This window comes from Cucumis melo, chromosome 6 (genome assembly GCF_025177605.1).
Source record: "Cucumis melo cultivar AY chromosome 6, USDA_Cmelo_AY_1.0, whole genome shotgun sequence".
Classification (NCBI taxonomy): Eukaryota; Viridiplantae; Streptophyta; class Magnoliopsida; order Cucurbitales; family Cucurbitaceae; genus Cucumis; species Cucumis melo.
In genome coordinates, this window is record NC_066862.1 from 12,887,333 (window position 1) to 13,019,105 (window position 131,773).

Consider the following 131,773-nt stretch of genomic DNA (forward strand, 5'->3'; position numbering starts at 1 on the left):
ATTTGTGATTGGTTCTAAAATTTACTATTCAACAAATGCCCCCTTTTGAGATTTATGCACGTGTATGGGTGGGTGAATCTCGAAAAGATAAATTTAAAGTCCAAATGCGAGCATTTTTTTTGCTCAATTTGACATATCCAATTAATCAAACTATGATTTTAGTACATGAGTTTGAGATATGACCAATCCTTAATTTGAGAAAAGTTTAAGGCTTTATCCCTAACTTAGTTTTATTTTGAGGATAAAAATTTGATGATTTTTTTTTTTTTTTTTGTAAAATTTGGAACCATATTTTAATTTGAGACAAAGATGAGATTTCTAGCATACCCTAATTTGACCTTAGATGCTGACCAATTTTAATATTGGTATAAAATGACAAAATTTAATTTTGAGATAAATATGAAATCTCAATCTTGGGATAAAGTTGAATTTATGGCTCCAATATAAATTTTAATTTGGGGGTGAAATCTAAACTTTGAAATATTCAAATATGCTTAATTATCTCAAAAAGTGGAACTCGAGATTTTATTCCAAAAATAACATAAGATAATTAAATTTTAATTTAATTTTCAAAAAAATTAAAATCATTAAAATATGTTTAAATCTCTCATTAGTGAAATCCGAGATTTTATTCCAAAATAAAATAACACAAGATAATTGAACTTTAATTTTATTTAAAAATTAAATTATTAAAATATGTTTAAATATCTCAAAAGTGGAATCCGAGATTTTAATCCAAGATAAAAAAACATAAGATAATTCACTTTTAATTTTATTTTATTATTTAACAATTTCAAATCCTCTTAGGAATTGGACTCGTTAGCTTTATAAATAGACCCCTACCTTGATCATTCTTTACTCATCAAGCAGAATAAAGGTATGAGAGAAACAACTTCTCTGTTCCTTTTTTTTTCTTTTTTTTTTCTTTTTTTTTTTTTTTTTTTTGCAAGCCTTTGAAGGTCCCATGCAAGTATATATGAGGTTGCAGTCTCCTCGACGTCCTATTTCTTTGACCGTCAACTTCTGGGGTTTGTTCATGATAGACGATGCAACTCTATCATGACGTCCTCCTGTTTCTTAGGGTTTGTACATGATAGTCGATAAATCTCTATCGTGACGCCCTTCTGCTTCTTAGGGTTTGTTCATGATAACTGATAAGTCTCTATCATGACACCCTCCTACTTCTTAGGGTTTGTTCATGATAGCCAATAAGTCTCTATCAGGACGCCCTCCTACTTCTTAGGGTTTGTTAATGATAGTCGATGAGTCTCTATCATGACGCCCTCCTGTTTCTTAAGGTTTGTTCATGATAGTCGATGAGTCTCTATCATGATGCCCTCTTGCTTCTTAGGGTTTGTTCATGATAGCCGATAAGTCTCTATCATGACGCCCTCTGGTTTCTTAGGGTTTGTTCATGATAGACAATGCAACTCTATCATGATGCCCTTCTCCGTCCACTTTTACTTTTATATATCCTTTGTTCCAAGACCACGTTATCAGCACACTAACTTGCTTCTGATGATCTTATTTTGCATAACGATGGTTTACTTCACAGAACGACTCTTGTCTGGAGTCCGACACCTTGTAGTTTCTTCTGATAGAAATCAGTCAATAGAAGATGAACTTAATTTCCTTGTGGAGAAGCCATGGGCTGGCTCTTTTGCAGATCGTTGGCCACCTTCAGACAACAACTTAATTCTTCCCAGATTGTTTGTGGAGATACCTTTATTCGTGGGAAAAACTGCATGGGTTCTACAATCTTGTATCCATAACGAGGCTCCTAATTCTGATAGAGCTCTTACCCTCGAACAACATTTAATTGAAGGCCAAACACGTTGGGGTGCTATGGCCAAGGTCCCTAGAGAGTTCTGCTTTACTGACTGCTATTGGGAGTGGCTATAGCTTATAGTTGGTGGAAATGCGTGACTTCTTTACAATGCTCATTTATATGGTGTCGTAATAGCTTCTTTGTACACTTATGATCGTAATGGTGATGTTGTTCGAGCATTTTATGAAGCATGGTGTTCTTCGACTAATACTCTTCATACTATGGCGGGCGAATTATCCATTTCTTTATGGGACCTGTGGTCCTTTGGGGGTCTTTCCAAAGGATCCCTTGTTTTAAAGAATTGACCACATCACGAGATCTTTCGACATCTTGTCAATATCTTTTCCAAGCGTATTATTCAATAGTTTGTACGCAGAGGAAGGATCGCATGACATCCTCTAAGAACGACTCCCAAGTGACTATTAGCTCCTGGATTTCGTTTTGGTACCTTAGGTTCATAAGCTATGATAAGCCAACCACACGAAAACAAAAAGAAGGTGTCACGCTCCAAATCTACCCAAAACCCTGATGGTTCGAAGATCAAGGCTCGTGATTGGTCTTGTAGGGAGAACATGTTATTTGCGGAACTTGGAATCAGGAACGATTTGAAGGATGAAACGTATTTAGTTGCCTTCTTATCTTGCTTGTTATGCCTTTTCGTATTTCCACAAAAAGGATCATTTCTTCGTCCCGGAGTATTTATGGCTGCAAGCTTAATGGCCACTGGCGCTATTTATAGTCTTGCAGTTCAAGTTTTCGCGAACATATATCATGGGCTAGGTTTGATAATCAAAACCTCCAATCCGATAAGACGCATGGATTTTCACTTTCCTATACATTATGTCCATGGCTGGTTAACCCATTATTTTGGCACGCATTATCCACTTCCCAAAGAAGTTTGAGGCCCCAAGATGATTAACTTTTCTGGCAAAGGCGGGTCTATTTATTTTGGCGAATATGAGGTGCGGGAACTGATCCATAATGGTGCAAGAATTGAATGGCACGCTAACCTTCAGAACAGGAATAAATATGAACGCATGGTTGCTACCCATGATTTTGATTTTACCTGCATTTTTATCTCGATGTTAAAATGAAGTCATAAATCTAACTTTATCCTGTAACGACCTGGCTTTCAAGACTAAGCTGAGATCATCACTTACTGTTAGACTCATAGTAAAACGCACAAACCCATAAAAAGACCTGTTTACAGTTCATTAAAAATGTTCACAATATCACAAAAACAATTTTGGGCCCTATTTTAAATCACATTCCCGAAAGTTCCAGAATACAGTTCACAAAACCATAAAAAAAAAAAAACCAATCAAATGTTCTAATCAAGACTCCATTTAATTCTCGAAAGGAATAGAAATTAACAAGTACGTCAGCGGAAGCATAAAGAAAATAGACGCGTCCATATGGCCTTCACGCATCCTTCTTGCCCATCGCCGGTCTGCCCCTCGACATACCCTTACCTGAAAAGTTAAAGAGAAAAGGGTGAGTATAAGTATATACCCAGTAAGGGACCCACTACTGGGCCCGTTATAGTAATAACAGTTAGCTTCCTACATAAACAGTCTAGTGGTTCCGTTGAACGCACACATCAATCAGTCTAGTGATCCCGTCGGATGCTAATATCAGTCTCATGATCCCGAAGCATACACATATCAGTCGAGGAATCCCGAAGGACACCGTGCCTGTAAGGTATGTTACTCCATAGATAAAGCTAGTTGTTACCCCACAGTCCATACTAAACAATCTACAACAGTCACATCACCATAACGTTCAAGTTAACGGTTCAGTTATAAGCTTAGTCAGTTAGACGGTTTAGGTTTAAACAACTGTCTCCTCAGTCGCTATATGTATATCTAATTCACACGTCATCGTGACATTTCCTTAAATCCAGTCGACTAGTCAAATCATCACTTTGTAAATTCACCGGACGGTACTTCGTCTCAGTTCAAACCTAGCGAATCTACAGGTAATCTATGTTATGCATAACGTCCATATTATGCATAACAGTCGCATTCATACAACACAATTCAACGGCGTATACACAACCTACACAAGAGGTTTCTGAACTATTAGTCCCTCCATGACATAACTCCATAACCAGTATCCCGACAACAGACTTTAACTTTACATAACATTAAGATTTTCATAATCCATTGACATTACTATTCCAGTTAATAGCACAACCCATCAACATAACTACAATACACAGAACATCTGGGCATCGGTGCCTATCCGCAGAAACAACTCATTAACGTAAATAAGTACATAGGCTACAACTAATGATCACGTCACCTTTAATCAGTCAAGAGTGCATATTAGGGATGTTTTCTAGGCAAACATGCATAAATCAATCCAATATAGTTGCTATCGTATAATTCCCATGTGGGTTACTATGTTTCCAGTTTCGGTCGGAGGTTCAGTAGTAAGAAATACCTTACCTGAAATGTAGCTAAATTCTTGTTCAAGTCCGCGTCCAAACGAATCCACCTAAACACAAACATACGGGTTTAACAATGACATCACCAAAATCCACAGTACAAAACGTTCAAAAGCAACAACTACTAACTTACCCAAGCAAAGGAGAGTTGGCTCCCGTTGCGCTTGCCGTAAAACTCCTGAACTCAAGTGTCACCTCCTTAACACCTTCAGGGGATCAACAGTTAATCCAACCAATCAGTTCAACATTTTAATCTGACATTTAGACTCGCACTGACTATAGAAACATTAGGAATTCCTTACTAAAACTCACCGGGACTCAGCATGGGTAGCAACGGCTTACGCGGCTCGGTGGACAGGGAGATTGGCTTGGAAAAACGACTTAACTCAGGAGGCAGCTCAGCTCGGCTCGATTCGCGACTCGGTTTGGTTCAGCTCGCGGCTCGACTCGGCTTGGTTCAGCCGTAGCTCGGCTCGGCTCGAGTCGACTTGGTTCAGCCGCAGCTCGGCTCGACTCGATCGGCTCGGCTTACTTGACTCAGCTCGGCTCGATCGTTTGTAGCCGGCGCACACGCGAATGGCTACTTTTTGCTTTACGTGACGACGACCGAAAGGGGGACGCATGGCGGTGGAAGTAGGCGGTACAACGACGACGGTTCTGGGACGAAAAAGATGAAGGCGGAGGAGTTGACGAACGATCGAATACGGTAGAGACGGCCGACTCCCTCGCGTTTGTCCTAAGCTGCTGGTGTAGAAAGGTCGCTACCTACGTGGACGACCGCAGCAGAGAAGAAACACCAAAATGAACAGGAGAGGATAGCGGTGTTGTCGGATGAACGAAGGAGAAGGTCGGGACGGAAGGGCGTGCGTGCTGGCTTTTTCGGGAAAGAAGAAGGAGAAGATTGGGGCGGCGGTCGGGGGAAGGAAGAAGAAGGAGAAAGGAGTCGGGGGGCGGCGCGCGGAATGACGGGTTGTTAGGGCTGTTTAAAAAATATATATAGATATATATTAAATAATAATTATTATTATTATGTTATTATTATTATTATTATAATATAATATAATTTATATTATATTATTTTATATCATATTATATTATTAAAAATTTATACCGTCCATTTTCTTTTTCTTTTCTCTTTTAAACAAAAAAAAAAAAATTAACACCCAAAATTCTAAAAATTCCCGAAAAATAACGTAGAAACGTTGAAACTTACCTCGAAATTTTGGGGCGTTACATATACTATGGTTGAGATCTCGTATTTATCTCAAAATTAGATCTGGTCATTTTATCCCAAAATTAAAATTGGTCATTCTAAATTCTTCTGCATCTAATGACAAATTAGGGTATGCTGAAACCTCATTTTTGTTTCAAATTAAAATATGGTTCCAAATTTTATCCAAAAAAAAAATCATCCAATTTTTATCTTCAAATCAAAGTAAGTTGAAGATAAAACCTTAGACTTTTCTCAAGTTAAGGATTGACCATATTACAACCTTTATTTCAAATTTAAATTAAACTCATGTACTAGATTCATAGTGGGTGAATCTCGAAAAGATAAATTTAAATTAAACTCATGTACTAGATTGATAGTTTGATTAATTATCTTAACCCAACCATTAAATTTTGGTTCCAATCCTTAATATACCATCAAAATAATTTAACATAATTAATAAAAACTTCTTAAAGATTTGGGTTTGTTATATTCATTTTCCCAATAATTATATTCCAATATAATTATCAATTTTTCTTTTAAATAAATCCTATTCATTCTCTTTCCTTATTTACCCAATCATAACAACTTCTCTCCAAAATCAATATTTATCTTTCTCTAAAATAATTAATTATCTTCCACAATAATTAATTATTATCTATCTTTCTCTAAAACAATTAATTATCTTCTATAATAATTAATGAAAAATTTACATAAATGTAACAAAACTGTAAATTATTTACGGCTCATGTAACAAAGCCCATAAAGTTAGCCATTTTTTAAATATTCCAGGTTTGCCCTTCCATCTTTCTTTTTTTCCTCCCAATTCGTCTTCCCCGTCTTCTCCTGCGATTTCGTCTTTCTTCTTTTCTCTTTTTCTTTTCTGCGATTTATTTCCATCATCTTTCTTATTTTTCAATTCTTTATCTATGTCGTTTAATCTTTTATCATCTTTCTTCTTTTCCTCTTCCTTTTTTTTCGCTTTGTTTTTTTCTCTTCGATTTCTTTCCATCGTCTTTCTACTTTTTCTCTTCTTTTTTTTTGCTGCGATTTCTTTCCATCGTCTTTCTTCTTTTCTATTTTTTTTATGCATTTACATTTTGGTAACCAAATCTAAACGACTGTGTACAACAAAATAGCAAAATCTAAAAGATTGTGTATAAAGAATATTAAAAAAAATCATTTAGATTAGAGTAGCCAAATGTAAACGATCGTGTAAAAAAATATAAAAGATTGTGTATAAAGAATCTTGAAAAAAATCATTAGATTGGAGTAACCAAATGCAAACGATCATTTAAAAAAGTAAACAATTGTGTAAAAAAACAAAAGATCGTGTATAAAAAATATTGAAAAAAAAATTATTTGGATTGGAGTAGCCAAATGTAAACGATCGTGTAAAAAAAGTAAATGATCGTGTAAAGAAATCTAAATGATCGTGTACCAAAAGAATTAAAAAAATTGTATACCAAATTTTAAAAAAATCATTTAGATTTGGGTCTCCAAATCTAAACGATCATGTAACAAAATTAAACGATGAAATTGAAAAGATAAATTGGAGCCATATCTAAACGATCACGTTGTAGTCATATCTAAACGATCGCGTATATATTGAACCATATCTAAATGATCACGAATAAATTGTAGCCATATTTAAACGATCGCGTATAAAAAAATAATCGAATCTAAATGATCGCAAATATATTACGCGCACGTTATTGACGGTGTGGTTGACGAGACATTTTTGGTATTTTACACTGTAGACCTTTGGGCTTTTTCTGTTTTTGGAATTGTTCTATAGAGTGTAAATATTTTGCCGCTTTTTTATATTTTTGAATAGACCCCATAATTAATTATTATTTATCTTTCTCCAAAATAATTATCCTTTTACTGTTGGAATTTATGTCCTAAAACTCATACTTTGTTATTTGATTCAATAAAATTTATTATTGAATGCTAATCTTAAAACCAATAAATTTAAGGTCCCGAGGCTATTTACTAGTTTGTCATATATACTTGAGCTTTATGTAAAGACATAAACATTGATTAAGTTCAAGTTAATAGCCCAAATGGTCTATAGTGTATGAATAAGGTTGGGCGCCTTATTTTGGATAAACACAATGGATGCGGCGTGCTCCGTAGTTAGTACAAACGATGTAATCTTGAATCGTTCATGTATAGACATGGGAGTGTGGGCGTCCTATGTAAATGGTTTGCTTAAGACTGGAACCACGAAGTAGTCACTTTTAGTTATAACACCGTAAACTATAAACTGACTATTTCATTTACGATGACCTAGGTAACTTGATCTTAATCCTGAGCTAACTATGAACTTCTGTTCATTCAGTAGTATCTTAGATCTGCATAGGTGAGAGTAGCTCAACATCATCGTTTTTGCAGGCTTCTTATTTTGTGAGCATGTGTTCCTGCTACTTGTCCTCTCCTTGTGGAAATACTTGGATCATAACATCATATAGTTCGTATCGATTTGGAAGGCAATTTGGCTTTTACCAGGATATCCCTACTGATATAGGGGGAATGTCATCTGCGATCACACCAGATAATATGTTACATCACTGAAGAATATGTACGAGGCGTAATACCTTATATGAGTTATACTTGCCCGCCCGTTCATTAGAGCCTTGCAAGCATGTGACGTAGTGATTCACAGACTGATGGGCCATGAGGCACGAAACCTATTTTGAGGATGACATACATCATTTGGTGAATAGTGTCATTCCTCCCCTTCATAACCCAAACTACCTAAGAATCGAGGGAGCAACCTGGGTGGTAAAAAAATTCGCCTGGTTGAGGCGATGGTTGCTACTCTCGAGGAGGAGATAAAGAAGCATAAAGATGAGAGCGATAGCAGCAAAAGTGATTGTCATTGGAAGAGATCTTTGAAGAAAGCAAAGATATCAGATGATGATCCCGACGGAAGAGGTTCAAGTGCTTTGAGAGTCCCTAATGTTCCACCATTGGTTTGCACATTTTCCTTCTTAAAATTTTTTTATTCATCTTCTTCACAAATGACTTATTAATTGTTTACTTCTACAGTTGCCTTTGAACACTCATCTTGAAGGCCTCGTAGAACTAGACAACGATGAATCATTGACGGGACCTCATGCAGTTGATTCGACCATTGAGGGAGTTGGTACCTCGAAGACTCCCATCTCTAAACCAGCCAAACAGTCCTTACGTCCATCTGCTCTTCTCGAGGAGATTCGTCGAAGCAAGATGACAGTGGGAGGAATAGGCATCGGGAGTCCTCCATCCAAAGGAGATGCCTATCCGAAAGAACCCTCACAGAAGGTCAGCTCGACACATGCTCCCCTTAAGTATTCTGAATCACCTTTAGACGCTTCTAATAGATAGATTACAAGAAGCCCTGAACCTTCTCAGTGGGTTGGTGAAAAGGTGGTTTCAAACTTCTTCAAGAAAACAGCCTTATGTATGTCGGAGGATATACAAGATAAGATCATGCGAACTCCTTTTGAATATATCCCAAGACTTAGACAAGAAATAGCAACAGATCTCTCGGGGATTGAGAAGATCCATGCAAATGGCTTGACTCCTCTTGAAGAGTATCTAAATATTTATCTTAAGAGGGTAAACAATTTCAACGATGTGCAATCTTCATATTCTGCATAGTTGTTGTCAACAGATAAAGCTCGTCAATTAGATGAGAAGACCTCTGCCATTGAGGAAGCTTTAACTTTGATGGAACAACTACGAGGGGATGTCAAAGTTAGTCAATAAAGAGCCACACAGTTATCTTTAGAAAAGAAGGAATTGGAGAGGGGACTTTAGAGCATAAATGCTGAATCTGAACAACTATCAATCTTATCTTGCGAGAAAACAAAGGCCATAGATCAGCAAGAACTAGAAGTTGCCAAGCTCCAGGATGAAGTTAACACCCTTGAAAGCACCCCTGCTATTACTGAAGAAGCGATTGAGGCCTTGGCTACAGTTCGTAGGAGCATGTAAGATGCGCGAGAAGAATTTAAAAACTTCAAGTGGAAGCTTTGATTTATGCCGCCCTTTTCCCCTTTTCTTGTAAATAAAAATTGTTGAATGATAATGCAAAAGAAATTTTATTTTATTCTAGTGTGGCTACATTTACATTTATCTTGCAATTTTTACATATGAGATGACAATGAAACATGATTTTTCTTTTTTTTTTTTTTTTTTTCAGTGTGACTGAACTTAAAGTTTCCCTTAAGCTGTCTACGTACCCTTTATAATATAGGGATCAAGTTATAATGTACTTCACTTGATTTTCTTTTACTGGATAATGACGTTAAGCATAAAATTTCTTAAGAAACTTGCTGTTGATTGGGTCAATTTTTAATCCATCTCGATCAACAATCTTGTATGCACTGTATGTGTATACTTCTTTGACAATGTAGGGTCCATCCGATTTAGGTGTGAACTTATTTCCTGTATGTCTTGTTATGATGATTGGTTTTCTTACAGCAAGTACTAAATTACCAACCTGAAAGGAGCGAGGTTTGACATGTTTATCAAAAAGTTTAAACATTCTCGCTTGGTAACATTCTAATGCTTGCTGAGCTTCTAATCGCTTTTCATCAAGTGCTTCTAACTCCTGAAGACGTAAGTTGAAATTGTCTTCGGTAGTCAAGCCCTCTTGCACTGCCATTCTTAATGATAGGATTTCTCTTTCAAGGGGAAGGACAACCTCTACACCATAAACGAGCGAATATGGTGTGACCCATATAGGAGTGCGATGAGTGGTTCGATAAGCTCACAATGCTTCACCGATTCTTTCTTGCCAATCCCTTTTCGACTTGGAGACAATTTTCTTCGGAAGACTGCATAACGTTTTATTGAATGCTTCTGCTAGGCCATTCCCAGCTACGTTATATATAGATGACTTGTATTGCTTGAACTTGAATTTTTCACATAATTTATCTATCATGCTATTGGACAATTGCCTTCCATTATATGTCACGATCCGGTGAGGAATACCATATCGATAGATAATATGGGTACGAATGAAGTTTGCCACGTTCTCTTTCTTGACCTCTCTCAAGGGAATGGCCTCAACCCACTTTGAAAAATAATCTATTACTGCAAGGATATAAGAATGTCCTGCTAATGATTTCGATGTAATAGGGCCAACCAGATCAAGTCCCCAAGCCTCAAACGGCCAAGAAGCCACGGTTGGATGTAGAGGCTCTGGAGGTTGATGTATGAAGTTTGCATGGTATTGACAAGCTTTACACTTTTTTGCATAGTCTATTGAATCTTGAACCATCTTAGACCAATAATACCTCATTCTTCTCATTTGAAATTGAAGCTTCGGTCCCGATTGATGTGCTCCATAAACACCTGCATGTGCTTCATTTAGAGCTTTTATCGACTCTTCCTTTCCGAACATCGAAGAAAGAGTCCTTCAAGAGAACGACGATATAAGGCTCCTTTGTAATAAATAAAGCATGTAGCCTTCTTTCGTACCTCAGTTTTATGAAGAGAATTCATTGGAAGCTTTCCATGCTCAAGATACTCTATGATAGGTTAACGCCAATCTTTTTCATCAATCAAATAGAGCGTCGTTACGTTCGCTTCCCAACATTCAAGAAAAATTGGAGGCATAATCCATCGTTGACAAAGTGGTATATTTAGAGCTACGTTATCTGGCATAATCAAGGCAGTGGCCAAATTTGCCAATGCGTCAGCTCTCTTGTTTTCTATTCTAGGGACATCCTCCAGCATCACACTGTCAAACCTTTCCATTAATTGTCGAGCATAAGTGAAGTACGACTTCAAGTCTTCATGTTTCACATAATACTGAAGCGACACCTGATTGATTATCAACTTTGAATCACCGTAAATTACTCTCAGTGATACTCCGATCTCCAATCCTATTTGAAGGCCAATTATCAAGGCCTAATATTATGCCACATTGTTTGAGCACAGTTCAGGGAGCATAAAACTATAAGGCAACATATATTTCTCAGGAGAAATGAGGACAATGCCTGCCCCCGCACCACTTTTTCACGTTGCGGCATCAAAATACATAGTCCAAGGTTCCATAACTTCCGTGAAGAAAACTTCATCTTCTGGCAAGTCTTCACACAACTTCCAATCTGAAGGAATTGGGTGGTCCGCCAAAAAATATGCCAACGCTTGTCCTTTTATCGCCTTTTGGGAAATATAGCCAATGTCATATTGTTGGAGTAGAACCACCTTTGGCTAAGCGTCCATAGATAATCGGCCTAGACAGAACATACTTTATAGGGAACACCTTTACTACTGGATGAACCGTGAAGGCCTGCATATAATGCCTCAACTTATCAATGGTAAAAAAAAAGTGCAAGGCAACATTTTCTCAATGGGAGAATAGTTAACTTCGGCCCCAACTAAATTTTTGCTTAGATAGTAGAGAGCACGTTCCTTTCCCTTCTCCTTCTCTTGCGCCAACAATGTGCCTAGAGACTTTCTTGTGCAGCAATGTACAATATTAATGGCTTGCCAGATATTGAAGCTCCTAATACTGGGGGATTGAGCAAGTATTTCTTTATGCTATCAAAAGCATTCTGATAAGCCTCTTCCCATACAAAATTTTCTCCTTTTCTCATCAACTTTTGAAAAGGTTGGCGCCGACCAGCCAGGTTGGAGTGAACCTTCGAATGTAAGCCAATCGTCCTTAGAGACTTCGTAGGTAATGAAAACTCTTTGGCCATGGCATTTTTTGAATGGCATCAATCTTGGACTTGTCTATCTCGATCCCTCGGTGTCTTACAATGAAGCCGAGAAACTTTCCTGAAGTTACACCGAACGCGCCTTTGAGAGGGTTCATCATCCTCAACTGATATTTTTGCAAGCGGTCGAACACAACTTTTAGATCCGTCAAATGGTTTTGTCGTCTCTTGGATTTGACCACAAGGTCATCAATGTAGCACTCGACATACTTATGTAGCATATCGCCAAACACTTTTTGCATAGCACGTTGATAAGTGGCACAAGCATTTTTTAATCCAAAGGGCATCACCTTGTAACAATATATTCCCTTTGAGGTCTTGAAAGCTGTCATTTCTTCATCTGAAAGGGCCATTTGTATTTGATTATATCCAGACGACCTATCCATAAAGGACAGTGCCTCGTGTCCAGTAGTTGCATCAACCATAATTTCTGTGATGGGCAAAGGGAAATCATCTTTAGGGCATGCGTTATTCAGGTCACGAAAGTCTACACAAACACGAAGTTGCTCGTTCTTTTTTCTGACAGGGACAATGTTAGCTATCCATGTTGGATATTTGACCTCGCGAATAAATCCTGCTTCAATCAACTTGTTGACTTCAACCTCGATCTGGGGAATAAGCTATGGTTGAAAACGTCATTGTGCTTGCTTAATTAGTCGATACCCTAGTTTAATTGCGAGATGATGGACTGCTACCTTTGGATCAAGTCCTGGCATCTCCTTATATGACCAAGCAAAAATGTCCTTTTACTCTGTAAGCAAACTCATGTACTTACCCCTTCTCTTCACTAGAGAGAGATGCACTAATGAAAGTTGGGCGTGGTTCTTCTATTGTACCAAGGTTTACCTGTTTTAGCTTATCTACGGTAGATTGGCCACCATCCTCTAGACTCTATGGGGCATCTTCTGCGTCTTCTTCAGGGATTTCAATCTCTAATTCCTCAAGAATGGTGATGTGATGGCATGAGATTTCACCTTCTCTTTGTTTTGAGTCTTCCTTTTTAGGATTAGTTAGTATAACATCATGTCGTTTTGCCTTCAAGGAACCTTGACTTGTATTGAGAGTAACAAAAGTTATTCTTTTCATCCAGGAAGGAACATTGCTACGAATTTCTCTCTCTCCCTTTACCTCACAAGGAAACTCTTTACCATGGAAATTCTTGATGTCTGTATGCTTAATTCGACGCCAGACCGACGCGTGAGATGTTGATTCCTTCTTCTTTATGTCTATGCTAGAATCAGTCTGGACATGTAGGCCTCCATCCCCAAGATAATTAAAAATTGGAGCACGAGGTGTGTTACACCCCCTCTCGGACTACCTGCTACCTTAGACCGAAAGATGGCATGAAGCCCGACGAACAACGCTTTTTTGTACCTATATCTGTCGACTCTGATTAAAACTTTCATGTGATGAACTTGCCAATAGTATATAAACTATTATACATGCAACAAAACACAGCGGATCCTAGGCTAGTCAAACACATACATGAAGTGTACCTCAAAATTTACTGATTTCAGGGGTAAACCTAAAGACACCTTAATCAAAATATAACCAACAAAAATTTACACAACTACAATTCCTAAAGCTTATACAAACTGTGGAGTATCTATAACATACAAGGGTGTATATACATCATAACACACAGACTCTATGCCCAACTCAAAACACGTACTGGCAATCAATAACGGAGCTTCAGCAGACTAAGGCAGTCTATCAGGCACCGGGAACTTGATCTCTACCTGGAAAATGGGTAAAACATTTTGGAAAGAGTGAGCTATGAAGCTTAGTGAGTGACTTAGTTTAAAACTATGAATTTAAATATAAGAGCACGTGAAAACTTTACACATATAAATCTGTTTATTCAAGTCGTAAATGTAAATGTGTAGTAGTAAGAATAGCTTCCTTAAATACCCAGCATGTTCATCATTGAAATCTAGCAAGACATATCAAGTATATCGAAGAATTTTAACAAACATGACAAATCTACGTTGTGTAGGGTACATCCAGTACAACAACGTTTACAAGCTCTACGATGTAGTGGGGTCTGCCCAGCACTCCCATCGTCTTTGTCGTAGTGGGGCCCACCCAGCACTCACGACAGCATCGTTGTTACGGAGTACACTCAACGTCAGCAACAGAATCTAACCAATGTGCACACGATAATCTTTAGCCTTAGGCTCAAGATCTCAGTCATGTAGTTAATGAAAATTTCATAAATCATCTAAAAATATTAAAAAATGTCTGCTTATAAATTTTACACAAAGCTCGAACTTTACTCAGCTCTTTCGTGGAAAACTATAGTTCTTAAAACAAAACTTCTTACTAATTCATGCTTTGCTTAAGACATTGTGGTTTAAATACTTTCCAAACATTTAATATCTACGTGCTAGCATAAATTTCTTTAAGAAATCTAGTCTCAAAATGTATACTTGAAAATAGTCATGAAACTCAAATACCTTTCATGGCTTCATAAATAAACATTTATCGCATTCAATCATAATAACAGTTATGGAAAATATTTCAAAGTTGGTTTTGTCACTCACCATCTTGGGCTAGATCCTTGGTCTATAAGCTCGATTTAATTCTTCTCGGCCTGTCAACAATCCAACCGAGTATTAGATCTCTAAACATTCTGTTTTCCTAAAGATATACATAACATGTCGCACCAAAGATGACGCTCAGGAAAACAAAGCTTAGAAATAAAATCCTATTTCAACAACTCTCTGAAATTTCCAGATTTCTAACATAAACTTCAAATGATTATAACTTTCTCAATACTTAACCAAAATGAGTGTTCTTTATATCAAAATCTTCATTTTGAGATCCTTTAAAACTTACCTGAAGACATGTAAATCTGATTCCCTGTGAATAAACTCAGATAACCCTCGAAACAAAATGACTTCCAGAATCGCGCGCATACGACCCCTTTAACTTGTCTCGACAATTTAACTGATATTTAGTCATTTTTGGTTCACGATTTCTTCATGAAAGTTGCAGCAAGAATAAGCTTTCCAACCATACCCAATAGAGATCCTAACTCCACAGGTACACCCTAAAATACAAAAAAAACTAGAGACCTTCTGATTTCGAGTGAAAACCAACTGCCCTGTTTTCTTCATCAGAAAGCACCCAACGAATATCCAAATTTCCTCCAACTTTCTTCATAAAATTTGTTTGAAAATGAGTTAACGTTCAGTAAATGTAAGCCTCACCTCTTAATTCCTTTTGAAGAGTTCAAACCAAATTAAAAACCAGTGATGTGTAGAATGAACCAAGATTCAGCCATGGATACACTTTGCTTGAGTTCCCCTTCTCTTCTTCAACCTTTAAATTCTAGTAAAATTCCTCTTCTTCTTCTAAACTCTCTCTTAGAAGTTCTCTGCAAATTGAAGAAGGAAAAAAATGGAAGTTGGATGTCTTCAAAATGTTTGGCGGTGAAGCGAAGAGAAGAAGAAGAAAAGAAAAAATGAAATTTTTTTCTCTTTTTTTTTCCTTTTATCCTTTCTTTTCTTTCTTTTCTTTCATTTACATAATAAAACCATTTAATATATATATATTTACACTTAATTCCATTTTTGTTTCTTTTCTTTTTCCACATTTAAAGAAATTAAACCAAGAAAATATCGGGTTTACAAGGTGTTTGTACATTTTTCTTTTCAGCCATGCTTAGCCTTTCAAAGGCCGATGGTCTTGTAGTCATCGAGGCCTGACATATACCTTTCTCTTTTTTAAAGGTCATAGTTAGCCTTTGAAAGGCCGATTGTCGATCAAGGTTAGATGGTGACTGGTGATCTTTTCTTTCTACCTCTGTCATGCTTAGTCTTTCAAAGATTGGGGCGCGTGCAACATGTGGACGAATTTGGTCAAATGCTGATGTTCTTTGACTGTCACCTTCTTTTTCTTCCATACTATCGGCCTCCTTTACAGTTATATGATTGTTTTCAACCACTTTTTCTTTCCCCTTTCTAGTTATACGGATTGACTTTTGGCGACTTGTATCCGAGTCCTTTTCTTGACATGGGTATAGCATGTCCTTCCCGTAACAGCTTCTTTTGGGTTGAGGAAAGCTTAGGTTGTTCGTGAATTTTTAAACTTTTAAACTCGATGTGAGTTGTGAAGTCATAACCTGCTTTTTCCATAAATTTGTAAGCCTTGGGGTCGAACCCGTCTTTCGTCCGCCTTTGTGGCAAGCTTGCCTCTGTCAGGTCTATCTTTATTTCTTGATTATTTATTTTGGTAAGCGGTGTAGTGAAGCTTTCTTTTAGGACTTCAATGTCATCAACTTTCAAGCCTTATGGGGACTGTACAAATGGTTATTCGCCTTTCTTGCACCTCGATAGGGGGATATAGCGTAAAATTGGTGGGTTTGAAGTCTTTTCATCCATCAATATCATACTTTTTGTGGTGCTTGTGGACGCCTCACCCTTTCCAGAATGAAAGGTTCCTGTACTTTTATGTGGTTTCGTTCTTGCAAGTGATTTCAGCTGTAAATTATCTTCTCTGTTTATAAGAGGAACTTCTACAGACACAGTTTCTGGACTACTATCCTTCTTCAAATAAAACTTTGCATCTGCAAAGTGAGACTGAGCCTCTGAGAATGGGTTGGAGTCGGCTTCAACCTTCTTTACACCATCTTGATAAAATTTAAAGCACTGATGTAGTGTCGATGTTACTACTCCATTTCCATGAATCCAAGGACGATAGAGTAACAACTTATAAGTGGTCCTCGAATCTATAACATGAAACAATGCTCTAGCCTTCAGGTCACCAATTATGAGTTCTAAGCGTATCATACCTATTACTCTTTGACTGCCCTGGTTGAAACCTTGAATTGCCAGTTTACTATTTGAGAGTTCATCCATTAAGATGCCTAATTGCCTCATAGTCGACTTTGGCATTATGTTGACAGCTAATCCATTATCGATGAGAATTCGGTCGACTCTCTGTTCTCAAACATATCCAGAAACATTCAAGGATCTATTATGAAGTTTAGATCCCAACAGTAAATCCTCATTTGAGAAGTCAGACATGCAATAAGGAGTACTCTCGTATGTCGCAGTTGGAGCACTCGAACTTGATGCTGCTGAATTCAACAATGCATTAATAAGGATGGTTTTAGTTTCTTGAGGAAGTGATAACAAATCATCCACGTTGAACCTCGATATGTCTTTTGACACTCCTTCCTCCTCTAATGATCTTAACGGGATGCTTTCTTCCTCTGTTGCATTAATAGCATGACATGCAACAACTCCTAGGCTTTCATCCTGATGATCAAAAGGAATCTTGTTGGAAAGAAGTCTACCAAGGTTACTAAGCGCTGAGGTCGAGGGAAATCCTTATCTTCCTCGTGCACGAGCTTAAGCTTTTGAGTCTTCTTCTTTTTCTTATTCTTTTGAGCCTTATTCCCTCTTGCATAATTTATGTAGAAGCTAGACTCTTTTTGGATCGGAGTTGACTTTCTTTTCTTTCGGCTGGTCACAACGATCCACCCTTCATCGTCTTCTTCAATCGATATTTCGTTTTCTCGAGAATCCTCGGGTGCAACTTCTTGATGGAATTGGACCACTACAGGCTCAAAGGTTCCAAACTGAACCAAGCCTTCCCTTTGCTCAAAAATCAATCTTTGCGAAAGAGCCTCTGACATTATCGTTACTGCAGATGGTTTATTTGAGCTACCTCCTTCAGGTTTAGCTCGATTTTTTTTTCACGAGCTAACCTTAGAATTAGCTCTTTCAACACGAAACATTTCTCTACTGGGTGACTGATGACTCGATGATACTTGCAGTACTTGGGATTGTCCACCTTTCCTGCTTGCTCAAGTCGCTTACATTCCGGCAGTTGGATCAGCTGCTTCTCCAATAGTTGCTCTAGCATGTCGCAATATCTCAATCAGAAAATGAGTAAACTTTTTACTGTCTTTCTTTTAAAGTCAGCCGTTGTCTCTCGCTTCCATCATCCTTCTTTTCAGCTATCCCTTCTTTTCTTTTAGAGAACTTCAACGGGGTCGTGTTTACGACCATAGATTCTTTCACAGTGCTTTTCACTACCTTTTCGACACTCTTCGTCTCCTTCTTATCTTTTCTTACTTCAGAAACAGGAAAATCCTTAGTTCCTCTATTGGCGATGCTCCATTCCATATCATGAGCAGAAGTTGCTAAATCTTCAAATGTGCGTGGCTTTATTCCTTGTAAAATGTAGAGGAGTCCTCAATGCATGCCTTGGGTGCACATTTTTACAGTTGACAGTTCGGTGACTCAATCTTTCCACTTAAGACTTAGAGCTCTCCATCAGTTTATGTAATCAATGACTGGCTCTCCCTTCCGCTGTTTGGTATTTGTACGCCCCATCATGCTTACGGTACGTCTGGTGCTATAGAAACGATTGAGGAACACCTTTTATAATTGTTCTCAGCTGTCAATGACTTCTAGCTCTAGATCGGTGTACCACTCGAAGGCATTTCCTTTCAAGCTTCGAACGAATTTCCTGACAAGTTAGTCTCCTCTTGATTCTGCATTCTCACATGTTTCGACGAAGTGGGCGATATACTGTTTTGGGTTGTCCTTTCCATCGAATTGCTGGAATTTTAGAGGTTGGTACTCAAGTGGCATTCTCAAGTTATCGATTCTCTTGGTATACGGCTTCGAGTACATGAAAGTAGTTTGCGCGATCCTCCATACTAAGCTCTAATGGAATTCGCGATCATATCCTGTAGCTGCTAAACTGAAAGAGAAGCAACAAAGACTGATTGTTGTTGTGGTTTGTTTTGTTGCACCACATGCTTCCCTTTATCAGTAGCTTTGACAACAGGAGTCTAACTTGACTCGGCAGTTTCACGAGTCTGCATCTGCTCTCTCAAAGCTGTGATTTCATGATCTTTTTCCTCCACAACCTTCATCTGGAAGTTAACTTTCCTCTCCATCTTTACCATGGCAGCCTCGACCGTTATATCAACCATCATGATAGACATCACGTTAGGGTGTGCTTCTTTCTTTGTCTTGCTCGAGGTAGAATCAGAATTATCATACAAAGGATTTTCTTTAAGGACAATCCCAGCTTTAGGAGATTCCATCAATTGCTTAAGAATGCTCTGAGCGACGTTACAAACCTTGATCCTGCTCCTTAATGATTCCTTTAGAACGAATGCGGGTGATAGGTCCTGTATAAGCGTCGTTTGCAACAGAAGATTTGGATGCAGAATTCTTTAATGTCATTGATTTTCTTGTAGATTTGAATGACAAGAGAGAGATGAGAGGTAGAGAGGTCCCACTGGACGTGCTAATTTTTCACACGAGATTTCTAAAGAAATTTAGTTCGTGGAGTTGAACTTGTGTTGATCTTGTATTTACTTTGATTTGATGCGATGTTGTCCGATCTCTACAATTTGATCTTCTGATTCTCTCTCGGCTGGATGCTTATGCTTGATTTGATGAAGCGAAGCACATGATGTTCTTGGAGTTGGAGTCTTGGAAGAAAACTTCGATCTTCAAAGGAGCTTCAATCTTTGAGGATGTTCTTGAAGTTGGAGTCTTCAAATAAAGCTTGAATCTTCAAAGGAGCTTCAATCTTCGAGGGTGTTCTTGAGGTCGGAGTTTTGGAAGAAAGTTTGTATCTTCAAAGAAACTTCAATCTTCAAGGGTATTCGACTTCAAGAGTTGAAGAGTCTTTTATTTCTTGGGAGAATTCTCTCTGGACCTTCTGAAGTTCAAAATTTTCTTCTCTACAAATGAAGAGTCGATGGACCATACCTAAGGGTTTATGGACTTGAGCTTGATCTGGTTCATGGACCATACCCAAGGCCTCAATAACATGGATTTGGGTCATTTTTTATTTTGGCCTAAATTAAGCTTATTTTTGACTCAATTGAATTTTAGCCTAAGTAAATAATATTTAATTGAACCAAAATAATTAATTTGACTCAACTGCCATAATAAATGCACATGACATCATTAGAATTGTCCAATTTGTCTTTAAATTGAATTTGAGACACATGCCATAGATAATCCCAAATACAATTATTTTAATAAATGATGTGGCAATTTGTGATTGGTTCTAAAATTTCTTATTCAACAACTAAAACTTTCTGCTCATTTTAAAATTACCAATAAAATTCACCGTCTTGCTTCTGCCTTCTTCTTTCTTTTTCTTTCTTTTCTTTTTTTAAGAATGCACAAAGTCAATAGATAAAGAAGATAGAATTGTAAAAGTTTTTATAAAAAATAAATACTTAAACTCGAATGAAAAATTGTCAAAAATAAAACATTTGACAAAATATTTATATTTAAAAAAAACAAGTGTAATGAAATTTATCTTTTAGTGATTTTTTTTTATGAAGTGTAAATAATTTGTCAATTTTTCTATTTTTACAACAACTTCTAAACCAATTTTAATTTATAATTTGATTTAAATTAAGTTCATTTCAAAATATACCAAAAAGAATCAAACCTATTTACGAAATAGAATATCTATTTAAGCATTCGATTTCATAGACTTTGGATTAATCTTTTTTAATCAATTCTAATTTCTTTCCCATATCAGTCTAAGTTATCTTTTAAAACTTCAAATATAAGGGAATTCTTCTGAGGAGTAGTTTTTCTAAAAATAGATCAGTTTTTTAAATATAGATTAGATTTCTTCTTGGCTTCGGGCTAGAAAGCGAAGATTGGGCAAAATGTTAATCTGACTAGTTGGTTCATAATAATTGAGGAATCATATTCTAATAGTCCCAAAATTCAATGAAATTAAAAGTGAAATCTAGAAATATTTCTTTTGTGTTTGTAGAGATCAAAAAAGAAAGAGAAGAGAGATAGATTTTCTCGTAAGAAAGATAGATCAAATCGATTAAGACAGATCGATTAGGAAGATTAGACAGATCGATTCTGCTTGTTGTTGTTGTTGTTGTTGTTGTTGTTGTTGTTGTTGTTGTTGTTGTTGTTGTTTCTTAGATGTTTATGAAGTTCAAGCATTCACGCGTTATTGTTTATCGTTTCTTGTTTCTAAAGGTTTATATGAAATATTGTTTCTTAAAGGTTTATGAAAAGTTATGTAAAAAATCTATCACTCACTAGGCCAATTTAGCTTAAACTCTTCAAAATATTTTCCCACTTTCCAGGTAGAGATCGTGTCCTTGGAGCCTGAATCGCTATTATCTGTCTGCTGAAGGATTTTGTTTAAATATCGTATGTGTCTTGTTGTTATAAACCTTTATGTTTAGTTGATCTTTTGTGGTATAAAATTTAGGCTTAGGAAGGTTAGTTTTTGAATAATGTTTCTATGTGAATAAGGTCAAGTTATGTCTGTATAAAACATACACAAAGTTTGTTTAATAAGAAGGGTCTCAACAAGTTATGTTTAAAATTTGTGTTTTAGCTTCCGCTATTGTTTCATTTAAGGGCTTAGGTTTAAGGATCAGTCGACGTCGTTCTTGAAGGGAGCAATATCGGTTGACTACACGTCGTCTTTTAGATCGAGAGTAGGTGATCTGGGAGGAGGTGTGACAGCCACGACCCGCCAGAATAAAATAGCCAAAACTCAATCGAAATTGCACTAAAATCGATTGGAATACCAACAATCTTCTATTTTTCTTGAAAAACAAATAACAGAGAAGGAGAAGATTGTGAGAACTTGTAATAAATGTATTTTTTGATGTCTTTGAAATGAGAAGTGGGGAGGTCCTTATATAGAGATTGAGCTCAACGGTCATGAGTGTTTATTGTGTAACACCTCAATAAATAATGATTGACCTTAGCATTTTGATTAAGTAACATATCAATGATCCTTTTAATGTTTAACCCTCAAGCAACCACGATATCTCACTTAAGTAACACATTAATGATCCTACCCCAATACCTCACTTAAGTGACACATCAACCAATGCCTAATTAGAGCTCAATGCCTCACCATTTTTAGTAATCAAAATAAAACTGATTTATTTTAAATTTAGAAAATTTTCATTAACAATCCCCATTTGAAAATTTTTCATTAACATTACCCTTGTGAAACTGTTTTAAACATTTTCATCAAGTAGTCTTAATTTGTATAATATTGGGTTTAATCAAAAAGTGTTTGACGACTTCAACCTTTATGTAGCGAAGATGATATAGAATATTAGTGTCACACCTTGCCCCACACATCCTTGCTTAGTATGTGAGACGCAACGTGACTTTGTGTATCCTTGACGCGTATAACACCAATGACATAGCTTGTGGTCCTTGAACTTTGTTTAGTCACTTAACTCCTTAAACTTAAAAAAAAAATACTTTAGGTGATATAAACACTTAACACAGAGAAGTAATAGAACATTACTTTTATTAACTGAAACAAGGCGTTTTACAATACTTTACACACTTAACCAAAAATACAAAGTACAACACTTAAACTTTAATAAAACAAAACACATGGCAACTCTTCACGCCTAGCAAACTTTTCACCATTTCCTTACTTGGCCTTAACGCTTGAAGCTTAGAAAGTAAACTTTAAAACGTAAGCCGACAGACTTAGTGAGGTTTTAAGAAATCCTTTACGTGAAATACCTTTCGTAAACACCATTATTCGCCAAATATTAAATTGCATAAATTCATCATTTCATATAATCACACATTAGTCAACAATAATTCATTTCATCAAAAATTCTGAATCATTCTCTACGCTAAGTCTCATTACTTCACTTTTAGACTATTGTAACAATAGCATCAAAGAATATTCTAATTCGTTCTTGTTGCTCAGGCCTCTAAACAAAATGCAATCCTTTTCTTCATTGACCAGCTTCACTCCACCATGCAGTCCTTTCCTACATGGCTGCCTTTACTCCTTATGTGCATATAACGTCAGCTCATTGATAGAAAGTCGACTAATGGTTTGAACACCCTTTCATAACCATTGAAATACATAAAACATGCTTGAAATCATTGCATAAACTTTTCATATACTTCTTTTCAGAAACTATTGTATTGAAATCATCAAAGAATTTATAAAGAAAGCTTGAAATCATATAAATGCTTTGACGAAAACACTTACAACTCCTGGTTAATCAAACTTCAAATACTTCTTTCCTTCTTCTTCTCACGTAGACATATTAGCAACACCTCAATACTTAGCTTTCCCTTCAATTTCTCATAATGATATTAATCATTACTTTGGGTGAGGTCCCCTGTTAATTTATATTAATCTTTAAATTGAAGGAATGAAATTTCCAAAGCGAAAGCATATGAACGTCATGCAAATGGACTTCAATTTGTAAAATCAAAAAATTCAAAGAAAAATAAAACTAAAGCCTAAGCATGCTTCGAAGGAGGAAAAGGGGGAAAGAAACTAACATTTGTAGAACCTCTAAGAACTTCTTGAATTCTTCAAACACCAAGAAGTCTTCATCGTTATTCTCGAGGTGAGAATCAACGGAGAATTATGGGCTTCTGTAATTTGGTGAGGGAAAAGTTTTGAGAGAATTCTTTTTCTTTTTGAAACAAAGAGATGAGACAGTAGAGAGTGCAGGGAGATTTTGTATATTTCAACCATCTTAAGATAGATGGAGGGAAGTTATCAAAATAACTCCCTCACTCTCTCTGCACATAAAATAATTGGAAGTTATTTTATCTTAATAAAATAAAATTAGTATAAATTTAATTCATATTATATCTCATATAATATAAACTTTATATTATATCATATATAATAATTGAATCTATATTAATTTAACCTATAGTTTATTTATGAATCTTATTCATATTATTATTATTTGAATCATATTCAAATATTAACTTCTCTAAAAAAAACTTTATATTATAATGTATCAAATACATTATATTAATTGTATCATATACAATTTACTTCATTTAATCAATTTGAACAATTCAAATTAAACCAAAATAAATTTGATTCTCGTTTATCCTTATTAAGCTAACAAGGGGACCTTATGGACCTAGAGATTGAAGCTCCAATGATATGAGATTAATTAATTAAACTCTTTAATTAAATTAATCTCCAATTAAATTAATCTCCATTCATTAACGATCAGCCATTCCACTAAAAAATAATAGTTGCACTCTTCTTACAACAAATATATTTTTGTGTCCATTAGATATAACCAATCAATAGTGTAATTACCCTTCACAAATTGCTCGTAAGTATAGACCAAAAACTTATCGTTTTGCCCCTGTAGTTACATCTTAAGTACCACTGATTCCTCTAATAAACAATAATTATAGTGCCATTATAACTGAACTCCTCTCGGGCCAAGAGAGGGTGTGGTGCCACATTGTTCAGGTCTTGGAATAAACCCTTAATAGAGTCATTTCTCTACTTACTCTATCTATATAGAATGAGTGTAACGCCCTAAATTTCGAGGTAAATTTTAACATTTTATGTTAATTTTCGGGAATTTAAAATTTTTGGTGTTAATTTTTGTTTGATTTAGAATAGAAAAGAAAAAGAAAATGAAGGGTATGAATTTTTAATAATATAATATGATATAACTTAATATAATAATAATATAATATAAATTATATTATTATTATTATTATTATTATTATTATTATTATATATATACATTTGTTTTCAAAACCCTAAAACCCGCGCGCCGCTCCCCCCCATGTCTTCTTTTTTTGTCTTTACTTCATTTCTTCTCCCAATAGCCGACGACACCGTCTCCATCTCTGTGGTAGTCTCTCCGTCTCCGTCTCTGTGGTAAACGCCTCATCTCCGTCTCTGTGGTAGTCTTCGTCTTTGTTGTAATCGCCCCGTCTCCGTCTCCGTCTCTGTGGTAGTCTCTCCGTCTCTGTCTCTGTGGTAATCACCCCGTCTTCGTCTCTGTCTCCGTCTCCATCGTCGTTGGCTTCACAACGTCGACGTGCAGTCACACGGCGGCCCATCTCACATTTTCTCTCCTTCTTGTGCCGCCCCCAGGTCTGTCGGCCGCCTCTGCCTCAACCGTACGTCACATTTCCTCCTTCGTACACCACCTGATGCAGTCTAGAGTTCACCGTGCGTCCCTCTTCGGTCGTCGTCGCGTGAAGCAGGAAACTAGATGTTCGCGTGTGCGCCAGCTACAAATGATCGGTCGAGCCGAGTCCAGCAAGCCGAGTCGATCGAGCCGAGCCGAGCCATAGCTGAACCAAGCTGAGCCGAGCCGCGAGCCGAGAGCCGAGCCACGAGTCGAGAGCCGAGTCGAGCCGCGAGTCGATAACAGAACTAAGCCGAGCCGAGCCAAGCCGTGAGCCAAGAGTCAAGTCGAGCCGCCTCCCAAGCCAAGTCAATTTTCCAAGCCAATCTCTTGATCCACCGAGCCACTTAAGTCGTGTCCATTCGTGCTGAGTCCCGGTGAGTCTGGGTAAGGACAATGTAAGGAATTTCTAATGTTTTCAATATTCAGTGAGAGCCTAAATATCGGATTAAAATTTTGAATTGATTTATTGGGTTATCCGTTGATCCCCTGAAGGTGTTGGGGAGGTGACGCTCGAATTCAGGAATTTTACGGTAAGCGCAGTAGAAGCCAACTCTCCTCTGCTTGGGTAAGTCGGTAGTTGTTGCTTTGGAGCGTTTTGTATTGTGGATTGTGGTGATGTCATTGTTAAACCCGTATGTTTGTGTTTAGGTCGATTCGTTTAGACACGGACTTGAACGAGATTTTAGCTACATCTCAGGTAAGGGCTTTCTTACTACTGGACCTCGAACCGAAACTAGAAACGTAGTAACCCACATGGGAATTGTCACACCCCCTCCCGGACTACCTGCTACCTTAGACCGAAAGATGGCGTGAAGCCGACGAACAACGTTTTTCTGTACCTGTATCTATCGACTCTGCTTAAAACTTTCATGTGATGAACTTGCCAATCTAGTATATAAACTATTGTACATGCCACAAAACACAGCGGATCCTAGGCTAGTCAAACACAGCTAGTCAAACACATACATGAAGTGTACCTCAAAATTTACCGATTTCACGAGTAAACCTAAAGACACCTTAATCAAAATATAACTAACAAAATTTACACAACTACAGCTCCTAAAGCTTATACAAACTGTGGAGTATCTATAACATACAAGGGTGTGAATACATCACAACACAACAGACTTTATGCCCAACTCAAAACACGTACTGGCAATCGATAATGAAGCTTCCGAAGACTAAGGCAGTCTATCAGGCACCGGGAAGTCGATCTCTACCTGGAAAATGGGTAAAACATTTTGGAAAGGGTGAGCTATGGAGCTCAGTGAGCGACTCAGTTTAAAACTATGAATTTAAAGATAAGAGCACGTGAAAACTTTACACATATAAATCTGTTTATACAAGTCGTAAATGTAAATGTGTAATAGTAAGAATAGCTTCCTTAAATACTCAACATGTTCATCATTGAAATCTAGCAAGGCATATCAAGTATATCGAAGCATTTTAACTAACATGACGAATCTACGTTGTGTAGGGTACACCTAGTACAACAACATTTACAAGCACTACAATGTAGTGGGGCCCGCCCAGCACTCCCATCGTCTTTGTCGTAGTGGGGCCCGCCCAGCACTCACGACAGCATCGTTGTTACGGAGTACACTCAACGTCAACAACGAAATCTAACCAGTGTGCACACGGTAATCTCTACCCTCAGGCTCAAGATCTCAGTCATGTAGTTAATGAAAATTTCATAAATCATCATAAAATATTAAAACATGCCTGCTTATAAATTTTACACAAAGCTCGAACTTTACTCAGCTCTTTCGTGGAAAATTGTAGTTCTTAAAACAAAACTTCATACTAATTCATGCTTTGCTTAAAATATTGTGGTTTAAATACTTTCCAAACATTTAATATCTACGTGCTAGCATAAATTTCTTTAAGAAATCTAGTCTCCAAATGTATACTTGAAAATAGTCATGAAATTCAAATACCTTTCATGGCTTCGTAAATAAACATTTATCGCATTCAATCATAATAACAGTTATGGAAAATGTTTCAAAGTTGGTTTTGTCACTCACAGTCTTGGGCTAGATCCTTGGTCTATAAGCTCGGTTTAATTCTTCTCGGCCTGCCAACAACCCAACCGAGTATTAAAACCTTAAACATTCTGGTTTCCTAAAGATATACATAACATGTCGCACCAAAGATGACGCTCACGAAAACAAAGCTTAAGAAATAAAATCCTATTTCAACAATTCTCTAAAATTTCCAGATTTCTAACATAAACTTCAAAGAACTATAACTTTCTCAATACTTAACCAAAATGAGTGTTCTTTATATCAAACTCTTCATTTTGAGATCCTCTAAAACTTACCTGAAGACATCTAAATCTGATTCCCCGTGCATAAACACATATAACCCTCAAAACAGAACCACTTCCAGAATCGCGCGCACACGACCTCTTTAACTTGTTCCTACAATTTAGCCAATTTTTAGTCGTTTTTGGTTTACAATTTCTTCATGAAAGTTGTAGTAAATTGAATAAGCTTTCCAACCATACTAAATAGAGATTCTAACTCTACCAATACACTCTGAAATACAAGAAAAACCAGAGACCTCCTGATTTCGAGTGAAAACCAACTGCCCTGTTTTCTTCATCAAAAAAGCACCAAATGAATATCCGAATTTGCTCCAACGTTCTTCATAAAGTTTGTTTAAAAATGAGTTAACTTTCAGTAAATGTAAATCTCACCTCTTAATTCCTTTTGAAGAGTTCAAATCGAATTAAAAACCAGTGATGTGCAGAATGAACTAAAATTCAGCCATTGATACACTTTGCTTGAGTTCTCCTCCTCTTCTTCAACCTAAAAATTCTAGTAAAATTTCTCTTCTTCTTCCAAACTCTCTCTTAGAAGTTCTCTGCAAATTGAAGAAGGAAAAAGAAAAAAAAAATAAAGAGAACTTGGATGTCTTCAAACTTGGCGGTGAAGGGAAGAGAAGAAGAAGAAGAAAAGAGAAAATGAAATTTTCTTCTCCTTTTTTTCTTTTTGTCCTTTCTTTTCTTTCTTTTCTTTAATTAATTTAATAAAACTATTTAATATATAAATATATATATTTATATTTACACTTAATTTCCATTTTTTTCTTTTTTTTTTCCACATTTAAAGAAATTAAACCAAGAAAATATCGGGTTTACAGGAATGATACTATAGTAACTGTATTGAATTGATTGACGCATGTTTGACTAGTACATATCACTTATATGCTCTTGACTGATTAAAGGTAACGTGACCATTAGTTGTAGCCTATGTACTATTATATGTAATGAGTTTTTCTATTGATGGGTACTGATGGCTTGATGTTCTGTGTATTGTGGTTACGTTGATGGGTTGTGCTGTCAATTGGAATAGTAATGCCGATGGATTATGAAAATCTTAATGTTATATAAAGTTGAAGTTTGTTATCAAGATACTGGTTATGAATTATGTCGTGGAGGTACCAAGGGTTTGGAAATCTCTTGGGTAGATTGTGTATACGCGGTTGAGCGGTGCTGTAAACTGAATACGACTGTTATGCCTAATATGGATGTTATGCATAAAATAGATTACCTGTAGATGTGCTAAGGTTTGAATAGAGACGAAGTACCTTCAGGGGGATTTAGAAAGTGGTTATTTGACTATTATACTGAATTTAGGGAATGTCACGATGAAGTGTGGGTTGGACATACATATAGTGATCGAGGAGACTGTTGATTAAACTTAAACGGTCGGACTAGTTAAGCTTATAAACTGAAACGTTAACTTGAATGTTATTGTGATGTGACTGTTGTAGACGATTTAGTATGGACTAAGGGGTAACAGTTAGCTTTATCTATGGGGTAGCGTACCTTATAGGCACGGTATCCTTCAGGATCACGAGACCGATATGTGCATCCTTCGGGATCACTAGACTGATGTGTACATCCTTTGGGATCACGAGACTACTATGTGTATCCTTCGGGATCACGAGACTGATATGTGCATCCTTCGGGATCACTAGACTGATATATGCATCCTTCGGGATCATTAGACTGATATGTGCATCCGACGGGATCACTGGACTGATTGATGTGTGCGTTCAACGGAACCACTAGACTGTTTACGTAGGGTACCCCTTAATAGGAAGCTAACTGTTATCACCCTAACTCGCCCAAGTAGTGGGTCCCTTACTGAGTATATTTTATACTCACCCTTTTTCTCTTTAACTTTTCAGGTAAGGGTATGGCAAGGGGCAGACCGGCGAGGGGCAAGAAGGATGCGTGAAGGTCATATGGACGCGTCTGGTTTTCTTTATGCTTCCGCTGATGTATTTTGTTACTTGTTATGTTTTTTCATTGTCAGATCGAGTCATGGTTAGAACATTTGATTGGTGGTTTTGTGTTTTGATGATTTGAGCCCAATATTTTGGAACTCTTGGGAACGTGATTTAAAATAGGGCCCGAAATTGCTTTTGTGATATTTTAAACGTTTTTAATGAATCGTAACTGGTCTTTTATGAGTTTGTGTGTTTTACTGTCGAGTCTTCGTACTACGTAGTGACCTCAGCTTAGTCCAAAAAGTTGGGTCGTTACAATGAGTGAATTCCTTTTTGCGTAGCTGTGTTTCCAGCTCTTCAATCAAACAAATCTCCAAAATGGTAGACATATTGAGTTGGCGACATAGGCCACTCTCACCCATGCAAATCAAAGGACCGCCTTCATAGGCAGGAGCTCACAACTTACTCAGGATTCAGATCAAGTCACCTATGGTCATCTTCGTGAAATGTAGTTTCAACTAGTAACGGTGTTAATAGGAGAGACTATTCATTTCATGGTCTGGTCTTATACAAACTCTTTGTATAATATACCTCCGCTCTAACGTCTCGACATGAATGATTAGGATCAAATCATTTGTAGCAGTTTAGAACAATTGTAACAATTACAAAGCAGGTCCTATTTGTAGTATCACCAGGATAAGATATCCAACCTTATCCATCAACTACAAACCATTTAAGTTATCACTTAAACATAATCCACTTGTATGTCTCCACATACATGTTTAGGTTACATAAGATAACCTTGGATGTAAGTTTATTTGTTTTGTGGGTTAATGCAACTAAATGTCAAATAAAATAAAACACTTTATTTTATTAGATAAATAAAATCTTCGTATAATATATACAATTACAAACTACAAGACCACGAGATTTAGGGCATCAACCCCAACATAAACAAGCTTAGTCACCATTAAGTTCTTGGTAAAATGCCACATCCTGCTTCTTAGTGGTACACGTGTAATCTTAAGGTTTAACTTAATCATGCTTAACTTAATCTCTACACGAGGCATATTATTACAGTTAAGAAGTTTCTATTATTTTCCTTACTTCTTCTTGCCTTGGTTTTATCTCATGAGAACCGTAATCGCAAGGTTACACCACCTTTACAAGTCTTGTCACTTAACCTTTCTCGCGAACTAACTTGATTACCAACTCTTAACATGCAGTCCTACTTTATCGCCAAGCCTTAACTTTTCTTTACTACCTTTCATTCGTAACGTCTATTTACACTTAACCAAAATTTTAATCGTCTAACTTATGTTCGAATCTTACAACTAGTAACTCTTGGTTTTAAACTCTATCTCTAATAATATCTTACACACAACATTATCCGAGTGTGGTTTCAAAGTCTGTGCTTTAAGACCTAGTATGTGTATCCCAATTTAGTAGATATTCTAGAGAATTTGCCTCAAATTCCATAAGAAATGACCATCACTCCCATATTCATAAAGGTGAATCTATTAAGAGTACACATGTAGCTAGGTACTATGTTTGACATCAAGTATAGAACTTCTTAGGAACCAAGTTCAATTTTTTCGTTCGCTTTAGGATATCATTATAATACTCTGAATCATAAGAATGAAACTTCAAATTTTTAGCACGATTCTCTCTATATCACTTGTGATCAGTTATTAACTTTTGAACTTGTTTTTTAGGATCTCCAAACTATAAGGTTTGTTTATCTCACACGTGATTCATCGTTATATAGGCATGAGTCCCATTCTTTATAAGGTTTTGAAAACCTTCTCTCTAGCCAGTCCTTTTATCAAAGCATCTACTAAGTTTTCATCAATATGCATATGATCCACTATACCTGCATAGTATATTGAGAAACTCTCTAATCGTATTGTGCTCACAACGTATTTTTCGTATCTTACCATTGTAATAACAATTATGAACTTTTGTTATTGTTACAGTACTATCGCAATTGATCATAGGGATGATAATAAGTTAAAAAAATAAAAAAAAAATTATGAAAGAAAATAATAATAATGATATAATAATAAAAATAACAAAAAGTTTTAAAAAAATCATAAATATAAAAAAACTAAATAAATAAATAAAAGTTATATATATAGAAAATTAAAAAAATAAACAAAAGGTTAATATATATATATATATATATATATATATATATATATATATATAATAATAATAATAATAATAATAATAGTCATAAAACTATAAACAAAATTAAACTTAAATAAGTGAATAGATAAATTAAAAAAGAAAAAGAAAAGAAAAAAAGCAGAGGTGTGACGGCAAGGTTGCTGCCACCCTAAAAGAAAAAAGCAAAAAAGAAAAAAAAGATATATATATATATATATATATATATATAATAATAATAATAATAATAATAATAATAATAATAACAATAACAAAAAAATCATCATCATCATCGTCATCGTCATAATAATAATAATAATAATAATAATAATAATAATAATAATAATAATAATAATAATATAATACTTTTTGCTTATAATTTTTCCTTTTTTTCTCTATTTTTTAAAGATAAAGAAAATGTTAAAAGATTTTTTTTAGAGTAACGATAAAAAAGTAGCAAAACGAAAAAAGTAATTTTACGTTTTAAAAAAAGAAGAACAAACATAAGGACTCAATCCCGAAGGAAGTTGCTTGTTGTATGAGGTGTGGATCCTTGAGAATAAATCTCTACCTAATGCAACCTCCAACTAAGTTTTTCCTCTAAGGGATTAGATTTAGGGTAAGAAAAAAAGATAAGTAGATAGAAAAAAATGAAAATAACGCATAAAAAAAATAAACCGAAAAGAAGTAATAACCCACATTTTGTAGAGAAACATGTATCTTCCAAAAAAATAAATTCTGCAAAGATTCTCTAAGCAATCAAAAAAATTGTTTTCTCTCGTAGAGATTCTTTCTAATACACTTTTTTTTCTCCTCCCTCATTTCTAAATGACAAAGGACCCTATTTATAGACCCGAGTGTGCCACAGATTAGGAAAATTTAATAAGTATAAAATGAAATTAGATATTATGTAATTTTATTAATTTTCTTTTTTCTAAAATAGTAAAAATATGATATTAAAAGATTTTGTCCCAAAATAATACTTATTTGTTTTTCCTAAAATGATAAATCAAAAAATATTTTGTATTTATCTTTTTCTTAAAATGATAAGTAAAAAATGATTTGAATTTTTTTAAAAAATAATAGATATTCTCATTAATGGCTCTATTTTTTATTTTAATAAAAAGATTAAAAAAACATAAGATTTTATACTATTATAAAAGATTTTACCCCCTTTTTTCCTTTTAAAAAAAATAAAATCTTAGCCAAAATTACAATTACTATATATTTTAAAGAATAAAAATAAATGTAGGATGAAATTAGGTGGCTACACTTGGTAATCATGGAGATAGTGATATAGATATAGAAGTTGATGAACTATTTGGTAACGAAGAAAATAGGGAAGAAGAGAATGAAAGGATCCCTTCTGAGACATTTACACAGATAGATTGGGACATCGCGAATTATATTTGTGAATAAGGGTCTATATTGGCAAATAGGGATGATTCTGTAGACACATACTGTTTAATTCATAAGGGAATGTTATTTGACTGTAAGGATGATCTTTAGTTAGCCGTAAAAAAGTACCGAGTGATGCAACACTACAAAATTATTGTAGTCGAATCGAACTAAAATATTTGGTATGTTCGATGCAAACAGTGGAGTAATGGTTGCAACTGGAGGTTACGTGGAAGTAGGCATAAAAGCCACATGGATTGTTTGAAATCAATCGGCTGGAAGGAGAGCACTTATGTCTGTACTCAAACCTAACACAAGATCACTCACAGCTAGATTCTAATTTCATGCGTGTTGAAATTCAAAACATAGTGAGAGCTGATCCTAGTGTCACTATGCCTGTGTTTGTGGAAATGATAAAACGACAGTATATTTACAGTGTTAAGTACAGACGGGTATGGCAAGCGATGAGGAAAGCGCTGGTTGCCGTTTTTGGTGATTAGGAAAAATCGTACAACGAGCTTCTGTACTGGTTGAGTGCCGTTGTACATTATAATCCAGGAGCTCGAGTGGATTGGTTTTTTCTTCCATCTGATGTACCAGGGACAATCATTTTTGGAAAAGTTTTCTGGGCCTTTGGTTCTGCAATAAATGGTTCAAATATTGTAGCCCATTAATTCTGATCGATGGAACCCATTTGTATGGAAAGTATAAAGGTAAAATATTAACTGCCCTATGTATTGATGCAAATGGTCATATTTTATTTTCTCTTGAATTTGCTATTGTGGAAGGGGAAAACATGTCCAGTTGGTCATGGTTTCTTTATGCATTGCACCAGTACATTACTGATCGAGATGGTATTTGCTTGATCTCCGACAGGCATAGGGGCATTCTTTGTGCCTTTAATAATGAGGAGATAGCTAGGTTGGAGTGAACCTCGAGCATTCCATCAATATTGTCTTCGTCATGTTGCTAGCGACTTTAATAATAAGTACAAATCGAAGCAACTGAAAGATTTGTTGTTTAGAGCAGGTAATCAACACCAAAGGTGCAAATTTATAAGAACCATGAAAGAACTAAAGCAATTGAACCCATAGTGTCTTAAGTACTTTGAAGATATTGACCTGTAAAAATGGACCCAATCTCATGATAATGGGTATCAATATGGATGGATGACAAGTAACCCTGCTGAATGTATGAATGAGGTATTTAAAGGAGCTCGTATGTTACCCACCACTTCTTTCGTTAGATTAACATTTTATCGCACAATTCTGTATTTCGAACGCCGAATAGATGAAATAAGTGAAGTAGTTGACCTTGGCGAAATTTATACGGAATATGCGATGAGAAAGCTAAGGAGGTGGGAAAAACAGGCTTCCGCACATTTAGTGACATCCATTGATAGAGAAACCCAGACATTTGAGGTTCACACATGTATGAGTATGATTTCTTCATGTAAAGGCCAACACACACAAGTAGTGAGTTTGATGGAAGGGACCTGTTCATGCAACAAGTGGCAATCGTTTAAGATACCATACTCTCATGTAATTGCAGTTTGTGCATATGACAAATCGCAGGCCCATTAATGCTGCTACAAGTTTGGGCATACGACAGATTCCTCATTGTAGCGCCACAGAGACCGCTGCAGCATTCAGATGGTCGACCTTTGAGTTTTAGGTACTATTTCATATACATGTTATTTTTTTAATAGAATTTGCAATATCTATAATGTATTAATGATTTATTTCACAAATAGATGGAGCGGTGCTCTAGCTGCATCTGAATAGTCAGCAAATATGTTGCTGACATATCGATGGACATTTGATCGGTTGAGACAGTCTCAGGTAGTAAAATATTATACGAATGTTCTATAGTTCTATTTTTTGTTGCCTGCTGACTTTTGTTTTTTCAATAGATGAATTGGATATCGTACACGCCCGACATTATGGCATCGCTTTCTCTTAGATGTCGTAGTGGTCAAGCGATGTGGACTTACGTGGGTCTATCAATAGAAGAAGAAGAGTCTCACACTACAACGTAGGCTCTCCTAAGTTAGAAAATTACTTAAATGTTAAGTCTTAAGCCTCCCTAAAACCAAGATAATGTAGGGCAACAACATTGAGATCAACAATAATACAAAACAGGAGTTGCAATAGAAAAACTTATAACATCTTAGACTTAAATGGACATGACGAAAATAGAAAAACGTCCCACTCGAAATCTGTAGAGCCTAATTAAAGAAGAAAAGTATAAAAAAAATTATAACTTTACCAAATTTTTTAGATAAAGGACAAAACAACACTTGTGAAAACTCCACAGATTTCTATGTTTATTTCTATGTTTATTAATTTGTTATGAAGAGATTTTTTAATTTGGTTTTAAATATATACTGGTTTGCCACTCATTCAACTTTGATGTTTAGTTTGAAGAAGTAATGGTGCAAAATTAAAATGATATTAAGTGCATCCTATAATGCATCAACTCTTATGCTCCTTTCTCTCTACCTACGGAGGGAAAAAAATTAAAATTGATTCTTTTTTTAGAAAAATCATGTGTCAAGTTCTCATTGATTACTGCCTGGGCAGCATAAAAGACGACATGCACCGCAAGTTTCTAACTTGGTTCAATTTAAAAAGTGTAAAAGGTTTAGTTCTTAGTTAAAATTATTTTAATTATTTCTCAAAAAATTTCTACAAATTTCTATTCCTACATATATTTTTGAAAACTTAGATCTTAACATTGTGCTTCACAATAAAATCTTATGTAATTGGTAGCACAAAAAATGTACTATCTAGTTCCACTTAATTCAAGGTTGTTTTTGTATTTTATGTGTTTATTTGATTATTTTTTAAGTTTCTAACATCATAGAAGTAAAATCCATAATTAAAATGCAAATGGAGCTAAAACGGATAAATTCAGACTTCTAAACAAAAAATTAGAACAAAAGACCGAAAAATTAGGAAATTGTCACTGAGGGAGGGCGTTGCGACATACTATTCCATAACGTTGGGCGGCGCCTTCGTGCATTTATAAGTTTGCAAGGTCATCTTTAGATCATATCTTTTGATTTGGGTAGCCATTTTTAATTTCTTCATTTTGCAACCTCTAACCATCTATATATTAGATTTTAGGTTTACTTATTCATCTATTTTTTGCAATCAAGCCAAAATGATGGGATCTCTATCTTTCTCATCGTTATGGAAAGGTTTTCTTTCTAGCATTTTGGAGGAACCCATTGTTTTTTTTTGTAGTATATTGATGATTGAGATTTCTTGTTTATGGGTTTTACTCTTGATTTATTGGTTATTATGAATTACATTTTCTCGTTATTTTTATTCACAATCAATGATTAATTGTGCATGTCCATGCTTTTAGATTAATGTATAATAGGTAATATATAATTGTATATTATTCTCTAACAAGTAATAGGTTAGATACACTCGTATTTTGTGGTCGACAACAAAAAAACATTGTTTGATTGACCTACGGAAAACTGTATTCTAATTAGGTTTTTCTTATTAGAAATTTATCCTAGCACAATCTCTAAAGTATAATGCGGTTAGTTAAATTGACTATGATGTTCTTTATCTAATTAAATTGACTAATTTTATATTTAGGACTATTGGTTAGCTTTTCTAATCAATGGGGCTAGACACATATATATGAAGTTAAAAATCATACCTTTGTTAATTCGATGATTGCAAAATTACATTGGGTGATTTCATTCCTCTAAGAATATTTTGTTTGATTACATTTCTACCATTTCCTTTAATGTCTTTACTTTTATCCACATCAACCATTCCCCTCTTCCCCCTTCTATCACTTTTGTTGAAGAGTTTGTCTAAAAGATTTTATTAGATTATTCTTAAAAAAGATAAGATAATTAAAGGATAAAATGATTCTCCTTGATTTTAGGAATCTTGCTAATTATCTTTAAAAGAAACAAGATTTATGCATATAGATTATATATGTATAAATAGGGCTTTCGTAGACAGTGAACGTGTGTGGAAAAAGATCAAGAAGATTATTTACGGCTGAAGGTCTTCGAAGAACCGATTGCGAAAACTGCAGAAACAAAAAGGTATTATGATCTTATGTTTATAAGATCAGTATGTTGATCTAAGTTGAGATGGTCGATGAGTAACGAAAAAGACGAGACATTATAAGTGTGGTCACAGTAATCTTTAGAAGTATATAAAGATATCGTCAAAAATATTTACTCATGTGTTTAGGGGGAGTCTGAAGCCAGACATCATGAAGGAGAATAACTCATGCATTCAGGGGAGCCTGGAGTCCGAAGCGAAGACACATGTTATTTTGTCATATAATTGAACAAAGTGAATATGATGTATTGATGTATATTGACTTAAGTGAATATTAACAAAATTACTCATCAGCGTTATGCGCAGCTTCCTAGACGTAGGCAACATTGGTCGAACTGGGTTACCAAAGTTTCTTATGTTATTCTCTTCTGCTATCCCTTTAGCCATTACAATAGTCATTAGCTTTTGTATTAACTGAAGGTTTATTTGATTATCTCACATTGTTTTTTCAACTTTTAACTAAATAATTAACTTTGAGAAACTAATCTTCATTTGCTTCCTTGTAGATCGATTCGATCTTCAAACTTGTACCATTAATAGTATAGGTAGTATTGATAAATGTAATATAAATATTATAAGAGGGATAAAAGAAAAAGATTGAAAAGGAATTTTCTTTCATAGACTTTTGTAAAGTCAAAAGCTCAAATAGCAAATATTCAAGAAAGATTTAGAGAGAAGGCCCACTTTGACTAGGAAATTTCACAAATATCCTAAAATAATTTTTTTCTTGATAGGATTTCGTATATTTTTAGGACAATTTTAACCTTATCATTAACATTAATTACATGGGTATTTCGAATTTAAATAGTATATATTTTCTTATTTACATTATATTGATCATTAATATCTAATTCATAACTTCCTTAATTATTATACTAATTAATGTAAAATGTTAATTATTAATGAAAAAAAGTTACCTTATATAATTTATTTTCATTTATCATCAAAATCTTTTAATATGGAAATAATTTTCACAAAAGATATTGATTAATTCGGTACCAATTCTTCATTCGCCACCTTGATTAATTTGGTAGTAGCTCTTGATTAATTCTTCATCCGTTGGCTAAATCATCTTAATTCTTCATCTGTCGTCATCAACTTCTTCAATTCTCTCTCTAGTAATATCTGTAGTCATCAAAGTTAGGTACATTCTCCACTTGCCGACACGAAAACTTATCGAATTTGTTCACCAATTCTCATTAGTTGTCTTCCTCAATTCATTCTGGTTAGTTGTCTTCCTCAACAGCCAACAACTTTTGTTCTCCTCATACTTTCAGTTAGTTCTCTTCCTCAATTTCTTATATTCTTCGGTATTCCATTACATCATAGTTTTCCTATAACATTTATAACCTTATATTCTAAAATACTTGTTTTAGATATATACCACTTCATATATACAATAATTGTAAACCCGATATTTTCTTGGTTTAATTTCTTTAAATGTGGAAATAAAAAGAAAATAGAAATTAAGTGTATATATATATATATATATATATATATATTTATATATTAAATAGTTTTATTAAATAAATTAAAGAAAAGAAAGAAATGAAAGGATAAAAAGAAGAAAAAGAGAAGAAAATTTCATTTTTTCTTTTCTTCTTCTTCTTCTCTTCCCTTCACCGCCAAACATTTTGAAGACATCCAACTTCCATTTTTTTTCCTTCTTCAATTTGTAGAGAACATCTAAGAGAGAATTTGGAAGAAGAGGAACTTTACTAGAATTTTGAGGTTGAAGAAGAGAAGGAGAACTCAAGCAAAGTGTATCCATGGCTGAATCTTGGTTCATTATGCACATCATTAGTTTTTAATTCAGTTTAAACTCTTCAAAAGGAATTAAGAGGTGAAGTTTACATTTACTGAAAGTTAGGTCATTTTCAAACAAATTTTATGACGAAAGTTGGAGCAAATTCGGATATTCATTGGGTGCATTTTGATGTAGAAAACAGGGCAGTTGGTTTTCACTCGAAATCAGAAGGTCTCTAGTTTTTCTTATATTTCAGAGTGTACCGGTAGAGTTAGGATCTCTACTTGGTATGGTTGGAAAGTTTATTCCATTTACTACAACTTTTATGAAGAAATCATGAACCAAAAATGACTGAACATTAGTTAAATTGTAGGGACAAGTTAAAGAGGTCGTGTGCGCGTGATTCAAGAAGTGGTTCTGTTTTGAGGGTTATCTGAGTTTATGCACGGGGAATCAGATTTACATATCATTAGGTAACTTTTAGAGGATCTTAAAATGAAGATTTTGATATAAAAAACACTCATTTTGGTTAAGTATTGAGAAAGTTATAGTCATTTGAAGTTTATGTCAGAAATCTGGAAATTTCAGAGAGTTGTTGAAATAGGATTTTATTTCTTAAGCTTTGTTTTCGTGAGCGTCATCTTTGGTGCGGCATGTTATGTATATCTTTAGGAAACCAGAATGTTTAGAGATCTAATACTCGGTTAGGTTTTTGGCAGGCCGAGAAGAATTAAATCGAGCTTATAGACCAAGGATCTAGCCCAAGACGGTGAGTGACAAAACCAACTTTGAAATATTTTCCATAACTGTTATTATGATTGAATGCGATAAATGTTTACTTACGAAGCTATGAAAGGTATTTGAATTTAATGACTATTTTCAAGTATACATTTGGAGACTAGATTTCTTAAAGAAATTTATGCTAGCACGTAGATATTAAATGTTTGGAAAGTATTTAAACCACAATGTTTTAAGCAAAGCATGAATTAGTAAGAAGTTTTGTTTTAAGAACTACAATTTTCCACGAAAGAGCTGAGTAAAGTTCGAGCGGTGTGTAAAATTTATAAGCAGGCATGTTTTAATATTTATAGATGATTTACGAAATTTTCATTAACTACATGACTGAGATCTTGAGCCTGAGGCTGAGGATTACTGTGTGCACACGGGTTAGATTCCGTTGTTGACGTTGAGTGTACTTCGTAACAACGATGCTGTCGTGAGTGCTGGATGGGTCCCACTACGACAAAGGCGATGGGAGTGCTGGGTGGGCCCCACTACATTGTAGAGCTTGTAAACGTTGTTGTATTGGGTGTACCCTACACAACGTAGATTTGTCATGTTAGTTAAAATGCTTCGATATACTTGATATGCCTTGCTAGATTTCAATGACGAACATGATGAGTATTTGAGGAAGCTATTCTTACTACTACATGTTTACATTTACGAATTGTATAAATAGATTTATATGTGTAAAGTTTTCCCGTGCTCTTATCTTTAAATTCATAGTTTTAAACTGAGTCACACACTAAGCTTCATAGCTCACCCTTTCCAAAATGTTTTACCCATTTTCCAGGTAGAGATCGAGTTTCCGGTGCCTGATAGACTGCCTTAGTCTGCTGAAGCTCCGTTATCGATTGCCAGTACGTGTTTTGATTTGGGCGTGGAGTCTGTTGTGTTATGATGTATATACACCCTTGTATGTTATAGATACTCCATAGTTTGTATAAGCTTTAGGAGCTGTAGTTGTGTAAATTTTGTTGGTTATATTTTGATTAAGGTGTCTTTAGGTTTACTCGTGAAATTGGTAAATTTTGAGGTACACTTCATGTATGTGTTTGACTAGCCTAGGATCCGCTGTGTTTTGTTGCATGTATAATAGTTTATATACTAGATTGGCAAGTTCATCACATGAAAGTTTTAAGCAGAGTCGACAGATACAGATACAGAAAATCGTTGTTTGTCGGCTTCACGCCATCTTTCGGTCTAAGGTAACAGGTAGTCCGGGAGGGGGTGTGACAATAATGCATATAATTTTACATACAATGGCCAAGGAATATGAATTATTTATTCGATGAATAATGCACAAAATTTTATATATACCCCTTCATATATGCAATAATACATATAAATCGACATACAGTAAAATGAATGAATGTGATATGTGTGTTCTGTGATTTTTTATATATATACCCCTTCATATATACAATAATACATATAAATTGACATACAATAACCGATGAATATGATATGTATATTATGTAATTTCGTGTATATATACCCCTTCTTATTTAATATAATATATATATATATATCGACATCCAGTAACCGAAGAAGATTATACGTTTTTTTAGTGATTTAGTATATATATACCCCTCCTTAATTACAACAATAAATTATTAGTAACATACATTTCTAATATATTTCATTAGGGTGGCAAAAATTGTAGACTTTAATGAAATTTGAGGTTGTGTTGCAAATATACCCCATTTTATTTTATATAGGACTAAAGAAATTGACTCACCGAAATGGGAGACTGCTTTGCAACACAATGGAAGACGGTGTCGGCACTGTTGGAGACGAAGATTGAAAACCCTAATGTGAGCGAAGAATGGAAGACGAACGACTGGGAGTTTTTTGAAACAATGATGGTAGTTTTCGTCGGAGAGTGCAAATTCCTTATACGTGCAAATAGTTTTCCATTTTCACGCATCTCCAAAACTTTCTTTTACAATTTTTTTTTCGTTTACATTAAATATATATGGGTATTAAAGTAAATTGGTCAATTCTTTTGTGAAATAAAGTAGCCTATTTAGGACTTTTATGTAATATATTAGGAAGAAAGGTTAATTGTGTAATATCATATAGCAATTTAGACTATTTTAGTTAAAAGCCCAATATTCAATTAATTGATTTGTCCCACCTACGCAACTAAAATGGGCCATTTGGGCATTGCTAATATGATATCAATTGTTTTTTTCCTTTGAAAACACATGTGGTTTATTTTCTCTTTGATCCCAATTTCTTTTTAAGAATATTATTTGAATAGATGATGAGAAAATTGAAACATAATTGGATTGATTAAAGTATATTAGTACGTTTAAAAGTAGAATTTCTTTTTGAAAGATATTGCAATAAAAGCGAGGGTGGTGAGATTTGAACTCGAGAGTTATTATCTGTAGGTACATACAGGTGTCAGTTGAGCTGAACTCATGTTGCCTTAAAGTTGGAATTTAGATAGTCAATCAAAACGATATTTATTATATGATAATTTATTAGTTTAAATTTATCTATATAAACACTCATAGGGTGTTTAACCCATGAATTTGGAATTAGGGGGTTTAGCATTTGAAGTCAAACCCTTGTTTGGACATTTGGAAGAAAATTCATGGGAAACCAAACCTATGGATTTGGAATATGTCTTTTTTTTATTGAATGTCATATGTTTTAGAAAATATTTCACTTTAATCTCTTATCAATGATCATTGATGACCATTGGAAAGAAACGTCAGTTAACTTCACAATAACCATGATGATCGATCATGATCAATCCATGGTCACGATGACCAATCGTCTTAACCATCGACTTCGGATCATCTTGATTGCTGCCTTTGAATCGTCTCAATCGTCTATTACGATTCGTCTTGGTTGTCGGTGACCAATCATCTTGATCGTTGGTGACTTACAACTTTGGATGTTACTGTCGTCGAGTGAACATCTTAATTGACGGCAACCAATCATTATCGTTAACTATCAATTTCATGCCTATTAACAAACGGTCAATGACCAATAGCCATGACCCTTGGTGACTGATTGTCACATGATGGTCAACGACCAACCAATCGTCTTAAAAATTGGCGGTCATTTACCGTCTATAAAAAATTGGCGATCGTTTACCATCTATGGATTACCTTTTTCTCAAATTAAATCTAGAAAAATTTTTGGTCAACTTCGAACACTGCTCCCGGTGACCATTGTTGGCCAACCATCGGGTGTCATTTATGACAACTTTGTTGGCATACTTTTGGCCACCACCGCAAACATTGAAAAATTAATAAATTGAATTTTTGAAAAACTTTTTTTTCTTAGTCATTCCAAATAAGCCTTTGATTTAATATTAATACTTTTTAAAATACGCATTTGTTCATTCTTCTATTTTCTTTTCTTATGGAGTTTTTTTAAGAATTACTATTATTAGATCATCTTTTTTAATCATTTATTTTCTCTTCTTCGTTTAAAATTGATTTTTCCTTCATTTTAAGAGATTTTGTTTATTTTTTCATATTGTTTTTAGGTGAAAATTGATGACCTATCTATTGTGATTTATTCTCAAGTATAAATCAAATATGAATATATTGGTAATATAGTGGAAATTGTAAATATATATTACATATACCATGGTTTATTTTTAGTTTAATAATACTTTTCATTTTTTTCGTTGGTCAATTTAACTAGAAGACTTATGACTTATTTGAATTGGCTTGAGAAAAAAGTTGTTTTTTATAAAAAAAAAACTCACTTTTATTCTTAATTTTTTTTATAATAGTTGTTTAATGTGTATTTTATGTAGACAACCACAACTATGTTTAAATGTAACTCTACTTGGCTTTTACTTTTGCATGATCCTTTTGGATGTACTTATTTTGAAACTTATTGGACAATTTTTAACGTTGCTTAAATGGACCTTTCGTAAACCCCATCAGATTACATGACTTGTTATATTTTATGAACGATTTGTAATATCTAAATTAGACCATTCCTGTTAATGCAACTGTAATCAAAATTATTGTTATTGAATGTTTAAATTTCTGGTTCTTACATTATTGTCATGAAAATCAATAGAGTCAAGAAATTGAATTATAGATACAAAATATGAAAACAAGATCAATTAAAAATATGATACATGATAAATTTAGGAGGTACAATTCACAAAAAAAAAATTACCTAAACCCAGGAATTCAAAATCAGCACCCTAAACACAGGCATCAAAAATCCAAATTTTCAATCACTGCACCATTTGGACAGGCATTTGTAACTCCCAAGCATCAGAACCCCATCAAATAAACTTACAGACATTTAATTCTGAACCTGCGCATCAAACGCCCCTAAAACATTAAAATTAATGAATTCAAATAGTAATCATCTAATATTACTCAATATTGAAGTATGCAAATTGTGATGTTTTATAGATCATTTGTTGAAATTTTGTTTATAAAAGGGGATTTTTTTTAAGAATAGAACAAAACACAAAAATATTTACACCCTATAGAACAATTTTGAAAATGAAAAGTCCACAAGCTCACTAGTAAAGTCGGGCTTAGTGTGCTTTTAATGCGTTGTATGTAGTGTATCTATTTGATGAGACATGGTCATAGTATGTTGTATGCTCTCTATGTCTCGCATTCTCATGTAATTACTAAGTCCTCATTGAGTACAAGTTTTTCTAATACTTGTCCAAGTGTAAGCGAAGAAATAGATTTTCCTGGATGATTCAAGGTCGAACACAGGAAATTGATATCAAAGCTTAGCTCTAGGGTTCACTTTTTATTTAGGCGGTATAAAAGAATAAACTATACTGTATGAGAGAGTGTAAGTTTAAACTATATCTACTTATCTACACTAGAGAATCTGTAAAGAGGATTAGGATGGATGTTAGATGAATTATGAGCTAACTTGCATAAAAAGAAGGGGGTGAACGAAAGCCTATGTATTATTAGGCGATTAAGCGATCAAAGAATCATGATAACAATACAACTTATTTAGCTAGCTTATGATTAAGGAGAGCGTCTCTCGATGTCTGTAAACACCACACTTGCTCACCTATCGGGAACTAATAAACTAAGTTGAGTTAAGCAAGATATATCTAGAACGCTTCACTTACAAGACTTATAGAGCTTCTCCTTTCAGAGTGACAACCTCTCAGCGTTACATACCCACGCTTGTTCTCCTTTTGGGACACAAATGATAGAAGTTATCTCGCCAAGGTGAAGCTTGTCTCCAGACTTCTCCTTGCGTGTGTTAGCCATATCCTTGCTACTTTCCCTCTTGGGTAGTTGACGATAAACACTAGCCAGGTGATGACTATAGCTTAGCTAACGCGATAATAGTTATAAGCTAACCTTCTTATCAAGAACTTATCATAAATCTCCAACTATAAATAACACTAGGATATTGATGTTCAATTTAACCGTTCTCCTTCATTTGATCTCCGTTTTAAGTGATTTTTGTTTTGTTAGATTGTATTGGAGTCTACTTTCATATTTTGCATAAAAATATCAAAATAATGGATATTTCATGATATAGATTGAGAATAAGCTATCTTTAAACATGTCAATATTTGCCCCAACAATGGAGAACAGGATCTTGGTCACATAAACCTCAAGCTTTCACTCAATAGCTGACTGAAGAAGATGACGAAATGATTTCCAGATGGTGGAAAGGCTATTCCATTCAACCACTCTCTAAGGTCGGCCAGTTCATACATTTGTCTATTCATACAATCGGCCTCTTGGTCTATTCAAGCACACTTTTTCTTGATGGAGATGGAGTCCTTTATATAGGTAAATTTAGACAAAAAATCTAATCTTCTGAACATGTCATCATTGAAAGTTGCCTCTGTGTCAAGTCACATCATCTCCAACTACCACATTTGTCTTCTAGCGAATCTTTTCTCGCCTATTGATAAGGTCTTCTCACATAGTCTTCAAGCAAGTTCCTCTGCAATTCACTAGCTTCTTCTTTTGTCCATAATCTTGCATTCAGACACTAAAAACAAGGTGAAACAGGTATAAATGCTTATGCGAGTTGTATTTCTGAATATTTATGAATTTACAACATAAGCTACACGTTTTGACAAAATTTTTATGTGTTTTGGTCTCATTATTCTATCTAAAAGGCTATAATAACTTGTATTTCTACAAGTTATCACATCCCTAAATTTAGAATAATGCTTTTCCTCAAGCATCACTCGTATCATGCTTATCCCCAAGCACAATTCCTCCTCAAAGACTCACCTTCCTCCTCACATTTCTAAACTTCTCAAAATATAAGCTAGTTTTAGTCGATATTTATAGTCTACTCTTATCGTGTACTTCTCGATATGAACACATTTCTAAGTCCAAAACGCGACAAGCTTGATACTCAAAATACCCTTGTTCATTCCCCACAAGAATTTTATTTTCAAATTTTAGAAATGGTTAAAGTTCCTAAAGAGTTTTGAATCCTTTTATTTGTCAAAGAATACTTTTTATTTACTTGATACCTGACGTTGAGTGGGAAATCATAGGCACTCTATGAGTCCGTTCCTCTACTCAACTATAACTCTTATCTCCTTTTATTACTCAACTTTCTATTTTTTATTTTTTGAAGATTTGCTTCTTATTTTTGGCGAGAGGATGCAACATAGGAGTTTTTATTTCTAATTGAATAAAAGAATGATTTTTTTAAAAAAATTTTACACTTTTTGGCTTTGTTTTAACTTTTGTTAAAACGCCTTCTTTTTAAATGGCTTACGAGATTTCCAAAAGTTTTCAAAAGCTTTAGCTCGGACCTTTCACACCCCCAAATTTAAAGGATACCAATGTCTTCATTGCTAAAAATGAACGATAAGATTATTTACAAAAAAATCTTAAAAAAGAGGTTTGAGGTAAAGCTTGCTCACCTAATAAACTTTAGAACTGTTTCCTAAATAAGTTTCATTAACAAGTTAAACGCCAAAATAACAAATGAAACTTTATTTCACATGGTTTATTTTATTGAAGTTATCATTGAGACGCAAGAAAAAAATTAAAGTACTAAAACGCAGAGAGCCAAGCTTGCAACAAAAAAAACTAAATGCATAAGAATTTTGTCAAGGCATGTACTTGTATTGAAAGTATCATAAATACAAAAAATATAATTTAGATGAGTGAAAATTTTTAAAAAAATTACAAAAGTCGATAGGTAAATTACCAACATCCCTAAATTTGAGGCTGTTACGACAGTTCTGATGGTGGCGGTGGAGGCTCACAATTTCTCACATTGTAGAAGTAAGGTCAAATCGCGTAAGGGGTCTTTCAAGGTTTTGTTAAACCTATAGTACCAGAATGGTGCTACACATCAATAGGTTTTGATATCTCAATAAGGCTATGAGTTGTGTGTCGCACCTTACGGCCAACTCCTCTACCAAACCAGTTAACATTTCATTTTATTCCTTCATCGCCTCGTTTTGCTCCCTAACTGCAAGAAGTTGTGTTTGGAACTCCTGATTTTTTGTTTTAAGCTTAGCCATTTTTCCCTTGAGTTTATTTAATTGTGCCTTTGTGTTAACATTTGCGTTGTCCACTTTTAGTGACAAATTGCTCAAGTGCTTTTGACTTCGTAGATGCATTTCTTGCAAGTTGCTTTGGCACTTGATTATATCTTTAATTCCTTTCTCCATTGGTTTACGGATGTAGTGATCCATGAAATTAATGATATAATCCTCATCAACTTCTTCCTCTTCTTCATCTCTCACTGCCTCCTTCAACTTATCTATTCGCGTTGAGGCATCTGAAGTTGATTTGGACAGTGAGGGGAGGCATGCCTTGCTATCAACCTTAGGGTTTATTTCTTTTTTCCCTTGGAGTGGGTTGTTTAACTTCCTCCTCTAAAACTTCTTTTCTTTTTAGGGATAAAACTAGACTTCTTGCTCGATCTTCTTGCTCCTTGAACGCGTCATCAATAAATGAGGTATGGTTTGAGGGGGAATCTTGGAAAATATCCTGATTGGAATCTTCAAGGCTCGAAGTTTTATTTATGCTACTTGGCTTGACAACAAGGGATAGAGGATTTTTCTCTAGTTGCGGGGTGGAGGTTCCTTCCTTTGTATGTATAACAAGGGCAAGATTTTTATTAGTTTCTTGCTTGGATGAGGAAGAGGTATTTTGGATTTCTTGGGTTGAGGTTAGAGATTTGGATTTTTTGAGAGGTGATGGAGGCGTTTTAGACTCAGTGGAAGTTTGAGAGATGGTTGCTTTAGAGGATTTGGATTTACTGGGTGAGGGGAGATCGTTGGGCTTCTTCTTCTTGGGACTCTTTGAGGATGTAGGTGGAAAGGTTTCCTTAGAGTCCTTCGCCTTAGAGGATTTTATTCTCTTTGATCCTTAAGCCTCCTCCTCACCTTGTCATTTGTGTTTCAGTGGGACATCATCTTCCCCTTTCTCTTTATCTTTATCATCCACTTTTTCAACCATTGATCTACCGTCTTGTTTGGTTTTGAAGTGTTTCAGCATAGCCTTGTTCTTATGGACGACAATTATGCTGGGAAGGGTTGCGGAGGACCAAATCCCATCCTATATACTAACCTTAAAGTAGGTAGGAGTGAATTTTGTCTTGTACCCTATGTTCCCAACTATCCACCCGATCTTACCCCTTAAATTGGAGGCTTATTGGGCCAACACTAATGAGCTACCCTTACCTATGCAGATCTAAGTATAATCCTGTGTGGACAGGAGTTCATAGTTAGCTTAGGATTAAGATTAAGTTACCTAAGTCACCAATAATCGAGATAATCAGTTTTAAACAGTAAACGACGTTATAACGTAAAAGTGACTATTTCATAGTTCAGTCTTATGTAAACACTTTACATAGGATACCCCCACTTTCATATCTCTACATAAACGATTCAGGATCACCTCGTTTGTACTAACTACAAAGTGGGTCCCATCTATAATTTCTCTGAATAAGGCACCCAACCTTTATTCATATACTATAGACTATTTAGGCTATATACTCGAACTTGATCCACGTTTATGTTTCTACATAAAGTTCAAGTTTACTCAAAAATATCCTCTGGACTTTAGTTTATTGGATTTAAGATTATAGTATTAAATTTCTAAAAAACGACTTCATTGAATAGAATATAATTACAAACTACAAGTTTTAGGAAATAAATTGCAATACTTATATATTGTTTGCCATTTATTAATCTCAACCTATCTTAGTGCAATTAAGGCTTGAGATCGAATAACTAAAGCATAAGTCTTTCATCCGAGGACATCTCAAGACAATGTATGCATGAGTTCGAATAAAATAAAGAGGCAGAATTCTTTAATCACGAACAATCTCGTTGCCACTAAGGCCCGAGATCCAATAACTAAAGACAAAAGTCTTTCATCTCGAGGCAATATATGTCTGAGATCGAATAAAATAAATCCAGAATTCTTTCATCCCAAGCAATCTCGATGTCGTACTAAGGTTAGAGATCCAATAACTAAAAGAAAAATTATTTCCTCCTGGGGCATCTCGGTGCAACTAAGGCTCGAGATTGTGTATCATAATCCACACAATTGTTCAAATTTGAAAGTCATCGTTTAAAACAAACAATACAGCCCGATAACCCATCCTAACTCAACCCCTATTTTAATGCCTTGGGTTAGGTTAGGTTGGTAATACAATTCGGGTTATTCAGGTTACCAACCCAACCAATCCAAAAATAAGGGTTGGGTTGAGCATGTCCCCGAACCCAACCCAACTCAACTCTTTTACACCCTTAATTTCAGCTATGAATTGCTCATCATCTATAATACATCTAAACAAGAACGTAAAATTAGAAAACAACCTCAAATTAAGCGGAAACAGATAGCATATTTAATGATACGCTATCACTTAGTTTGATCTTTTTATTCGAGGAAATTTTGAGATTTAAGATGAAATCAACAAAAATATTTGAGTATTAATTTCTATATATATAAATAAACTAAAATATCCTCCCAATTTCTTGAGGTAATATTTTATCTTCTTTTATCTTATATATGTTTTGTAATGATTTTTAGACATTTTCAAAATATTTACAAAATATAGTAAATTTTATCGGTTATAGATACAGATAAACTTCAATCAACAGCTATCAACACCAACTTCTATCAATGTTTATCAGTGAATTGAGACATTTATCAGTGTTTACCATTAATAAACAATGAAATTTTGTTATATTTTGTAAATATTTTCAACAATCTTTTCGCTAACAATAAAATTGTATTGTTTTTTGAGGAAATTTTTTTTCTTTCTTTCTTTTATATGTTTCGAAATTATTTTTTGAGGTAACATTTTTCTTTTCTTTTTTTTTTTTTATATATTTTATCTGTTTTGTACTTTTTTTTAGCAAACTTCTCATATTTCTTTCCATTACTGTTAGCAAACTTCTCACCAAAATAAAAACAATTGTTAGTATTCAATAAGTCGGAGGAGAAGATCATTGCTCTCAAGGTTTAAGAAAGTTCTCCAAAGATTAGAGGTCGACAAAGTGCCGAAGAAGCTCTACTTTTTCATAAAAATTAATTTAAAAAGCAACAAACGCATTCCTTTTATCCATTACATCCAAAGGGGATATTTTTTTAAAAAAATATCTTCTATGTATCTAGTTCATGCAAAGGAGAAATTTTCTTTAGAAGAAATCACATTTTCCCTCCATAAATATTGAGTTAAATCCATCAGCTATATCTTTTTTTTCTATCACATTCTGTTTATGTACGCATATTTGATCTGTTGACTTTTTTTTTGGAAATTGTATTGGGTGGTAAAATAAAAATCTAATTTAGCAATATCAGCACCAATCTTCTAAATTTTGCAGATATAATAACTTTTTAATTTTTGTTGATATTTCTTATTTTATTTTTTCATTATTACAAAATTACCCTTCTGCTGCTTTATCTTCTTCTTTCGATCCTTTCTTTATCGTTCTTCTCTTTCAATCTCCATTCTTCGTTTTCTTCTTCTCTTATCCGTCGTTCTTCTTCGTGATTTCTCCTATTTGTCGACTTCTCTTCTCCTCGTCTTCTTCAGCCTCTTCTCCACCGTCCTTCTCTTCTCTCTTCAGTTTCGTTCTTTTAGATTTCTCCCTCTTCGTCGGCTTCTTTTTTTATCATCTTCTTCTCATCTTCTTCTCCTATTCTCCTCATTTTTTCTTCAGGGAAAACAAGAATTATGTATGTATTTCTTTCCCTTTTTTAAAGCCCTAATATTATTTCTGTGAATTGCTCATATATTATTTATTAAAATTAGGGCTACGATTTGTTATTCTCATCTCTTTTATTTGTTCCTAATATCTTTTATCGAAAGGGGCTTTGTAAACCTGATATTTTCTTTGTTTAATTTCTTTAAATGTGGAAAAAAAAAAGAAAATGGAAATTAAGTGTAAATATATATATATATATATATTAAATGGTTTTATTAAATAAATTAAAGAAAAGAAAGGATAAAAAAAAAGAGAAGAAAATTTCATTTTTTCTTTTCTTCTTCTTCTCTTCCTTTCACCGCCAAGCATTTTGAAGATAAATTCTCATCCAACTTCCATTCTTTTCCTTCAATTTGCAGAGAACATTTAAGAGAGATTTTTGGAAGAAGTAAAGGAATTTTACTAGAACTTTGAGGTTGAAGAAGAGGAGGAGAACTCAAGCAAAGTGTATCCACGGCTAAATTTTGGTTCATTCTGCACATCACTGGTTTTTAATTCGGTTTGAACTCTTCAAAGCATGAATTAGTAAGAAGTTTTGTTTTAACAACTACAGTTTTCACAAAAGAGCTGAGTAAAGTTCGAGCTTTGTGTAAAATTTATAAGCAGACATGTTTTAATATTTTTAGATGATTTATGAAATTTTCATTAACTACATGACTGAGATCTTGAGCATAAGGCTAGAGATTACCGTGTACACATTGGTTATATTCCATTGTTAACGTTGAGTGTACTCCGTAACAACGATGTTGTCGTAAGTGCTGGACAGGCCCCACTACGACAAAGACGATGGGAGTGTTGGGCGGGCCCCACTACATCGTAGAGCTTGTAAACGTTGTTGTACTGGGTGTACCCTACACAACGTAGATTTTTCATGTTAGTTAAAATGCTTTGATATACTTGATATGCCTTGCTAGATTTCAATGACGAACATGCTGAGTATTTGAGGAAGCTATTCTTACTACTACACGTTTACATTTACGACTTGTATAAACAGATTTATATGTGTAAAGTTTTCACGTGCTCTTATCTTTAAATTCATAGTTTTAAACTGACTCACTCACTAAGCTTCATAGCTCACCCTTTCCAAAATGTTTTACCCATTTTCCAGGTAGAGATCAAGTTCCCGGTGCCTGATAGACTGCCTTAGTCTGCCGAAGCTCCATTATCGATTGCCAGTACGTGTTTTAAGTTGGGCATTGAGTCTATTGTGTTATGATGTATATACACCCTTGTATGTTATAGATACTCCACAGTTTGTATAAGCTCTAGGAGCTGTAGTTGTGTAAATTTTGTTGGTTATATTTTGATTAAGGTGTCTTTAGGTTTACTCATGAAATCGGTAAATTTTGAGGTACACTTCATATATGTGTTTGACTAGTCTAGGATCCGCTATGTTTTGTTGCATGTATAATAGTTTATATACTAGATTGGCAAGTTCATCACATGAAAGTTTTAAGTAGAATCGACAGATACAGGTACAGAAAAGCGTTGTTCGTCGGCTTCACGCCATCTTTCGGTCTAAGGTAGCAGGTAGTCCGGAAGGGGGTGTGACAGGCTTCGTAGATCAGTTCTGTTTTATTTAGTTACGTTTGATACTGTTTTTTTTTTTTTTAATTTGTATCAGTTTTTTATATCAGTGGTATGATATTTTTATATTGTATGTATTAAGTGACTGATACACTTACTACGTGTTTTTTATTTTCCCTAAATTGTTGCAGTTCATTGTAGTTATGGTTAAGCTTGCGGTAATTGTTTTCCATAGTGGTCAATGGGATGAGCAACGGTCCTATGTGGATTACAAAACAAATTGTGTTTTGGTTGATGGAGTGATATCATCATTTGATTCTTTTGTGAACTTGATACGTACTGAAATTCAGGTTGAGTCATGTACTGAACTTTCGGTTTTGTTGCTTATAGGTAGTAATGGTGTTCAACATGTTCTAAAGATTGTTGAAAATAAAGATGTGATTTCGTTCTTGAAATTGGTTAAGGATCAATCTACCCAATATCCTTTAGTTGCTCATTCTGTAAATACAGTTTTGGATGTTTCAATTGGTTCTTCTTGTTCTTCTTCCATAGTTGAGTTTGATTTGGAAGATGAATTAACAATTTTTAGAGATGTTGATATTACTAATAGTAAGGATGGGTTGACCTTTAAAGAGAAGGATTTGTTTTGTAGTAAAGAAATTTTGTTGAAGTCATTTCGTTTTATAGCTGTCAAGAGTAATTTTGAATTTAAGACATTTAGATCTAATTCAAGATCAATTGTAATGTCCCAACTTTTCGGACTATGCTGAGGTCACTACGTAGTACTAAGACTCGACAGTAAAATACACAAACTCATAAAAGACCAGTTACGATTCATTAAAACCGTTTAAAATATCACAAAAGTAATTTCGGGCCCTATTTTAAATCACATTCCCAAGAATTCCAAAATATTGTTCTCAAATCATCAAAACACAAAACCACCAATCAAATGTTCTAACCATGACTCGATCTGACAATGAAAAAACATAACAAGTAACAAAATACATCAGTGGAAGCATAAAGAAAACCAGACGCGTCCATATGGCCTTCACGCATCCTTCTTGCCCCTCGTCGGTCTGCCCCTTGCCATACCCTTACCTGAAAAGTTAAAGAGAAAAAGAGTGAGTATAAAATATACCCAGTAAGGGACCCACTACTGAGCCCGTTAGGGTGATAACAGTTAGCTTCCTATTAAGGGGAACCCTACGTACACAGTCTAGTGGTTTCGTAGAACGCACACATCAATCAGTCTAGTGATCCCGTCGGATGCACATATCAGTCTAGTGATCCCGTCGGATGCACATATTAGTCTAGTGATCCCGAAGAATGCACATATTAGTCTAGTGATCCCGAAGGATGCACATATCAGTCTCGTGATCCTGAAGGATACACATAGAAGTTGTGTTCCCGATGGATGCACATATAGTTTAGTGATCCCGAAGGATGCACATATCAGTGTCATGATCCCGAAGGATACGGTGCCTATAAGGTACGCTACCCCATAAATAAAGTTAACTGTTACCCCTCAGTCCATACTAAACCGTCTACAATAGTCACATCACAATAACATTCAAGTTAACGTTTCTGTTTATAAGCTTAACCAGTCCGACAGCTTAAGTTTAATCAACAGTCTCCTCGGTCGCTATATGTATGTCCAACCCACACTTCATCGTGACATTCCCTAAATTCAGTCTAATAGTAAAATCACCACTTTGTAAATCCCCCTGAAGGTACTTCATCTCAATTCAAACCCTAGCACATCTACAGGTAATCTATTATATGCATAACGTCCATATTAGGCATAACAGTCGTATTTAGTTTACAGCACCGCTCAACCGCGTATACACAATCTACCCAAGAGATTTCCAAACCCTTGGTACCTCCACGACATAATTCATAACCAGTATCTTGATAACATACTTCAACTTTTTACATCATTAAGATTTTCATTATCCATCGGCATTACTATTCCAATTGACAGCACAACCCATCAACATAACCACAATACATAGAACATCAGACCATCAGTACCCATCAACAGAACAACTCATTACATATATAAGTACATAGGCTACAACTAACGGTCACGTTACCTTTAATCAGTCAAGAGCATATAAGTGATATGTACTAGTCAAACATGCGTCAATCAATTCAATACAGTTATTATCGTATAATTCTCATGTGGGTTACTATGTTTTCAGTCTCGGTTCGAGGTCCAGTAGTAAGAAAGCCTATACCTGAGATGTAGCTAAAATCTCGTTCAAGTCCGCGTTTAAACGAATCCACCTAAACACAAACATAGGGGTTTAACAATGACATCACCACAATCCACAGTACAAAACGCTCCAAAGCAACAACTACCGACTTACCCAAGCAGAGGGGAGTTGGCTTGTTGTAAACCCGATATTTTCTTGGTTTAATTTCTTTAAATGTGGAAAGAAAAAAAAAGAAAAAGAAAATGGAAATTAAGTGTAAATATATATATATATATATATTTATTTATTTATATATTAAATAGTTTTATTAAATAAAGTAAAGAAAAGAAAGAAAAGAAAGGGTAAAAAGAAGAAAAGGAGAAGAAAATTTCATTTTTTCTTTTCTTCTTCTTCTTCTCTTCCCTTCACCGCCAAGATTTTGAAGACATCCAAGTTCCATTTTTTTTTTCTTTTTCCTTCTTCAATTTGCAGAGAACTTCTAAGAGAGAGTTTGGAAGAAGAAGAGAAATTTTACTAGAATTTTTAGGTTGAAGAAGAGGAGGAGAACTCAAGCAAAGTGTATCCATGGCTGAATTTAAGTTCATTCTGCACATCACTGGTTTTTAATTCGGTTTGAACTCTTCAAAAGGAATTAAGAGGTGAGATTTACATTTACTGAAAGTTAACTCATTTTTAAACAAACTTTATGAAGAACGTTGGAGCAAATTCGGATATTCATTTGGTGCTTTTTGATGAAGAAAACAGGGCAGTTGGTTTTCACTCGAAATCAGGAGGTCTCTGGTTTTTCTTGTATTTCAGAGTGTATCGGTGGAGTTAGAATCTCTATTTGGTATGGTTGGAAAGCTTATTCAATTTACTACAACGTTCATGCAGAAATGGTAAACCAAAAACGACTAAACACCAGTTAAATTGTAGGGACAAGTTAAAGAGGTCGTGTGCACGCGATTCTGGAAGTGGTTCTGTTTTGAGGGTTATATGTGTTTATGCACGGGGAATCAGTGTCACACCCCCTCCCGGACTACCTGCTACCTTAGACCGAAAGATGGCGTGAAGCCGACGAACAACGTTTTTCTGTACCTGTATCTGTCGACTCTGCTTAAAACTTTCATGTGATGAACTTGCCAATCTAGTATATAAACTATTGTACATGCCACAAAACACAGCGGATCCTAGGCTAGTCAAACACAGCTAGTCAAACACATACATGAAGTGTACCTCAAAATTTACCAATTTCACGAGTAAACCTAAAGACACCTAAATCAAAATATAACCAACAAAATTTACACAACTACAGCTCCTAAAACTTATACAAACTGTGGAGTATCTATAACATACAAGGGTGTGAATACATCACAACACAACAGACTTTATGCCCAACTCAAAACACGTACTGGCAATCGATAATGAAGCTTCCGCATACTAAGGCAGTCTATCAGGCACCGGGAAGTCGATCTCTACCTGGAAAATGGGTAAAACATTTTGGAAAGGGTGAGCTATGGAGCTCAGTGAGTGACTCAGTTTAAAACTATGAATTTAAAGATAAGAGCACGTGAAAACTTTACACATATAAATCTGTTTATACAAGTCGTAAATGTAAATGTGTAATAGTAAGAATAGCTTTCTTAAATACTCGGCATGTTCATCATTGAAATCTAGCAAGGCATATCAAGTATATCGAAGCATTTTAACTAACATGACGAATCTACGTTGTGTAGGGTACACCTAGTACAACAACGTTTACAAGCACTACGATGTAGTGGGGCCCGCCCAGCACTCCCATCGTCTTTGTCGTAGTGGGGCCCGCCCAGCACTCACGACAGCATCGTTGTTACGGAGTACACTCAACGTCAACAACGAAATCTAACCAGTGTGCACACGGTAATCTCTAGCCTCAGGCTCAAGATCTCAGTCATGTAGTTAATGAAAATTTCATAAATCATCATAAAATATTAAAACATGCCTGCTTATAAATTTTACACAAAGCTCGAACTTTACTCAGCTCTTTCGTGGAAAATTGTAGTTCTTAAAACAAAACTTCATACTAATCCATGCTTTGCTTAAAATATTGTGGTTTAAATACTTTCCAAACATTTAATATCTACGTGCTAGCATAAATTTCTTTAAGAAATCTAGTCTCCAAATGTATACTTGAAAATAGTCATGAAATTCAAATACCTTTCATGGCTTCGTAAATAAACATTTATCGCATTCAATCATAATAACAGTTATGGAAAATATTTCAAAGTTGGTTTTGTCACTCACAGTCTTGGGCTAGATCCTTGGTCTATAAGCTCGGTTTAATTCTTCTCGGCCTGCCAACAACCCAACCGAGTATTAAAACCTTAAACATTCTGGTTTCCTAAAGATATACATAACATGTCGCACCAAAGATGACGCTCACGAAAACAAAGCTTAAGAAATAAAATCCTATTTCAACAATTCTTTAAAATTTCCAGATTTCTAACATAAACTTCAAAGAACTATAACTTTCTCAATACTTAACCAAAATGAGTGTTCTTTATATCAAACTCTTCATTTTGAGATCCTCTAAAACTTACCTGAAGACATATAAATCTGATTCCCCGTGCATAAACACATATAACCCTCAAAACAGAACCACTTCCAGAATCGCGCGCACACGACCTCTTTAACTTGTTCCTACAATTTAACCCATTTTTAGTCGTTTTTGGTTTACAATTTCTTCATGAAAGTTGTATTAAATTGAATAAGCTTTCCAACCATACCAAATAGAAATTCTAACTCCACCGATACACTCTGAAATACAAGAAAAACCAGAGACCTCCTGATTTCGAGTGAAAATCAACTGCCCTGTTTTCTTCATCAAAAAGCACCAAATGAAAATCCGAATTTGCTCCAACGTTCTTCATAAAGTTTGTTCAAAAATGAGTTAACTTTCAGTAAATGTAAATCTCACCTCTTAATTCCTTTTGAAGAGTTCAAACCGAATTAAAAACCAGTGATGTGCAGAATGAACTAAAATTCAGCCATTGATACACTTTGCTTGAGTTCTCCTCCTCTTCTTCAACCTAAAAATTCTAGTAAAATTTCTCTTCTTCTTCCAAACTCTCTCTTAGAAGTTCTCTGCAAATTGAAGAAGGAAAAAGAAAAAAAAATAAAGGAAACTTGGATGTCTTCAAACTTGGCGGTGAGGGGAAGAGAAGAAGAAGAAGAAAAGAGAAAATGAAATTTTCTTCTCCTTTTCTTCTTTTTGTCCTTTCTTTTCTTTCTTTTCTCTAATTAATTTAATAAAACTATTTAATATATAAATATATATATTTATATTTACACTTAATTTCCATTTTTTTTTCTTTTTTTTTTTCCACATTTAAAGAAATTAAACCAAGAAAATATCGGGTTTACAACTTACCTTCCCTTTAGAAAATTTCGTCCTCGAAATTTAGAATGTCCTTAACTGAAAAGTATCGGATAGCTCTTCTTCATCTGATATTCTGGTTCCCAAGTTGCCTCCTCCGCTCCATGATGTCTCCACAAAACTTTTATGAGTGGAATCGTTTTGTTTCTCAAAACTTGTTCCTTTCTGTCGAGAATCTGAACTGGTTCTTCAACATAACTCAAATCTTCTTTTAATTCAACTGGTTGATCTTGCAACACATTCGATGGATCTGGTATATATTTTCTTAACATGGATACATGGAATACATCATGTATTCGTGCAAGTTCTATTGGCAACTCAAGTCTATACGCTGCTGGTCCCACTCGTTCCGTTATCTGATATGGCCCAATATATCTAGGACTTAACTTACCTTTTCTTCCGAAGCGAATAACACCTCGCCATGGAGATAATTTCAAGAAAACTTGATCTCCAACTTGGAATTCTAGGTTTCTTCGTCGCTTATCCGCATAACTTTTCTGTCGATCTTGGGCTTTCCTCAGATTTTCTCTGATCAACTTAATATTGTTTGTCGTAATCTGAACCAACTCAGGACCTACTAACTTCCGCTCTCCCACTTCATTCCAGCACACAGGAGTTCTGCATGGTCTCCCGTATAAGGCTTCATATGGTGCCATACCGATACTAGACTGATAGTTATTATTATAAGCAAACTCCATAAGTGGCAAGTGGGTATCCCAACTTCCTTTAAGTTGTAGGACACATGCTCTCAACATGTCCTCTAAAGTTTGGATGGTCCTCTCGGACTGACCATCTGTTTGGGGATGAAATGATGTACTAAACTTTAGCCCTGTTCCCATTGCTTTCTGTAAACTAGGCCAAAATTTAGAAGTAAACCTCGGATCCCTATCTGAAACTATGGACACTGGTACTCCATACTGACTCACAATCTTATCAACATATAATCTCGCTAGCTGGTCTAACGTAGATGTCATTTTAATCGGTATAAATCGTGTCGTCTTGGTGAGTCTGTCTACTATTACCCATATACCATCATGTCCACTGGATGTACGAGGTAATCCAAATAGAAAATCCATAGTAATATGCTCCCATTTCCACTCTGGCACTGGCAAAGGATTAAGAAATCCTCCTGGCCTCTGTCTTATTGGTTTAACCTGTTGACAAATCAAACATCTATCAACATATTCAGCTATCTCTTGCTTCATTCCAAACCACCAATAAGTCTTCTTTAAAGTTCTGTACATCTTGGTGCTACCTGGATGCATAGCGTAAGCTGAACTGTGAGCTTCTTCTAGAATAGCATTCTTAAGCTCACTGATATTCGGAACACATAATCTTCCTTGTTTAACAATGGCTCCATCTGTTCTCAGCTCAAACTCCACCTCTAAGCCTTTCTTGGATTTCTCAAACTTCTTCTGTAAATTACTGTCTTCTTACAATCTCAGTTACTAGAGAAGACCGAACCTGAAATTGAGCTAAGAGACTTCCTGAATCCTCTGTAGTTACTACTGCCTTGGAACCTCTTAACTCATTCAACAATGCTACTCGAATACCACACAAGGCACTCTTCGGAAGTCTTGACTTCCTACTTAATGCATCTGCTACTACGTTGGCCTTACCTGGATGATACTCTATAGTACAATCATAATCTTTAATCAGTTCTAGCCATCGCCTTTGTCTCAGATTTAGCTCTTTTTGATCAAGAATATACTTCAGACTTTTATGATCTGTGAAAATATGGCACTTTTCCCCGAACAAATAGTGTCTCCAGATTTTTAGTGCTAAAACAACTGCTGCTAGCTCAAGATCATGGGTAGGGTAATTACACTCATGCTCCTTCAACTGCCTTGAAGCATAAGCTATTACATTCCCATCTTGCATAAGCACACAACCTAATCCTAGCCTTGAAGCATCACAATAAATCACATAGTCCTTCCCTGTTACAGGAAGTGCCAAAATAGGTGTTGTAACTAGTCTTTTCTTCAATTCCTGAAAACTTTGCTCGCATTTATCTGACCACTCAAACTTAACATTCTTCCTTGTCAAAGCGGTCAAAGGCAATGCCAATCGAGAGAAATCCTGAATAAAACGCCTATAGTATCCTGCCAAACCCAGGAAACTACGTACTTCTGTCGCACTAATTGGTCTTTCCCAATTGACAACCGCTTCTACTTTTTGTGGATCGACACTAACTCCTTTTGCTGAAACTACATGCCCCAAAAATACTACTTGTTCCAACCAGAACTCACATTTGCTGAACTTAGCGTATAACTGTTTTTCACGTAGAGTCTGTAGAACAATCCTCAGATGTTCCTCATGAGATTCTCTGTCAACTGAGTAAACTAATATATCATCAATGAACACAATCACAAACTGATCTAAATACCGATGGAAGATCCTGTTCATGAGATCCATGAAAGCCGCTGGCGCATTCGTTAAACCGAATGGCATAACTCGAAACTCATAATGCCCATACCTCGTTCTAAATGCTGTCTTAGCAATATCTGATTCTTTAACCTTTAACTGGTGGTATCCTGACCTTAAGTCAATCTTAGAGAACAACGTTGCTCCCCTTAGTTGATCAAATAAGTTTTCAATGCGTGGTAAAGGATACTTGTTACGTATTGTAACCTTGTTTAACTGTCTATAGTCAATACATAATCTGAGAGTACCATCTTTCTTTTTCACAAAAAGCACTGGTGCTCCCCACGGCGAAACACTAGGCCTGATGTATCCCTTGTCAACTAGTTCCTGTAACTGCATCTTCAATTCTTTTAGCTCGCTTGGAGCCATTCTATACGGAGCCTGTGAAATAGGTGCTGTTCCTGGTAATAATTCAATGGTGAACTCAATCTCTCTATCAGGTGGCAAACCTGACAGATCATCTGGAAATACATCAAGAAACTCTTTCACCACAGGAACATCTTCTGGCTTTAGTTTTTCTCTCTGCACTACTACGATGTGTGCAAGAAACGCTGTGCAACCCTTCCTCAGTAATTTCTCAGCTTTCAAAACTGAGATTAGACTTCTAGAAATGGCCTTCCTCATACCTCTAAAAACCACTTCAGCAAAGCCTGGTTTTCTGAAAACCACTTCCTTCCTATGGCAATCCATAGATGCATAATGAGCAAATAAGAAATCCATTCCCAAAATTACATCTAACCTCTGCAACTCTAGTGGTAGCAAGTCCACTAGCAAACTGATACCTTCTACTAAAACTTCACAATTACGTAACACCTCATTAACAAGTAAAACATCACCAACTGGAGTGTATATAGCTAACCCCTCAGATAAAGGCTCTAGCATCCTATTCAACTTAGTCAGAAATATACTAGAAACAAAGGAATGCGTAGCACCTGGATCAAATAAAACATCTGCAGGTACATTACAAATAAGAATCGTACCAGTAATAACGTCTGGTGCATCCTCTACTTCTTGTTGAGTCATAGCATAGACTTTTCCCTGTTGCCTCGGTCTTCCAACAACTCCCTTTTGCCTTGCACCACTGGTGCCCTCTGTTGGAACCACTGAAACTCTCGATTGCTCAATTGTCTGGGACCCAACTCCCTAATTTCTCTGAACTGTCATGTTCAACTGCGGACAATCTTTCTTGAAATGTCTTGGCTGTCCGCACTGGTAACATACACCGGCACCTACCAAACACTGACCCCAATGGTTCCTGCCACAACTCGTGCATGGTATTCGCCTGACGGTACTAGCAATAGACTCCTGACCTGGTTGCGATCTTACTGTTGATCTAATGGGTTGACTAGGTATTCTCTGGCTCTGTCTCTGAAAAACACTACCATAACTCACGTTCCTCGATGCTTGGCCTCCAGAGCGATTCTTAAAATCTTGACGGCTTGAAATATTTATCCCAGGCGTGAACCTCCGCTGCTCACGGCCTCTAAACCCACTAGCTGTTGAAGTCCCACGACTAAGCTCCACTGCCGATTTCTCTTCTGTTATACTCTGCTCCACACGAAGGGCAGTCTCCACTAACTGAGAGAAATTCGTCCACTTAGCAATGGCTGTAACTGGGGTACGTATTTCAAAACGCAACCCTCTTTCAAACCTTCGGCACCTGTCACTCTCAGAAGCTATAATAACGTCAGCATACCGTGAAAGCTCGGTATACTTCCTCTCATACTCAGCCACTGAAAATGATCCTTGTTTCAACCCCAGAAATTCATCCCTCTTGGCTTCGCAGTATGAGTTGGGATAATACTTATCTTTGAATATGCCTCTAAAAGTCTGCCAGTCTAAAGCACGTGCATCACTGCGTCTTGCTAATATAGATTTCCACCATCCTTCAGCCTCTTTTTGCAACAAAAATGTGGCCAATCTAACCTTTCGCTCCTCAGGACAATTCATCACATCAAAACACTTTTCAAGCATATTCAACCAGTTCTCTGCATCAGCTGGATCTGTGGAACCTTCAAACACTGTAGCCCCTAACTTCTTCAGCCGTTCAATTCCGTATGCCTTTTCTGGATCACTAGGCTCTGCTCTATCTGTCCTTCCTATTTCCTGTGTTGTTCTCGCAAACTGCTCGTTTCCTGCACCACCTCGAACTCCTAGGGTACTAGATTCCCCTATAGATGGACCTTGGGTAGGACCTTGCATCCCGTCCTGATTCTGCCGGCGTCGTCTACCAGTACGTGGTGGCATGACTCCTATAATATGTCAACACATTAGACATACTATAAATACTTAACTCAAATGCATGATACTAAATGTCTACTCACGTATTAATAATAATTGGACTCACTTCTACCTTTACCTAGACCATACTCCACTAGTTCCCTTTAAGCTAACTTGACGTTCAATTATTTACTTTCCAGTTTCTTCTTAGAGCTAACCGCTCTACCTTAATTCCCATGGAGCAAACTGCTCTGATACCAAGTTGTAACACCCCCTCCCGGACTACCTGCTACCTTAGACCGAAAGATGGCGTGAAGCCGACGAACAACGTTTTTCTGTACCTGTATCTGTCGACTCTGCTTAAAACTTTCATGTGATGAACTTGCCAATCTAGTATATAAACTATTGTACATGCCACAAAACACAGCGGATCCTAGGCTAGTCAAACACAGCTAGTCAAACACATACATGAAGTGTACCTCAAAATTTACCAATTTCACGAGTAAACCTAAAGACACCTAAATCAAAATATAACCAACAAAATTTACACAACTACAGCTCCTAAAACTTATACAAACTGTGGAGTATCTATAACATACAAGGGTGTGAATACATCACAACACAACAGACTTTATGCCCAACTCAAAACACGTACTGGCAATCGATAATGAAGCTTCCGCATACTAAGGCAGTCTATCAGGCACCGGGAAGTCGATCTCTACCTGGAAAATGGGTAAAACATTTTGGAAAGGGTGAGCTATGGAGCTCAGTGAGTGACTCAGTTTAAAACTATGAATTTAAAGATAAGAGCACGTGAAAACTTTACACATATAAATCTGTTTATACAAGTCGTAAATGTAAATGTGTAATAGTAAGAATAGCTTTCTTAAATACTCGGCATGTTCATCATTGAAATCTAGCAAGGCATATCAAGTATATCGAAGCATTTTAACTAACATGACGAATCTACGTTGTGTAGGGTACACCTAGTACAACAACGTTTACAAGCACTACGATGTAGTGGGGCCCGCCCAGCACTTCCATCGTCTTTGTCGTAGTGGGGCCCGCCCAGCACTCACGACAGCATCGTTGTTACGGAGTACACTCAACGTCAACAACGAAATCTAACCAGTGTGCACACGGTAATCTCTAGCCTCAGGCTCAAGATCTCAGTCATGTAGTTAATGAAAATTTCATAAATCATCATAAAATATTAAAACATGCCTGCTTATAAATTTTACACAAAGCTCGAACTTTACTCAGCTCTTTCGTGGAAAATTGTAGTTCTTAAAACAAAACTTCATACTAATCCATGCTTTGCTTAAAATATTGTGGTTTAAATACTTTCCAAACATTTAATATCTACGTGCTAGCATAAATTTCTTTAAGAAATCTAGTCTCCAAATGTATACTTGAAAATAGTCATGAAATTCAAATACCTTTCATGGCTTCGTAAATAAACATTTATCGCATTCAATCATAATAACAGTTATGGAAAATATTTCAAAGTTGGTTTTGTCACTCACAGTCTTGGGCTAGATCCTTGGTCTATAAGCTCGGTTTAATTCTTCTCGGCCTGCCAACAACCCAACCGAGTATTAAAACCTTAAACATTCTGGTTTCCTAAAGATATACATAACATGTCGCACCAAAGATGACGCTCACGAAAACAAAGCTTAAGAAATAAAATCCTATTTCAACAATTCTTTAAAATTTCCAGATTTCTAACATAAACTTCAAAGAACTATAACTTTCTCAATACTTAACCAAAATGAGTGTTCTTTATATCAAACTCTTCATTTTGAGATCCTCTAAAACTTACCTGAAGACATATAAATCTGATTCCCCGTGCATAAACACATATAACCCTCAAAACAGAACCACTTCCAGAATCGCGCGCACACGACCTCTTTAACTTGTTCCTACAATTTAACCCATTTTTAGTCGTTTTTGGTTTACAATTTCTTCATGAAAGTTGTATTAAATTGAATAAGCTTTCCAACCATACCAAATAGAAATTCTAACTCCACCGATACACTCTGAAATACAAGAAAAACCAGAGACCTCCTGATTTCGAGTGAAAATCAACTGCCCTGTTTTCTTCATCAAAAAGCACCAAATGAAAATCCGAATTTGCTCCAACGTTCTTCATAAAGTTTGTTCAAAAATGAGTTAACTTTCAGTAAATGTAAATCTCACCTCTTAATTCCTTTTGAAGAGTTCAAACCGAATTAAAAACCAGTGATGTGCAGAATGAACTAAAATTCAGCCATTGATACACTTTGCTTGAGTTCTCCTCCTCTTCTTCAACCTAAAAATTCTAGTAAAATTTCTCTTCTTCTTCCAAACTCTCTCTTAGAAGTTCTCTGCAAATTGAAGAAGGAAAAAGAAAAAAAAATAAAGGAAACTTGGATGTCTTCAAACTTGGCGGTGAGGGGAAGAGAAGAAGAAGAAGAAAAGAGAAAATGAAATTTTCTTCTCCTTTTCTTCTTTTTGTCCTTTCTTTTCTTTCTTTTCTCTAATTAATTTAATAAAACTATTTAATATATAAATATATATATTTATATTTACACTTAATTTCCATTTTTTTTTTTTTTTCCACATTTAAAGAAATTAAACCAAGAAAATATCGGGTTTACAATCAGATTTATATGTCTTCAGGTAAGTTTTAGAGGATCTCAAAATGAAGATTTTGATATAAAGAACACTCATTTTGGTTAAGTATTGAGAAAGTTATAGTCCTTTGAAGTTTATGTTAGAAATCTGGAAATTTTAGAGAATTGTTGAAATAGGATTTTATTTCTTAAGCTTTGTTTTCGTGAGCGTCATCTTTGGTGCGACATGTTATGTATATCTTTAGGAAACCAGAATGTTTAGAGTTTTAATACTCGGTTGGGTTGTTAGCAGGCCGAGAAGAATTAAACCGAGCTTATAGACCAAGGATCTAGCCCAAGACTGTGAGTGACAAAACCAACTTTGAAATATTTTCCATAATTGTTATTATGATTGAATGCGATAAATGTTTATTTACGAAGCCATGAAAAGTATTTGAATTTCATGACTATTTTCAAGTATACATTTGGAGACTAGATTTCTTAAAGAAATTTATGCTAGCACGTAGATATTAAATGTTTGGAAAGTATTTAAACCACAATATTTTAAGCAAAGCATGAATTAGTATGAAGTTTTGTTTTAAGAACTACAATTTTCCACGAAAGAGCTGAGTAAAGTTCGAGCTTTGTGTAAAATTTATAAGCAGGCATGTTTTAATATTTAAAGATGATTTATGAAATTTTCATTAACTACATGACTGAGATCTTGAGCCTGAGGCTAGAGATTACCGTGTGCACACTGGTTAGATTCCGTTGTTGACGTTGAGTGTACTCCGTAACAACGATGCTGTCGTGAGTGCTGGGCGGGCCCCACTACGACAAAGATGATGGGAGAGATGGGCGGGCCCCACACATCGTAGTGCTTTTAAACGTTGTTGTACTAGGTGTACCCTACACAACGTAGATTCGTCATGTTAGTTAAAATGCTTCGATATGCTTGATATGCCTTGCTAGATTTCAATGATGAACATGCTGAGTATTTAAGGAAGCTATTCTTACTACTACACATTTACATTTGCGACTTGTATAAACAGATTTATATGTGTAAAGTTTTCACGTGCTCTTATCTTTAAATTCATAGTTTTAAACTGACTCACTCACTGAGCTTCATAGCTCACCCTTTCCAAAATGTTTTACCCATTTTCCAGGTAGAGATCGACTTCCCGGTGCCTGATAGACTGCCTTAGTCTGCAGAAGCTTCATTATCGATTGCCAGTACGTGTTTTGAGTTGGGCATAGAGTCTGTTGTGTTGTGGTGTATATATACCCTTGTATGTTATAGATACTCCACAGTTTGTATAAGCTTTAGGAGCTGTAGTTGTGTAAATTTTGTTGGTTATATTTTGATTAAGGTGTCTTTAGGTTTACACGTGAAATCGGTAAATTTTGAGGTACACTTCATGTATGTGTTTGACTAGCTATGTTTGACTAGCCTAGGATCCGCTGTGTTTTGTGGCATGTACAATAGTTTATATACTAGATTGGCAAGTTCATCACATGAAAGTTTTAAGCAGAGTCGACAGATACAGGTACAGAAAAGCGTTGTTGGTCGGCTTCACGCCATCTTTCGATCTAAGGTAGCAGGAAGTCCGGGAGGGGGTGTGACACTTATACTGCGCTTGCCTTAAAATTCTTGAACTCGAGCGTCACTTTTCCAACACCTTCAGGAGATCAACGGATAACCCAATCAATCAGTTCAACATTTTAATCCGACATTTAGGCTCTCACTGAACATTGAAAACATTAGAAATTCCTCACATTGTCCTTACCAAGACTCACCGGGACTCGGCACGAATAGACACGACTTAAGTGGCTCAGTGGATCAAGAGATTGGCTTGGAAAATCGACTTGGCTCAGAAGGCAGCTCGGCATGACTCTAGACTCGCGGCTCGGCTCCGCTCGGCTCAATTCTGTTATCGGCTCGCGGCTCGGTTCGGCTCTCAGCTCGCGGCTCGGCTCAATTCTTGCTATCGGCTCAGCTTGGTTTAGCTATGGCTCGGCTCGGCTTGCTTGACTCGGTACGGCTCGATCGTTTGTAGCCGGTGCATACGCAAACGGCTAGTTTCCTGCTTCACGCGACGACGATCGAAGAGGGAGGCACGGCGACCTCTAGGCTGCGTCGGGCGGCGTACGGAGGAGGGAATGTGATGTATAGTTGAGGCAGAGGCAGCCGACAGACCTGCGGGCGGCGTGAGAAGGAGAGAAAATGTGAGATGGGCCGCCACGTGACTGCACGTAGACGACGGAGACGGAGAGACTACCACAGAGACGGAGACAAAGAAACTACCATAAAAACGGAGACGGTTGTGTGTGTGAACAGAAGAGAAATGGGTGAAGGGGGCGGTGTCGTCGGCTATCGGGAGAAGAAATGTAGGAGAGAAGAAAAAAAAAGAAGACAAGGGGCGGCGCGCGGGTTTTAGGGTTTTGAAAAAAAATAATATATATAATATAATAATAATAATAATAATAATAATAATAATAATAATAATAATAATTTATATTATATTATATTATTATTATATTAATTTATATCACATTATATAATTAAAAATTCATTCCCTTCATTTTCTTTTTCTTTTCTATTCTAAACCAAACAAAAATTAACACCAAAAGTTTTAAATTCTCGAAAATTAACATAGAATGTTAAAATTTACCTCGAAATTTGGGGCGTTACGTCAATTGAGTTGAGATGTAATGAAGATAGTTGTCTTTGGTTCTTAGAGCATCGCGTTATAAAAGAAGTGAATTATGGATGATTCAAAAATACGTTAGTGATCATAGTTGCTCAAAGATTGTTCATTCTTCTCATAAGCAAGCATCTTCAGAATTTGTTAGTCATTGTATGATTGATTATTTGAAGTATAGTTATTCTCAGTCAACACCAAAAGATATCATCCATCATATGCGTATGAATTATGGAGTTTCTGTTAGTTATTATAAGATTTAGAGAGCAAAAGAATTTGTTATGAAGTTGTTGAAAGGAGATGCCGATGATTCTTATGCTTTGATTCCAAAGTTCTTCTCAAAGCTAAAAGCAATAAATCCAGGTTTGTTTTTCTACCACTTAATTTATTATATTGTTCAATTTATTTCATTTTATACTATTGCTATTTTTCATTCATTATTTTACTTGTATAGCTGGTATACTAACTAGTTGTTGTATATCAGTTTACTGATATACCTATTATGAAGTATATTTATTGTATGATGTACACAATACTGATTATATGTTTTACTATTTAGTGTTTAATATCAGTTTACTGATATACCTATTATGAAGTATACTTATTGTATGATGTACACAATACTGATTATATGTTTTACTATTTAGTGTTTTATATCAGTTTACTGATATACCTATTATGTAGTATACTCATTGTATGATGTATGCAATACTGATTATATGTTTTACTATCTAGTGCATCTATTAAATTGATTATTCTATTTTGTTCCCTTTTTGTAGGTTCATTAACTGCATGCGAAATAGAACCAAATGACCATTTCAAATATTGTTTTATGGCTGTTGCATCATCAATTGAAGGTCGGAGATATTGTAGACCAAAAATAGCCGTTGATGGGACATTTTTAAAGTGTAGGTATGGTGGAACATTTTTAACTGCAGCAACTATGGATGGTAATAGTAAAATTTTCCCTCTTGCATTTAGTATAGTAGATTCGGAGAATGATGCTTGTTGGAAATGATTTTTTGAATAGTTAAAACTTTCTTTTGGAGATCGAGAGGGATTGGTTATTATTTCTGATAGACATATAAGTATTCCAAATGGTGTTTTAGATGTGTTTCCAATGGTACAATATTGCATTTGTGTAGAATATCTTTTAAAGAGTGTCAAGTTGTTATTTAAACACTCTTTAATTGAAAAGCTTTTTCGTCAATGTGCATACTCGTATACAATAGATGATTTTGAGTTATATGTGAGATGGATGGAGTCGATATACCCATCTATTAGAGGATATCTTATGAAAGTTGGTTTTGAGGGATGGTCACGCGTATACTCTAGAAAAAGAAGATATCAAATAATGACAATGAATATTTGTAAAGGCTTGAATTCTAAGTTGAAGATTGATAGAGACTTACCGGTTGCATCCTTGCTTGAGACCATTAGAGAGTTTCTTCAACGGTGGTTTTATGAGAGAAGAAAAGCAGCCTCATGTTAAAGAGTGTTTTGAGTTCTTGGGCTGAAGGACTAATAAGAAAGCTAATTGATGAATCAAGAAGCTTCATTGTAAGTGTTGTGTTTTATATATTTGTTTATAATAGTTTATCGATATATTGTATTGAAGTGTAACGATTAGTTAATACACTGATGATATACCATAATTTTTTGTGTTCAGGTGAATCCTGTGAGTGAAGTTGAATTTCAAGTAGTTGATGAAGGCAAGAATATTTTAGTAAAGTTGAATTGTAATAGCTGCAGTTGTCTTTTTTGGGATCTAGAAGAAATTCCATGTGTTCATGCTCTTATTGTGATTCGTAGTCTTAATTTGAATCCTTATGCGTTCGTTTCACAATATTATTATGCTACTTTATTGTCTGCAACTTATGGTGGTTTAGTTCGTCCGATTGGTAACCATACTGATTGGAGTGTTGTGGAGGTGAACAACAATATATTGCCTTCAGTATTTAGATGTCCAGCAGGAAGGCCTCGAAAAAGAAGGATTCCTTCTATTGGTGAAGTTTCAAAGAGCTCAAAATGTAGTCGTTGTAAGACAGCTGATCATAATTGAACAATTTAATTGTTTTGAAATTTAGCAATTTTCAATGATGTATTATTTGAACAATTTACTTATTTTGAAATTTAGCAATTATTAATGATGTATTATTTGCACAATTTATTTTGGAATATTTTCTTCTCTACATTTTTTTATTTTTTTTATTTTTGTTCTTAATTGTTACACTTGATATAAGGTATTTAAAGTCCAATACACCTGTGATATATCCAATATAAGGTCTGTCAACATCAGAGAAACATTCTTTTTCTAAGTGATATATGCAATATAAGATACTTCAAATGCAAAGATACCAAAACAAGATAACGTACATCAAATACCAAAGATACCTATGTGATTCAAGATAAGGTATATCACATACAAAAAATACTGATGTGATTCAAGATAAAGTATATTACATACAAAAAATACCTATGTGATTTGAGATAAAGTATATCACATGTGAAAACATATTCAAAAGTGTCCAAAAGAAATGTTTATCAAGGTAGCAAATCAAAACTTAGTGGTTCAAATGCAACGTTTGACTTTTTTTCCCTTTTTGGGAGATTTATTTTTGGACCAAATCCAAATTAATAGCTTTTGGTGTAGGTTTCAATTTCCTTTTCGGCCGCTCATGTTGCACTTTACACTTTTCATCATTGGCAGCAAGTTGTGAAGCTTTCCTTGTAAGTACTCTGTTTTGAGTAGCCTAAAAATATACAATTTTATTTATTAGTATTTTACAAAAGAAAATTAAAATTTTAAAAATATTATAGTTTAAAAATGATTTTACCACTTGTTTGCCTTTATTGTTCTTTCCCTTTATCCTCCCTTCTTCATTTCGTTGGCGTTCTTTTTGTGTTATCACCCAAATCCAATGTATAATAATAAATCAACATGTATCAGCAAGTTTATGTACGTAGAATAATAAGGTATATTAGTCAATAAGCTTAAGTTTAGAAATATATTGTTTAGTTATAACCTCTTGAATTTGAGGATGTCTTCAACTAATTTGAGGCTTGTTTCCATTAACTTCTTTCCATCTAATTCTCTTTCATTTGGTTGTTCTTCAGATTCTCCAATCTTTAAATGAAAAGTATGAAATATGTGAATAAGTCAGATGATATATCTAATATTATATATTTTATCAAAATGTATCATGATGTATACTAAATTACTTACGCACTACAAGAAATTTGGCCTTTAATGTCGGTTTAAAACCGACATTAAAGGCCTTTAATGTCACTTGGCGACCGACATCTTTGTAAGCGTTATTAAAGGCCTTTAATGTCGGTTGGGCTTTAATGTCGGTTCTAAACCGACATTAAAGACCTTTGATGTCGGTTATAAACCGACATCTTTGAAGGTGTTATTGAAGGTCTTTAATGTCGGTTCATCTTTAATGTCGGTTTATAACCGACATTAAAGCTGTCTTTAATGTCGTTTTTAAACCGACATTAATGTCGCTTAGTGCACATCTTTAATGTCGTTTTTCCACCGACATTAAAGACACATTTAATGTCGTTTTTCCACCGACATTAAAGACACATTTTATGTCGTTTTTTAAACCGACATTAAAGACACATTTAATGTCGTTTTTTAAAGATTCATTTCATGTCGTATTTATAATAGTTTTTATGACGGCAAAACCGATATTATTTGAGTCGAATTACGTCCGGAAATGTTCGTCATCGTATATTGTAAAAAATAAAAAAATTGCTTGCACACTAGCTATAATGCCTACTACTCAATGCACACAATAATACCTAATTCACCTGCAATGCACACAATAATACCTAAAATTCCAGCATACACTTCCATATAGAACTACAACAAATACACATCATATCCAACACTTACATATAATCACATATCAATAAACACAACTATATTCAATACTATAAGTCCAACTACTCCAAATCCTCCAATATATACACTTATATATAATCACACATATCAAACAACACATCCTACCATCCATGGCAAACCAATAGTAAACACCTACAATGCATAAGATCCAACACTAAAATACAAGCACACTTTTCCACACTTCCATATAGAACTACAACAAATACACATCATCCAACACTTACATATAATCACATATCAATAAACACAACTATATTCAACACTATAAGTCCAACTACTCCAAATCCTCCAATATATACACTTATATATAATCACACATATCAAACAACACATCCTACCATCCATGGCAAACCAATAGTAAACACCTAAAATGCATAAGATCCAACACTAAAATACAAGCACACTTTTCCACACTTCCATATAGAACTACAACAAATACACATCATCCAACACTTACATATTATAAACACAACTATATTCAACACTATAAGTCCAACTACTCCAAATCCTCCAATATATACATAATCACACATATCAAACAACACATCCTACCATCCATGGCAAACCAATAGTAAACACCTACAATGCATAAGATCCAACACTAAAATACAAGCACACTAACTAAAGTATAAAGATAATATATAAGATCGTGATTTATAAACACAATAGAAAGTTCCTTCACTAACTAAAGTATAGGTACAAACTATCTAACAAACAACAATTAGTACGGGACCACCTGCCCTTCAAAAAACTATAGGATTGCCCGTCCCCTACAAAAACTTAACTCGACCAACTACTAACCTAACTACAAAAATCAACTACTAACCTAACTACAAAAATCAACTACTAACCTAACTACAAAAAGCAACTACTTACACAAATCTGCTAACAAAAGCTGCCCATTCAGTTCGAATCTCATCAATCTCCTCTTGCCTATATGCATTTTTGGTATTGAACTACACACAAAGAGAAAGATATGGAAAGTATGAGTTTGGATCACAAATTGTAATATGTAAAAAGTTAAAGTAGAAACTTACAAGGTTAGTAATAGAAGTACTAGAATTATACACTATCTCATGTATGTACTTTTGCACGTAGTACCCGCACCCTACAGAATCCAATTGACGAGGGCACTGCATGTATATCAATTGAATACAAATTAATCTTATGTTTCATAAAAAGTAATAACCTGTAAATGCAAATTACCTTTACAGGTCTCCATTTTGGAGTTGATCGATAGCGTTGTAGATCGTGTTTCGCTTGCCATGTCTTCAACCCTCTAAATATTTTGAAACATTAGAAGACAAGAAAGTTAAATAAGAAGTAATAAAGTAAATACACTTACACATTTATGATTCCATGAATGTCTTCATTGACTTTACTCCGAAGAGAGTCCAAAACATAAACGCAATTTTCACGAAGATCGATAACATGCAACATCCAATGAAAACTACAATAAACAACATCTTCAATGTGAGTACACATTTAAGCTCAATGGAAATATATTAATGTGTTTCTCTTCTTTATTTACCCGGTATTATATGGAATTAGCACTTTCTGTTCCAAGTTAACTGCTTCTAGCTGGTTGGCTAAATTTCTGGATCGAAGATCACGATCTTTGATATGTGACGATATTTTTGATTGGTCAATGACAAAAAAATTCTTTGCACAGTCACATTTATCCCAAAGACATCTAAGTAAAAGCAACCATAGTTAAAATATCAACAAACTAACTACAAAAGTGGTATTGGAGATAAAGATGAGTGTAAGTTGTCTACTTACGTAATATACGCTAGTATACACATATAGCCGATTTCAACCATGCCGCAGTAATGCAACAAATCTTCACGAGCTAAATAAACAAATTTGTCACTTCCAAATATTAGCTCGTTCATTGGGATGCGAATCATGTCTACATCCTCCATGTTGTTCATGGCATGTCTATTTAAAAGCTTAATAATCCCGTTAACGTCAGTATAATTTGAAGGGTATACGACATCCTTCCTAGTTGAATGCTCCTATCACAACCAAGGTTCTAAATTCAAAATACATATACAAATAAAATCAAAACTTAAATAGTAAAAAAAAGATACACACTTGTTTGTCATTGATCGTAGAAACAAGCCGACGAGGCCATTCTATAATGTTACCCAATGCTTGATTTAAAGTCTCTATCTTTCCCTTCACTGGATTGGGTATAGTCAAATTTTCTCCCGTAACCACGTCTACTAGAACTTTAACATTGGGACATCCAATGTTATCCTCAACTATCGTGGCTACTGCAACAATATTATTAATGGATCCTATAGACAATTGGCATGGTGTTCCCTTTACAAATATTAAAAGCATAGTTAAGAACAATTGATCCTATATAGTTAAAAAACTAAAAGTGACAACAAAGTCAATTACCTCCACTCCTTTGTTGGTAGGTGTGTCCTCATCGGCATCAAGATCTATATTAATACTTCCAATGGATGACCTCGAGTGATTACTTCTCTTCTTGTCACTTTTGCATCTCGAGTCATCCTCTTCTTTATGACACATTTTCTCCTTCCCTTTTACTGTGTTGAAATATTGTGATTGAGAGACGAAAGCACCCACGCCTCTTACACGTCCACCGTGCTCCTTGGAACCCAATGCGTCAGTCAAGATGTCCTCATTTTTATTTGTTGCAACTAATTCATCCTATAAAACAATACAAGTATAAAACAATTCATCATCAGTTAGGTTAACAAAAGATTATATATTGTAATCATAAGTATACTTACAATCCGAGAGGCACAATCTCGAGTAGCATCATCAAAATAATCATTATTTTTTCCTTTCCGTGCTTCTTTCCAAAGAGTTGAATGATAGGAAACATCATGCGTTATTTTCTACAACAAAAGATACATATTTAATTAACAACATATTAAGATAAATTCTTCAATTTAATTAGAAATACTCACTAGTTCATCGGCAAGATTAGCATATCCCTTACGTGACATGTGGTGATTGTATACGCATTTCGACCTTCTTTCCCTTTGAATACGACTATAATCCTGTACAACGTATTAGTTTGTAGGTAGATATCAAAACAATTCTAATTCCATTGAAAATTTAAACTTATTTACCTCCCATTCTTCACTTAGTCTAGCATCCACAAACGATTCCCAATCTTCTTGATTTATATGAGAATAGATTTTGGGAGGAAACTGCAAGAGTGATGGTTGATCCTTAGACGGAAGTATATACTTCTGAGTTAACGTCGTCTTGAACGTTCGAAACTTTCTTGATGCAGACATAAGTATAGAATGTTTAGCATTGGGTTGTAAATCAAACGACATCTACACAAAAAAAAGAAAAGCTTAGTTAAACTTAGAGTGTAAAGCAAACTACATTATATGAAAAACATAACAATAGAACTCATACCGATATACAATCATATATTTTATCTTTTAGCTCATTCGGAACTTCTTTCCAAGAGTTGTATGTGATAGGAATCTGTTGTCGAACGCACACACCAATGTAACTTTGCATTTTCTTAGACGTGGCTCCAACAGGTTGTCCGTGTTCATTAAATTGAATGGGCAACTTTTGTCCAGAATTTCTCACTAAGGCCAACTCAGACATAGTAGTTGGCCCACGTGGAACAAATGATTTCTTTCTTACTTCTGGAAGCATTTCTCTTTCATCCTCACTGCTATCCTCCATCTATGAATCTGCAAAAAATGGAAATACATTAATAAGCAAAGTCAACATACATAAGCATAACAATTATGTTACGAACTTAAACATAAATACATTATAAAGCAAAGTAATGACATACCATAAATATAGCAGTTATATTACGAACTTTAAACATAAATACATTATAAAGATACCATAAGCATATCAATTATATTACGAACTCTAAAATTAAATACATTATAAAGCAAAGTAATGACATACCCTTCTCTACCCATCTACCCTCACAATCATGTCTAATATAAGTTGAATTTGTATCATCAGTCTCATTAGGTGTATCAACATTGGGCATCCTTTTAATGGTTTCGTAACCACACTCTTGAAGCATATCTCCTATTTCATCTTCAAAGAAATCTTCTTCAATAGTTCTTTGTGGAGATGTTAAAACCACCGACCATTCAGGATTTGCAGAATCTTGGACATAGAATACTTGTTTTGCTTGAGTGGCTAAAATAAATGAGTTTGATTTATGTCCAATACGTTTGAGATCAACGATGGTAAACCCAAGCTCGTCCACTTTGACTCCACTTCTATTGTCAACCCAATCACACTTAAATAAAATAAAAGATAATTGATGGTAATCAATCTCCCATATCTCTCGTATTACACCATAAAACGTCATATCTGACATGACCGGGTTTTTGTCCTTAGAACTAGAGACTTGCATCGTAGTAGCGGTTATACTAACTCCACTATTTTGAACTCTCCTAATATCATCACGCCTTTTTGTGTGATAGTAATATCCATTAATTATGTAACCAGAATAAGTGGCCACATCTGGAGAAGGTCCGTGAGCTATCCATCTTAAAGAAGGCGTGATAGAATTTTTAGGTACTTCGAGAGCAAGTGCAACCTACACAATATATTGGATTTAGTTAGATCCAAAACAAACATAAAAGAGTATGATTGTAGTGAAAAAAAACTCAATTTCTCTTACGAGATGCACTTCCCTTAGTGGAGCAAGTGTACCAACAACATACAAAGTGTTTCAAAGTAATAATATGTATCAAGAAAGTTTAGTAAGTGATTAAGTGTATTAAATCTATCAAGTGTATCAGCACATCATAACAAGTGTATCAACAGTATATAAAGTGTATCATGCTTAGTGCATCAAGTGTATTTAGTTGATTGAGTGTATCAACAGTTGAACAAGTGTATCAACAACATACCAAGTGTTTCAAACTAATAATATATATCAAGAAAGTTTAGTAAGTGATTAAGTATATTAAATCTATCAAGTGTATCAACAGTATATAAATTGTATCATGCCTAGTGCATCAAGTGTATTTAGTTGATTGAGTGTATCAACAATTGAGCAAGTGTATCAACAACATACCAAGTGTTTCAAACTAATAATATGTATCAATAAAGTTTAGTAAGTGATTAAGTGTATTAAATCTATCAATTGTATCAACAAACCATAACAAGTGTATCAACAGTACATAAAGTGTATCATGCTTAGTGCATCAAGTGTATTTAATTGGTTGAGTGTATCAATAGTTGAGCAAGTGTATCAACAACATATATTGGTGTATCAACAATATATATTAATATCAGTAATTACCTCTTTCTTCCTTTTCTACTCTTTGAACTTTCACCCTTCTCAAAATTTATTTTTCTTTTTGTCATTTTAACTTTTTCAATCTTTTCTCTGTTTTGTTTGTATACCATAAAAATATATAAAATATTAGTTCCAAATTGTTTGCATTCAACAAAAATACAAAATACTAGAAAAAGAAATTAAAAATACCTCAGTAAAATAGTGTATAGAAATGTATAGAAGTGTATAAGTTAGAAAAAAAAATCAAATAATGAATTCTGTAAAGTGTAGAATATGAAATACCTTGCCATTTTTCGATTGAAGTTCTCAAGTGTATCAACAAGTTGTTGTCCGAAGTTTGTTAAACGTGAAGGGGAGAAAGAAAATAACAAGTTCGTCCGAAGGAAAGTTAGTCTGTTCGTTTTCATCCCAAGGACTCTGTTCTTCTTCGTTCGATTGAATTTTTTTTTTCGTCTGATTGAAGCAAAACCCTAAATTTTGCGGATGAAAGGGAAATTGCACGGGAGGGAGCATGGGAGCATGAGAAATTGTATTGGGTATTTTTGTAATTTTACAAAATTTAAACGTGGGTCGGGCTTTAATTTGGTATGCTTGTACACTTAAAAGATTGTGTGCTATAAACCTAATTTATTAAATTAATTGTGCTATACTTGCAAGAGCCCCATTGTTTTATGGAAAATTTTCATGAAGGTAACAAAACACCAAACTATTTACGACGCATGTAACAAAGCACATAAAATTAGTCATTTTTTAAATATTTCAGGTTTGCCCTTCTGTCTTTCTTCTCCTCCTCGCTGCGATTTCTTTTATTGTCTTCCTCCTTGCTACGATTTCTTTTCATCGTCTTTCTTCTTTTCTTCTTTTTTTTTCCGTTGTGATTTCTTTCCATTGTCTTTCTTCTTTTCCTCTTCTTTTTATACGTCGTTTAATCTTTCCATCGTCTTTCTTCTTTTCCTCTTCTTTTTCTTTCCTCTGCGATTTCTTTCAATCATCTTTCTTCTTTTCTTCTTCTTCTTTTTTACATCGTCTAAATTTGGGTTACAAAATCTAAAAATCTAAACTATCATGTACAAAAAAATAGTGAAATCTAAAAAATCGTGTATAGAGAATCTTGAAAAAAATCATTTAGATTGGAGTAGCCAAATGTAAACGATCGTGTAAAAAAAACCAACGTGTGGATAAATCTAAACGATCGAGTACCAAAATAATTATAAAAAAATCGTTTATCCAAATCTAAACGATCGTGTACTAAAGAATCTTGAAAAAATAAATTATCGTGTAGACAAATCTTAACTATCGTGCACTAAAAGAATTAAAAAAAATGGTTTAGCCAAATCTAAATGATCGTGTACCAAAAGAATCTTGAAATAATTCGTTCAGTCAAATCTAAACGATCATGTACCAAAAGAATTAAAAAAATCGTTTAGTCAAATCTAAACGATCGTTTACTAAAGAATCTTGAAAAAATAAACGATCGTGTAAAAAAAGTAAACAATCAGGTCCAAACAAATTTTAAAAATCGTTTAGCCAAATTTAAACGATCATGTACCGAAAGAAAAACGATTTGCCTACCCAAATTTAAAGGATCGTATAACCAATTTTAAACGTAACCAAATTAAACGATCGTGTAACCAAATTAAACGATAGAATTAAAAAAATAATTGTCAAATTAAATGACCAAATTTAAACGATCGTGTACCAAACAATAGTCAAATCTACACGATCGTGTACCAAATATATTACGTGAGCATTGTTGTACCAAATATATTACGTGCGCATTATTGACGGGGCATTTTTAGTATTTTACACGATGGGCCTGTGGGCTTTCTTCGTTTTCGAAATTGTTCTATACAGTATAAATATTTTGCTGCTTTATTCTATTTATAAAAATACTTTTTTTTTTTTGCAAAATACAGCATATAATTTTAATTTGTTAGAATATTTATGTCATTATTTTTAAATATATTATTATAATAAATAGTAGATAAATAAGTTATATTTTATTTGAAAAAAATAAAAACTGAAAACTCAACCAACACCTAACTAATTCACATATAAATGTAGGTCAGCCAATTATAGAACAAATAGAGACAAATATATGTAGCTTTGTAATTATAAATAAATTTTAGGGTTGTTTTCAAATATATCAAAATAAGAACCAAAATGATATTTTAAAAATATAAAACAAGATTAGTGTAATACACCAAAAATTAAAGATAATTTTGGAGCTAATTATCTTAGTTTTGTTTAATTATATTTAATTTTTTAGGCGTCATTTTTAATTCTTTTCATGAAAACTATTTAGTTTTATGAAAATTGGGATTAATTAAATATTGTTAGATGAATATTTAATTAATTGGAGGGTTTGGATTTTTGGATTTATGGAGAATCAGACTAAATTGTATGTTGTGTGGTTTTAAATTATAGTTGTCAATTTTAAGAATTATGATTAATTATATGAATTTGTATATTTATTTAATTAATTTATAAAAGATAAAATAAATATATTGGTGATAATATCATTATTTGGGAGAAGGATATTTAATTTGAAATGAAAAAGAAAAGGAATTAATAATAATACTAATAGTGTAACGACCCAACTCCTTATACTAAGTCGAAGCCATTACTATTTAAAAAGGGTATATAAGTTTCTAAAGTTTTAAAAATAGAATAACAAAAAAAACCTCAAATTTTCAAATAATAAAAAAATAAACAAGGAAAAGGTGAAATAAGTATAAAATAAAGTCCTAACTCGGGCCCTATCTACTTTTAAAGAAATAAATTAACCAATAGAGAAAGAACTGAAAATTCAATACTAAAATCTAAATTTTGACATAAGCGGAAGCAAACGTATCCCTATGGCCTGCCACGATCACTTCTGGTTACTCGCCAGCTTGCCCTTGTTCTTACCTCTGCCTCTGCCTGAAAAATGGAAATAGAAAGAGTGAGCATAAAAATACTCAGTAAGGGACCCACTACTAGTCCCACTAGATGCCTGTTAACTTCCTATTATAGTCCTAAAAGTGGTACCCCTAAACTGGCACATCCCCGAACACGTGCAATCTGTACTCCCGTAGGAACAAGCTGGTCTTTGATAATTCCCAAGGGAATACCTAAGACGATCGGGCTGTGAGCGGTGCCGTCGGATCACTCACGTCATGTTTATGTCAATGTCAATGTCAGAATGGTAATCCCGTCAAACTACGCAGTCATAAGTGTGAGGGACCCCGTCGGGTCTCTCCATCATGTCTGTGTCATAATAGTGGTGATCCCAAAGGACACCCATGTGGGTACGGCTCTAATCAGAAGCTAACATACATGTCATAATTACGTCAATTCATGCTATAAAATAACAAACCATAGCGTACCAACACTAACATATCATATCAGTCATTCTCAACTACAACTATGTTGTTAGAACGAAGACTATAGCATCGACATACTATTCATGCAAACCATAGAGTAAATCAGCAGGCACAATGTCAATATCAATCTCTCTCTCTCAACAACATTGAGTTAGGTACTTAGTTACCATTCATACGTAACCATAAATTCAAACATGCGGTCTCTTTAATATAAATCGAAGGGCTAGTAGGAGAATCTCTTACCTGAAAGTTACTCAACAAGTCCTAGCAGTAACAACATGCTCCCCAAGTGGCGAAAGTCCTAAATGGTCAGGAACCCACAATTTAATAATTTAACCCTCAAAGAAATTTGGTCCAAAAACTCATTTGAAGCAACTTACCCAAGATTAAGGTTGCAATAATTTCCTTTAATCAAAAGGGGTTCCACAGCCCGACTCCAGTGGTCCAACCGATCCTTTAAGATAAAATAATTTAATTTAATTTAATCTAAAATTAAATCATTTAGGTCAAAAGATTAATCTTGGTTGGGCATACCAAAAACTCAATCACAACTTACCAAAACAGGTAAGAAGGTCAAAAATAGGCTATGCGGCTCAACAGTAACTTGACGGCTCGGCTGGATGGTAGAAGTGGCTCGCGGATGGCGGAGGCGGACGGCTCCAGGCGCACGGCTTGGCTAAGGCACGCGCGGCTCACGTGGCTCCAGGCAAACGGCTCGACTAAGGCACGCGCGGCTGCAGCTCACACGACGGTTGGCACAGGCTCGAGTGAAGACACGGGTCGGGTTCAATTTGCAGAGAGGGTACGCGGGTCAGGTTTCGATCCGTGGAGAAGGGTACGGGTCGAGTTTTGATCCACAGAGAAGGGACGCACACACGCTCGCAGTGTAACGCCCCAAATTTTCGAGGTAAGCTTTTACCGCCTTATTTAATTTGAGGGAATTTTAAAATTTGGATTAATTTCTGAAATTCTGGAATTTATAGTTGTAAATTTATATAATAATAATATAATAGTAATTATATTATTATTATTATTATTATTTATTTTAATCTTTATATATAATTTAATATTAATATTATCTTTTATTTTATTTTTATTATTATTAGTATTATTATTATTATTAATTAATTATTAAAAGTTAATACATATATATATAATAACATTTTATATATTATTATTATTAATTAGAATTATTAAAGTTAATATATACATATAATAATATTTTATTTATTATTATTATTATTAACCAATTTTGAAAAGTTAATATATAAATATATATATATATATAATAATAATTTTTTTTATTCTAAAACCCTAAAACGCGCGCGCGAGCCCCCCCCCTCCATTTTCGTTTTCTCTCCCTCGCGCCGCCGCCGCTCCTCCTCCTCCTCCTTCTTCTTCTTCCGTCATCGCAGCCCCCATCGTTTTCTTTCTTTTCTCTTTTCCCTTCCGTTCGCGCACATCTCCGTCTCCGTCTCCTGTTCCGCCTCCAGCGTCGTCAGCTTCATCGTGTTCGTCCGCCGCGGCCTCCCCATCCATTTCGGATCTCCTCTCGGCTTCAAATCGTCCTCTACCGTCAAGCCGTCGTCCTCCGCCGTCAAGCCGTCGTTCTCCGCCGCGTGAAAGCAGAACCAGCTGTCGGATTCCACCCAGCCGCGACTCACCCCGTCGTCGAACGCCGAAGTTGCCGTTGAGCTCGCCCCGGTTCCAAGCTGACCCGACCCGAGACCCATTTCCAATCCGAGCCGTGAGCCACAAACGAATCCGAGTGAGCCGAGTGAGCCGAGCCGAGTGAGCCGCGTGGGCCGAGCCGAGTGAGCCGAGCCAAGCCGAGCCGAGCCGAGAACCAAGACGAGCCGAGAACCAAGCCGAGCCGAGCCGAGCCGAGTCGAGAACCAAGCCGAGCCGAGCCGAGTCGAGCCGAGTCGAGCTGAGTCGAGGCCAAGCAGAGCCGAGCCGAGTTGAGCCGAGCTGTGAGCCGAGGCCAAGCCGAGCCGAGCTGAGAGTGAGTCGAGTCGTGAGCCGAGGCCAAGCCGAGCCGAGCCGAGCCACCTAAGCCTTCCTTCCTCCACTTCAGTTCACGGTGAGTCGTCGGTAAGGATTTGTTTTGATGAATTCCCTATTGTTGCCATGTCCGATTCGAGTTGATTATTGGAATAAGTTTTGATCCTATCTTTCACCCCTTAAAGGTAGTAAGGAATTGACGTTTAAGCCCTTGGGTTCTGCGGCAGGCTTGTTTGGAGATAGCTTTCCTTTCCTTGGGTAAGTCAACGGGTGTCGTTTCGGACCTTTCAAAACGACTTCTACTAGAGTCATCAACTAAAACCTTTGTGTTTTCGTTTAGGTTGATCCGCTGAGCGTGGATTCGATCGAGGGGCGTAACCGAGTATCAGGTAAGGGTTTTCCTACTATTGGACCCCGAATCCAGGCTGAAAACGTAGTAATCCACAGGGGATTACACGTTAGTGACTGTACTGAATAACTGTATGCGTGTTGACTATTAAGCACTGTTATTATATTTTGTCTGATGTAAAGATACTGTGACTGCTAATTGTAGATTGAGATTTTATGTTGATAGACCTTGAAGTTACGGTTCAGTATGTAGTAAAGCATTGGTCTGGATGTTGATCATGGAGTTTGGACGGGGAAGGACAGTGAGTCCGGTTTTGGTTGGTTAGTTGATTGGGTCTAGGGTTTTCCCTAATGGTGTACGAATTGGTGATGCGTATAGCAACTGAGGGCGTACTTGTTTAAACCTATACTATCTGACTGACAAAGCCTATGGCGGAACTGTAATATGAATGCCGTTGGGGTATGACTGATGTAGACGGTTTAGTATGGACTGAGGGGTAACGGTTAGCTTCATCTATGGGGTAGTGTGCCTTACGGATAGGTGCATCCTTCGGGAGCACTAGACTGATAGGTGGATCCTTCGGGAGCACCAGACTAATATGTGCATCCTTCGGGAGCACTAGACTGATATGTGCATCCTTCGGGAGCACTAGACTGATATGTGCATCCTTCGGGAGCACTAGACTGATGTGTGCATCCTTCGGGAGCACTCGACTGATATGTGCATCCTTCGGGAGCACTAGACTGATATGTGCGTTCTACGGAACCACTAGACTGTTATGTAGGGCACCCCCGAATAGCAAGTAAACTGTTGTCCCCTAACGGGCCCAGTAGTGGGTCCCTTACTGGGTATGTTTATACTCACCCTTTTCTCTTCTTTAACTTTTCAGGTAAGGGCACAGCGAGGGGCAGACCGACGAGAGGCAGGAAGGACGCGTGAAGGCCACATGGACGCGTCTGGTTTTCTTATCGCTTCCGCTATGTATTTTGTCAGAATATTTTGACTTGTGATTTTGAACTGGTGACTTGAGTTTATATTTGTGACTTTTTGATTGATTTAAAATAGGGCCCGAAACTGTCTTTTTGTAAGGTTTCTAATGCTTTAATGAATCGTAACTGGTCCGTTTTAAATTTTATGTTGAATGGTCGAGTTTTGGTATTTGGTAGTGACCTCAGCTTAGTCCGGAAAGTTGGGTCGTTACAGTTGGTATCAGAGCCTAAGTTTTAGGTTCTGTAGACTGGCTTATAATGTGAGTCTGTGTTTTGTGTCCTTATGGCTGAAACGATCCTTGCCGCTCGTCAGGTACGCTCCCATGAAAGTATATGTATAACTCTACATGCATTACCTTACCTAAGTTAAACTGCAAATTCAATTACCATTTATGACTAAAGGGATCGTTGGTGGTTGTTCGGGAAATGCCGCCAAGGAGAGGTGCACGTAGGGGTGGCCGAGGAGGCCGAGGAAGGGGAGCAGGACGCGTTCAACCTGAGGTGCAGCCTGTAGCCCAAGCCCCTGACCCGGCTGCGCCAGTTACTCATGCGGACCTAGCCGCCATGGAGCAGAGGTTTAGAGATTTGATTATGCAGATGCGGGAGCAGCAGAAGCCTGCCTCGCCAACTCCGGCGCCAGCTCCAGCACCAGCTCCTGCTCCAGCTCCGGCTCCAGTACCAGTTGCGCCCCAGTTTGTGCCGGATCAGTTGTCAGCAGAGGCTAAGCACCTGAGGGATTTCAGGAAGTATAATCCCACGACGTTCGATGGGTCTTTGGAGGACCCCACCAGGGCTCAGATGTGGTTATCGTCCTTGGAGACCATATTCCGTTACATGAAATGCCCTGAGGACCAGAAAGTTCAGTGTGCTGTTTTTATGTTGACTGACAGAGGTACTGCATGGTGGGAGACTACATAGAGAATGCTAGGTGGTGATGTGAGTCAGATCACGTGGCAGCAGTTTAAGGAGAGTTTCTATGCAAAATTCTTCTCTGCTAGTTTGAGAGATGCCAAGCGGCAGGAATTCCTGAACTTAGAGCAGGGTGACATGACAGTGGAGCAGTATGATGCGGAGTTTGACATGTTATCCCGCTTTGCTCCCGAGATGATAACGACCGAGGCGGCCAGAGCTGATAAGTTTGTTAGAGGCCTCCGACTGGACATTCAGGGTTTGGTCCGAGCTTTCCGACCCGCTACTCATGCCGATGCACTGCGCCTGGCAGTGGATCTCAGTTTACAGGAGAGGGCTAACTCGTCTAAGACCGCTGGTAGAGGTTCGACATCGGGACAGAAGAGGAAGGCTGAGCAGCAGCCTGTTCCAGTGCCACAGCGGAATTTCAGATCAGGTGGTGAATTTCGCCGCTTCCAGCAGAAACCTTTTGAGGCAGGGGAGGCTGCCAGAGGGAAGCCGTTGTGTACCACATGCGGGAAGCACCATCTGGGTCGTTGCTTATTCGAGACCAGGACTTGCTTTAAGTGCAGGCAAGAGGGTCATACAGCTGATAGATGCCCGTTGAGACTCACGGGGAACGCGCAGAATCAGGGAGCAGGTGCTCCACATCAGGGCAGAGTCTTTGCTACCAACAATACTGAGGCTGAGAAGGCAGGCACGGTAGTGACAGGTACGCTCCCAGTGTTGGGGCATTACGTCTTAGTTTTGTTTGATTCGGGTTCGTCACATTCTTTTATCTCTTCCGCATTTGTGTTGCATGCCCGCTTAGAGGTAGAGCCCTTACACCATGTTCTATCAGTATCTACTCCTTCCGGAGAATGTATGTTGTCGAAGGAAAAGGTGAAAGCATGCCAAATTGAGATAGCAGGCCATGTGATTGAAGTAACGCTGATAGTCCTGGATATGCTAGACTTTGATGTAATCCTGGGTATGGATTGGTTGGCCGCTAACCACGCCAGCATAGATTGTTCACGTAAGGAGGTAACGTTTAACCCTCCCTCGATGGCCAGTTTTAAATTTAAGGGAGGAGGGTCAAAGTCGTTACCTCAGGTAATCTCAGCCATCAGGGCCAGTAAACTGCTCAGTCAGGGTACTTGGGGTATCTTAGCGAGCGTGGTGGATACTAGAGAGGTCGATGTATCCCTGTCGTCAGAACCGGTGGTGAGGGACTATCCGGATGTCTTTCCTGAAGAACTTCCGGGGTTACCTCCGCACAGAGAGGTTGAGTTTGCCATAGAGTTGGAGCCGGGCACGGTTCCTATATCCAGAGCCCCTTACAGAATGGCCCCCGCAGAACTGAAAGAACTGAAGGTACAGTTACAGGAATTGCTTGATAAGGGATTCATTCGACCGAGCGTGTCACCTTGGGGTGCGCCAGTGTTATTTGTTAAGAAGAAGGATGGATCGATGCGTCTATGCATTGACTATAGGGAGTTGAACAAGGTAACCGTAAAGAACAGATATCCCTTGCCCAGGATGGACGACCTATTTGACCAGTTACAGGGAGCCACAGTGTTCTCTAAGATTGATCTTCGGTCGGGATACCATCAGCTGAGGATTAAGGATGAGGATGTACCGAAGACAGCATTTCGTTCCAGGTATGGACACTACGAGTTTATTGTGATGTCTTTTGGTTTGACGAATGCTCCGGCAGTGTTTATGGACTTGATGAACAGAGTGTTTAGGGAGTTCCTAGATACTTTTGTGATCGTGTTTATCGACGATATCTTGATATACTCCAAGACGGAGGCCGAACATAAGGAGCATTTACGTATGGTTTTGCAAACACTTCGGGATAATAAGTTGTATGCAAAGTTCTCGAAATGCGAGTTTTGGCTGAAGCAGGTGTCCTTTCTGGGTCACGTGGTTTCTAAGGCTGGAGTCTCTGTGGATCCAGCTAAGATAGAGGCAGTCACCGGTTGGACCCGACCTTCCACAGTCAGTGAGGTTCGTAGCTTTCTGGGTTTAGCAGGCTATTATCGACGGTTTGTGAAGAACTTTTCTCGTATAGCTACTCCTCTTACTCAGTTGACCAGAAAGGGAGCTCCTTTTGTTTGGAGCAAGGCATGTGAGGACAGTTTCCAGAACCTTAAACAGAAGCTAGTTACCGCACCGGTTCTTACTGTACCTGATGGTTCTGGAAGTTTTGTGATTTATAGTGATGCTTCCAAGAAGGGTTTGGGTTGTGTTTTGATGCAGCAGGGTAAGGTGGTCGCTTATGCGTCTCGTCAGTTGAAGAGTCATGAGCAGAACTACCCTACACATGATTTAGAGTTGGCAGCAGTGTTTTTTGCTTTGAAAATATGGAGGCATTATTTATATGGTGAAAAGATACAGATATTCACGGATCATAAGAGCTTGAAATACTTCTTTACTCAGAAAGAATTGAATATGAGACAGCGAAGGTGGCTTCAGTTAGTGAAGGATTACGATTGTGAGATACTGTATCATCCAGGTAAGGCGAATGTGGTAGCTGATGCTCTTAGTAGAAAGGTATCACATTCAGCAGCACTTATTACCCGACAAGCCCCATTGCATCGGGATCTCGAGCGGGCTGAGATTGCAGTGTCAGTGGGGGCAGTCACTATGCAGTTAGCCCAATTGACGGTACAACTGACTTTGAGGCAAAGGATCATTGATGCTCAGAGTAACGATCCTTATCTGGTTGAGAAACGTGGCCTAGCAGAGGCAGGGCAAGCGGTTGAGTTCTCATTGTCCTCTGATGGTGGACTTTTGTTCGAGAGACGCCTCTGTGTGCCGTCGGATAGTGCGGTTAAGACAGAATTATTATCTGAGGCGCACAGTTCCCCATTTTCCATGCACCCAGGTAGTACGAAGATGTATCAGGACTTGAAGCGGGTTTATTGGTGGCGTAACATGAAGAGGGAAGTAGCAGAATTTGTTAGTAGATGCTTGGTGTGTCAGCAGGTTAAGGCACCAAGGCAGAGACCAGCGGGTTTATTACAACCCTTGAGCATACCGGAATGGAAGTGGGAAAACGTGTCCATGGATTTCATTACAGGGCTACCGAGAACTCTGAGGGGTTTTACAGTGATTTGGGTTGTGGTGGACAGACTTACTAAATCAGCGCACTTCGTTCCGGGTAAATCCACCTATACTGCTAGTAAGTGGGCACAGTTGTACATGTCTGAGATAGTGAGATTGCATGGAGTGCCGGTGTCGATCGTTTCTGATAGAGATGCCCGTTTCACTTCCAAATTCTGGAAGGGTTTGCAGACTGCTATGGGCACGAGGTTAGACTTTAGTACAGCTTTCCATCCACAGACTGACGGTCAGACTGAGCGTCTGAACCAAGTTTTAGAGGATATGTTGCGAGCGTGTGCATTGGAATTTCCAGGTAGCTGGGACTCCCACTTACATTTGATGGAATTTGCTTATAATAACAGTTATCAGGCTACTATTGGCATGGCACCATTTGAGGCCTTGTACGGCAAATGTTGTAGATCCCCGGTTTGCTGGGGTGAGGTGGGTGAGCAGAGATTGATGGGCCCTGAGTTAGTTCAGTCTACCAACGAAGCGATACAGAAGATTAGATCACGTATGCATACCGCTCAGAGTAGACAGAATAGTTATGCAGATGTGAGGCGAAAGGATCTTGAGTTTGAGGTAGGGGACAAGGTGTTCTTAAAGGTAGCACCTATGAGAGGTGTCTTACGATTTGAAAGGAGGGGAAAGTTGAGTCCCCATTTTGTTGGGCCATTTGAGATTCTGGAGCGGATTGGCCCTGTAGCTTATCGCTTGGCGTTGCCACCATCACTCTCGACAGTTCATGATGTGTTTCATGTTTCTATGTTGAGGAAGTACGTGCCAGATCCATCCCATGTAGTTGATTACGAGCCACTGGAGATTGATGAAAACTTGAGCTATACCGAACAACCTGTTGAGGTGCTTGCTAGAGAGGTGAAAACGTTGAGGAATAAAGAAATCCCTCTGGTTAAAGTCTTATGGCGGAATCACCGGGTAGAAGAGGCTACGTGGGAGCGAGAAGATGACATGAGGTCCCGTTATCCCGATCTATTCGAGGAATAAAACTTTCGAGGACGAAAGTTCCCTAAGGAGGGAAGAATGTAACGCCCCAAATTTTCGAGGTAAGCTTTTACCGCCTTATTTAATTTGAGGGAATTTTAAAATTTGGATTAATTTCTGAAATTCTGGAATTTATAGTTGTAAATTTATATAATAATAATATAATAGTAATTATATTATTATTATTATTATTATTTATTTTAATCTTTATATCTAATTTAATATTAATATTATCTTTTATTTTATTTTTATTATTATTAGTATTATTATTATTATTAATTAATTATTAAAAGTTAATACATATATATATATATATAATAACATTTTATATATTATTATTATTAATTAGAATTATTAAAGTTAATATATACATATAATAATATTTTATTTATTATTATTATTATTAACCAATTTTGAAAAGTTAATATATAAATATATATATATATATAATAATAATTTTTTTTATTCTAAAACCCTAAAACGCGCGCGCGAGCCCCCCCCCCCTCCATTTTCGTTTTCTCTCCCTCGCGCCGCCGCCGCTCCTCCTCCTCCTCCTTCTTCTTCTTCCGTCATCGCAGCCCCCATCGTTTTCTTTCTTTTCTCTTTTCCCTTCCGTTCGCGCACATCTCCGTCTCCGTCTCCTATTCCGCCTCCAGCGTCGTCAGCTTCATCGTGTTCGTCCGCCGCGGCCTCCCCATCCATTTCGGATCTCCTCTCGGCTTCAAATCGTCCTCCGACGTCAAGCCGTCGTCCTCCGCCGCGTGAAAGCAGAACCAGCTGTCGGATTCCACCCAGCCGCGACTCACCCCGTCGTCGAACGACGAAGTTGCCGTTGAGCTCGCCCCGGTTCCAAGCTGACTCGACTCGAGACCCATTTCCAGTCCAAGCCGTGAGCCACAAACGAATCCGAGTGAGCCGAGTGAGCCGAGCCGAGTGAGCCGTGTGAGCCGAGCCGAGTGAGCCGAGCTGAGCCGAGCCGAGCCGAGAACCAAGCCGAGCCGAGCTGAGCCGAGCCGAGAACCAAGCCGAGCCGAGCCGAGCCGAGCTGAGCCGAGGCCAAGCCGAGCCGAGTGTGCCTTATCTATGGGGTAGTGTGCCTTACGGATAGGTGCATCCTTTGGGAGGACTAGACTGATAGGTGCATCTTTCGGGAGCACTAGACTGATGTGTGCATCCTTCGGGAGCACTAGACTGATACGTGCATCCTTCGGGAGCACCAGACTGATATGTGCATCCTTCGGGAGCACTAGACTGATATGTGCATCCTTCGGGAGCACTAGACTGATATGTGCATCCTTCGGGAGCACTAGACTGATGTGTGCATCCTTCGGGAGCACTCGACTGATATGTGCATCCTTCGGGAGCACTAGACTGATATGTGCGTTCTACGGAACCACTAGACTGTTATGTAGAGCACCCCCGAATAGGAAGTAAACTGTTGTCCCCTAACGGGCCCAGTAGTGGGTCCCTTACTGGGTATGTTTATACTCACCCTTTTCTCTTCTTTAACTTTTCAGGTAAGGGCACAGCGAGGGGCAGACCGACGAGAGGCAGGAAGGACGCGTGAAGGCCATATGGACGCGTCTGGTTTTCTTATCGCTTCCGCTATGTATTTTGTCAGAATATTTTGACTTGTGATTTTGAACTGGTGACTTGAGTTTTTATTTGTGACTTTTTGATTGATTTAAAATAGGGCCCGAAACTGTCTTTTTGTAAGGTTTCTAATGCTTTAATGAATCGTAACTGGTCCGTTTTAAATTTTATGATGAATGGTCGAGTTTTGGTATTTGGTAGTGACCTCAGCTTAGTCCGGAAAGTTGGGTCGTTACACGCAGTTTCGGAGCGGGTCGGCCACGCGACGATGGACGATCGGAGAAGGTCCGTTGACGATGCTATCACCCGGCGAGCAACGACGTTGCGTGGATGGGTCCACTCGTGTGGCGCGGCTAGGCTTGCAATGACAGCTGATGGAAAGCTTGGGGGGACGGCTGGGCTCCACTCCCGACGGCGAGGACGGAAGGGTCCGCGGCTGGCTTCGGCTTGGTTGCGTCGAACGACTGGCTGCTCGAGACGACGGCGCGGCGATTAGGGTGGCGGGTCGCGGTGGCCAACGGTGAGGAAATAGGGTGGCGGCGGCAATTTAGGGTTAGGGTTTTCTCCTTCTTGGTGAAGATGATGATGGGGCATTAATTGCACAACCCAATACCCAATTTAAATAAAATAATTCCTTTTATTTTATTTTATTTTATTTTATTTTATTACTTTATACTCTTTCCCCAAAATCTTCACACTCTTTCTCTTCATTTAAAATCACCAAATCTCCCTTATCTTCAAACCAATATCTCTACCAAATTCATTATCCAAATAAAATAATTATTATCCTCAACTTAATTAATTACGCAACCAAAATATCATGAGTCATGTTTCCTCAAGTAAATCAAAAATTTCGATAACTACACTAAGATAAAAATTTAAATTCCAAAAGTTTGGGGTGTTACAACCTTTCCCCCTTTGAAAAACTTTCGTCCTCGAAAGTTCTAATCCTCGAACAGCTCGGGGTACTGAGCTCTCATGTCCTCTTCTCTCTCCTATGTGGCCTCTTCAACTCCGTGGTTTCGCCAAAGAACTTTGACTAGTGAAATTTCTCGATTACGAAGCTTCTTGACCTCCCTTGCCAAAATCTCAATAAGCTGTTCCTCGAAGCTCAAGTTCTCACTAAGTTGCAATGGCTCGAAGTCCATTACATGCGTCGGATCTGCGACATACTTCCTCAGCATGGAAACATGGAATACGTCATGCACTGCAGAAAGAGATGGGGGCAACGCCAAGCGATAAGCTACAGGGCCAATTTGCTCCAGTATCTCAAATGGCCCTACAAAACGCGGACTTAACTTGCCCTTCTTCTCGAACCTCAAAACACCCTTCACAGTTGCTACCTTCAAAAAGACCATGTCTCCCACATCAAACTCCAGATCCTTACGTCGTACATCAGCATAACTCTTCTGTCTGCTCTGAGCTGCCAACATACGAGCTCTAATCTCCTGGATGGCTGCGTTGGTGGTCTGAACTAACTTGGGACCTAGCATTCTCTGCTCACCAACTCCACCCCAACAAACAGGAGACCTACAACACTTACCATACAGAGCCTCGAATGGTGCCATGTCGATGGTAGCCTCGTAACTGTTATTATAGGCGAATTCCATCAAGTGCAAGTGAGAGTCCCAACTCCCTGAGAACTCCAGAACACGGGCTCGCAGCATATCTTCCAAAACTTGGTTTAACCTCTCTGTTTGACCGTCAGTCTTGGAATGAAAAGCTATACTGAAGTCTAGCCTCGTGCCCAAGGCTAGCTGAAGTCCTTTCCAGAACTTCGATGTGAAACAAGCATCTCTGACTGGAACGATAGATACGGGTACTCCATACAGTCTCACTATCTCCGTTATATATAACTGCCCCCACTTACTGGCAGTGTAAGTAGATTTCCATGGAACAAAGTGGGCTGACTTTGTGAGTCTGTCGACAACAACCCAAATGACTATATAGCCCTTTAGGGTCTTGGACAGTTCTGTAATGAAGTCCATCGACACGCTCTCCCATTTCCATCCTGGCACACTCAAGGGTTGCAACAGCCCTGTTGGTCTCTGTGTAGGTGCTTTCACCTGCTGGCATACCAAGCATCTACTGACAAAGTTTGCCACTTCTCTCTTCATGTTCCTCCACCAATAGACACACCTCAAGTCTTGGTACATCTTCGTACTTCTAGGGTGCATATAAATGGAGAACTCTGACCCTCATTCAAAATCTCTGCCTTGACTACACTGTCTTCTGGCACGCACAACGTCCAATCGAAAGTAAGTCCGTCATCAGAGGATATGGAGAAATCCTCACTTTGCCCTGCCTCTACTAATAGACGCTTCTCGACCAAATAAGGATCATTTAGCTCAGCAACAATAATCCTTTGTCTCAAGGTTGGCTGCACGGTCAACTGAGCCAAATGTGAGGTCACTTCCCCTACTGAGACTGCAATCTCAGCTCTCTCGAGATCTCTTAGTAAGGGAGCTTGCTTGGTGATAAGCGCTGCTGAATGGCACAACTTTCCTACTCAACGCGTCAGCTACTACGTTTGCCTTACCTAGGTGATACAAAATCTCACAGTCATAGTCTTTCACTAACTCAAGCCACCTCCTCTGCCTCATGTTCAACTCCTTCTGGGTGAAGAAGTACTTCAGGCTCTTATGGTCAGTAAAAATCTCTATCTTCCCACCATACAGGTAGTGCCTCCATATCTTCAGTGCAAAAACAACTGCTGCCAACTCTAGGTCATGGGTAGGTTAGTTCTGCTCATGACTCTTCAACTGACGGGAGGCATAAGCAACTACCTTACCTTGCTGCATCAGAACACAGCCCAATCCTTTCTTTGAGGGATCACTGTAGATCACGAAACTTCCAGACCCATCTGGTACTGTCAGGACTAGAGCAGATACAAGCTTCTGCTTGAGTCCTGGAAACTAGACTCACGAGTTGGGTTCCAAACAAATGGAGTCCCCTTCCTGGTCAACTGAGTCAACGGACTAGCTATACGAGAAAAGTCTTCCATGAACCTCCAATAATAACCTGCTAGACCAAGAAAGCTACGGATCTCACTAACTGTAGACGATCGAGGCCAACTAGTAATAGCTTCAATCTTTGCTGGGTCTACAGAAACTCCCTCACTGGACACCACATGTCCAAGAAAAGATACCTTCTTCAGCCAGAACTCACACTTGGAGAACTTAGCATACAGCTTATTAGCTCAAAGAGTCTCCAAAACCTGGTGCAAGTGCTCCTCATGTTCAGCCTCAGTCTTGGAGTAAATCAAAATGTCATCAATGAAAACTATGACAAACGTGTCTAAGAAATCCTTAAACACCCTGTTCATCAAGTCCATGAATACCGCAGAAGCATTAGTCAACCCAAAAGACATCACAATGAACTTGTAATGTTCGTATCTTGAACGGAAAGCGGTCTTAGGAATATCACTATCTTCGATCCTCAATTGGTGGTAACCTGATCGTAGGTCGATCTTAGAAAAGACGGTGGCTCCTTGCAACTGATCGAACAAATCATCAATCCTGGGCAAGGGATAGTGATTCTTAACTGTCACCTTGTTCAGCTTTCTATAGTCAATGCAAAGGCGCATCGACCCATCCTTCTTCTTCACAAACAACACTGGTGCTCTCCAAGGTGACACACTGGGTCGAAGAAAACCCTTGTCCAGTAACTCCTACAACTGCACCTTCAGCTCCTTTAGCTCAGCTGGGGCCATTCTGTAAGAGGCCCTCGAGATAGGAGCAGTGCCTGGCTCAAACTCAATGGCGAAGTCTATCTCCCTATAAGGTGGAAGTCCTGGAAGCTCGTTGGGAAAAACATCGGGGTACTCCCTTACCACTGGTTCGGAAGACAGGGAAACTTCTGGTTCTCTGGTATCTACTACGCTTGCCAAGATGCTCCAGGTACCCTGGCTGAGTAGTTTACTAGCCTTCATGGCTGAGATGACCTTGGGTATACATACGATTCCTACCCCCTTAAATTTGAAACTAGTCTTAGAGGGAGGGTTAAAGACGACATCCTTACGGAAATAGTCTATGCTTGTATGGTTAGCAGACAGCCAATCCATGCCTAGTATTACATCAAAATTCTGCATGTGTAACACTAGTAGGGTCACGTCTAACATATGGTTCGCTACCCCTACCTGACATGCCTTTATCTTTTCTTTTGACAATATGACCGCCCTCGATGGGGTAGAAACCGACAGTATACTACCCAACGGTTCAACTTCTAAACCCATTTGTCGAACAAAAACTAAAGATATAAAAGAATGGGATGACCCAGAGTCAAGCAGTACAAGTGCATAATGCCCCAAGATTGGGAGCGTACCTGTCACTACAGTACTAGCTCGCTCGGCCTCCTGACGAGTCGTGGCAAAAACTCTTCCCTGTTGTGAAGCGGGAGGCTGGTGCGGGGTAGTCCCAATGAGTTTCGGAGGACAAACTTTGGTGTTATGCCCTGGTTGCTTGCACCTAAAGCAAACCCCGCTCCCTACCAAGCAACGACCTCTATGAACTCTTCGACACCTCCAACAAGCAGGTAGCTCTCTCAATGTTCTTCCTACAGTAGCCAGCTCCTGACGATGCCGCTGGAAGACACCTCCTGACCTCAGGTCTCGCTGCGGTGCCAAGGCAGGCTGCGACTCAACCTTCCTCTTCTGACCAAGGCTTGACCCTCTGTCTGCAGCCTTGGACGGATCATCTCTCTCGTGCAGACTCAAGTCAGTGCTATGCATAGTGCATCAGTATGAGTGGCTGGTCGGAGGGCTCGGACGATGCCTTGGAGGTCTAGTCTGAGACCTCTAACGAACTTCTCAGTCCTGGCAGCCTCATCCCTGACCACATCAGGAGCAAAATGGGATAACATGTTAAACTCGGCGTCATACTGCTCCACAGTCATGTCGCCTTGTTCCAAGTTTAGGAACTTTTGCTGCTTAGCGTGCTTCACGTTGGCAGAGAAGAACTTAGCATAGAAGCTGTCCTTGAACTGCTCCCAGGTTATTTTGCTGACGTCGCCCCCACATCCTCTTAGCAGTCTCCCACCAGATGGTGCCTCGATCCTCCAGGAAGAAAACTGCACACTGCACCTTCTGGTCGTCTGGGCACTTCATGTACCGAAAGATAGTCTATATGGACGTCAACCACATTTGGGCCTTGGTAGGGTTGTCCATGGACCCATCAAAAGTTTTAGGATTATACTTCCTAAAGTCTCTTAAGTGCTTGGCCTCAGCCGACTGTTGAACTGGCGCGGCTGAGCTCCCACAGGGGCTGGCGGAGGGATGATCTAGGCCTGAACTGAGGCGGTCTAGGTTTGCTGGGTAGTGAGAAAAGGTGATAAAGCAGCCTGTAGCATGTCCTAATATTGCTGCTCCATCGCGGTAAGATCCGCCTGGGTGACAGGTGCGTTAAGGTCGGCTGTCTGCACAACAGGTTGCTCCTCCAGTAGGGTACGTGCAGCCCCTCTGCCTCCCCTACCACCCCCTCGACGTGCACCTCTACGTGGCGGAATCTTTTCCTAAAGTTTCACCGAAAGAACTTTTCACAAAACAACCACAACACTTATACTAACTACACTCGTTTTATTCAGGCAAATTGCAACCATAACATTTAGCAAACTCTTAAGACATACCTGGCAAGTGACGAAGAACTGTATAGCCATAGGGGTAAAATAAAACAACACAAAACAAAGACTTACATCGTAAGCTAGTCTACAAAACCTAGAACCTAAGTTCTGATACCAACTGTAACGACCCAACTCCTTATACTAAGTCGAAGCCATTACTATTTAAAAAGGGTATATAAGTTTGTAAAGTTTTAAAAATAGAATAAGAAAAAAACCTCAAATTTTCAAATAATAAAAAAATAAACAAGAAAAATGTAAAATAAGTATAAAATAAAGTCCTAACTCGGGCTCTATCTACTTTTAAAGAAATAAATTAACCAATAGAGAAAGAACTGAAAATGCAATACTAAAATCTAAATTTTGACATAAGCGGAAGCAAACGTATCCCTAAGGCCTGCCACGATCACTTTTGGTCACTCGCCAGCTTGCCCTTGTTCTTACCTCTGCCTCTGCCTGAAGAATGGAAATGGAAAGAATGAGCATAAAAATACTCAGTAAGGGACCCACTACTAGTCCCACTAGATGCCTGTTAACTTTCTATTAGAGTCCTAAAAGTGGTATCCTAAACTGGCACGTCCTCGAACATATACAATCTGTGCCCCCGTAGGAACAAGCTGGTCTTTGGTCATTCCCAAGGGAATACCTAAGAAGATCGGGCTGTGAGCGGTCCCATCGGATCACTCACGTTATGTCTATGTCAATGTCAATATCAGACTAGTAATCCCGTTAGACTACGCAGTCAAAAGTGTGAGCGACCCCGCCGGGTCTCTCCATCATGTCTGTGTCATAATAGTGGTGATCTCGAAGGACACCAATGTGGGTACGACTCTAATAAGAAGCTAAGATACACCCTACCCATAGCATGTACACAACATCGCATAAATCACATCATAACTTATCATACATGTCATAATTACGTCAATTCATGTTATAACATAACAAATCATAGCATACCAACCCTAACATATCATATCAGTCATTTTGAACTACAACTATGTCGTTAGAACGAAAACGGTAGCATCGACATACTATTCATGCTAACCATAGAGTAAATCAGCAGGTACAATGTCAATATCAATATCTCTCTCTCAACAACCTTGAGTTACGTACTTAGCTACCATTCATACGTAACCATAAATTGAAACATGCGGTCTCTTTAATATAAATCGAAGGGCTAGTAGGAGAATCTCTTACCTGAAGGTTACTCAAAAAGCCCTAGCAGTAACAACATGCTCCCCAAGTGGCGAAAGTCCTAAATGGTCAGGAACCCACAATTTAATAATTTAACCCTCAAAGAAATTTGGTCCAAAAACTCATTTGAAGCAACTTACCCAAGATCAAGGTTGCAATAATTTCTTTTAATCAGAAGGGGTTCAACAGCTCGACTCCAGTGGTCCAATCGGTCCTTTAGGATAAAATAATTTAATTTAATTTAATCTAAAATTAAATCATTTAGGTCAAAAGATTAATCTTTGTTGGGCATACCAAAAACCCAATCACAACATACCAAAACAGGTAGGAAGGTCAAAAATAGGCTAGGCGGCTCAATAGTAACTGGACGGTGCGGCTGGATGGTAGAAGCGGCTCGCAGATGGCGAAGGCAGGCGGCTCCAGGCGCACGGCTTGGCTAAGGCACGTGCGGCTCACGTGGCTCCAGGCAAACGGCTCGACTAAGGCACGCGCGGCTGCAGCTCACACGGCGACTGGCATAGGCTCGGGTGAAGACAAGGGTCGGGTTCGGTTTGCAGAGAGGGGACGCAGGTCACGTTTCGATCCGTGGAGAAGGGACACACACACGCTCGACGGTTTCGGAGCGGGTCGGCTACGCAACGATGGACGGTCGGAGAAGGTCTGTTGACGACGCTATCGCCCGACAAGCAACGACGTTACGTAGATAGGTCGACTCGTGCGGCGCGGCTAGGCTTGCAACGACAGCTGACGGAAAGCTTAGGTAGACGGCTGCGCTCCACTCTCGGTGGCGAGGACGGAAGGGTCCACTGCTGGCTTCGGCTTGGTTGTGTTTGACGACTGGCTGCTCGACACAACGGCTCGGCGAATAGGGTGGCGGGTCGCGGCGGCCAACGGTGAGGAAATAGGGTGGCAGCGGCGATTTAGGATTAGGGTTTTCTCCTTCTTGGTGAAGATGATGATGGGGCATTAATTGCACATCCCAATACCCAATTTAAATAAAATAATTCTATTTATTTTATTTTATTACTTTATTCTCTTTCCCCAAAATCTTCACACTCTCTCTCTTCATTTAAAATCACCAAATCTCCCTTATCTTCAAACCAATATCTCTACCAAATTCATTATCCAAATAAAATAATTATTATCCTCAACTTAATTAATTACGCAACCAAAATATCATTAGTCAAGTTTCCTCAAGTAAATCCAAAATTTCGATAACTACACTAAGATAAAAGTTTAAATTCGAAAATTTTGGGGTGTTACAAATAGTATATATTATTATTATCATTATTATTAGGGAAATTTCATAAATATAATAAAACTGTAAACATGACCTATATAATAAGCCCATTAAGGCAAATTATTTTTTCAGAATTTCTTATTTGCCCTTACTCTTTTATAACGATCTTTCAAATCAGATAGTTCTTCTTCTTGATTTTTTTATGATCGTCATTTTTGAGTTATTCATCTCATCTTTTATATATCTTTCGTCTTGATAATTATTTGTTTTTTTCGTAATTTTCGACAACATTCGCTCTCATATCCATCATCTTCGATAACATCGTTTCTCTTCTTGTCATCTTGGACAATCAAGATCGTCTATATTTCTCTGTTAGTATCGTCTCAGTGATTTTGGTTTCGGTAAGTATTCTAAAAATTGTTTTTTGTTTGAACTACTTAGTTGATTATAAAATTTTGTTCAGAATTATATATTTCGGCGTCAAGATTTTGTTTAGATTATGTAGGTATTACTGTAAGACATCCACTATTTGGTTATGAAGGTCATTGCAGATTTTGATGATTTTTTACATTGAAGGTCATTGAAGATTTTGATGACTTTTTACATTGATCTAAGAATTTATATTTCAATATGAATGTAGTTTTTGTTTTTCGTTCTTCGTAAGAATTTAAAGTTTTTTTTTTGTTTTCAACTTTTAAGAATCACTGTAAGAATTGTGTATTTCATTATGAAGATCGATAGTTTGAAGTCTTTCACGATAATTTTCATTGAATTATTTGATCATTTACCTTTATGAACATCATCGTTTACCAATATACAGACAATCGTTTTGATATATGCACATGATCGTTCATCTTTATGAACATAAAAATTTTCAATATTTTGTATGATCATCGACTTTAAACGATCGTGTATCTAAATTAATACGATTGTTTAAACGATTAGCGTCTTTAAACGATCATTTAGTTTATTCTATACTATGATTTAATTTGTTTTATACGATCGATTATTGTTGTTAAACGATCGTTTAGTATTTATTAACATTTTTTGCATGATTGTTTATTTATTTTTTCCATTGTGTTTATTTTTATTGTTTAGTACATTTTATTCTCTTATTCTGTGATATATATTTATCTAATTCTTCCTTTCACCATTAAATACTTAATTATATTTTCCTTTTTTCCAGATTAGAATGTCTATTCCTATTTTTGTTTTCTGTGAAGGTCAATGGAAAGACTGCAATGTTTATGAGAAGTGCTCAGTGTCCATAATTTTGGTAGATATGTGAGTTAGCTTTAATTCTTTGGTTGCTTTCACATTTGAATAACTTGAATTGGATGAATCAGTAGAATTATCTGTTTTACTTGATTTTGGTAAAACTAATATTCAAACTGTGGTGCCAATAAAGAAAGACAATGATGTTGCTTGGTATTTAGCTTTTGTTAAATATGCAACTAGTAGACATCCATTAGTTGCCCATGTAAGCGTTAATTGTTTGGGAATATCTTCTTCATCTGGTAGTGTACGAGAGAATGTTAATATGTCACTGAATATAGGTTCTTCTTCTTCTATTTCAAATGATGAAGTTATAAGAGACATCTCTTATTATTCTGATTTGAAGGAAAAATGTTTATTTAAAAGTAAATAAGAGCTTTCAAAGTGTTTTTGTAAAATAGCAGTGAAGACCAACTTCCAATTTAGGACTACAGTATCAAATTTGAGGTCTTGAACTTAGATGTCTGCAAGAAGGCTACAATTGATATGTAAGGGCATCTCGTTATAAGAAGAATGATTTGTGGATGCTACGAAAATACACTTCTAACCATGATTGTTCATTGAGTACTGTCCAAAGTTCTCACATGCAAGCTTCTTCAATAGTAATTGGCAATTGTTTGATAGATGATTTTAGATTCATGTCTACTGATCATTCCATTCCTAAAGAGATTGTGCATAAGGCTCGTACAAATCTTGGAGTTAATATAAGTTACCAAAAAGCTTGGAGGACGAAAGAACATATGGTAAAGATATTACATGGTGACACAGCTGAATCGTATGCATTGATTCCAAGGTTCTTTGATAAATTGGTTGAATCTAACTTAGGTTGATCAGTTTTGTATATCAAATTTAAATTCATTTGTAGATAGATGTGGATAGACTAATATCACATTCTATCAAGATAGACCATTATTAGCATCTTTAATATTCTTTCTGTTCTTTTTTGTTTGTGCTGATAGAAATGGGTTTATAATTATTATAGGTACATGCACTGCTTTAGAAATGGATGATAGTGGTCATTTCAAGTTTTGCTTTATGGCTTTTGGTGCATCAATTGAGGGGTGGAAATATTGTAGACCTATTATTTTTGTTGATAGGTGTTAGGGTTATTTTATACCTAGCATTATTAGACTAATTTTTCTCAACCTTTATCCATTTACTCCCTAAAATGTCATTTTTATGCAGAATATTAAACTTCATCCCGATACGAGTCCAACGCCACTGAAATCACTTAAATCGGAGTTATAACGAAGAAGAACGGTAAAAAACAAGTTCAAAGGCAAAACCTAGAAATTGGAAAAGATCGGACGAACCAGATCGCACCACGTGGCATCACCAAATCACGCCACGCGTCTGACTCAAAGTCGCGTGTTCGAACCCCAGGCGTGCCCCTTTTTTCCTTTCATTTTTTGCACGACCCGAATTCCGACCCGGCAACCCGATCCGCGAACCAGTTCGCGACCCACGCGTCCGCCACATGTCGAGCCCTCATCCGCGCGCCTCTCCCCTGTCGTGAGTTTGAATCTCAATAGCTGCAATTCTTTTTTTTCTCTTCAATTGGGCCAACTCAAGACCCAACCCAATCACATTTGTGACCCAGTTCATCATTTTCCCCAAAATTAACTGCAAAATGGTAGTTTTTTAAACTAATTCCACTTTTTTCTTCCATTTTCTTTTCTATAAAATCCCTCATATTTTTTTTGAGAGAGAGATAAGAAATTCCAATGTAAAAAAACCCTCTTTCTCATTCAATTCTTGTAGAAAATTTTTGAAATTTAATCAATAAAAGATTACTTTTGTCAAACAAATGGATTCGTTCCTCAACATCTCTTCAAAAATTTCATCAATCTTCATGGCTTAAGGTAATCTTTTGAGACTTTTTCTTGGGTTAAATTACCATGTTTCTTTGAGAATTAAATTCTTTTCTATATCTTTTCAATTTTTTATTTGATTGTTTGTTTCTCTTTGCAATTTCTTTTTAAATCACAATCAAACAAATAAGTTTTCCCCATCAATTTTTCATTGAAATTTCTTTACAAACTCTTGAAGTGTTGAACTTAATATTTTGATTTGCAATGGTTTGTTATGATGAATTAATTGTTGAGATTGTCTTTAATTTTCTACTAATTGATTCTTGCATAACAAGTTTGAAATGTGCATTAATTTTGCTAAGGGTAGTGGCTATCCCCTCCTTAGCAAATATTGGATATGATAAATTTTGCCTCGGTTTGAACATGCTTTGGTCTCTGAGATTGATCATGTTTTAATATAGATTTGATTACATTCTTTTTGTAAAAATTCCATTCTTGCATATTCAAGAAAAGATTAATTGATCTTCTTTCTTTTTCAATGATAAGAAACATGGTAATTGCCCAAGAAAAAGTCTCTCCACTAAACTTGAAAGAAAAACTTTACTTGAATTACTTGTTGTCACTAATCATTCTTTAATGCTTGTTATTTACTATAGTTCAAAAATTACTTCCACAAACTCCCCCTTTTTGTGTTTCTAATTTTTTTTTAGATCCAGAAGCTACTAAAATCGACCTTGTTTGTGAATCTTGAAGTTTTGAATCCTAAGTGCTCTCTAGGGTTCGACACCATTCTTCCCCATACTACTCTCAATTTCCACAAAGGTAAAAAGGGTTAAAAAGATAACTTTGAAAGGTAATTGAGGTAATCCCTAACCCTCATATTTCATGTAGTCTTTTTCTATTCTTGTATTCTTTTATTTTAGAATAGGAAGAAATTCTTGTTTTGCATACTTATATCCATAACAACCTATCATTTTGATAACGACTTACCTCAAATTCCATCCTTTCAATGGGATATTTTTGAAGTGTAAGTTTGGTGACATTCTATTAACAGCCTCATCACAAGATGGTAACAATCAAATCTTCCCTCTTGCTTTTGCCACTATAGATTCTGAAAATGATGTATCATGGACATGGTTTTTTTAGAAGATACGAGATAGTTTTTCAGAGCGGGCGAATTTAGTCATTGTTTCTGATAGGCATCTTAGCATCCCTAAAGGAATTTGAAGAGTATTTCCTGATTTTGAGTATTGTGTGTGCACAAAACATCTTTTAAGTAATTTGAAACTCCATTTTAAGGATCCACTACTTGATAAATATTTCTTTAGTTGTGCTTATGCCTACACCGTTGATGAATTTGAGTACCACATGAGATGCATAGAGTCTGTTTGTCCAAATATTAGAGATTATCTTAGTAGTGTTGGTTTTGAAAAGTTGTCTCGGGTATATTAACGTAGACGAAGGTATAGAATGATGACATCAAACCGTGCAGAAAGTGTAAATTCAGTGTTTAAAGATCTTAGAGAACTACATGTGGCTACGATGCTTAGTTCAATAAGGGATGTATTGCAAAAGTGGTTTTATGAACGAAGTAAAGCTGCTTCTACAATGAAGAGTCGTTTGACGTCTTAAGTTGAGAACGTTTTGCGTTTAGAACATGAAAAGTCGAGAAGATTATTGGTAAGATTTTTTTTATCTTGGACAATTAGAGATAGATTGCTATCTTTTTCTTTCCGATACATAAATATTGATGGAAAAACAAAAACCAAGCCTATATGCAGCAGCGGAAGATAAAGATCATGCTTTTCTCTATATGCATCTAAACGATTTAGAAGCTAACATGCATATGCTATGCAATGGACCTAAACGAAGAGAGAGGAAGGTAAACGATGTTTTTACCTTTGTAGTTCAGAACCTCTTCTTCTTCTTCAACGCTTCTTCTCTGCCTGAGAAACACAAGCTAGGACAACCACCAAGTTGACCCACTATACTCAGGACCAAGAACGGAGTTGTGGGACTCGGCCATGAAGAGAATTTTGTTTTTAGAGAGAAAGGAGTCAATCGTTTAGGTGTTACAAGAGCAAAATATTCAACATGCAATATTTATCTATGGGATTAGTAGCTTCAAATTCACATGCAAATTAATTCAGTAATGAGAAATTCTATATGAAATCTACATGCAAATTACATGCAATATTATTTCATATAAATTCAACACCTCATTAATCAATTAATTATTTATGGGATTAGTAGCATCAAGTTCACAATTAATTGCCACATTTTCCATTAACCGTTAATTAATAGAATAATTAACCAAAGGGGCATTTTGGTCATTTGACCAACTTTAGTCAAAGTCAAACTTTGACTTAAACTTTGACTTTTCTTAGTCAAAAGTCAACTTTTTGACTTTTTAATAATTTTCCCGTCTTGACTAATTCTAACCTCCCGAGTATGAATCCGTGTTCATTTCTCTAAAATTCAAATCATATTTGAAAATAAATTCGGTGAAAGTTCAAAATCAACATATTGACTTTTTGACCATTCTCTAAACTTTTAAAGCTTTTAAATATGAATCTATATTCATATTTATTTAAATCATATTTAAACATAAAGCTCAAAGTTCATATTTACCAACTTATATCTAATGTATTTGTCGGTTTCTCTCTCTCTTCTTAATTCGAACAATTTGAATTACTTCAACATACTTGTTCTTAGTTTAATCCATATGAGTTAGTAGGAGAACCCAATGGACCTATAGATCATGGGCTCCAACGATTCGAGATTAACTGGCTAAACTCTTTTAGACCAAAGTTAATCAACATTCGTTAACTAAAGAGTCATTCCACTAAAGACTCTTAGTTGCACTCCTCTCACTATAGATATATTTCTATCCACCTGATATAACCATAATGGGTAAGTCGATCTTTCACAGGTTGTTCGTAATCTTGGTTTGGTCAAAATACTGTTTTACCCCCGTGATTACATCTTGCTCCTTAAGACCCACCGATCCACTATTGAACAATTGGTTTAAGATCCAACGTATAAACCAGAATTCTTCTCGGGCCAATGAGAAGATGGGGTCCCTTGTTCAAGACTTGGATTCAGTCCTTAAGGGAAAAACCTATCTACTATCCCAGAATGGGTAGGAGTGAATTCCATGTTGCACCTTATGTCCCTAACTATCCACTCCGTCTTACCTCTGAAATGAGAGGCTTATTGGGCCAACGATGTTAAGCTGCCCTCACCAATGCAGATCTAAGGATACTACCGAATGAACAGAAGTTCATAGTTAGCTCAGGATTAAGATCAAGTTACCTAGGTCATCATAAATGAAATAGTCAGTTTATAGTTTACAGTGTTATAACTAAAAGTCACTACTTCGTGTTCCAGTCTTATGCAAACCATTTACATAGGACGCCCCCACTCCCATATCTCTACATGAACGATTCAGGATTACATCGTTTGTACTAACTACGGAGCGGACCGCATCCATAGTGTTTATCCAGAATAAGGCGTCCAACCTTATTCATACACTATAGACCATTTGGGCTATTAACTTGAATTTAATCCATGTTTATGTCTTTACATAAAGCTGAAGTATATATAACAAAATAGTAAATAGCCTCGGGACCTTAAATTTATTGGTTTTAAGATTATAGCATTCAATAATAAATTTTATTGAATCAAATAACAAGGTATGAGTTTTAGGACACAAATTCCAACAAAGATAGCTATTTTTTTGTTCCCATCTCAGATAAGCACAGACAAATTGCTATCTATATATATCTGATGTATACAGAGATTAAAATATATTTGTTATTATTTTATTAATTTTCCTTATTTGTCTTATGTATTAGGTTGATCCAATTAGTACGATTGAATACCAAGTAACGGATGAAAATCAACAATTTATTGTGAAGTTAAACATGGGATGTTGTAGTTGCCAAATATGGGATATTGAAGAAATTCCTGTGCGCATACTCTTGCTATTCTACGAATGCTTAATTTAGATACATATTCTTATGTATTTGAGTTTTATTATAGAGAAACACTATCATCACAGTGATTGTATTCAACCCATTGGATCTTATTTCGATTGGAGAGTTGTAGATTCTGTCATGAAAATATTACCTCCAGTCTTTAAACGACAAGCTGGAAGACCAAGAAAACTAAGAACTCCATCTGTTGGTAAATTTAGTAGTTCAACCAGATGTTCTAATTGTATTCGTAGAGGATAAAATCGTATGACTTGTAAGCAAGGTTTGAACAATTAATGAAAATGTGTAATCTCTTTATTTCATTATTTATGTATAAACGTTTTCTATTTCAGCTAATGGAGATTTAATATCGTTTAGACATTAGTGTGATATATATAAGTTATCACTTAATATTGCTTACATGTATTAAGAAGATCGTTTAGTCTTTACTAAATGATCGCGTGATTTGCATTGTCTAAATGTTTATGCTTGATACTTATACGTTTACATATAGTTTAGGAAATCGGTTTGACTTAAGTGTGTGGTCGTCTATGATGTTTTACATGATCGTTTAGATTAATTGAAAAATTTACGATCGTTTAGACATTAGTGTGGTATACATAAACGATCACTTAATATTGTTTACATGTATTAAGAAGATCGTATAGACTTTACTAAATGATCGTGTGATTTGCATCGCCTGATCGTTTATGCTTGATACTTGTATGTTTACATATAGTTTAGGAAATCAGTTTGACTTAAGTACGTGTTCTTCTATGATGTCTTACATCATTGTTTAGATTAATTTGAAAATTCACGATCGTTTAGACATTAGTGTCGTATATATAAACAATCACTTAAAGTTATATGCACGATCTTTTACATTTCTCTACACAAATGTTTTTATATCTTTATACAATTGTTTTCTGATATCTATCTAAACGATTACAAACATTCAGTCAAAAGTTGATTAAAATTTAAAATTAAAAATGTACACGTACATCAACCAAAACATACATTTTATTTACAAGTAGAATTTATTTGCCCAAAATTCTACTTCATATTGTTGTCTAAACAGTTTCATGTTATCCATAATTAGACAATCACGATATGCATTTGTTACAAGACATTCAATAAATTTGGCACAAAAAATCCCGCAATCTAATGAATCACCTTTTTGTAATGTGGTATTTGATCTTACTACTGGCCAAGAGCCATATGTGAAACGTTTTGAATGCACGTGTATTCCAATAGCAATTGCCAGTGAGGGGATGCATCGTGCAGGTATTTCAAGAGCTGCATCAACAAGTGTTTTTCAACATATTTTGGCATTGAGTTAAACACATAGATCTTGCATTTCTTCATATCAGCTGCAACAGCCAACCAGTGTTCTTTTATGTTGATGCAGCCAATCACGTAGTTGACATCTCCGATCCCCACCCTTCTTTATCTTGGATATCACCAAGAGCCGAATTAAAATAGTAATCTAAATCTGGTTCTATCCATAGTACTAAGTGTGTTGTTGTGTCTGTCCATTTAACTTCCTTACTATCTGCTGTCAAAATATGATTATCAAAAAGTTGTCGCTTAACTATGCAATTTTCTTTATTAATTCCAATCTTGAAGAACAAATAAAAAAATTTAGTCAAAATATAATTATGCAGTTTAATTTCTATACAAAAAAAAAAAAATTCAAGAATAACAACATACCATAAATGATGAATCTAGTACTCTAAAAGTATATTTGCAAAGATGTTTGATATGCAACATTTTTTTCTGTACGTGGTACAATAACAAATCTGTGGTCTATAAAAAAATTAAACGATCGTTTAATGAATAGAAGCGATAGTTTATCAAAATTCAAGCCATCGTTTAGCAAATACAAGTGATCGTTTATAGTATTCTTTTCCTTACTATGTTATCGTGTATTATATATAAACGGTTGTTTAGTTAGATACAAAATATTGTACTCGATCATGTAGTTTTATATATAAAATGAAATTTAGAAAGAGTACTTACGTCTCCTAGTATCCATTTTCTCAAGCTTTTTGAAAAAATCCTTCTTTCTGGTTGTGAACACTTTTGTCCTCTCTTCATTAGTTATTTTTCTAGATCTCTTCCAAGATAAGTATGTCTTCCACAATTTTAGATCCACTGGCCACACGGGATCATAACTATCTATATCTCGCATTTTGACATCTGGAACAAGTATTGTAGGTTGTAATATGACCCCAGTAGATGTTGTGGGTGGATTAACTTGTTGATCAGACACTTCTTTTTCTATTATTTTACATAGCTTCCTTCTTTTAATTGGTTTTTGTTGTTCATTAATTACATATAATGCACAAGGTTTAGAAAAAAAAACAATAATAAATGATGCAAAGTATTTCAGAATTCTTATATATACATACCAATATAGATTCTAAATCAATTGTAGAACTTTGTTTCTCAATTACTGGTTCATTTTCAACCGAAGTAACTACTTCATCATTTTTTTGAATCTCAACATGTTGTTTTGATGTTTCCTGTAATGTATGATATTAGACAAGAAACAAAATCTTAATTTAAAGTACACAATTGTTGTGTATACATACCACTTGAGATTCTAAATCAATTATAGAACTTTGTTTGTCAGTTACTGGTTCATTTTCTTTTTGTATATTAACCAAACTAACTGCTTCATCATTTTTTTGTATTTTCTACAATATATAATATTAGATAAGAAACAAACTCTTAATTAAAATAAATATACAGTTGTTGTGTATACATACCAATTGATATTCTATTTTTTCAGCTGAGGTAGATTGTTGCACATTGTCAAATGTTAAACTTTGTTCCTCAGTTACTTGTTCATTTTCTTTTTCTATCTCATCCAAAGTAACTACTTGATCATTTTGTTGTATTTTCTACAATGCATAATATTAGATAAGAAACAAACTCTTAATTCAAAGGACTACACAGTTGTTGTGTATACATACAGACATGCTTCATTTACAATTAAAATTGATGGTGGCACTTCGTGAATTTTTAAAATTTGTTCCAATGGAGTTAATGCAAGATATTTGAGAGTACTTAATGGTAGTATCTCATAAAGTGGAAGTGGTTGGCTTATAAGTGGAAGAGTAGTAATCATTTCTAGCAGGTCTTTTTCTTTCTGACTTTCACCATTCATATTATCTAATATATTGCTTATAGTTAATAGCAAGTCTGCATCCCTGCCGTCAATGCCAGTATCATTGCCTGATTCCTCTTGATGTTCAGGTGATGTTCTTTTTTTTTTTTTTTTTTTGTTCGCTAAACAAAATGAGAAAAAAAAGAATGAGAAAAAGGCAATACAATTGTTAATTATTTAGAATGTAAGCAATTTTCATCAATATAAAGCAGTAAATAATGAATGAAATGTTAACTTTGAGTTTCCACGGTAAATTCTTGAGTATGTTGTTCTCCAACATATGGTTGCTCATTGTTGATCATATCTTCTCTATTCCGATGATCATTATTTTTGTCCATATTGTCATGATTAAAATCATAATGAAGATCTTCTTGAAAGTGATGAGTATCATCATTCCCTTGAATTTGATTCTGATTCTAATTCTAATAAATAAATAAAATTTTAATTTTAATTTTAAAAAATTGATTGCTAAATGATCGTGTATATAAAAGCAAACGATGATGTATCCTATCTAAACGATCGTGTAACTGTGATAAGCAATTGTTGAAATGTGATAGGTGATCATATATTTCAGTTAAACGATCGTTTATTTAAACAACTGATAAACGAACTACTTTCTGAAACTAAAATTTAAAAAATGAAAATAAAATTAAACGATCGTGTATACGAAAGTAAACGATGATGTATCCTATCTAAGCGATCGTGTAACTGTGATAAGCGATTGTTGAAATGTGATAGGCGATTAGATATTTCAATTAAACAATCGTTTCTTAAACCAAAGTTTACCTGGACCAATCTCTCCAGCATGTGCTTCATTTTAGATAGCTCCAATGATTGCTTTCTAATTGTGTCATCCATCCTACAGACTATAGAACTTAATATGGATAAATCCTTACGAACTTCGTTGATGTAATTTTTTAGTTTTTGTAGGATTTGTAATAACTTTTTTCTTGTTTCTCATTGGATCTAGAACGTTTCTTGCTGGTTATTAGATGCGTTTCAAATTGGTCAACCACTCTTTTTTGTCTTTCTTTTCTTCGTGATGACGGTTGCATAGCATAATTAAGCCCACAAATATTTTCATTGTACTGAAGCAGTGGAGATGAGGTTGATCGCAAGTTATTCAAGTCATTGTGATCCGATGATTGATTGTTCATAGTATTAGCAAAAGTATTAGTATCACTACTGTTAATATCGGCATGGATTCATCATCTTCAATTTCCATGTTATCATCTGTAACGACCCAAATTTCGAGGTAAATTTTAACTTTTTATGTTAACTTTAGGGATTTAGAATTTTTGGTGTTAAATTTTATTTGGTTTAGAAGAGAAAGGAAAAAGAAAAGGAAGGGTATAAATTTTTACGATATAATATAATATAATAATAATAATATAATATAAATCATATTATATTATTATTGTTATTATTATTATTATTATTTAATATTTTTTTAAAAAAAAACCCTAAGCTACACGCGCGCTGCCTCTCCCCCCCCCCCCCGACTCCTCCTCCTTCTTCTTCAACTCCTTCACTCGGCGAGCATAGCCGCCACCCCAATTTTTTCCTTCTTTCCCAACAGCGCCAGCACGCACGCCGTTCCGTCCCGACCTTCTCCTTCGTTCAGTCGACAGCACCGCCGTCCTGTCCTATTCATTTCGACGTTTCTTCTCCACTACCGTCGTCCGCACAGGCGGCGACCTTTCTACACCGGCAGCTTCGGACGAACACAAGGGAGTTGGCCGTCTCTGCCGCAGTCGATCGTCTGTTAACTCATCCGCCTTCATTTTCTTTGTCCCAGAACCATTGTGTGTCCCCCTTTCGGTCGTCGTCACGTGGAGTAGAAAGTAGCCGTTCGCGTGTGCACCGGCTACAATCGAGCCGAGTCGAGTTAAGCAAGCCGAGCCGATTCGCGGCTGAACCAAGTCGAGCCAAGCCAAGCCAAGTCGTGAGCTGGATCAAGCCAAGCTACGAGCCGAGCCGAACTGAGCCGCTAGTTGGATCAAGCCAAGCCGCGAGCCGAGCCGAACTGAGCCGCAAGCTGAGCCAAGCCAAGCCAAGTCGAGCCGCGAGCTGAAGCAAGCCAAGCCGCGAGCCAAGCCGAGCCTCGAGCTGAACCAAGCCAAGCCGAGTCGAGCCGCCTCCCAAGCCAAGCCGACCTTCTTGTTTCCCGAGCTGAACTAAGCCACTTTCCTCCCACGTCGGGTTCACGATGAGTCTTTGGTAAGGATTACATAATGAGTATCCTAACGTGGCTATAGCCGATTCAAGTAGATATTCAAATAAAATGTGAAACTTATTGGTTGGGTTACCTTTCGTTCCTTAAAGCTGTTAGAGAAGTGGCGCTCGAGTTCTTGAGTTTCACGGTAGGCTTAATTGGAGATAGGTCTCCTTTACTCGGTAAGTCAACGGATGTTGTTTAGAACAATTTAAAAGTGAATTTTACTAGTGTCATTGTTTAAACCCTTATGTTTTCGTTTAGGTGAATTCGTTGGATGTTGACTCGATCAAGGAGTATAGCCAAATTACAAGTAAGGGATTTCTTACTACTGGACCTTCGACCGAAACTGGAAATGTAATAACCCACATGGGAATTATACAATAGTAGCTGTATTGGATTGATTGATGCATGTGTGCCTATAAAACATCCCTATTATGCACTCTCGACTGATTAAATGTGACGTGATCGTTAATTGTAGCCTATGTACTTATATACGTTAATGAGTTGTTTATGCGGATAGGCACCGATGCCCAGATGTTTTGTGTATTGTAGTTATGTTGATGGGTTGTGCTGTTAACTGAAATAGTAATGTCGATGGATTTTTTTTTTTTGAAAATCTTAATGTTATGTAAAGTTAAGGTCTGTTGTCGGGTTACTGGTTATGAGGTTATGTTGTGGAGGGACTAAGAGTTCGGAAACCTCTTGTGTAAGTTGTGTAGACGTCGTTGATCTGTGTTGTGGCTTGAATGTGACTATTATGTATAATATGGATGTTATGCATAACATAGATTACCCGTAGATGCGCTAGGGTTTGAACTGAGACGAAGTATAGTTAGGTGATTTTACAAAGTGATGATTTGACTAGTTCACTGAATTTAAAGAAATGTCACGATGACGTGTGAATTAGATATTCATATAGCAACTGAGGATACAGTTGTTTAAACCTAAACAGTCTGACTGGCTAAGCTTATAACTAAACCGTTAACTTGAACGTTATTGTGAGGTGACTGTTGTAGATGGTTTAGTATAGACTGGGGGTAACGGTTAGCTTTATCTATGGGGTAGCGTACCATACAGGCATGGTGTCCTTCGGGATTCCTCAACTGATATGTGTATCCTTCGGGATCACGAGACTGATATGTGCATCCTTCGGGATCACGAAACTAATATGTGCATCCGACGGGATCACTAGATTGATTGATGTGTGCGTTCTACGGAACCACTAGACTTTTTATGTAGGGTACCCCTTAATAGGAAGCTAACTGTTATTACCCTAACAGGCCCAGTAGTGGGTCCCTTACTGGGTATATTCTCATACTCACCCTTTTCTCTTTAACTTTTCAGGTAAGGGTATGGCGAGGGGCAAGAAGGATGCGTGAAGGCCATATGGACGCGTCTAGTTTCTTTATGCTTTCGCTAACGTATTTGTAAATTTCTATTTCTTTTGAGAATTTAATGGAGTCATGGTTAGAACATTTGATTGGTAGTTTAGTTTTGATGATTTTGTGAACTATATTTTGGAACTCTTGGGAACGAAATTTAAAAGAGGGCCCGAAACTACTTTTGTGATATTTTAAATGTTTTTAATGAATTGTAATGGGTCTTTTTACGAGCTTGTGTGTTTTACTGTCGAGTCTTAGCAGTACATAGTGACCTCAGCTTAGTCAGGAAGGTTGGGTCGTTACATCATCCCCTCGAATTCGACTCTCCATGAAAGCTTCCTCTTGGGTTGATAGCTTTAGTTTAGGTTGAACAACAGTTTGCAATGTTATAATCAAAGCATTGTTAATACATTGTATATCAAACTAAGCTAGCAAACAATCGTCTATAAAATTATATGATACTCGATATGGTATTCAATGTAAATGATATTACATTAACTTAAACGATCGTCTATAAAATGATACAAGATCAATCACGTTTCAAAAGTAAACGATTGTGAAATTTTTTTAAACAATCCTTGACAACTTTTACTTACATTTTTGTTGTCGAATATGTTTTTCTACAACATTTTGTACGATGGAGCTTCTATACAATTCCATCCTAATATTCTAGGGATTGATCCCTTGCTGTTTTTTGTGGTCAGGTGCTCACTTGCAGTTGAGAGTGTTTCATAAGCCCACACCTAAAACAGTCAAACAAATATGTTAATCTTTGATGTTTAGTTTGTGTTTAACTAAAGTGTATAAACAAATAAAAATCACCTGAAAAAAGCAAGTACGTAGCCTTTGATGTTGTAGTATGCCAATGCTTTCGAACTTCTTGCCTTCTTTAACTCGTATGCTTCTTTTTTTTCCTTGTAGAATTGTTTTCAAGCTGTTCAGCAAACGAGTGTAGAAAAAAGTTGACCAATCAAAGTTCTTAAAAATTTCTTCATCGTCTACTCTTCCCAAAACATCCATATCACACTGCATTTTTTTTTGTAACGCCCCGAAAATTTAAGGTAAAATTTTTCTCGTTTTATGTAAAATGCAAGTTGATATAATAATAATATAATATTAATTATATTATTATTATTAATATTTATTTTATTTGTTATAATATTAATATTATAATAATTATTATTATTAATTAATATTATAGAAATATTGTTATTTATAAAACAATAAAATAAATTATTAATTATTTAATATTAATATTATTAATATATTATTATTATTACTTTATTATTATTATTATTATTTATATTTAATATATATATTATTATTTAATTTAATTTATTAATATTATAAATTTATTTAGAATTATATATATATATATATATAATAATTTTTTTTTTTTAAAAAAAAACCCTAATTCGCGCCGCGCCGCCCCCCCCCATCGATTTTTTCTTCTCTCTTCCGTTTCCCTCCTTCCTCACGCCGCGGCACCGATAACCCAGCCCCCTCCATCTTCGTTTTCTCTCCCGCAGCCGCCGCCATCCATTTCTTCTTCCTCCGTTCTTCGCCTGGCAGCCCGTCTGCCTTCACGAAGCCGACGCCGCCACCATCTCTTCCTCTCCGTCTCCGTTTCTCTCTTCCGTCTTCATCTCCGCCTCCGTCCACGAACGTCGAAGTGGATTCCGCCGCGGCCTCCATCCAATCCCGACTCGCTTCCAACCGCCGGCAGCCTCTCCGTTCTCATCTCTTGTTTCAGACGCCGGCAGAAACAGAGGGGAGCGCCGTCGCCGCCATCGCCGTGTTGAAGTTGTCCGTCGTCGCGCGCAGCCAAGGTGGTCGTGAAACCAGACCCGAGCCACAGATCCGATTCGAGCAACCCGACCCGAGCCACGGATCCGATTCGAGTGAGCCGAGCCGAGCGAGCCGAGTGAGCCGAGCCGCGAGCCGCACTGAGCCGAGCCGCGAGCCGAGTGAGCCGAGCCGCGAGCCGAGTGAGCCGAGCCGCGAGCCGAACCAAGCCGAGCCGAGCCGAGCCGAGCCGAGCCGAGAACCAAGCCGAGCCGAGCCGAGCCGAGAACCAAGCCGAGCCGAGCCGAGCCGAGCCGAGCCACCTAGGCCTTCCTTCCTCCACTTCGGTTCACGGTGAGTCTTCGATAAGGATTATTTTTATGAATTCCCTAATGTTACCTCGTCCGATTCGAGTTTGAATGTTGGATTAAGATATGGCCCTACTTTTCTCCCTTGAAGGTAGTACAGAGTTGACGCTTAAGTTCTCGGGTTCCGCGGTAGGCCTGGTTGGAGATAGCTTCCTTTCCTTGGGTAAGTCAACGGATGTCGCTTCCGACCTTTTTAAACGACTTCTACTAAAGTCATCAACTAAAACTTTCATGTTTCGTTAGGTGGATCTGTCGAGCGTAGTTTTCGATCGAGGGGCATAACCAACTATCAGGTAAGGGTTTTTCCTACTACTGGACCCCGAGTCCAGGCTAAAACCGTAGTAATCCACAGGGGATTACACGTTAGTGACTGTACTGAATATCTGTATGCGGGTTGACTGTTAAGTACTGATATTATATTTTGTCTGATGAAAATATACTGTGACTGCTATTTGTGGATTGAAATTATATGTTGATGGACCTTAAAGTTACGGTTTAGTATGTATTAAACACTGGTCTGGATGTGGTTCATGGAGTTTGGACGGGGAAGGACAGTGAGTCCGGTTTTGGTTGGTTAGTCGATTGGACCTAGGGTTTCCCTATTGGGGTGCGAATCGGTAATGCATAAAGCAACTGAGGGTGTAGATGTTAAACCTATACTATCTGACTGACAAAGCCTATGGCGGGACTGTAATATGAATGCCGTTGGGATGTGGCTGATGTAGACAGTTTAGTTTGGACTGAGGGGTAACAGTTAGCTTCATCTATGGGGTAGTGTGCCTTACTGATATGTGTATCCTTCGGGAGCACTAGACTGATATGTACGTCCTTCGGGAGTACTAGACTGATATGTGCATCCTTCGGGAGCACTAGACTGATATGTACGTCCTTCGGGAGTACTAGACTGATATGTGCATCCTTCGGGAGCACTAGACTGATATGTGCATCCTTCGGGAGCACTAGACTGATATGTGCATCCTTCGGGAGCACTAGACTGATATGTACATCCTTCGGGAGTACTAGACTGATATGTGCATCCTTCGGGAGCACTAGACTGATATGTGCATCCTTCGGGAGCACTAGACTGATATGTGCATCCTTCGGGAGCACTAGACTGATATGTGCGTTCTACGGAACCACTGGACTGTTATGTAGGGTACCCCCGAATAGGAAGTTAACTGTGTTCCCTAACGGGCCCAGTAGTGGGTCCCTTACTGAGTATGTTTATACTCACCCTTTCTCTTCTTTAACTTTTCAGGTAGGGGTACAGCGAGGGGCAGACCGACGAGAGGCAGGAAGGATGCGTGAAGGCCATATGGACGCGTCTGTTTTTCTTTCCCTTCCGCTATGTATTTTGTCATAATATTTTGATTGTGATTTTTGGACTGGTGACTTAACATTTTATCTTGTGACTTTTTGAGTTATTCAAAATAGGGCCCGAAACTGTCTTTTGTAAGGTTTATACTGTTTTAATGAATCGTACCTGGTCCGTTTTAAATTTTATGTTGAATGGTCGAGTTTTGGTATTTGGTAGTGACCTCAGCTTAGTCCGGAAAAGTTGGGTCGTTACATTTTTATCCTTCCCAACCATGAAAATTTCAATAAAAAGGGCTAAGGCAACCTTTACAGCATCATCGTCATTCGTAAAGTCAAAATTTTTTAAAATTTCCTCAACTTCCAAGCACGTTATTATTTGCTTGTTTTCTGATTTGAATAGGAGGCTTTGTAGGCACTTATTGTTATATTTTTTATCGAATGTTACATTAGTTGGCCACAACCCGATTATGATGTTGAATTCATTTTGGGGAAATGGACATTTTTTCTCAAAATAGAAAAACATATTCCATTTGCATTGGCTTCTTCAAGTATCTGCCTCAGCAAGAAATGATGGATCAACTGGTCGTTGAAGACCATGTTGACATTTGGTAATGGACCAAAAATTATTTTGTGGAACATCTGCAACTGTTCCTTGGTCAGTTTATCCTTAATAAGTGTGTCAATCCTATGCACTTGGCATGAGACAGTGGCAGGAAAGTATTTGTCGCCAGGTACAACCATCCTAAAAATAATGATCATAATATATTTTTGTTATGTAAACGATCGTTTATAAAACACTAAACCCTAAACTCTAAAATTAATATGTAAGGCTAAACATCATTTAGACTATATAATGTATCGTTAAGTCCAATATACACAATCCTCTAGTCTAGGTTAAAATATCGTTTACTTGATGTAAACGATCGTTTATAAAACACAAGTTAAACAAGTATAAAACAAAGAAATTCTGAAAAACTCTTATACATTATTTTCTCCAAGCTATGTAAGCTTGCATTCATTACAATAAACATTTAGGCATTCATTTCCTTCTCAAGGAATTACTGAAAAGTTTCAAAAAGAAGGTCTTTATACTTAACAAGTCTTCACACTCAACAAGTCTTTTCACATTAAATATTTGCAAAGTTGATTCACCAAATCTATGATTACTAGAAGCAATCACTTGTGGCACACTAGCATACACTAGCTGCCGCAATGGCTACTTCTTCTTCTTCTTTTCATAGGTGGTTCTTCTTCTTCTTCCCCTTCTTGAGCTAAACAACACCTTTTCTAGAATTCCCCACTTTAAACTTGGATGGAACGATGTTTTGGAATCTATAAAAGTTGACAAGAGCATACCATAGTCTTTTGTAGACATTTTTGAATGCACCTTGCACGTCTTTTCCTTTTTCTTCTTGATTTTATCCTTCTTTGTTCAAATAGCAGCATCTTGAATTGCAACATTTAGACATTTATTTTCTCATAATAAAGAAAAGTTTGAGAGAAAAATGTTTAAGGCGAAAAGTTCAGAAACTCTAAATGTAATGGTATGTGAGAATAGTTTTAAAGAAATATGAAAGGACGAAAAAGGAAGAGTTATTTTATGATAATAAATGCGAATTGATTGTTTTCAACACGCTTATTAACCATTATCAGCCACAAAGCCTTAACTCCAAGATGCTCGACACATAGCGCTAATCTCTTCATTAATTACACGACGAGATTATGCAATAATCTACAAGATACTAAAATCTACGTGATATCTGATTTTAATATAAACTATCGTGTTGAAACACCTACACGATCGTGCTAATAAAGGTAAACGATCCTGTTATACACTTTACATGATGGTAATCAATGTTAAATGATCATGTAGTTACGTAATCGTGCAACACGCATATCTACCCTTTTCACAAACCCTAAACTTTTCACATCGTAAATCACTTTCATTCACATTAAATGATCGTGCAGTTATGTAATACTACAACACGGGTAATTATCCTTTTTCACCCATAAACACGCGCATTTACCCTTTTCACAAAATTTCACAAAATGTTAAACGATCGTTAATTATGTAAACTGAATAATTTCACAAATCGAATAATAAGATAAGCATTAGATCTTAAATCCTAAATGATTGTTATACACTTTACATTATGGTAATCAATGTTAAACGATCATGTAGTTACGTAATCGTGCAACACGCATATCTACCCTTTTCACAAACCCTAAACTTTTCACATCGTAAATCACTTTCATTCACATTAAATGATCGTGCAGTTACGTAATACTACAACACGGGTAATTATCCTTTTTCACCCATAAACACGCGCATTTACCCTTTTCACAAAATTTTCACAAAATGTTAAACGATCGTTAATTATGTAAACTGAATAATTTCACAAACCGAATAATAAGATAAGCATTAGATCTTAAATCCTAAATGATATTGTCGTTAGTGTAAACGATCGATTTAAATGTACCAAACGATACACTAAATTGATTTAAACAATTGTTCATAACATCTATTCGAGAATGATACGAAACTTAAACGATTGTATACAACAATTTGATAGAAAAACTTTGACGTGAAAAGTTGAAAATCTAATTGCTTGTGAGAATGGTTTTAAAGGATGATGAAGATGAATTGATGGAAAAGGAAGTGTTTTTTTGTGTTATATTTGCTGATAGGTTAATAAATGCGAATTGATAATCTAATGGTTTTTAATGAATAAAGAATAGTTTGACAGGAAAAGTTGAGAAACTTAAGATCTAATGGTTTATGGGAATGGTTTTAATGGAAGATGAAGATGAAGGGACGGAAAATGAAACATCTTTTCGTGTTGGACTTGCTGACAGGTTAATAAATGCAAAGTGATTATTGACAAAACGCTTTTTGACCATTTTTACCCACAAACCCTAAACCTCTACACATGGTCGCCACAATCGTGCTAGTTTATCTAAACGATCCAATTATACGATTTAAGTGATGGTAATATATGCTAAACGATTTACGATTTTGATTATTTACAACACGCGTATTGACCATTTTCACCCATAAACTCTAAATTTTACACATGGTCACCACATGGCCTTAATTCCTTAATTTTATAACTGAAATCACATTCATTAATTATACGATAAACGTAAACGATCGCTGGTTTTTAACCAAAAGTATTGTCGTATATTCATTAATTACATGTTATACGTAAACGATGTTGTTATATATTTTATATGTAAACGATGTTGTGATACATTTTACACGATCGCAAAAACATATAATGTTAAAAGTTAATGTTGTACAATTAGACAATCATGTAGGATATTATTTACAAGATGTTGTTATACATTTTACATATCAACGATGCTGTTATACAAGTTACGCGATCGTAAAGGATATTATTTAAATGACTGTGTAGTTCTATGATTAAATGATAGTATTGTTGAATATAAACGATCGTGGTCATAAATGTAATTGACCCTATTATACATTTCACAGGATAGTGTAGGATATAAAGAGTGAAATGGAATACAAATTTCTCGAGTATAAAATAAAGAAATTTTCAAAAGTTAAATTTAAAGGTTTGAAGCTTTACAAACACTATAAATCATCTCTAAAATATCAAGAAATTTTTAGGTCGAAGGATAGAGCAGAATCAATGTATTCTTGAGTTGACATTCTTCTTTCGTTTTTTTTTTTTTTTGTTGTTTTATTCTCATGTTGAGATTGGTTGTCTCCATATCATTTTTTAAACTTTTGTCTTTTTTTGCTCACCACCATTATTTTCCTTTTACTTTTCTTTAATTTCTTCTTTGTTTTCTTTTGTTTCCAGTTCTTGTGCTGCATGTTCTTGACTGCTATCAATGTCAATTTCTTCTTCAGTTTCATTATTATCAACCTCATCATCTTCAATCAACTTTTGTTTCCCTTTTGTTGTATTTTTTTATTTTCTTCCCCTTGTTTTTATATTTTTTTTCTTAAACGATTACAATATTTCCGAAATTGAACCTGGCTTCGTTTTGTTTTGTGTTCTTGCCTCCTATTTTCAGCTTCTTCTTCTTTTTCTCATTCTTCAACTTCAATTGTTTGAAGGTAAAAAGAGAATGTGTTGTCAAAATGATTGTGCAAGAAAATGTAAGCAATTGTGCAATATAAAGATTGTTTAAATATGTATACACGATTGTGTACAATATATAAACGATCGTATAACATATATACACGATCAGAAACCAGTTGAATAGCAAAGAAATTAAAATGTATGTAAACTAAACGAACAGTTATGTGAAATATATAAACGATCCTGTAAAATATGTATAAAAGATCGTTTAACATAAACAAACAATCGTTTAATATAAAGAAACGATCAGTTAACATAATTAAATGATCGTGAAACCAGTTATATATTAAACAAATTAAAACTTGTGTCAACACTTGTGTTTTTTGTGTTTCTAAATTTCTGATTTCGTTGTTCTCTTCTTCTTCTTCTTTATCTATCTGCAAGCACATAAAGTAAGAATGTTCAGAGACATCATGAAAAAAACACATCCAGACATAGTTAGACTTCTATCTTTGTCTATACAATATAAATTATATTTATTGTTTAGAAAAGAATTAAACCTGTGGCAATATTTGTGTTTTGGGTGTTTCTAAATCTGTAGTTGTTATTGTTTCCAAACTACTTTGTGTTTCCAAAACGATAGTTTCCTGTAAAGAAAAAGAAACAACATAATTGTGATTTATTTGGAAATTAAGCAACATTAAACAAAACAAATGAGTACATAATGAATAAGGCACTAACCGTAGAGCAATGTGTTGTTGCATACTTCATCATTGTATTAACTTCTTCATCTTTATCAAGAAGATCAAGGCTACAAGTAGGTGGTCTATTTTTCTCCACGACTTTTGTATATGCAATTTCTTTCTCATTCTGTTGTTCTTGAAGTTTGGCTGGTGGTGGTGGAACATTCAAGCTTCTCATAACCATTGTCAACATGCTTTTTATTTCTTTTATTCCTTGTCTTAATAATATTTGTTATGTTTCTATTTTTTCTTGATTTTTTTCTGATTTCTCTTATTTCATTTAAGATTTTGTTTGTTTGATTATTTTTTTTTTCATTTCTTTCTTTTTTTTTATGTTGCTCTGCCTTTTCTTTTCTTTCCCGCTTCTAAATATCTTTGAAATATTTCAAAATTGTTTGAGACTCTTCTTCTGATGAGTCTAGAGGTGTTATACAGAAGTACAAATAAAATGATATTAGATTATTAGTGAAAAAGGAGGAAATGTATTGATAAGCAGTGATAATATCATCATCTATTCAAGATAGACATGTATAGAAATCTTTCATTGTCTACCTAGGTAGACATATATAAAGCATACTCTAAATTTACTTACATTCTCAGATACAAAAATGTTGATGTTTAGAGTCCTCTAGTCACTTGTTTCCAAACATTCTCATGTTACAATTGCTAGCCCTTCAATTGCAAGCTTTCTTCCAAACCCAAAATCTAAATTGGAAAGTCTTGGTATTGTCTCAAAAGCCCAATAGACTAAAGCTAGGGGAAACCCTTGAAGGTATACAACATCCTTGTCACTATAGGATGCTTTTTTCAAGAATTGATATGTTAGGATGTATGATAAACTTCCCCATGGATACTCTTTGAAGATTTCTTCATTATCTAATATGTCTAGATGTTAGAGATTTATGTGGTTTTGTTATTGCTTGGGAATTAAAAATGTCTTGTTGCGTAACGCTTTGTAAGTTCTTCATATATCTCTTCTTGTTATAAAGTCATCATGACGGAAAAACATTTTTCAGACCATTTTCTTTTCTTTCCCCTAGATTTAACTCTGGTAATTTGTGACCTTTTAGTTTAGTCACAAAACAAATTTCTTTCAACCCAAATTTTGCTATATGTCCGTTGAAATTGAAAGCAAGGACATTAGTTTTTTTTTTTTTTTGTATGGCATTCTTTTCTTAATAGAAAATTCAAGAATTTTGTTGGTATTTTGGCCATTTTAATGTTAAGGAGCTGGCTAAAAGGACTGTTTGTCAAAACTCGAGAAAGAATTCTTTGGTCTATTTTGGACTTGATCTGATTCAATGTTTCTAAACTTTAGTATACAGTAATTCTAAGGTTTTCTGTTCATCTTGCATAATAATGTCATTTGAATAGTGTTTCACTTGTTAAAAGACATACTAAACAGTATGTTTAAAACAAGGGTAAGTTTTAACAAATTACAAATACAGAGCGCTATACAGAAAAAGATACACAAATATACAATGCTATACAGACAGGTATTCACATTCTAGTTTGTTACATTTATTTCTTTTTCTTTCTTAATTTTTTTTCTTTTGTCTTTATTTTACACTTTATTGATTTGCTACATGATGCTTATTGTTTCTTGCTCACCATCTATTTGTAAAAAAGAAAAATAATATAAATTATTCAATGAAATATATACAATGAAATATATACAATGAAATATATACAATGAAATATATACAATGAGTATAGAAACAGACATCTTTGTATGCAAGATAGATCGTGATAGATATAGATAGATTGAAATGTATATAAATTCAGACCTCTTTGTATGCGAGATAGATCATGGTAGATATATATAGATGATGGAGATAAATCGAAATGAATATAGATTCAAACCTCTTTTTATGCAAGTAAGATTATTGATCGCGACAGTTCTGTTGAAGTAGTTATCAGGATATAAGCGATTGACAAGGAAGAGATGGACGAAAAAGTCTAAGCAAGTTCCTTCACCTTTTTATAGCCCCTTCATTTTGATGATATTTTTGTAATTATGAGTTATTGGAGTTTCTCCAAATGATCGTTTATACTTATATATACGATCGATGAAGCTACTCTACATGATCGTCTATATCTAAATTTTTTCGTCATCTTTTACTATTTATTACCTTATCATTTATATATATGGTAATGTACAGGATCGTTTATGATGATCTTTTTTTATCATTTATACTTTCATACATGATCAGATGCATATATGAGAAAATTGTTAAAGATAATTTACACAATCATTTATATCTAAAGTCTTTTGTTATCTTTTAGCGTTTATATATTTGGTAATTTACAAGATCGTGTATCAATTGTATATTATTCTACATGATGGCATCTAATAATCATTTATTAGCATTAATCGGAAGTGCGAACGATTAATCGCGCGTTTATTGTGGTATTTTTTGTATTTTGCATTATGGGCCTATGAGCTTTTCCCGTTTCTGAAATTGTTTAATAAAGTGTAAATAATTTCCCGCTTTGTTATATTATTGAAAAGACCCCTTATTATTATTTATTATTATTATTCATCTTCTCCATTCTTCTTCTCCTCCACTTTTACCCTAGTTCCACCACTGCTCGTCGCTCCACCTCTATCGACATCCGCCATTGTTCACCCTTAGACATAGCAAGCCAAATTCTTCTCCGTCTAGTAGAGTTTGAGCCACGTCTGTTGTGTCGCAAGCTGTCACCTCCTTAACCCGAGCCAGAACGTCGGAGCATCTCCCCTGCTACCAGCTCTCCTCCATGCATCGCACTCCACATCAAGTCGTGTCGTTTGTAGTCCAGCCGTCATCATCACGATCATCATTCCCTCACCCAAGCCATTTTCCAGTCAAGCCAAGCCACACGTTTCCCTTCCATTTCAACCCATTTTAGCTAAGCCGAGTCACTGTCCCTCTTTTAGTTAAATCATTTGAGCCAACATTTGGTGGTTTTTTAAGCAGATTTTAGGTATGCTCATCAAATATTAATTTTTTATCATAAGTAAATTAATTTTTGGATTAAGTTGACTTATTTTCTTAAATTTGTATCGAAGACTCTTGGCTAAATTAAAGAAATTGGAGAAATTAATCGTTCAATTTTCCCAATCAAGGTTGAATTGATTTCAACCTAACTTTGGATAAGTTGATTTGAAAAATTATTTTTGGATTAAAAGCCAACTTTTAATTTTATTAAAAATGTTACTAATTTTCCCATTACTGTTTAGGATATGTTTATTGGAACGTTTTGACTGTCAGCTAGGGAATATTTGTTAGGTAATCTCTCAGGTAAGAGATTCTACTACTGAACCTTCGAACTAAATTTAAGAGAGACTACATGTATTTATGGATTACACATTGATAGTAGCTAAAATGCATAGTCAACTTATGTAGATGATTAACTTATGTTACATGTTAATTAGGCATGATTTTATGGAGTTCATGCTTTATGGACTGATATGACTGATGATTCATGCCATATATATGTTGTTACATGCTTTTGGACTACAGGTGTGTCTGTTATATTATGTTGTTAAGCTTATATCCCACCTATATTGTGTTCCTATCTATGGGGTCCTCGCATGACTAGGGGTACATGTTTCTATGAGACCACTCGCACGATTATGGGTATACCTATGGATTACATGCACGAGGTCGGTTATATTGTGTTCACACGAAGTCACTCGCACTACTAGGGGTGTTCCGATAGAATCGCTCGCAGGATTAAGGGTGTACCTAGGTATCACAAACATATTTAGGAGTGTGTACTCGCAATCACATTTGCATGACTAGAGGTGTTCCTACATGATCACTCGCACGATTAGAGGTGTTCATATGGTCTCACTCGCCCAAATGTTTTCCATTAGACACACGACATTATTATTATATTCTTAACGAGAAGTTAACAAATCACCTAGCAGGACTAGTAGTGGGTCCCTTACTAGAAATATTTTTGAGGTAGAGGATCTAGAAAGCTGACGAGCGACATGAAGGGCTCGTGATATGTCATATGGAAACTCATATTCTGCTTCCACTTCTCTTTTTCAGTTTTTCAATATTTTGATTTTAGACATTTTATTTAAATTTTTATCTTATTTATTTTTCTGAATTTTCCTTACAATTGTTATATCCCGCGAGTCATATTTTCACATTATTTTTACCAATCTTGTCAATTGCATGTTTTACAAAGAGTTAATTATTTGATATTATTTTAATAAGAATTTAATTTTCCTCCATTCAAGAAAGTGTTTTTTGTGATGTTATTTGTCTTTTGAGTAATGACCTTATTTAGTTGAAAAGTTCAAGTCGTTACAATGAGTAACTAAATTAGGTTTGATTATTTTAAAAACATTAAACAAGCTTAGGGGGCATTTAAACCCTCCAACTTGCCTTGGGTAGAGTGGACTATTATAGCTCACTCAATGTTTGGGTCCCTCTAATTGAAGTTATCAATTATTATAAGCAATGGTTGCAAATATAACAATAAAAAAATCAATAAGTTATTTAGCATTTATATCCACATTTTTAAAAATATTTGTTCAAATATGCATACCTATCGGTGATAGAAACTTATCATATTAGTATACTTTACTATACTTGCAAATTTTTAAAAGGTTGCTATACACTTGATTATTATCTCTAAAATTATTTACTTATTACAGTTACTTTTATTATAATTCATCTTTAACTACAAGTAAATCATTTGAAAACCATATATTTACTATTTTGTGTAATCATCGCCTCTCTTCATTTTTTTAATCTAAATTAAAATAAAATAGTTCAAATTCAAAACATAACAACCAAAAATTAAGAAAATGATTTTTACATGCTTAAACTCTAACACAAATTATGATAACCATAGATTATAATAGCCATCTCAATACTCTAACTACTAAACAACCGATTAGTGATTATAAACGAATTTAACTCGAAACAAATCAAATAATCGATCCATCTTCTCAAATCATGCAAGTCTTACAAAGATATATACACATCTATGTATTTTTTTAAAAGGTGAAATGACAGATTTGCCCCTGACTAATAATTAAGATGTGTAAAGAAGAATATATATGCATACATGGATTGTTGATGGAGAGATGCCCTTGCAACTCCCATGTGATAAACGTATAAAGTAATGACAATATTTTATACATATTCCTCTGAGTAATACTTCCCAAAGAATATATTGGAGAATGAAAGTCTCCCTAGATTATGCCCCCACCCATTTGACTCTCTCACACTTTTGTAGGGTCAAAGCACCTCCTTTATTCAACCTCTCTAACCAGCTGTCTCCCTCAACATACATACATAGATATATATATACATACATATATATATATATATATATATATATACACTTTTCAATTTGGCCCCACTTGTTTGATACAGTTAATGTAACAATCGCAAAGCCTAGAACCAAAAAAGTCTTTTTTTTATTTTTTATTTTTTGGATTTCTATGTAGAGAATAGGGAAATGAGTAAAATCATATTTCTTGATTTCGAAATGAAAGAAAAGCAAAATTGGGAAGGTCCTTGTTCCGATTCTCTGCTTCTCAGTTCTGGTCACTTGTTCCACTCATCTCAAAGACACCTATTTAGAAAAAGTGATTTCCATATTCTTTTATGATATCTTTCTATCGCGGTGTTATTAGTTATTAAAGTGTGACCTAAATTATTGACCCCACCTCAAAGTTAAATTGTAGGGTGACTTTTATTTTTCTCTTTCCTTTTAGTTGAATTTTTTTGTTCACATAGTTATTTAGGCCTTTTCCCTCTATGAATATATATTTTAATTTGTACATCAATTTAGAACCCTAACACACCTTTCTCTTCTTCTAATTAATTTTTTTTAGTGGATAAAAATTCACTAGAAGAAATCTGGCCTTTCGATTGGCAACCGACATCTTTGCTAGTGTTATTAACTGCTTTTAATGTCGGTTGGGCTTAAATGTCGATTTAAAAACGACATTAAAAACCTTTTTAATGACAACCTTTAATGTCAATTTTAAACTAACTTCTTTAATAGTGTTATTGAAACCCTTTAATGTCAGTTGGGTTTTGAGGTCGTTTTAAAACTGACATTAAAGAGGCCAACAATGTCGGCTTATAACCGACATTATAGATGTAACACCCCAAAGTACAATATCTTTGGGAGTTTAAGATTTGATCCTAAGAAAAAACAAATTTAATCAATGTTTTTTAAAAAAAAAAAACTTTATTCGAATACTAGCCTAGGATAGAATTTGAGAAATTGTAATAATTTCTCATTCTCTTAAGGTGAGAATTTTTTCCTCAATATAGTCTAATTAATAGGTGTATCCCACTTATTTTATGGGATTATTGCTCCAAATATTGAGGTGGTGAGCAATGAAATAAGACACAATTTTTTTAAAAAAAAATGAATTTTACTCAAGACATAAAATTTGGCCACCGTTTTTCTAAACGAGTGTTACGGGTTGCTAACACCTTCCCCGTACACAAATGACTCCCGAACTCAGCTCTAATTTTTTTATAGACCAATTTATTTTATTTAAAATGATTCACTTTATTTCTGTGTCCAATCACACCGTAAAAAAGATTGGTGGCGACTCTTTTTTTTTTTCTTTTTTAAAATTATACCCTTTTTAAGGATGTCGGTCGCTCCGCGTCGTCTCGGGTACGTGGCAACACCAGGTTCAATTATTATTATTATAAATCCTAAACCCTAGACCATTGTTCAGAAACATAATTCGCAATGTCTCAATCTATTTGCGAGACGACGCAACACCAGGTTCAATTATTATTATTATAAATCCTAAACCCTAGACCCTTGTTCATAAACATAATTCGCAATGTCTCAATCTATTTGTGTAAATATCTCAGAAGGGATCCTTTCGTTCTTTTCTTCGTTACCAAATAGTTCATTAACTTCTACATCTATATCACTATCTCTTTGATTACCAGGTTCAATCATCATCATCATCAACATCATCATCATCATCGTCATCGTCATCATCATCGTCATCCTCATCCTCATCATCATCACCATCCTCGTCATCATCGTTGCCGTCTCGTCATCGTCATCATCATCGTCATCCTCATCCTCATCATCATCACCATCCTCGTCATCATCGTTGCCGTCGTGGTCCTCCTCCTCCTCCTCCTCAGCAACTACAAACACTAGACATTGATAGAAACATTTATATAATCTAATATTTTTCTATATTTTGTAAATATTTTCGCTAGTTTATGATTTTATAGTAATTTTTTTGGTTATTTGAGGGAAAACAAATTTCCCATTTTGGATTTTTCTTTTCAGTTTTCAAATTTTACTGAAAATTTCTCTTAAGATTTTCTTTTACAACAAAGTTTTCAACCCTTACGGATCCCAATGAAACAGTTTTTTCTAAATTTTTTCCTTTTGAAATCATAACAAGCCTAACGCATAAATGTGATAGTTTTTCTTTTTCTCGAAGTTTAAGTTTTGGATATGGAGACTTGTGTTAGGGAATGGAAAAATATAAAACACTCGTATAAAAGACAAAATGATATTTTTATTATGTGTAATCCACTTAAAATTTGAAAAAGTAAAGAAACAATAATAATTTAATAAGTAGTTTCTAAGAATTTGATTAGTTTTCAAAGATGATAAATGAGGCAAATGATCATATAGTATGGTCATAAAAAAGACTAGAGCCTGTAACTTTTTAATTCCACATGTACACATGTATCGTTTTCATTTCGATCATAGAGGAAGTTTACGTAAGCTTCAATGCAATCTACCAAACCACATGAACCCTAATGAATAGTTCTAAATCTTATACTTAGGTTTGAGTATATTAACCTTTTGATTCAAAACATTTTCAAAATTATCCACATTCTAACCTTTAAAATTTGATTCTAGTGGCGATTTAGTCTTTAGTATTGTAAATTTTTTCGTCAATTACTTAACCTAAAATTTTAGACTATACACTTTGTTTTAAATATCTTTTTGGTCACCATAGTTTCAATCGTCTAATTTTAGTCTATGTATTTTCGATAAAATTTAAATTTAATGTCATTAATTTTCAAAATATTTTTAATTATGTACGTAATTTACTTTGCTTCAAAGTCGATTTCATTTCATTCTTAATTATTGTAGTTTGGCACACGTTTTATTTTTATATTTAAACAAGAGATTCTATAAATCTGTCAACAATATATTCTACTTGTGTTAGCGTATAATAATAAATATTTTGATTACAATTTAAAAAAAAAAAAGGTAAAATTATTATACAAACAAAGTAGAAAACGCTTACAAAACACAAACATGAACAAAAAGCACAACAAAAGCATTAAAAGAAAGAACATCGAAAACATAAAAAGAAACAAAAACAACAAACCAAAACAACCTATAACTAAAAAATATTTAATGATCATAATATTCTCTCTTCTTTCTTCTTCTCCTTCTTTTGGCACACAAGTTTGACGTTTTTTAGAATCATAAAGATAATGAATTGAAGTTTTGCTTTTCTTCTACACAAAGGTTTTAATTAAGAGAAACTTATCTAAATATAACAAAACGCCAAATTATTTACGGCTCGTATAACAAAATTCATAAAGTTAGCCATTTTTTAAATATTTCAGGTTTGCCCTTCTATTTTTCTTTTCTTCCTCGCAATTCATCTTTTGTTATTTCTTTCAGCGTCTTTCTCCTGCAATTTCGTTTTTCTTCTTTCCTATTTTTTTTCTGTAATTTCTTTCCATCATATTTCTTATTTTTCAATTCTTTATTTACGTCATTTAATCTTTCCGTCGTTTTTCTTCTTTTCCTCTTTTTTTTTTTTTGCTTTTCCATCGTCTTTCTTTTTTTCCTTTTTTTTTACGTCGTGTGCAAAAAATAGCAAAATCTAAAATATTGTGTATAAAGAATCTTGAAAAAAAATCATTTCACTAGAAGAAATCTAGCCTTTAATGTCGGTTGAAAAAAATGAAAAATGAGCTTTAATGTCGCTTTTTAAAAAGCGGATGTTTAATGTCGGTTTAAAACCGACATTAAAGAGGGAGCTTTAATGTCGGTTTAAAACTGACATTAAACATATCCTCCTTTTGAAAAGCTACATTAAAAATCCTTTTTAATTTATTTTTAATTTTTTATTTGTAATAAAAACTAACTATTTCTCTCTCTTACTTTACTCTTTCTAAATGACCCACACAATTTCTTCCTTCCAATTTCTTCTTCTCTTCTCATTCTCATCTCACACTCTTCTTTTTCGTCTCCGAACAGTCGCCGCCGCCACCACCACAGTCGTCCCTTGTGCCCATCCCATGCCCGCCACTACCGTTGTCACTCTTCCCTTTCTTCGATCGTCTTTGTGCTTGCCACCACCGTCTGTAGTCCTTTTCTTCGACCACGTTCGTGCCCAGCCCTCGCCACCACCATTGCACGTCCACATCTATCTCACAGGCCCAAATCTGGTCTGCTTGTGGCCAGATATGTTGCAAGAGCGCCGATTAGCTGTCGTCCGAAAGGTTCAATAGGTATCTGTAATAGATCTTTAAAGTATTTTCGAATTTATTTCTAGTATTAGTTACATTCTTTTGGATGATGAATTGTTGTTGTTTTTTTTTTTTGGATAAAATGTTCATTAATATATATATATATATATATATATATATATATATTGTTTTATTTGTTTGTCTGTTCTTTTTTCTTTTTAAACTTTATTTCTAGTATCAGTTACATTCTTGTATATTTAGTTTTTTCTTATAACAACTGGTGGTGAGTGTAGATATCATTTTCACTGGATGCTTATTTTCTTTTTTCTCATGCGTATATTTGTTGCATCTAGGTTTTTTATCTGAAAAACTGACTATCTTTGAGTGTCTTTATTGTAATCTCATTAATTTTTGAATCAAGTATATTATATATGGGTATGGATGTTGGAGTTGGAGCAGCCATGGACTTATGTTTTCTTTTTAAAAATATTTTTTATTTGAAAAAGCTGCTTATGACTGTACTTTTTGATAGCATCACTTCCAAAGTCTAAGGTTTTGCAATGCACAAGAAGATTTCAAAGCCCATTCCAAACAACTTCTTCATTTTACTAAGAGATGGAAGAAAATGGATTATAAAAAAAAAATTAAAAAAAACAAGTTAAGAACAAAAAAAGGAAAGGAAGGGTACACAATGCCAGAAACCAGGAGTTTTGGAGAGAGAGAAATAGAAAAAGAAAAAAGTTTTAGAGAGAGAGTTTAAAGTCATTCTTCTATTTTTCAAGCTTATCTTGTACCTCATTTCTCAAGCTTTTATTTTTTGTTTGTTTGTTTGATAAGTTTTAGAAGAAGAAGCTTATTGTGGGTAAGTCCATTCTAAAGCTTTGATCAAAGCTCATTATTATTCACAACTTTACACGTTTCCATTTCTTGTAGGTTGTCTAACATGCTTAAGGAACTTTTTGAACTAGTTCTATGAGCTTGCCTATTCTCCAAATCAGAGCTTAGTCATAAATGTAACTTCTGTTTTAAAGGTTAGAACACTTTCTTCTTATAACACTTGCATAATTATGAAATTCGCTATCAAGTAGTATTTGTTAAAGAATTCATGTGTTTGTGTACTTTGTTTCCATCTCTTCTGAGCAATGATGAACTTTCTAAAGAGGCATATATTAGTTGCTCTTCCGATGGAATATCTCTCTTTTATTCTAAACATGCATATGAGCATGTTTAACATGTTATGGAATATCTCTAATAACATTCATATTAGTTACCAAGTAATTGCATGTAGATGTTTGGAAAAACAAGGTTGTGATGTAGTTCACTTCTTTTTAATATAAATGATGACAAGTGACATTTGCTCTCTTTATTGAACTGTCATTTTAATATTTCTGTGAAATATACTTCAAGTTTGCTCCCTTATTGAACAAGATATTTCATTGAATTTGAAGCATTTATTAGAGCTCATCACAAGTTCTTTACTTGTTATTGAATTGTACAGGCATATAATCGTTGTGGCATCGCTCGAGTTGCAAAATAATTGAACCAAGTATGTATTGAAATTGTTGTTTATTCAATTGTGCTTTTGTGAACTATAATGTTTTTTAATCTGCATAATAAGTTTAATGTCTAACAACATTTTTACAGGGAGGAGGAAGGAAACCATGAAATTGATGAAAAAGGAAGGGGAAATGCTCTGCTGCTATGTGAAAAGAAATGGGTAACATTCAGAAGGGGAAATGCTCTGCTGCTATGTGAAAAGAAATGGGTAACATTCACTAGGAAGTAGGATTAAATGCTAGAGCTGCGGAAGTAGGTTCATAGTGCTGAAA

At 35.9% G+C, this 131,773-nt stretch overlaps 1 protein-coding gene and 2 long non-coding RNA genes across 5 annotated transcripts; 2 read left to right on the top strand and 1 right to left on the bottom strand.

Annotated features, from left to right (window-relative positions):
• Positions 1 to 24,763: 24,763 nt before the first annotated feature.
• LOC127149807 (uncharacterized) lies at positions 24,764 to 65,131 on the bottom strand. Of its 2 annotated transcripts, none has more exons than XR_007821516.1 (5): positions 64,748 to 65,131; positions 64,557 to 64,641; positions 64,371 to 64,470; positions 64,075 to 64,124; positions 24,764 to 26,366 (listed from the first exon to the last, which is right to left on the bottom strand). It is a non-coding gene; the product is annotated as an uncharacterized LOC127149807 (long non-coding RNA). The 2 variants fall into 2 exon arrangements; XR_007821517.1 differs by lacking the exon at positions 24,764 to 26,366 and adding an exon at positions 53,171 to 53,392.
• On the top strand, positions 38,746 to 40,850 carry LOC127149808 (uncharacterized). Of its 2 annotated transcripts, none has more exons than XR_007821518.1 (3): positions 38,746 to 38,892; positions 39,516 to 39,565; positions 40,370 to 40,850. It is a non-coding gene; the product is annotated as an uncharacterized LOC127149808 (long non-coding RNA). The 2 variants fall into 2 exon arrangements; XR_007821519.1 differs by lacking the exon at positions 38,746 to 38,892 and adding an exon at positions 38,977 to 39,269.
• A 4,097-nt stretch (positions 65,132 to 69,228) lies between the features above and the next one.
• Positions 69,229 to 69,906, top strand: LOC127149688 (uncharacterized). Its single transcript, XM_051085549.1, has 2 exons — positions 69,229 to 69,404; positions 69,514 to 69,906. Exons 1-2 carry the CDS (start codon positions 69,330 to 69,332, stop codon positions 69,904 to 69,906), a joined length of 468 nt encoding a protein of 155 aa, XP_050941506.1. The 5' UTR covers positions 69,229 to 69,329.
• Positions 69,907 to 131,773: the final 61,867 nt, after the last annotated feature.

Bases quoted from the DNA above. Each gene is read 5' to 3' on its own strand.
- LOC127149688 (XM_051085549.1), top strand. From the start codon at position 69,330: ATGTTAAAGAGTGTTTTGAGTTCTTGGGCTGAAGGACTAATAAGAAAG. The intron at 69,405-69,513 runs GTAAGTGTTGTG...TTTTGTGTTCAG, and splicing joins ATGAATCAAGAAGCTTCATT to GTGAATCCTGTGAGTGAAGT.